Below are 140725 nucleotides of genomic sequence, written 5' to 3' on the forward strand. Positions count from 1 at the left end.
ATAAAAAATTAAAAGAAAATTACTAATAATGTTCTAAAAAGTAAAAAATATAGAGTCTAAATATAATTAAGAAAAAAAACTAATGGATCTAAATGAAATTTACTTTTAATTAAGTGATTTTTTTAACAAGAATTACAATACATTCTAAATATTTTTGGTAGTTTTACTAGTAGGCCAAATCTATAAAAAATAAATAAATAAAAAAGTTCCAGGTTGCATATATGATAACTAAAAGTGTGAAATAAACTATTGGGCTAGTAATTTTCTTATGGGGAATTTGGTCCAATGTTCCTTTTGAAAGAGCTTTGAAGATATATACCCACCGAATTGTAAACTTTTTTACTTTGCCCTTTAATATCCATTACGCTCTTAAAAAACTTTTAAAAGACCTATATGTTTCTTCTCTCCCTATTTTGCTTCTTCTTCTTCTTTCAACTCCAAACGCCTTCACTTCCACGGCATTCATGTTCGTGCTTTTGCAAATGCTACTGCTGCTGACTCTGGCAATGGCAATGGAGTCGTACTAGCTCCAGAGAAGAACCCATATGTTACTCCTTATGGAAGACAGTATTTCCCTCTAGCTGCCATTGTTGGTCAAGTACTTTCCTTTAACTCTTTTTTTTTTTTCCCCTTCTTATGGAGAAAACAATGCTTTTTTCTTGTTAACTATGCATTTTCTTATGAAAATGGAATATGGGTTTTAGTATGGTGTTTTTAGTGAAATGGGTTTAAATTATTTGAATTTCTTGAACTCTTTTTGGAGTTTTGGTTATCAGAGAATTTGTAGATTAATTTTGTATTTGGGTGTGATGGCTTGGTGTTACTATAAGGGTTTTGGTAATTATTGATGAAACCTACGGTAATTTATTCAGCAAGGACAAATTGATTACCGTAGGTTGCATTGGTAATTACTGAAGGCCCGACGATGATAAATTTTTTTGCCAATTTGAAAACTTTTTCAAAACTTTTGGGATTTTTTCTCTTTAGGAACATTGAAGAATGTATATTTTGCATGTTGTTGCATTTAACACACATTAGGGGACTTGTGGGGGCCAAAACATTGGTGAAATGTATAATCATAGAGGTTTCGGTAATTACCGATGAAACTTACAGTAATTTTTCCAGCAACTACAAATTAATTACCGTAGGTTTCATCGGTAATTACCGAAGGCCCTACGGTAATCAAATTTTTGTGCCAATTTGAGAGATTTTTCAGAACTTTTGGGGTTTTTTCTCCTTAGGATCATTGAAAAATGTATATTTTGCATGTTGTTGCATTTAACACACATTAGGGGACTTGTGGGGGAAAAAAATTGATAAAATTTGATTATCATAGGGGTTTCGATAATTACCGATGAAACCTATGGTAATTTTTCCAACAATTACAAATTGATTACCATAGGTTTCATCGGTAATTACCGAAGGTCCTATTGTAATCAAATTTTTGTGTCAATTTGAGAACTTTTTTAGAACTTTTGGAATTTTTTTTCTCTTTAGGATCATTGAAGAATGTATATTTTGCATGTAATTGCATTTAACACATATTAGGGGACTTGTGGGGGCCAAAAAATTGGTCAAATGTGATAACCATGTTGTTGCCAATTCTTTTATTTTTCATTTTGAATCATTACAATTTAATATACCTACTTTGATAATGTGTATTTGCGGGAAGAATAAATGATTATTCCCACCATAATTCGATACACACATTAATATCGTATTATCATGATAATGCCATCTTTATAACGATAAATAATATATGAAATACTTAAAACACAATACTATTTTACCAAAGTAATACCACCTCCTTTTTCCTTTCCTCTATGAAAAAGCATCTCTCACCTCTCCTCTTGTAAGCATATGAAAGACTTAGGAAAAATTGCATTCACATTATAGGGAACAAGGGAATACCGGACCATATATGCTTTTAAGGTGAGGATCTTTTTAATTATCATCAAAATTGCGTTTAAATTTTTCTTTCACAAATCATCCAAATTTACAATTATTTTTTAACAATGTATTGCACCATAGAACATGTTGAGTGCAACATTCTTTAATGATAAAAAATATAAGAAAGAACACAATCTGCAGACCCACTCTCTCTCGCTTTCTCTTCTCTCTCCCAAGCTCTCTTCGTCTGCAGACCTGCTCGCTCACCAAATAGATGTCGAATGCGGTGACTCCGAGGCTTGTATATCCAATCAGTTCAAAGGTTTCCAAATCCCAAAATTTCACAGTTCTGTTTGCTGAGCCTCGAAAAAGATTTGTATGTAAAAACATTACTAGTTGCTTCTTAAACATTTTAACAAGATTTAAATGATCCCCGAAAACGAATAATAATATAAAGGACTTATACAAACCATTTTGATATAGTTATAGAAATATCAACTTGAAAATCATTAACAAGGCAGCAAGCCTGTCATATATTTGCAACAATTTCTACAGCAAGGCGCTGACAAGTTTAATTAACTCAACTCATGAAAGCAACTTGGCTTCCGACCTCTACAACGGCAATTTTTTTCATGTGCTTTTTATATCACATACCATCACCTTCAACTCTAGAGGAGATAACCAGTCCATGTCAAACCTACCCTGAATATGTTTTTTTTGGGTATGAAATTAATAAGCCTATAGAAATAATAATAATAATAGAGCAGGGAAGGAGAGGGACCACACCAATACACTAAACAACAAAACTTTCCCATTCACAAACCTAGTAAATCAAAGGATATCTCAAGCTCGGATAAAAAGGCCTAGACCTCAAACATTTGACATGCTTGTTTCTACATTTTTCTTTCAAAGAAAAAAAAAAAAAAAACACACACACACACACACACCCACCTAGCTGTAGCTCCAGTGGCGAAAATCAGACTGTGGCATAAGAACTTCATAAGAAAACTTCATAAAAGCCTAAGAACCATAAGTAACAAATAAATCAAGGTCATTACATTTAAACAAAATATATTGCTAAAATCAAAATTATGCAATAATATAAATATTTATAATAAACAAGTACTTTTTCCAAATAGAATTTCATTAAGTTCTCAAAAGTAGTCACTTAAAAAAAATTCATAAAAATATTCAAAAGTCTATATTAGATATACTGCAGTCATTACGATAAGGGTGGTCAACAAAGGCTTATAAAGCCCCTATCAAAGGGTCACTACAAGAGGATATCGAATTTGAAGAGTATTGGTATCGGCAAGAGGGGAGCTATGAGTCACCTGGGCTGCCAACTTTTTGGTTGGTTGATTCTCAAAACCATATAAAGAGAAATAACTTAACAAAAGAAATTACATATTATATTGCTTCTCTACCAAATTTCCATTAAATTTTCACACATATTATTTAAAACTCATAATCATTGTTATTAAAGCATAGCCATCCCATAATTAATTAGCCTTTACATTATCTTTTTTCATCCCTCTCTCTATCAACTCTCTGGTCTAACATTGTTGTTAGTGGCCATTCTGGTTTTAGGCTAAGGTAGCCTTTCCATTAATTTGACAAACTTTTAAGGTATTAGAGAGTGGACCTAACTCTGCATATGAAGCAAATTAAATAGATACAAAACAAGACACTCAAGTATCAACCCAAAAAAAAAATGACACTTAGAACAGGAAATGACTAAGACAAACTGCAAGGCTTCTCCAGCAATTTTTTCTAGTCAATTAACTACAATTCAATACCAAACAAGTGGCATTAGCCATCAACAAGCAAAAGTGGTCAGCGCCCTCATGCAACACCCATGAATAAATCCTCAATGATCACCATCTGTGTCTTCACCAGGTCAGCCACTGTTCTTTTAAACTCTGTATTGTAAGATGGAAGCATGTTCTGTATCCTTTAATGGTGAGACTACGCTAGAATTCTTCTATACCCTTTAACGATGAGAATATGCTTGAATTCTTCTACATGGGATGTTCTGATAATGTAATACTTAAAAATTGGAGCTTTCATAAGAGCTATTAAATTCACTTCTTTAGTGGCTTGTTCATAAAGACTTCTTTGGTTGGCAGCTATTCTTATATTATTCTACAACCCTCTATAGTCCTTTAGTTGTGACACTAGAGGCATTTTTAGTTACTACAGGCATTTTTAGTTGTGACACTTCAAAGATAATCAAAAGAAAGTAGGAACACAAATCTACAGAAGTATTGGCATTAAATCCTTAACAAGAAAAAGATTAGGTGTATTATCTGAACCACATCATCGTAGAGTTGAAGTGATTTCCAATGCCCAGTGACTGACTGTTATTTACTCTGACAAAGGGGCTTATCCAATTTATCAGAGAGAACTAAGGTATGATTTCTTTGTTGCATGAATAAATATTACTGGAGAAAAGAACAATCTACCAAATTATAACTCTAGAAAGAATATCCTAAGCAATTAATGCCATACTTACCAGTTTTGGTCCTCAACATTGCTTTTCCATAGGAATTATAACTACGAGAAAACTGGCATGTAAATGCTTAAATGTGGCGGGCCAATAATCAATGCATTCAAAGAGAAAAGAACAGAAATTCTTCAAGAAAAGAAATCTTTCCAATGAAATGTGAAGCTATTGTAATCATCTATGTCATTTAAGTCCTTAAGTTGCCTTAGGCCCACAACATGTCAACAACTATTAGTGCAGCTAGCAAAATAACAACTTTAGACTAGATTGAAACTAACGTACACTCCAGGCCTACTTATTTTCTAGGGATAAATTGAAGTCAACTAATAACTTAAAAAAAAAGTCTATTCAATGAATGTTAAAAAAGAAAAAGAAAAATATGCTTCAAATACATTGACAATCATATTTGTAGGTAGATAGCTCATACCTCAACACCTCAACTTTAGATTACAGCTTTTGTTGGCTAATTTATGTCCAAGTTCACTCCTCATGTAACACCTGTCAGGACCCGTCCAAAATTCCTCACCGGAACCCTAGACAAGCCCTGATCCCAGGGAAACCCTACTTGACCCTCCAATGGAAAATCCGGCAGAACCTCCTCTAAGGGTTGGACTTACCACAAATTTCCTGCACTGAAAAGACACTTCTATAAACATCCCTTTATTCCTCCCATGTTACTATAATGTAATTCCACAAATTGCAGCACTTCAAAAGAATAACAATAATCAGTGCATAATTAACAACTAAATGTCCAATACGGTATACAGAGCATTATACAAATATATGTGGAATTAATACAATGACTGTTAATTAAATGTCCAATACAGTATACAGAGCATTATACAAATATATGTGGAATTAATACAATGACAGATAAAGAAGTAATACAAGATGAAGAGGAAAAAGGGAAGAAGTGCTTCTTGTACTTTCGGCAATGAACTGAGACGTCGGGCTCGCCCCGGACGATTAACGTCTCCCAACCTGGACCTAAGGGAACGAAATTTAAAAATATGAGATGCTAATCATCTCAGTGAGTGACCCTACCTACTAAACACTTTTAATATTAATAATACAACAAATAAAGGAACTTAATTAATACTAGCAATTAAATAAATAAATAATAATAAACATTTGAAAGTAATAATTTCTCTCAAAACCCTCACTATTCACTCCATTGGAAATGTTCCCCTTTTAAAACATTTTCACAAAACCCATTATTCGTACTTCCCGAAAACCAAGGGATCAAACAATTTAATAAATAGTAGATAAATACCCCAAATATAAATAAAATATAATAAATAATTTTTGAACACTTTGAGATTTGAAATTTCCATCTGAAAATTTATACTTGACGCACCATACCATATACCAGTGATGCCCTCCAATACCCAGCGTCCCGAGCACCGACTGGCGGGAAGGTTAAAGAGAGAAACTTGCATACGGCACTTCGGCGTTCCAACAGTACCGCTGCTGAAACCGTCATCCCGGCCAAGAAGGGGGCGGCTATGTGCACTATATAAAACTTGCCTGCCCTCGGTCCAATGGCAACTCACGGGAGACATAATAACTTGCGCGCTAACCACATATACACCAGAACACCAATACTGTATGAGTGCGTCTAAAATAGTTATTAAATTAATTATTACCGTACCGATTTTCTAAAAATTACCGTGGGAAATATACCGGTTCTCAATTTCACCATCCCACATATTTTCCTTTATTATACCCAGTATAAAACCATCGATAACAATATAAAAATAATTTTTCTCGAATCACAAAATCCATCAAATAATATTCCACGGGCATAATTATAAAATTTAAACCACCAATTAAATAAATATTTTTCTTAAAATATTCAAACCAATTATGCCCAAAAATAATATAAAAATCACATATGATTTATTATTGAAAATACCTTGCTCATGCGTAATAAATAAAATTAAATCACAATAAAATAAAAATTGGGGTTTTTGAATAATCCAAAATTTACGTTTAGTGCCAACAAACATATACGCAATTATAAAATAATAATTTTTCACAATTATAATTAAATTGCACCACATGAGCATAATTCCAAATATCATTTAAACACCAATTAAATATAATTAATTACCCAAAATATTTTTAAAGGTGGGTCACTCACCTGGAGCACGCAATTAACCTAAGATCCTTCATGGGATCAATTCCACGATGCATACGTGCTCCTAAAACAACGATTCACACACAGTCAAATAAATTAATATTTTATTCGGATAAATAATACCCGGTACCCGGAGGGTCTAACACAAACGTTAACCAAAATTGACAAATTATATGTCTATGGAAAGCTTGTGAGATGAGGATCACATTACCGACCTCCATTGAGCTCAATTCAACCTGTGGTGGCCAGAATTTGGCCGGAAAGCTTCGGCCGAGTTTAAACTTGAGGGATCTCTCAAACGGTGGGGATTTTGGGCAATCTAACCCCGGAAATGGACTCAGAGGGGTCAAAAATGGTGGGATAGAGGTATGGGTCGAGCCGGATTGGCAGAAAAACACAAGAAAAGAGGAGAGAGAAAATTTCCGACCGACGGCTTCTCTAACCCGATCTGGGCACGTCCGGCGACCGGTGGCAGTGAAATTTTGTAGCCGAGCTTGCCTCATCCCCCGCTCATCTCTGGCCGGTGCGTGTAGCAAGGTGGTGGCCGAAAACAAAGAAACAGTGACGGCCCGAGAGGAAGAAGGAAAGGAAAAGAAAGAGAAAGAAAATAAATTAAAAATAATTAAATACTATTAAAAATAATATTATTATATAAAATAATAATAAAATAATATGGTATTAAACATGGTTGACATGTGGCATCTCAACATGGTGACACATGGTCACATTTATTAAGTCACACGTGGCACATTGTTACATGATTAAAAATAATATTAAAATAATACAGTATTTGAAAAACTCTACAGGTTCATAACTTTCAAACCACATGTCCAAATCGGACGTGCCGCTAGTCTACAGACTCGTATCGACAAGTACTTCACAACCATGCAGGAGTCAAAGCTCAACTTTGCATGAATAAAAAGTCAACTCCAGCACCCTTTGGACAGTTTGGACCTCAACTTGTTTTGCTCATAACTTTCAAATTGTAGCTCCGTTTTCAACGTGCTACTAGTCTACGAACTTGTGCCAATGTGTACTTTGTAATGGTACCTCAGTCAACCTAGAATTCCATCCGAGTCAAAAATGTCAACTTTTGACCCCTTCGGTCAATTGTCAACGGTCAAAGTCAACGGTCAACGGTCAACCTCGGTTAAAGTTGGAAAATTTCGGTTGTACTTTGGGACGGGGTGTTGTAACACCCCGTCCCGAACCACGTCGGATTTTTTGCACGTTGACCGTTGACCGAGTGTGTCAAAAGTTGACTTTTTGTTCCAATTGAAATTTCTAGTTGATCGTGGTACCGTGGCGAAGTATATGATACCCCGAGTTTGTAGACTAGTAGCACGTCAAAAATGGAGCTACAGTTTGAAAGTTATGGGCAAAACAAGTCGAGGTGCAAACTGTCCAAAAGGTACCGGGAGTTGATTTTTTATAGTTGTATAATTTTGTTTTGACTTTTGTATGGTTGTAAAGTACTCATCGATACGAGTTCATAAACCAGTGGCACGCATAAATTGGACATCTGGTTAAAAAGTTATGGACATGTGAAGTTTGCCAGATACCGTAATATTTTATTATATCTGGCTTAAGTGCACAGTAATGCCACATGTCGACACCTGATTGGTCCACATGGGTGAACAGTGTCATCCACGGTGGCTTTTATTTGGTAAAAACATCGGGAAAGGAGAGAGAGAGGGAGAGAGAGAATCGCCGGCCACCGGAGTTGTCAAATTTTCCTACCGATTCTTGCTACACGCGACGACCAGACGGGAGTGCCTCCTCATTCCCGACCGAACCCTAAAATTTCACGGCCAACCGACCGGCGACGCGCCCAGATCGGGGCTTTTTCTGGCGGCGGCGCCTAATCCTTCAACCGCCGAGATCTCCACATTCCGACCTCCGTTCTTGTCACCGCCGGTACCGTTGGAACCCTCTCGCTTCAAGCTATAAAACCTCCAAAAATCTCGACCATCAACCGTTGCACGCGCCGTCGGTGGCTACGGTTGCAGGTGATCGCGACGGCTTGCCGGAGAACTCCCTGTTCCCGCAAGTACCCAGTCCCGTCTCTGGTCCCTCTCCACTAATTCCGACCCCCTGAATCCAAATCCGGCGTCGTTTTCCTCCAATTCGCAACGGTTTGGGAGAATCGAAGAGTTGAATCCCGAAAACTTTCCGGCGAGATTCCGGCCACCTCGGGTCCGATCTCCGGGAAGTAAGATCGGATCCGTGATCCTTGTCACTCAAGCTTCGATTCGGTATATTACTCATAATTTTTGGTTGTCGTTTGTGTTTGCTCCCTGGGTACCCATTTGGGTGTTACCCGATTAAAATATTAATATATTTGGTTTGGTGTCTGTGGATGTTTTAGGTGAATATGTGGGTAGTGGAGTTGATCCTGCGAAGGATCTTAGCTGATATACGTGCTTGAGGTGAGTGACCCACCTTTAAAAATAATTTTGGGTAATTAATTATATTTAATTGGTGTTTAATTGATATTTGAAATTATGCTCATGTGGTGCAATTTAATTATAATTGTGGAAAATTATTAGTTTATAAGTACGTATATATTTGTTGGTGCTAAACGAAAATTTTGGGTTATCCAAAAACCCCGATTTTCATTATTGTGATTTAATTTTATTTATTACGCATGAGCAAGGTATTTTCAGTAATAAATCGTATGTGATTTTAATATTATTTTTGGGCATAATTGGTTTAAATATTTTAAGAAAAATATTTGTTTAATTGGTAGTTTAAATTTTATAATTATGCCCGTGGAATATTATTTGATGGATTTTGTGATTCGAGAAAAATTATTTTTATATTGTTATCGATGGTTTCGTACTGGGTATGCTAAAGGAAAATATGTGGGATGGTGAAATTGAAAACTGGTATATTTCCTACGGTCATTTTTGGAAAATCGGTACAGTAATAATTAATTTAATAATTATTTTAGATGCACTCATACAGTATTGGTGTTCCGGTGTGTATATGGTTAGCGCGCAAGTTATTATGTTTCCCGTGAGTTGCCATTGGACCGAGGGCAGGCAAGTTTTATAGTGCACATAGCCACCCCCCTCCTTGGCCGGGATGACGGTTTTAACAGCGGTACTGTCGGGACGCCGAAGTGCCGTATGCAAGTTTCTCTCTTTAATCTCCCCGCCAGTCGGTGCTCGGGACGCTGGGTATCGGAGGGCATCACTGGTATATGGTGTGGTGTGTCAAGTATAAATTTCGGATGGAAATTTCAAACCCCAAAGTATTCAAAAAATTATCTATTATATTTTATTACATTTTATTTATATTTGGGGTATTTATCTACTAATTATTAAATTATTTGATCCCTTAGTTTTTGAAAAATACGAATATCGGATTTTGTGAAAATGTTTTAAAAAGGGAACATTTCCAACAGAGTGAACAGTGAGGGTTTTGAGAGAAATTATTACTTTCAATTGTTTATTATTTGTTTATCTATTTAATTGTTGGTATTAATTAAATTCTCTTATTTGTTATATAATTAATATTAAAAGTATTCAGTAGATAGGGTCACTCACTGAGATGATTAGCATCTCACGTTTTTAAATTCCATTCCCTTAGGTGCAAGGGGTGGTAGATGTTTTTCCGAAGCGAACCAAATCTCTGTCGCTGTCATAGTTCGAGAAGTTACTTTTGTCTTCATTTATTTCAATTGTATTGTTTTTTTCATCCCTGTTGTATTCTATGCTTCATAGTACTTCATGAAACTCTGTATACTGTTTCGGACATTTATATATTAATTATGCACTGGATTACTGTTATTCATTGAAGTGCTGTAAATTGTGGAATTATATTGTAGTAACGTGGGAGGAATAAGGGGACGTATATAGAAGTGTGTTTTTCAGTGCAGGAAATTTGTGGTAAGTCCAACCCTTAGGGGAGGTTCTGTCGGATTTTCCTTTGGAGGGTCCGGTAGGGTTTTCCTGGGATCAAGACTTGTCTAGGGTTCCGACGAGGAATTTTGAACGGGACCTGACATCTCAACTCCAATACAGAATCAGCTTTCATAGCCTACGCATAGAAGGAAAAATCTAACATAAACAAATATATAAACTTGACATAACTATACACTAAGAATTCAGTCATCAATTCACTTCTACCTAACACAACACCTCTATACGCTGAAGCAAATAAGTACAAGAACATATATAAAAATGCTACAATGACCCATGTTTGGAGAGAGAGAAGGATATATTGACTATACCAGGCAATCTCCAAATGCTCTAGCCACAAGAGCAATCTCATATGATTGACCAAGAGAATCATTCCTACTTCTAGGATAAGCCGGTTAATCCCTGACTAATTAAATCCTCCAAATTCACAAAAAGCAAATGCAAAAGCCTTATACACCCAAATAAAGAGAGAATTTTGTAGCTTTACAGCTTTAAAAATAAAATAAAAATTAAAAAAAATCAATAAACTGATAAAAACAAATTACCCGTTTGAACGAAGATGGATTCAAAGATCAAACCCTCATCGAAACAAAATTCAAATCTTTTAGACCACTATCAGCTCTTTCCTTGAAATAATAAAAAACAACAGTAGCTCCACTCCTCCGGATGTCAATAACCCTCTCCACATTCTCACCAACTGAACAAGAACTCTCACTGCAATCTACTGCGGTCTTGTAGTGATCTGAAACCACCACTCTGCTGACCTTGGAAGAGATTTCCTGAACAAACCCAGACAGATCCACGAAGTCTAGAAGGTAAATATCGCTGATTACGGCCAGAGGGAGCTGATTGGAAGCGATGGGGTTGTAGACATATGTTGGGGAAGAACATCACCAGAAGACAAGCAGCAGAGAAGAAGAGGTGAGCTGCTAAAGCTGTAAACGCTCTGTCTGGATGTGGAATGTGGTAGGTGAGATGTTGATCAGTGAGAGAAAAAAATTGCACGTGGTTTACAGAGTAAGGATAAAGTTGAAATAATGAAAAAAAGATGGGTAAATGAAAAAAGTTTTAAAGGACAGGAGTATTTTTCATTGAGGTGTTTAAAATAAGGATATAAGGCCAAATTCCCTTTTTCTTATTCTTATACGAAAAACGGCAAACAGGTAGATCATGAGCTAGCCCACTATGCTTTAAGTTTGGTTTAAGGACCTCTGTTGCTCTCTGACTTTATTCATGATAATATATATTCTGCTCGTGTTGATTTATTGCTAATATTATTTAGACTCCACATTTTTTAAAAAACTCTTTATTTACCTCTTTTCTGTTTTTATTTACCTCTTTTATTAATTAATTTTAATAACTAAAATTAAACAATATTTAAAATCAATATTTTATAATTAAATAATATTCTAAAAATATAATTTTGTCATTTAATTATTAAAATTAACTAATAAAAATTGATAAATAAGTTAATTTGGATATTTTAAAAAATAGGAGAGAAATAAATTATAATTTTTCAAAAGCATACATCTAAGTCACATCATGATAAAACTGAAGACTTGTGGATGCAAATTTACCTTTGACTTAATAAAATTTTCTCATTTTATTTTGAAAAAAAAAAAATATATATATATATACATACATATATTGGGCCTTAGTATCAGACACATCCGATTTTGCACTACTTACTAGTAATAATAAATTAATTACCTGGATTTCCTCGAATTCAATCCAGTTAGATTAGACGCTACTGTCAATGCAGCCCTCCATTGAGGCACCTTCTCCATTTCGTCTTTAAAACGTTCTTCAAGTTTACCGAATGCAACTTTATAGCTCCCCTTCTGTCGTCGTACATCCGATGGATCTATCTCATAAAAGATTGGAATGACAGCACTCAGCTTATTTCTTTTCTTGCATTCAAGAATTTCCACCAGTTCATTCAAACACCACGTAGATGAAGCATAATCTTTCGAGAAAATGATAACCCCAATTTTGGAATTCTGGATAGCTTGGCTAAGTGTGGGGGAAATTTCATCACCGACCTGAAGTTCATGATCATCCATGAAAGTTGAGATATGCTTTGCTGATAAAGCAGCATAAAGATGGCTAACAAATTTATAGCGGGTGTCTTCACCTCTGAAACTGAGAAACACATCATATTTTTCTTGAATCTCATACTTTTGTTGAGGAGAGATTGGCGAAGAAAGAGAAAAAGAAGAAAAGAAGAAGCCATGTTTACAAATTAAAGCTTCTTTAGTGAAGAATGGTGTAGATACAGAGCTAAATATGGAAAAAACTTTATAAGGTAGATCCAAAAAAATGTTGACCAAAAGGACTAGGACTTATAACAGTAAGTCAGCAGTCAATGCCAATGCCCATATAGCGGGTGTCTTCTTTCATGCTTGTTTTGATCCTATGACTAATAAAATCTACCACTCACGGCATGTGGCGTCTGTGGAACACATTTTTCCACACAAAATTCGTCTCTTTCTCAAACTCGGGTGTTTGACCGATACACCTACTACTCCTCTTTCTATCCATAGCTTACCTCATCAATATCTATCTCACACTCAACCTTCTCTAACACGCAATTACCTACTCTCCTCTTCAAATATCTCCTTCTCTCTGCTTTTTTCCTCCGCAGAATATTCGTACCAACTCCAATCCCTCTCATACAGTCATGTCTCTTTCTTCCCCAATTTCAAAAAATGGGTGCCGGCCTTTATTAGTTACTCACCATAAAATCCGTGACACCACACCTGCCTCCACTTCACAAAGTTCTGTTTCCCATACCTGCTCTCCACCTCTCCCTTCAGCTTTTCCTAAATGCACACATTCCATGCGTACTAGAGATCTAAATCAAAATTTCAAACCAAAGCTTTTACCAGATTTCTTCCCCGCCTCAAAGGTCTCACCCGATTTTGATGTGGAGCCACGAACAATGTAAAATCTCAATGGCGTCGGGCCATGGAATCTGAATACCAAGCCCTCCTGTACAACCAGACTTGGGAGCTGGTACCCCCTCCAACTTCACAAACCATAGATGTTTCGGAATTGGAGACGAATCGATGAACATCGGGTGATAAGGATGCCAGAATAGCACTAAGAAGAAGAGAATCCTGAAGAACCCCAAAAGGTGTAGTCAGGATTTGGAGAACTAGCTGAGTCGGGTAGAACCGGTGATGGGCATGGAAGAGTGCCATCAATGAATCCATGTAAATCATATTCTATCAACAAAGCATCAAATAGTAAGTGGTTTCTATTAATTTTAGTGGACCTTGAGTTGCAACGTTAATGACAACAAGACTCCTGTTAGCAAAAAGAGGGTTGGTGCTAACAGTTAGAGGATTTGCAGAGGTGTGTTTCGAAGTGGGTGTTGAGACAGTTGACATGATGACGATGATGATGGTGAAGAAAAGAGCTCGTTTGAGTCAATTGAAGGCTCTGATACCATAAGAGATAGTAGCAGATATAAAACGAAATTATATTATTAGTTTTCTTATTAAGGCCTGCTTTGCTTTACCTTAGTTTTCTTTTCATAGAAAACTTAGTACTTCTAGTATATGAAGAGAAAAAAAATAATAATAATAAAAAAGATAAAAAATAAAAAAATAAAAAAAATAAAAAAATGAAAGAATGCATGGAATAAATTAAGAATCCCACAATCAAAAAGATCAATATCTCACTGCATACTTCTACAATAAATTTTTTTAAAAAAATAAAAAATCCCACTGCATATCTAAAAAGTGTAATTTACACATTTAAAATTTGAGTCAGCAGATATATTTACCCTTTTTAAATTGATGTCGATTGAAGACTATACTTCAAATTACTTTCTTGGAAAGAACATCCAACAAATCATTAATTAATTAAGAACCAGATACATTTAGTTCAAGAACCATTTACTACAGATTAGAAAATTTTACACAAACGCATTATGACATGTCATTTTCATGCAAAAACCAAGACTTTTAACTAGATCTATATATATATATATATATATATATATATGTATATATATGGTGTGTCTATGATGCAGTCCATTCTAATGTGGAAAGAGTCGGCTTTGGAGTATCTGTGAAACAACAAGTTGATGCTTTTTAAAAGTCAAGTATCGACTTTCATGTGGATCCGCATGCAGATGGACCGCACCATAACAAGGCCGTGTGTATATATATGTATATATATACACCTTTTCTCATTAGCCAGATTAGCTTTAAGCTGATTAGATAATATGTTTTTAAGTCAAGCATATATTTTTGACCATAAAAAATATATATAATTAATTAAATTCATAAGCAGGTTATATGTAGCAAAAGATGCTAGTGCTGCTTATTGAGTACCATTAGTGACAAATTAGAAAGGCTTTCAAATGCACCTATTATATTATACTCAGAAAGTTTAATTGAGAATATTGTTCAACTGGATGTAAAAAACTCAGAACCATATTCATAGATAATCTATAATTTTTATTTTTATTTTAAATTTGTTCAGAAAATATATGTAAAATGGTTCATATTGGTTAAAGAAATTCATGTTGATAGCGCAAAAACTTTCCAAACCAATGACATGATCAGAAAGAAGACCAGAGGAAGAGAAAACTTTAACAAGGCGCGCACTCACTTTTCCTGTTACTCCACGTGATTTAACTTTTTGAAAAATATTTTCTTCCTTTTTCCTTTCAATTGCCCCTCTCATCTGTCATGTTTCTACTATCTTCATTGTCTTTGTTCGAATTCCCACTGAAAGCTACAACTTCCATAGCTTAAGCTAAGCTACAATCTCCATTGCCCTTGGTCACATTTCACTTTATACTACTACATGGCTTAAGCTAAGATTATCTAAATTTACGTATATTGAAATGGTCATTAAGATGTCTGTGCTTTTAGGAAGATTGAGAGGCAGATTAAGGAAGTAGTAGAAGGGAAGTTGATGATACTAATTGTATAAGCTCACTAAAATCTCTCCCGTTTTCCACCAAATTGAATCACCCAGACTTAGTCTCTAGAAGATAAAGATGAAAAAGTTTTTGATATCATAATAAGTTATGATTAGCTTGAAAAATTTAGACTCCTAAGAAGTGGACCCAACACACAAGTTGGCTCTTGAAGGAGACAATTGACAGTAGCTTTCATTTAAAATTAAATTTTTAAGCTCTTGTCCATGGTCACATACTGATCTAGTAATGGAGTTGAGGATTATAAACTTTGATCAAAATATGTATGAAACATATTATGGGAATATAATATATATATATATATATGGATCTACATATGTAAATAAAAATTTACAAAGTTTAATAAAATAAAATTGAGAACTTGAATGTCCTTAGCTTTAATCTGCTGGTTGAAAAATGGTCCGAGGCCTATGTGGTACCACAGTGTCCTTAAGACTATTTTTGTCCCACCAGTGCGGGTGTTTTTCGACAGCAATCTCCCAGGATACAATGGATTGCAAAGCTTCTAGACACAGCACCACCGAAGCTTTTCTTGAACTTTCAGTGTACTTGATCTTTACCATACTAACAATAATAAAACATGCAAAATACCTTTGATTTTCTTAGTTTTTCCAGTAACACTTGTGAATGAGAGAGAGAGTTATTCCAAAACCCAAAAACAATAAAAATCTCACTATATTTTTCCTCTATCTTTTTCCTTTTCCAAAACCCAAAAACGGAAATCAATAAAGTAAGCATTAATGGCCCAATTAAAGCCCAGTAATTCAAAATCATTCAAAACAAAAAATGTTGCAAACATTACAATACCCTACATGAATGATTTGACTACTAGGGACTATGCAAGACTCTGGTGGTAAAGCTCTATAATTGGAACTTGCATAGGATAGGTAGATGTTACTCTTTAAACCTTCCCTTGTGAGACTATATATTCTTTACTGACTAATGGTAGATGCGATATCTTTGAACCATTTTGTCATTTGTGTAAATGATAACATAGTTCACACAGATTTCTTCCTGGTACACTTCAGTTCTCACTCTTGTGTTCATTTTGGCCTTGAACACCTGTTTGGTTCTGCGAAAGTTTCTAAAGAATTACCCCTTTAATAATTCTCCTTTGAAGCGGCCACTCTTCTCTCTCACATAGGTGATTCCTTTTTCCAATGTAATCAGCATCACTATACAATGATTACTAAACACATACTTATAGGAATCATTAAAAGCATACTTTATGCTTAACCTCTTTCTATCACTGTTTCATCATAGGAATGGGTAGAGGATTTACCCCTACAGTGATCCATACTAGTCTATACAATTGTGTTGTCCCATTGAACCTAGATCTTGGGATCTCTAGTCAAATAGGTTGGGTTTCCATCATATTGACTTTACACATGGGCTTTAATCCCATTTCCCTCGATGATTTCTCAAATAGGTTGGGATTCGCAATGTTATCTTTAGACTTTACATAGTCTATTGAGATAACTTCAGTTGAGATTAATTGTCTAATAGAATTGTGTTTACGACGAATGTGTCTAGACTTTCCATTATACATCACATTCTGTGACCTGCCAATAGCAGATTGACTATCACAATGTATACTTATCGGTGGCACAGGTTTCGGCCACCTCGGAATGTCATCCAAGAATTGGCGTAGCCATTCTGCCTCTTCACTGCATTTATCTAATGCGATGAATTCAAATTCCATTGTGGATCGAGCTATAACTGTTTGTTTTGAGGACTTCCACGTTACAACTGCACCAGCTAATGTAAATACATAGCCACCGGTGGATTTTGAATCCTTAATATCTGATATCCAGTTAGCATCACTATATCCTTCTAATACAGCTGGATATCTAGTATAGTGCAGTCTGTATTCACGAGTATATCGTAAGTATCTTAATACTTTTAAGATTCCTTTCCAATGATCCTCATTCTGATTACTCGTGTATCTACTTAGTCTACTTATAGCATAAGCTAAGTTTGGTCTTGTACAATTCATTAAGTATATCAGACTTCCAATCACCCTCGCATATTCCACTTGAGATACACTCTCTTTTTTATTTTTGGATAATTGTAAACTCACATCTACGGGTGTTCTGGCTATATTAGTATCATCTTTACTAAAATTAGCCAGTATTTTATCCGCATAATGCATTTGACTAAGAATGATTCCATTCGAAGTCCTTGTGATTTTTATTCCTAAAATCATATCAGCAAGCCCTATATCCTTCATGTCAAATCTAGATTTTAACATGGTTTTTGTAGTTCGGATCATATTGTCATCACTACCCACAATGAGTATATCATCTATATATAAACAAAGAATGACATATACATTCTTTGTATATTTTATGTAGATACATTTGTCACACTCATTTATTTTAAATCCATTATCTAGCATGGCATTATCAAATTTTTGATACCATTACTTTGGAGCTTGTTTTAGTTCATATAAGGACTTCACCAATTTATAGACTTTCTTTTCTTTTCCTGGTGCAGAGAAACCCTCGGGTTGCTCTATGTAAATCTCTTCATCTAGATCTCCATTAAAAAAGGTTATTTTCACATCCATTCGATGTACCTCAAGATCCTGCAATGCAGTGATTGCCAGTACCCTCCTTATGAAATTTCTTCTCGTCACTGGAGAATAAGTATAAAAATAATCAAGGCCTTCTTGTTGCTTATATCCTTTAATTACAAGCCTTGCCTTGTATTTATCAATGGTTCCATCTGCTTTCATCTCCCTTTTAAAAATCCATTTGTAACCTAAGGGTTTACAACCTAGAGGAAGATCAACTAACTCCCAAGTATGATTTTGTATCTCGCTTTTCACAGCTTCTTTCCATAAATTCCCTTCAGGAAAATTTATAGCCTCTTGGAAACTTTAAAGTTCACTTTCTAGTATCTACGTAAGAAAATCCAGACCGTAGGATTTTTCCATTCTTACTCTCTTGCTACGTCTAAGCTCAACCTCAGTCTCAACATCAGTTTCTTGTTCTTGATCACTATCATGATTATTTTGATCAATAGTATCATAAATTCGTTTAGACGAACTCGGTCTTTCTTCCACTTTATATGGAAAAATATGTTCAAAAAATGACACATTTCTCAATTCCATTATTATATTCTTGTGTATATCAGAATTTTCTGACCTATACACGAGAAACCGATATGCACTACTATTTTGTGCATATCCTATGAAAATGCAATCAACAGTTTTAGAACTTATCTTCACTCTCTTTGAAATTGGTACCATAACTTTGGCTAGACAACCCCACACTCTTAAGTAATTATAAGAAGGTTGTCTACCTTTACATAATTCATAGGGTGTCTTTACTTGGTCCTTTCGGGGCACCTTATTTAAAAGATCGTTCGCCGACAAAACGGCTTCTCCCACAAGTTCTGTGGTACTCCAGAAATTATCAACATTGTATTCATCATTTCTTTCAATGTTCTATTTTTCCAGTCAGCCACACAATTTGATTGCGGCGAATATGGTGGAGTAACATCATGTATTATGCCATGTTGAGCACAATACTCTCCAAATGTAGTCAAATACTCTCCACCATGATCACTTCTGATCACTTTAATTTTCCCGGTGAGTTGATTCTCAACTTTCATTTTATAGAGAATAAATTTCTCTATAGCCTCATCCTTGCTCTTTAGCAAGTATACATAGCAATATTTCATGCTATCATCAATAAAAGTGATAAAATACTTATTACCACTTCTAGTTGGTGCAAACTTTAAATCACATACATCACTATGTATTAAATCCAAAGGTTCATTATTTCTTTCAATTGTTTGATATGATAATCTCATTAATTTTACCTCTACATAAGTTTCACACTTATGTTTGGTATCAATATCGAACGTGGAAATATGATTCAAGTTAATTAACCTCCATAGAGAATTATAATAACATGACCTAGTCTACCATGCCACAAAATGGAAGACTCAAACAAGTAAACAGAAGAAGTACTAGCTTTATTATTAATATTCTTTGGCATTACAGTCATTACATTCAATTTGAACATACCATTGACTATATAGTCCTTTCCCACAAACATCCCATACTTGGATAAGATAAACTTCTCTGACTCAAACACTAAGCGAAAACTATGTTTGCTTAGCAACGATCTAGACACCAAATTCTTACGAATATCTAGAACATATAGTACATTATTTAGAGTCAGATCCTTCCCAGAAGTCATCTTTAGGACAATCTTGCCTTCCCCTTGGATTTTTGAATATGCAGAGTTCCCCATTTGCCTTTGGTTCAAAGGAGGTGAACATGCTTCTATCTGCACATACGTGGCGGGTTGCACCTATATCTATCCATCACTCTCTTGGGTTAGAACCCACTAGGTTCACCTCAGAGACAACAATGCTTAGGTCAATCTTATCAACCTCTCTTGTGATGTGCTCCATCGTTGTCTCTATGTTTTTCTTTCTCTTCGGCAGTCTACAATCCGCCGCTCTGTGACCCATCTTGTCACAATTGAAACATTTTCCTTGGAACTTGGCCTTCTTAGAGATGCCTCCTTTTAGCCCCACCTAGGAATTCTTTCCAGGTTTCTTCTTGTTCTTGGAGCTACTTCCATGCTCCACTTCATTCCGGCCTTCATGGATCTTCTATTAGACCTCCTATTATCATCTTCAATTCAAAGCTTTCCAATAAGAGCTTCCATGTCCATTTCCTTTCTCTTGTGCTTGAGATAATTTTTGAAGTCTCCCTAACTAGGAGGCAGCTTCTCAATCATTGCAGCAACTTGAAAGGCTTTATTAATGACCATCCCTTCAGCAAGATGTTCTTAGATGAGCACTTGCAGCTCATGTGCTTGACTCATCAATGACTTGGTATCTACCATCATGTAGTCCAAGATATAGCCTACAACAAACTTTTTGGATCCAGTATTCTCAGTCTTGTACTTCCGGTCCAAAGTTTCCCACAGCTTTTTTGCTGAATTTGTGCCACAGTACACTTCATACAAGGCATCGGATAGGCCATTCAAGACATAACTCTGACATAAGTAATCGAAATTCTTCCACGCATCCATCGCCATCAGAGTCTCCTTATCACTTTTATTATCACTTGGTAGTGCCTCCTCAGTTAGAAACCTCGCAAGGCCTAAAATAGTCAAGTAGAACAACATTTTCTATTGTCACCTTTTAAAATTAGCCCCATCGAACTTCTTAGGTCTCTCTGCACGACCAGTAGGAGGAGGCATTTGAAACATAGGAGTCTGAGAAGGCACTTGTGCAGCAGGCACATCTTCATTTGCCATTTCTAAAAAAATCACAAAAATAGAAATTCAATTAGTTGTTATATTCTATCTTTAACAAACTAATTATAATCAATTTCCAAAAGAAAAACACATAAAAATGTGATTTTTAGGGTTTCCGTATACATCATAAAATTTCCGTATACACCCAAAATTACTGTTCACTGCCATAATGCTGATGTGGCCCTACTGCCACATCATCATTACCCTAACATGCAAGCCACATGGCAAACAAGGCTGATGTGCCCTACCGCCATGTCATCATTACGCTGACATGCAACGCCACATGGCAAACAAGGCTAATGTGGCATTCCACCATGTCATTAGGAGTTGACATGGCATAAGTGCCACATCATCACCACCGCTGACATAGCAGCGCCACTTGTCATTCCATGCTAACGTGGTGCTTTGCCTTCTGACATGTGTCACCATCAGAGGATGCCATATGTCACCTGCAACAGGTCGACATGTGGCGCCTCTATCACACAACACGTGGCATCGTTAGAGGTCAACACGTGTCACATGTAACAGGTCAACATGTGTCTCCTTTGTTTGCTCGACACGTGGTACAACATCTGGATGACATGTGGCCTCGTGACTATGCGACAAGTGGCATCGCCATGGTTTTCCACGTCGCCTTGCCACTGTGTGCCATTTGTCATCTCCTCGTCTCGCCACATGGTGCTCTCTTATTACAACACATGGCAAGCCCATTTTCATTCAGGCATAGTTTCTATCAGGCCAAAACAGTATTGGGCCTGGGTCTTGGGCTGAACAGTAATATATTCTAACCACGGACTGGGCTTATGGGCCAGGTCCATCAAAATTTAAAATTCAGGCCCACCAACCCAGAAACTTACCCATACCCATTTTTGCAACTCGTTAACCCGATTTTCGACCCGTCTTCAACCTCCAACCGGGTTTTCTCGACATGTTTCACTGGTAAACAGATTTTTTCAACTCGATTTCAATTTTTCTCCCATTTTTATTGTTCCAGCGGTTGAAAATTTCCCAAAAAATACCAAAAAATTTAGAAATTCATGGGTAATTCAATTTTTGGAAAAATTTTGTTTTTAAACAAAAAATAAAGAATTGCCCAAGAATCCTAAAACCCACGAGAAAAACAATTTTTTTTTTCCAAATTCAGTATGACACTAAATTCCTTTCAAACCCGATACAAAATTGTAGATCAATCTGTCAGGACCCATCCAAGATTCCTCCCCGGAACCCTAGACAAGCCCTGATCCCAGGGAAATACCACCGAACATTCCAACGGAAAATTCGGCAGCACCTCGCCTAAGGGTAGGACTTACCACAAATTTCCTGCACTGAAAACACACTTCTAAAACATCCCCTTATTCCTCCCACGTTACTACAAATTGATTCCACAAATTTACAGCACTTCAAAGAATAACAGTAACTCAATGAATAAATAACAACCAAAATGTCCAATACAGTATACAGAGCATTATACAAATAAATGTGGAATTAATAAAATGACAGATAAGAAGTAATACAAGATGGAGAGGAAAAGGGAAGAAATACTTCTTGGACTTTCGGCAATGAACTGAGACGTTGGGCTCGCCCCGGACAATCAACGTCTCCCAACCTGGACCTAGGGGAACGGAATTTAAAAACGTGAGATGCTAATCATCTCAGTGAGTGACCCTATCTACTGAACACCTTTAATATTAATAATATAACAATGAAAGGAATTTAATTAATATCAACGATTAAATAAATAAATAATAATAACAATTGAAATGATAATTTCTCTCAAAACCTTCACTATTCACTCCGTTGGAAATGTTCCCCTTTTAAAACATTTTCACAAAACCCGATACTCGTATTTTCCGAAAACCAAGGGATCAAATAATTTAATAAACAACAAATAAATAAATACCCCAAATATAAATAAAATGTAATAAATTATAATAAATAATTTTTGTACTTTTTGGGGTTTGAAATTTCTATCTGAAAAATTTGTACTTGACTCACCACACCATATACTAGTGATGCCCTCCGATACCCAGCGTCCCAAGCACCGACTAGCGGGGAGATTAAAGAGAGAAACTTGCAAACGGCACTTCGGTGTCCCGACAGTACCGCTGCTGAAACCGTCATCCCGGCCAAGGAGGGGGGCGGCTGATGAGCAATATATAAGACTTGCCTGCCCTCGGTCCAATGGCAACTCACGGGAGACATAATACTTGCGCGCTAACCACATATACAACCAGAACACCAATACTGTATGAATGCGTCTAAAACAATTATTAAATTAATTATAACCGTACCGTTTTTTCCAAAACTACCGTGGGAAATATACCAATTTTCACATTTACCATCCCACATATTTTCCTTTGACAAACTCAGTACGAAAACATCGATAACGAATAAAAATAATTTTTCTCGCAACACGCGGTTCAACAAATAATATACCACGGGCATAATTATGAAAATTAAACCACCAATTTAAACAAATAATTTTCTTAAAATATTCAAACCAATTATGCCCAAAAATAATATAAAATCCAGACACAATTAATTACTGAAAATACTTGTTCATGTGTAATAAATACCATTTAATCACAATAAAATAATAATCGAGAATTTCTTAATGACCCAAAATTCCGTTTAGCATCAATGGATAAATATATATATAAAATAATATTTTCCCGATTATATTTAAATTCCACCACATGAGCACAAATTCCAGATATCAATTTAACACCACGTAAATATAATTAATTACCCCAAAAATATTTTTAAAGGTGGGTCACTCACCTGGAGCACGCAATTAATCCAAGATCCACCACGGGATCAATTCCATGACTCACCCGTGCTCCTAGAACATAATTCAAACACAGTCAAATAAATTAATATTTTATTCGGATAAATAATACTCGGTACCCGGGGGGTTAAACACAAACGTTAACCAAAATTGTCAAATAATATACCGAATCGAAGCTTGTGGAACGAGGATCGCATTACCAGTCTCCATTGACCCCAATTCCGCCAGTGGTGGCCGGAATTTGGCCAAAAAGCTTTGGCCGATTTTGATCTCCTCGTATCTCGCAAACCGCTTCGAATTTTGGAAATTGGAGGCCATATTTGAACTTAGAGGACCCAAAATAGGGGGAGAGGGGTGGCAATTTGGACTGGGCTGGCCGAAAAACACAAGAAAAGAGGAGAGAGAAAATTTTCGACCGACGGCTTCTCAGGCCCGATCTGGGCGCTTCCGGCAGCCGGTGACCGTGAAATTTTACGGCAGAGCTCGCCTACTCCCTCCGCTCATCACTGGCCGGCGCGTGTAGCAAGGTGGTGGCCGGAATTAAAAAATACGGCAAGACCCGAGAGGGAGAAAGGAAGGGAAAGGAAGAAGAAAAGAAGAAGAAGGAAGAAGAAGAAGAAGAAGGAGAACGGGCCCCTGGCCTTTTTTCCCACGTGGGGGAAAAGAAAAAAAAAGAAAAAGAAATAAAAGAAAATAAAATAATTTAATTAAATAACATTAAAAATAATATTATTATAACAAATAACAATAAAATAATATGATATTAAACACGGTTGACATGTGGCATCTCAATATGGTGACACATGGTCACATTTATTAAGTCACACGTGGCACATCGTTACACGTTTAAAAATAATATTAAAATAATACAGTATTAAAAAACTCTACAGGTCCATAACTTTCAAACGACATGTCCAAATCGGACGTGCCGCTAGTCTACGGACTCATATCGACGAGTACTTCACAACCATGTATGAGTCAAAGCTCAACTTTGCATGAATAGAAAGTCAACTTCGGCACCTCTTGGACAGTTTGGACCTCAACTTGTTTTGCTCATAATTTTCGAACCGTAGCTTCGTTTTTAACGTGCTACTAGTCTACAAACTCGTGCCAACGTGTACTTCGTAACGGTACCTCAGTCAACCTAGAATTCCAACCGAAACAAAAAGTCAACTTTTACCCCCTTGGTCAACGATCAATGGTCAAAGTCAACAGTCAACGGTCAAAGTTGGAAAACTTCCGTTGTACTTTGGGACGGAGTGTTACAAATCACCATAAAACCATGGGCAACATAAATTGATTTATACAAAAAATTTAATTCCACAAACTTGTACCCCGTTTGAAGCCAAAAATAAAAATATACATATAAATATATATATATATTTTTTTCCACAACACATTGAATCAGCAAACCCACATATATATCAACATATATTATCAGAAAATAGTCTTAAGATTGTATGAAACATATTATGGGAATATAATATATATGTATATACATGTGGATCTACATATGTAAATAAAAATTTGCAAAGTTTAATAAAATAAAATTGCGAACCTAAATGTCCTTAGCTTTTAATCTACTGGTTGAAAAATGGTCCGAGACCTGTGTGGTACCACAGTGTCCTTAAAACTATTTCCATCCTACTGGTGCGGGTACTTTTCGACGGCGGTCTCCTAGGTTATAACAGATTGCAAAGCTTCTAGACACAGCACCACCGAAGCTTTCCTCAGACTTTCAGTGTACTTGATCTTTACCACACTAACAATAATAAAACATGCAAAATACCTTTGATTTTCTTAGTTTTTCTAGTAACACTCATGAGGGAGAGAGAGAGTTATTCCAAAACCCAAAATCAATAAAAATCTCACTATATTTTTCCTCTGTATTTTCCTTTTCCAAAACCCAAAAACGGAAATCAATAAAGTAAGCATTAATGGCCCAATTAAAGCCCACTAATTCAAAATCATTCAAAACAAAAAATGTTGCAAACATTATAAAATATAACAGTTAAAATCAAATTAAGTTACTTATTGGTGGCTCTAATAATGAAGTAATTACCAAAAGTTGAGCATTGGAATTAATAATTTTATGTTAGTATGAGCCTGATGATGAATGAGACATATATGTAGTATGGTCTATCCGTGACACGTATGTTTCATTCTATTTCTCATGCACCTTTCTACATTACTCACACATAGACACAATTGCCATCATAAGTCCATTTCTATTACAAGTTCAGGTTAGGTTTGAATTTAGACAGAGATCATAGATATGAGTTTGTAGAATTTTGATGAAATTAAGTTCAAGATCAGGTTGGATAATATTTGTTTAATTACAAAAAGAAAGTTAAGTAATGAATATTCTGAGACTTGTGGTTGTTACTTCAGTTGCGCTCATCCTTACAACATGTTTATGAAGAATTTGAGGCCTTTCTCTAGTTCTTGCACTAATGAAGTTAGTTTTAATTAAGGGCCTGTTTTATCTTGGGCATTTTTTTCCATAGGAAGTGGATCCTTGTAGAACAAGGAAGAAACAGGAAGGAAAGCATGGAATAAAGTGTCATTTTTCTATATTTGAATCTTGCTCTCATATAGGATTTAAAATTTATATAGGCTTTATATGTTTTATCTTGCTCTCATATAGGATTTAAAATTTATATAGGCTTTATTTCTATATTGACTACAGACAGATCCACAGCTTAAATAGGAAAGCCAATATTTTGCAGTTCATGTATTTTGCAGACAATGATAGTACCATATAATTTCAGTACCGAAAAAGCTTTGTTGGGGCCCCCCACTACTAAAATGAAAAAAAGCAAACCTTGTAACAAAATCAGGTCAGGTTTCATATAAACATGCATCACAGATAAGATTGTAGTAAAAAAATTCTAAGTGCTGCTTTTCGAGTACAATTAGTAATAAATTAGAGAGACTTGCAAATACACATAATAATTGCTCAGAAAGTTAAGAATGTTCAACTGGATGCAAAGGAGTATTTACCCTTAAAATTCTTCATAAACAACTCAGAATCATATTTCATAGGTAACCTAATGTCTATTTTATTTAATTTATTATGCAAATATATGTGAAAAAAGGTTCACATTGGTTAAATAGAAAATACATTTATAATTATATCACTAAAACAAAGAATTCCCATGCCATGATAAAAAAAAAGACAAGAGGAAAAGAGCTTTTCCAAAGGTGCCACACCATTCATTTGAAGCTAAGCATTACATTGTTTGCATAGCTGACACACGGATTCTTCATTGGCTGAAAGTAAAAAAGACATGCCAAATTGTGGATGAACAGAATTAACATCAAGAACATGTCAAGACTGCCCAGTTCATGTATTTTATAGACAAAAGCCAGAACCGTATAAATTAACTACAACATTATTTTGTTCAAGTGCAGCACTACTAAAGGGAAACAACGCAAAGTAGTAGTGAATATGAATATATATCACCACAAATGATAGATGCAGCTCAACTTCTTCAGCAATAGCGAGCAATGCACCACTATCAGTTCTATGAAGCAGAGCACTTGCACTTCTAATTTAAAAAATAACCAAAATATGACAATGAACCCATAAAACTTGCTTAGTAGATATATTACAGTCCGCTTATCTAAAAATGAAAATAAAATACAATCCATATTAAGCAAAAACCTAAGGCTTCCAAGTGTTTAGTTGCATATTGCTTGTTGATATATATTGATACGTGCACACCAACAAGAAATTCCAATTATGCCTATGCCTTGAACATAAAATATTTACGGAGAAAGTACTTTTCCAAGCTATCCTACCTTTTATTTCAAGATAATAAGGTGTTAGTCATATTTGCATGGATAGCTCACACATGAATTCTTCATAACCTGAAAGTAAAATTCAAGCCAAGTTGAGGATCAGCAAAATTAATCAATATTTATGTGGAAAAATTCATAGGAAAAACTTTTTTGAATAAACATGTTTTTAATATATATTAGGAAAAATTCACAGAACAACATTTTTAAATTAACATGTTTTCAATACATGTTACATGATATTACCTTATGGCTTGTTAAATTATTTAAAAAGTAACTATAACCATGTTTCTCTTAGTTGTGGAGCAATATTGTTCTGTTTTTCTTTTTTTGGTTCCTTAACATCCAAATGCTCTGCATCTTGTGAGCAACACATCAACTTGCATTTGTTTGAATTTATCATATGATTTGATTGATCATCACCATCATCCTCATGAGAGCCAACAACTTCATAGCTTCCGTTTGCTTCACAATATTCATCAAAGCTTCTCTTTCTCTTACTTTTAGTTTCTGTGTCAAATCTCTCTATATCTTCCTTGTATACCAACCATATCCCACACCTCTTTATCTCACAGTGTACACTTCCCCAATTGTCAACTCCAAAATCTTCAAGATCGAAGAACGAACATTGGAAATGAATTGATGCCTCAGTGGTGAAAGTATAGGGCCAACTTAGTCCAATCATTTCTTTTGAATATTTCAAAAATGATTTTGAGACGGACCACATGAACATGTGATCCGGACTAATGATGTTGTGATTAAGTCTCAAACCATCATCAAATTCATAAGAATGGTCATCATTAGTGGTTTCAAAAGTGAGTTTGCATTCGATCATAATAGTTTGTGTGAAGTCCCACATTGGTTAGAAAGGAGAACGAAGCATGGCTTATAAGCGTGTGGATACCTTTCCCTTGTGGATGCATTTTGACAAAATCGTGCGGGCTGGGCCAAAGCGGACAATATCCATATGCGGGTGGTTTGGGCTGTTACAGTTTGTATTAGAGCCAATACTTGGATCGGTGTGCCAGCGAGGACGGTGAGCCCCAAAGGGGGTGGATTGTGAACTCCCATATTGGTTGGAAAGAGGAACGAAGCATGGCTTATAAGCGTGTGGATACCTTTCCCTTGTGGATGCATTTTGACAAAACCGTGCGAGCTGGGCAAAGCGGACAATATCCACATACGGGTAGTTTGGGCTATTACAGTTTGTACTAATATTTTCGATCTAAGATAATAAAGAAGCATAAGGAAAAATATCACACATGGATTAGGAGAAGGAAAATCAATTGGGTTTTAGAACTATAGGTTTTTCAATTATCCCACATTGAAAAAGTAAGAGATTTGTAGGTGGTTTCTCTTACTATACTGAAGCCTTATTTGCTCATTGAGGAGACACTTCAACTTCTACTACATCTCATTATATTAGAACATTTCTCTAATTTTTAGTTCTAGTTTTCAACATAGAGTAGGCCTTCTGGCCACTTATTATTTAGTTTTTATTTAGTGTTGTCCTTTAGGCCACCTATTATTTAGTTTTAACCATTTAATATTATGCTGGTCCTTAGATTGCCTGCATTATTGGCATTGTTTTTATTTATTTTTTCTTAGTTGATTAAAGTAGTTTAATCATTAAGGCATTAGAACATTCTTAATTGTTTGTTCTCTGCAATTAAATACAATCATCTAACTTTATTTTATTTTTGCAATTGTTATTATTATCATTATTTTCTCTATTTCCTTCAATCTAGAAGGTGGCACACTCCTACAATCAGAGACATCAAGTGTTGGATTTTTTTCCAACATTATTTTTTGGCATGCTCTGTGAGATCCCACATCGGTTGGAAAGGGGAACGAAGCATGCCTTATACGAGGGTGTGGATACCTTTCCTTGTGAGGCCTTTTAAAACAGTATGGGCGGGGCCCAAAGAGGACAATATCGCATGCGGATGGTCTAGGCTGTTACACACCCGGTGGGACCCATCAACTAATAACCTGAGATGACTTTAAATGATGATAAAGTCATTCGAGATATTTTACTTCAGATGAGTAACAATGTAAAAGAGCACAACAGAAAGATGGCAGCATCATTTGAATTATTGCATCAACAGTTGCAGGCCCTCCAAGCTGCACTGAAAGGTATGTGGCCAATTTATGATCAGAATGAGTATCAAATACAGGCCTCTAAGGCCGTCTCTGTCTCGATGCTAGCCAATCAGGCTGCATCCATCCCGATGCTGGTTCCATAGGCCATCTCTGCCTTGATGACGCCTCCACAAGCCGCATCCATCCCGATGCTGTCCCCTCAGGCTGCATCCATCCAATTGTAGGATCTGCAGGCTGCATCGACACCTATATGAGTGTTGGCCTCCAAGACTGCCTCTGCCCCGATGCTGGATAATCAGGCCCTATCTACCCGGATGTTGACCCCCTAGGCTACATCTATCCAATTGCAGGAACTTCAGGCTGCATCGACACCTATAGGAGTGCTGGCCTCCAAGGTTGCTTCTACCCCGATGCTAGCCAATCATGCCATATCAACTCCGATGCTGGCCCCCAAGCGGCATCCATCCAGTTGCAGGAACCCTAGGTCGCTTCAACATCTACAAGAGTGCTGGCCTCCAAGGTCGCTTCTACACTGAAACTAGCTTCCCATGCTAGATCCATTCTGATGCAGGCTACTCAAGTCTTATCAACACCTATTGGAATGTCAGCCTTTAGGGCTGCATCCATTCCAGTAGCACCTTTAGTCATATCTATCATGGTGCTAGCCCCTTGGGCCGTATCCAGAACGACAGTGACTCCACGGACTGCATCTACTAGTGTGCAGACCTTTATGGTTGCACGGATAATGATGAAACAGGTTAAAAGCATGGGATAAAAGATCCAACCATATGTTCCCCGACGGGCCAAAAATCGAATTTAGGCCAGGGGCCAACCGTTTATGCACCAAGGCCGTAACCAGAAGCATTGTTGATATGGAATCCCACAACCATATCAGGCCAGTCCCAATAACTTTAGGTGGAGGAATAGGCATTATAACCTTCAGACCAACCAAAACTTTGCACAGTCAAAGATCAAGAACAATTTGAATAAAAGCTTGAGCATGGATTTAGAAGCTGCTAGAAAAGTCATTTTAAAGATGACTAGTTGTGTGACTACAAAGCATGATCTAAAGGGATTCTGGTCTGAATAGAAGACCAAATGTTCATAGAAGAAGACAATTAAAGATTAACATGATCATGTTGATGGCTATTGTAGGGTACTAGTACTAATTGTATAAGCTCATTAGAATCTCACCTGTTTTCAACCAAATTGAATCACTCGAACTCGGGATTCCTCAAGACACAAAGGAAAAAGTTTTTGATTCCATATTAATTATCATTAGCTTAAAAAATTTTAACCCAACATGTAAGTTAGCTTTCACAAGAAACAATTAACATTAGCTTCGATTAAAATTAAATTCTTAAGCTTTTATACATGGTTAAGTACCTGAAAAATAGGTCTAGTAATGGACTTGATGAGGAATTGAATTATAATCTTGGATCAAGTCGGACAATAGATATCAAATTAACATGCTTACTGGGGGCTCGAATATTGAAGTAACTATCAAAAGTTGAGCATTCGAATTAATAATTTTATGCTTATGTATGATCCTAATATGAATGTGGTGTGTCAGTGCCACATATGTTTGTTTCTATTTCATGCACTCTCTCCATTACTCATATATATATATATATATGTATATGGTTACCTAGCCCTTATTGATACAATAGTAGTCACTAGTCCATTTCTCTTACAAGTTCAGAATTCATACTCAGATCATACATATGATTTGCAGAATTTTGATAACTTCAAGTTCAAGCTCAGGTTGGATGATATATATTTAATTGGTTCAAAAAGAAAGCAAGTGAAGTAATGAATATGCTGAGACTCGTGATTCTTTCTTTAGTTGTGCTCATCCTTATAACATGTTTAACATAAAAATGATGAAGAAATTGAGGCCTTTCTGCAGATCTAAGGCATTCTTTGCGTAGGCATAAAAGAAATTTGTTTTCATTAAGGGCATGTTTTGTCATAGGCATCTTTGCATAGAAAACAAGTTAAATTGATTTACCTAAGCAATCAAAGAATGTGGTAGACCAACTTTTGATTAGTCTTAGGATTTTCTTCTTCTGCATACATCAGAGCAACAACTTCACATTAACTGGTTTCATAATTTGCACATCAACTGAATACTTCTGGCGTATGAAAGAAAAAAAGAAGGAACACATGGGATAAATTAAGAATCCCACAATCTGAAAGATCAATGGACGTTTAAAAGCCAATTGACTATCTTCCTAGTCCACATATATAGACCCAATTTCTCACTACATATATAACAAGTGTCATTTTTTAGATTTGAATCTCACTGTCAAACATATTAGTTGAAATCAGTACAAACTTTTTAGAGAAAATACTTTGGGAGTGTTGGTACGTTTTAGTGATTGCAGAGGAAACACTGCTTAAAGTTAGAGTGGACATGCCAATATTGTAATTAACATCAAGAACATGTCAAAGACTTCACATTTCATGTATATATAAATTAAATACAACAATAGCTTTGTTGGAGCCCAGCACTACTAAAAGGAAACAAAGCAAGCTAGTAGAAAGATCAAGTTATGTATAAACATGAATAACAGATGCAACTAAACTTCTTTAGATATATACAAGCAATAAGCACCATTGTCAATTGTATGGAGTAGAGTACTTGCACTTTTAAAAAAATAACCAAAATTTGACAATGAACCCATACAACTAGATATATTACAATCCACTTCCCTAAAAAAGGAAATAAAATAAATCCATATTAAGCAATTTCATAATCATTAGCAAAACCAGTCAAAGTAAAATAAGTCAATATATACAGAGTCCCCCACCATATTTCAGAAAGAACACTCTAAGACTCCCAAGTGTTTGGTTACATGTTGCAGTGCTCTGCTAGCTGCCTGTACAACCCATACTTAGGTGTTTCTTGCTACTAACGATATTAGTGCATGATTTAATATAGGAGCATTAAGCAAAAATTGGATTTAAACCAAACTTCACAATAAAACTTTAGATATTTTCTGATAATAAAATACCAAATGAGACCTTACTACATTTCCCCAGCAATTGAAATTTTTTCAAAAACTTTACTTAGAAATGAGAACTTTATTCTACAAGTTACCTAGTAACTGAAACTTTATTTGTTTTGGCAAACAATTCAAAACACAAAAATGACCCAGCATGGCCAAACACATTATGTATTGAACAAGAATAATTTTTGTTTTACTTGCAATTCTAGAAACCAAATTAAAAAAGCTTATCAAATACATATTATATTCAAAAAGGTAAGTTAATAGATGTTCAACTGGGCATAAAGCAATAAAGATGTAGGAACCAATTCAATGCACCATAAACAATGCCTATCATATTCAAAGGTAATCTATAATTTTTAAATTTTTCTAACTTTCCCAGCAAGTGAACTTAAAATGGCTCTTTGTAGTTAAACATATTCATACTATCATCACAAAAGTAAAACAGATAGGGTATCTATCCAATGCCAAACTAATAAAAGAAAAAACATAAAAATTAAGAACGCCTTTCAAATTCTTATACACAATATTTTTGCATAAACAAGTTAGAAAAGCCTTTCAAATGCAATAATAGAATATTAGATGCAGGTAATACTTAAAAATATTCAACTAGATATAAAGATGTACTTGGCCATAAAATGCATCATAAAAAACTCATAATCATATTCATAGATATAATATTCTTTTATTTTATTTAATTTTCTCTGCAAACAAAACAGGACCATTTAAGTTAACTACATCAAAAGCTTTGTTGAAGCACAGTACCAGTAAAATGCATGCTTGTCGAGTACTATTAGTAAAAAAAAAGACATTGGAATAAATACAGCTTAACTTATTCAGGGATACATGGTCTTAAACACTGTACCTCTTCTGCCAGTGTTATGGAGCATATTACACTTCTAATTTGACACATAACAAAATCTTGACTATTAACCCATAAAGCTTGCTCACTAAATATAAAAATCCATTTAACTCAAAAAGGAAGGAAAAAAACAATCTGTATTGAGGAAATTCACAATCATTAACAAAAGCACTCAAAATGAAATGCTGTACATACGTAAGGAAGAAAAAATCTAAGGCTCCCAATGTCTAGCTTCATGTTACAGTGCTGTTAATGTATTAACTCAATAATAGTACTGCTCATGTAGAATGATACTTGATGAACCCTGTTGAAGGAACAAAATTAGAAAGAAAATATCTGCAAGCTGACCCACATGTCAGGAACAAAATTAGAAAGAAAATATCTGCAAGCTGACCCACATGTCATTCTTAGGTGTTTGTTGATGCTAATGATATTGATAAGCACAGTGAATCTGTGATATCACTCAAACAAGATCAGGAAAAAGACAAGAGAAAGAGAGAATACCACCCCATTCATTCAAAGCTAAGGGTTGTCATGCATGCTGCATAGCTCACATAGTTTCCTCATAGCCTGAGCCTAAAACGCACCAAATTGTGGATAAACAAAATTCATTAATGTGTTCATGGAAATATCCATGAAATTACTTTTTGTAACAATAATAATTTTGTTTTTTTTCCGTTTCATTTTCTGCGTGTTTCTTTCCAAACAGAAGAAAACTAAGTTTCCTTTAGAAATTGGCTTCTAATTTGTAAACTTGGTTTATAGACTAGCATAATTAAACTACAACAAAATGCATGTTATATATAAACAGAGTATATGAACTTGTATAAATTAATTTGGAAAGAAAACAAATGAGTTTAAATTGTTATACCAAAGCAATCACAGAATATATATTTTTGAGTGATATTTTCTTTGAATTAGTCTTGGGATTTTTTTCTTCCTCAGAGTGTTTGGAGGCAATAACTTCACCAACAACTTCAAACTAAATGGTTTCACCATCAAATTTTCTCTAAAAGCAGTAACATAAAAAAATTGAGTTTGGGTTTCCTAGGCATAATAATATAGAATTGATCCCAATCCTCTTTTTCTCAAATGACCATTCCTGTATCCTTCCCTTACATTCTTAATAAAGCAACTACCCTCAAAATGAGAATATGATAATCTTTGATATACAACACTAGCAAGGGTGGTCAAGCCAATACCTCCCATGCCCCAAATACATACAATGCCAACATCTGTAGTGTCAATGGATAATAATGATTCAATTTCTTTTAACTTTTTCTCCAATTCCAATGACGTGCTCATAACAATGCTCATTTGAGAGATATTTTGGCAATTTCAATAAAATATCTTCAGCAATCCTTTGAACTAACTTGAACACGGGCCTGTAAAAAATTGAAAATAATTCAGTTATTAGATAAGTACGACAGTCGTTTTAATAAAGAGTTAGGCACATGGAGAAAAAGATAGAGTGCTCAATTTTTGTTGTGCTTCTTCTTACCAATTAGAATATGAAAGCGGTGTTATTCTTGCCAATTTTAATTATCACTATTATATTCTTTCATTTCATGGTGCTTTCATCGTCTTTTATTAATTTAAGATGGAATTTATAGGATATATATATATATGATAAAAGATTGGCATAACAGTACCCATCTCATTTCTTTTCTTGCATTCAAGAATATGCATAAGATCATTCAAACACCACGTGGATGAACCAAAGTTTTCTGAGAAAATTATTACTCAAATCTTAGATTCCTCGATTGTTTTTTTGGGATTGTGGATGAAATTTCATCGTCTCTCTCAAGTTGATGATCATCCATGAAAGTTGAGACATGCTTTGCAGATAAAGCAGCATAAAGATAGCTAGCAAATTGATTGCGGGTGTCTTCACCTCTGAAATCAGAAACACATCGAACTTTTCTTGAATCTCATGCTTTTCTTCAGAAGAGATTGCTGAAGAAAGAGAAGAAGCCATGTATGCCTACTATATATAACCCAAAAATCCACAATGGTAAAGGGCGAAGATATATAACAGAAATTGATAAGTTTTAGATCGAAAAAAATCCATGAACTAAGTGAAGAAGAAAGATAAGAGAAAGAGTTTACAGAGTGATAAAAAGAAAAAAAAAATCTGCAAATTAAAGCTTCCTTAGTGAAGAATGGTATATAAGGAATGATCAATATTGATAACATGACCATATAAACTTCTTAAACAAAAACATATAACAATGAGTCAGCGGTAAATGCCCTCTGTGTGTGTCTGATAAGGGCTCTCTATTTTTTTGGATGAAAAAGTCTATTAATGGCTCCTCAGACTTAACTTTTCCTCTCACCTCATCATTTTCATGCGATTCTTAAGTTTGAATATTTTAAGTCCATAGTGTTTCAAAGACAAGATTAATTAGTTACACAACAATTTTTTGATTTACCAAATGAAATCATCATTAAACTCAGAAATTAACAAAACTCTTTAAAAAAGAAATGAATCAAACTATGTAAGCTAGTTGACAAAAGAGACAATTAACAATACCTAGCTATCATTAAGATGAGTTTAATTACCTTGTTTTGATTTGGAAAAAATAAAAATAAAAATATATATAAATATAAACAAAATGTATTAACACACAAGACAGACATTTTCTTTTTTTTTCTTTTTTTGTGTTTTCCACGGGTGATTTAATCTTTGCAAACTATATATACTTTTTCTTCTTCACTTTTCAGGTTTTGGTTTAAAAAAAAAAAAAGACTTTTTCTTTTTGTATAAGTTGCCCTGCCCTAAGTCATCTGTCATAGTCATGTTAATTCTTCCCTAAAAATAAAAAATATATATTCGTTTCCAATAATTATATATGCATTAGTTTTATTAGTTTTGTTATATACCATTAAGGGCGTAGAATGGTGAAATTTGAAAATTGTGATTCGAGTTTTCCGTTATTATTGAATGGTCCTACCACATAATAGCGTCCCACCACATCGCCTTTAGCCTAATGTCTATAATGTTAAGCAGGATATATATATATATATATATATTATTTTTCAGTTAATAATTTTGATGTGGGTTGTGGTACTTTTTACACCTGGCAATTCGTGTTGGTGGGTCATGTTCGTGTCAACCCGTTTAATAATCGTGTCAAAAATGCCTAACCCGAACACGACCCATTTATTAATCGTGTCAGGTACCTAAAACACTAACCCCATCTGTTTATAAACAGGTCAACACGACACGACCCGTTTAACACGATTATTTTAACGGGTCGTGTTGACCTATTAACCCGTTAACCTAAAATTGACCTATTAACCCGAAAACTAACCTATTAACCCGTTAACCCGAATATTAACCTATTAACCCGAAATTTTTTTTTATTTTTTTTTATTTTTATGTTTTTGTTTTATTAAAGATGTATTTTTTGTATTTAAAAAAATAGTAATAGAAAATTATTTTTATAAAATTTTTAATTTATAATATTTTTTAGTTATTAAATATTATATTAGTGATAAAATATTAATTTAAAATTAAATTTAAATGGGTTGTAATAGGTATATAATCGTGTCGGGTTGAAACTGACACGTTTAATAAATGGATCGTAACGGGTGTCAGGATCCGTCCAGAATTCCTCCCCGGAACCCTAGACAAACCCTGATCCCAGGGAAATACCACCGAACCTTCCAACGGAAAATCCGGCAGCACTTCCCCTAAGGGTAGGACTTACCACAAATTTCCTGCACTGAAAACTCACTTCTATAATCGTCCCCTTATTCCTCCCACAATACTACAAATTGATTCCACAAATTTACAGCACTCCAAATAACAACAGCAGCAACCCAGTGCATAAATAAAAACTACACGTCCAATACAGTATACAGAGCATTATACAGATAAATGTGAAATTTATACAATGACAGATAAGAAGTAATACAGGATGGAGAGAAAAAAGGGAAGAAATACTTCTTGAACTTTCGGCATCGAACTGAGATGTTGGGCTTGCCCCGGACAATCAACGTCTCCAACCTGGACCTAGGAGAACGGAATTTAAGAGTGTGAGATGCTAATCATCTCAGTGAGTGACCCTAACTACTGAACACCTTTAATATTAATAATATACCAAATAAAGGGATTTAATAAATCAATACCGAACAAATAAATAAATAAACAATTGAAGTAATATTTTCTCTCAAAAACTTCACTATTCACTCCATTGGAAAAGTTCCCCTTTTAAAACATTTTCACAAAACCCAATATTCGTACCTCCCGAAAACCAAGGGATCAAACCATTTGATAAACAATAAATAAATAAATAAATAAATAAATACACCAATATATAATTAAAATGTAATAAATTATAATAAATATTTTTGAACACCTTTGGGGTTTGAAACTTTATCTGAAAATTACACTTGACGCACCACACCATATACCAGTGATGCCCTCCGATACCCAGCGTCCCGAGCACCGACGGGCGGGGAGATTAAATAAGAGAAACTTGCAAACGGCACTTCGGCGTCCCGATAGTACCGCTGCTGAAACCATCATCCCGGCCAAGGGAGGGGCGGCTGTGGCCAATATCAAACTTGCATGCCCAGTCCAATGGCAACCACGGGAGAAATAATACTTGCGCGCTAAACCACAGAATACTTGCGCGCTACCACGTGTCCATACACCAGAACACCAATACTGTGTGAGTGCCTCTAAAATAATTATTATTAACCAACCGTACCGTTTTCCAAAAATTACCGTGGGAAATATATCAAAATTTCACACTTACCATCCTACATATTTTTATTTAACAAACCGGTACGAAACATCGATAACAAATAAACCACAATTTTCTCGAAGTACGAGTTTCAACAATAAAAATACCGCAGGCATAATTTATAAAATTTAAACAAATATTTTCATAAAATATTTAACCCAATTATGCCCGAAAATAATACCGACCTCCATTGAGTTCAATTCGAACGGCAGTGGCCGGAATTTGGTCGGAAAGATTCGGCCAGTTTTAATCCCTTCGTATCTTGCAAATCGACGGGAGTTGAGTCAATTGGAGCTCAGAATCGGAATCAACGGGTCCAAATTAGTGGGAAAGGACCGGTTGCACGACCGGTGGCTGCCGGAAAATGGCCAAACCAGCGACACACCCGCCGCCGGCGTTGGAGGCCGATCCCGGCGCGTCCGCTGGCCATTCGGCCGGAGATTTGGCTGCCGGTGTCACCCAGCTTCGGGCTTTCATGTCAGCCGGCGCGTGCATGGTTCCGGTGGCCGGAAAATGTGCAGCAAGGAGAGAGAGAGAGACGGTCGGTGGGAAGGAAGAAAGAAAGAAAGGGAGAAGAAGAAGAAGAAGAAAAGGGATCGGGCCCCCCTGGCCCTTTTTTCCCACGTGGGGAAAAGAAAAGATAAAGAAAAAGAAAAAAGAAAAAAGAAAATAAAATAATAAAAATAATTAAATAATTAAATAATATTAATAATAATATTATTATTTAAAATAATAATAAAATAATTTGATATTACACATGGTTGACATGTGGCTTCTCAACATGGTGACACATGGTCACCTTCCTTAAGTCACACGTGGCACATCGTTAAGTGTTTAAAAATAATATTAAAATAATACAGTGTTTGAAAAACTCTACAGGTCCATAACTTTCAAACCACATGTCCAAATCGGACGTGCCGCTAGTCTACGGACTCGTATTGACGAGCACTTCACAACCATGCATGAGTCAAAGCTCAACCTTGCATGAATAAAAAGTCAACTCCGGCACCCCTTGGACAGTTTGGACCTCAACTTGTTTTGCTCATAACTTTCAAACGTAGCTCCGTTTTCAACGTGCTACTAGTCTACGAACTCGTGCCAACGTGTACTTCGTAACGGTACCTCAGTCAACCTAGAATTCCAACCGGGTCAAAAAGTCAACTTTTGACCCCTTGGTCAACGGTCAACCTCGGTCAACGTGCAAAAATTCTGACATGGTTTGGGACGGGGTGTTACAACCTTCCCCCCTTACAAAAATTTCATCCTCGAAATTTTTTACGTCATTGAAACGTTTAAGAACATTGATTGCGGATTTGTGCCTCGAGCTTCCACGTCGCTTCCTCGACTGACAGGTATTCGATGTCCTTTCGTAGCAATAACATATGAGTTACGCTGCATACAGATGTCTGCTTTCCGGAAAGTACTAACTTGCATGCCACAAAACCAATTCTTCCCATAACCCTGTAGAACCAATGTAACAAGAACTTGGCCTTCTCTATCAATCAAAGCATACGACTCTCTTCTACGGAGATAATTTCAAAAACTTAATCTCGGACTTTGAATTCAACATCTTTTCCATGCACATCGGCTTAACTCATTTGTCGATTCCTGAGCAGTCCTCAACTCTCTTGGATGACCTCTACCGCTTATTCGTAGCCATTCGTAGGTGTCTTCACGTTGGTCGTCGTACGGTGCTCCTCCTTACCTACTTCACTTCAACACTGTGGAGTTCGGCGCTGCCTTCCATATAGGATCTCATTTTTGAACTCAACGATATCCTACTTTGGATTCTCAATGGCGATACTTAACCTTAAGTCGCTCTTGGAAAAACCGTAACATAAAACAAATAATAAAATATATTTTTCAAATATACTTAACTTGCATAGGCAATTGTTAAAACTCCACATTGGAACAATAATAATAACATGAATAAATGCATAAAATCGATCTTAAAATCCATAGCATAAAATAAAATATGCACGCTTGTAATGGAGGTACGTACGACACCTTCTAACATGCTACGTGATCCATGATTCCAACTGTCGCCGACACTTTGCTACCAATACAACCCAGGGTGGTTGCCTATATTGGCCGTCCGATCCCCTAGACTTGTAGGCAACATGATTATGGGGCTAGCTCTACATGGACCACATTGGTTCGTCGCCTCCATATGGTGCAGTATAATATCAACAATATAACATACAAATACATGTACGAACATAAACAAAACAATACTTGAATAAAACACTTTTAATTTCAAATACCACTTTGAAAAGCATTTAATTTTGATAATCGATCGGAAAAATATTTTGACGCCTTGAAATCGATCGACACACATTCATACTCGGCAACGAGTATCGATTATGGGTGATGACCTTGCTAAACTATTGATAGCCGATACACACCCTCAGACAAACATCCTTCTTCTCCATGAACGAAACAAATGTCATTCACGATGATATGATTGATCTAGTGAAACTTTTATTCACCAACTCTTGCAGCTAATCCTTTTAGCCCTTTAACTTTACTGGAGTCACACGGCATGGCGGTACTGAACTAGATTGATGTCCAAAGCCAACTCAATAATGATTCGATATCCTTTTTACTGTCATAATCCAGATAACCTGCTGGGAAAAAATGCCTTCGAATTGCTTCCCACTATTAGTGGTTCCAACCCTCACCATCTTCTTTGGCATCAACCACCTGGGCCATAAACGCTTAACAACCATTCTCCGATAGCTCCTTACAATGACGGCAGAAATTAACCTCCGCAAAGACTTCCTAACTCCTCCACGAAGCACCACTTCAGGTAAGCTGAAACACTTTAACTTCACTCCCTTATGCTAGCGGTCCATATCTAGGACCACTTCGATTCCCAAAAAGATTCACAGAATTGGATCTGTCCCCATTACTTGACCTTCAAAAAGAAAAGGCAATACGCGACCATCGATTAGGCCATAGGAATTCCCCGTTAGGATAGGTGATTCTCATTGACACCCTCGAAGATTAGAGTTATTTCAACTCGGACCACGAATTTACTTCGAGATAAAGGGAAAGAACGCTTTAAGATGGGTAAAACGAGAGATTAGACGCGGATGGGATGCACAACAATGCACAGTCCCATAGGAATACTAGAACCTAGAGCTCTGATACCAACTGTCAGGACCCGTCCAGAATTCCTCTCCGGAACTCTAGACAAACCCTGATCCCAGGGAAATACCACCGAACCTTCCAACGGAAAATCCGGCAGCACCTCCCCTAAGGGTAGGACTTACCACAAATTTCCTGCACTGAAAACACACTTCTATAATCGTCCCCTTATTCCTCCCACAATACTACAAATTGATTCCACAAATTTACAGCACTCCAAATAACAACAGCAGCAACCCAGTGCATAAATAAAAACTACACGTCCAATACAGTATACAGAGCATTATACAGACAAATGTGAAATTTATACAATGATAGATAAGAAGTAATATAGGATGGAGAGAAAAAAGGGAAGAAATACTTCTTGAACTTTCGGCATCGAACTGAGACGTTGGGCTCGCCCCGGACAATCAACGTCTTCAACCTGGACCTAAGGGAATGGAATTTAAGAGTGTGAGATGCTAATCATCTCAGTGAGTGACCCTAACTACTGAACACCTTTAATATTAATGATATACCAAATAAAGGGATTTAATAAATCAATACCGAACAAATAAATAAATAAACAATTGAAGTAATATTTTCTCTCAAAAACTTCGCAGCACACCATATACCAGTGATGCCCTCCAATACCCAGCGTCCCGAGCACCGACTGGCGGGGAGATTAAAGAGAGAAACTTGCAAACGGCACTTCGGCGTCCCGACAGTACCGCTGCTGAAACCATCATCCCGGCCAAGGGAGGGGCGGCTGTGGCATATATCAAACTTGCTTGCCCAGTCCAATGGCAACCACAGGAGAAATAATACTTGCGCGCTACCACGTGTCCATACACCAGAACACCAATACTGTGTGAGTGCCTCTAAAATAATTATTATTAACCAACCGTACCGTTTTCCAAAAATTACCGTGGGAAGTATATCAAAATTTCACACTTACCATCCCACATATTTTTATTTAACAAACCGGTACGAAACATCGATAACAAATAAACCACAATTTTCTCGAAGTACGAGTTTCAACAATAAAAATACCGCGGGCATAATTTATAAAATTTAAACAAATATTTTCATAAAATATTTAACCCAATTATGCCCGAAAATAATACTTAAAACCACGTACGATTATTACCGAAATATACTTTGCTCATGCATAATAAATAAATTAAACCACAATAAAACCATAACCAAATTGTACCACATGAGCATAATTTAAATACCAATTAAACATAATTAATTGCCCAAAAATGATATAAAATCCAGACACAAGCAATTACTGAAAATACTTGCTCATGTGTAATAAATACCATTTAATCACAATAAAATAATAATCGGGAATTTCTAATGACCCCAAAATTTCATTTAGCACCAATGGGTAAATATATATATAAAATAATATTTTTCCCGATTATATTTAAAATACGCCACATGAGCACCAATTACAGATATCAATTTAATACCACATAAATACAATTAATTACCCGAAAAACATTTTCAAAGGTGAGTCACTCACCTGGAGCACGCAATTAAACCATGATCCACCATGGGACCAATTCCACGACTCATCGATGCTCCTAGAACACAATTCACACACAGTCAAATAAATTAATATTTTAATCCGGTAAATAATACCCGGTACCCGGGGAGGTCAAACACAAACGTTATCCAAAATTGACAAACTATATGTCTATGGAAAGCTTGTGAGATGAGGATCACATTACCGATCTCCATTGAGTTCAATTCGACCGGCGGTGGCCGGAATTTGGTAGGAAAGATTCGGCCGGTTTTAATCCCTTCGTGTCTTGCAAATCGATGGGAGTTGAGTCAATTGGAGCTTAGAATCGGAATCAGAGTGTCCAAATTAATGGGAAAGGACCGGTTGCAGGACCGGTGGCTGCCGAAAAATGGCCAAACCAGCGAAACACCGGCCGTCGGCGTTGGAGGTCGATCCCGGCGCGTCCGCTGGCCATTCGGCCGGAGATTTGGCCGCCGGTGTCGCCCAGCTGCGGGCTTTCACGTCGGCCGGCGCGTGCGTGGTTCCGGTGGCCAGAAAATGTGCAGCAAGGAGAGAGAGAGAGACGGTCGGTGGGAAGGAAGAAAGAAAGAAAGGAAGAAGAAGAAGAAGAAAAGGGATCGGGCCCCCCTGGCCCTTTTTTCCCACATGGGGAAAAGAAAAGAAAAAGAAAAAGAAAAAGGAAAAAATAAAATAAAATAATAAAAATAATTAAATAATTAAATAATATTAATAATAATATTATTATTTAAAATAATAATAAAATAATTTGATATTACACATGGTTGACATGTGGCTTCTCAATATGGTGACACATGGTCACCTTCATTAAGTCACACGTGGCACATCGTTACGCGTTTAAAAATAATATTAAAATAATATGGTGTTTAAAAAACTCTACAGGTCCATAACTTTCAAACCACATGTCCAAATCGGACGTGCCGCTAGTCTACGGACTCGTATCGATGAGCACTTCACAACCATGCATGAGTCAAAGCTCAACCTTGCATGAATAAAAGGTCAACTCCGGCACCCCTTAAACAGTTTGGACCTCAACTTGTTTTGCTCATAACTTTCAAATCGTAGCTCCGTTTTCAACGTGCTACTAGTCTACGAACTCGTGCCAACGTGTACTTCGTAATGGTACCTCAGTCAACCTAGAATTCCAACCGGGTCAAAAAGTCAACTTTTGACCCCTTGGTCAACGGTCAACCTCGGTCAACGTGCAAAAATTCCGACATGGTTCGGGACGGGGTGTTACAACGGGTCAATTTCGAGTTAAACAGGTCAACCTGAAAATGACACGATTAATAATCGTGTTAAACGGGTTGACCCGATTATGACCTGAATCCATTTATAATAAACCCAAACCCATTTATTCCGTGTCGTTTTCGAGTCGTGTCGCCGTGTCATGATCCAAATTGCCAGGTCTAGTATTTTTATGTTTTTTTTCTTAATAATATATATATATATATATTTAATGTGGCTTATGTTTATCTACCTCAATTATAAATTTGGCAGTTGGAGGGTTATACCGTCATTTTGTTTCTTGTTGCTTTTTTTTTTTTTTTTTTTTTCATATGATGAGTGATCTGACACTGGCAAGAAATGAAAATTTACATTGCTTTCTAAAATGATGAGGAATGAAGTATAGAGTTTTGATTAATTAATTTAAGAACCCGACACATCTGGCTCAAGAACTATTAATTAATTAAGAATTAGAAACCTTTGCACAAACACATTGTAACATGTCATTTTCATGCAAGAACCAAGGATTTCAAAAAATATATATATATATATATATCTTGTCTATTAGCCAGGATCACTAGATTATCTATAAGAAGATCAGATAATATGCTTTTAACTCAAGCATAATTATATATATATATATATAAACTCGTGCATATATAACTATTTGATGGTCCAAGAATGGACCTCTATATGTATAATAATAAAATCAAGTTCTAATGTAAACTTCTATACCCTAGTTCTGAAAGAAAATCGATTTGTCCAAACCTGAGGCACTAAATTGACAAAGACTCATGTTTTAGTTGTTAGAATGGACTTTAAACTAAGATCAACAAAATTTGTATATATTGAAAATGATCAAAAAGATATATATATATATATATATATATATTCTTTCGGAGAGATTTAGAGAGGCAGGGTATCATGGAGTGCCCTCAAATATTAGAAAGGAAGTGATAATACTATTTGTATAAGCGCACTAAACTTTCTCCTGTTTTCGCACCAAATTGAATCACTTAGGCTCCTCAAGAAGTAGAGGAACAAATTGAATCACTTAGGGCTCTTCAATAAACAGAGTATTCCAAAGTGTACAAAAGATTGAAATTTAAAAACCAAAGTGCCAAAAAGAAAAATCAACCATCAAAATGCAAAAACTGTATAATTGAAAAGGATAGGTGCGTACCAAAAAACTAAATAAATAAATAAATAAAAATAAAAATACATAAAGTAAAATGTAAAAATAAAAAATATTTATGACTACAGACACATGCACCGTTTAAAATAGGAATTCCAATATTTTTGCAGTTCATGAATTTTTGCAGATAATGATAGAACCATATAAATTAACCAAATTGACTTGCAAAAAACAAAAAAAAACAAAAAAACAAAAAAAACAAAGGAAGCTATTTAAATTGATTTACCTAAGCGATCAAAAATATGCTTGATTGTCTTTGCATTAGTCCAAGGGCTTTCTTCTTCCGCATAGGTCAGAGCCAACAACTTCACAATAACAATTAACTGGTTTCATAATCTTCATATTAACTGAGTAGTTCAAGTATATGTATGGAAAAAAAAAAAATCAATGGAAGTTTTAAAGCCTGTATGATAATACTCAAACCCACCTATCCAATTTCACACTATATATATAAAAGTGTCATTTCTTAGATTTAATTCACTGTCAAAGCATATTAGCTTAAATCAGTACAGACTTTATAGGGAAAATACTTGTGAGTATTCGTACATATTAGTGACTACGGACATATACACTGCTTCAAGGTAAAGTAAGCATGCCAATATTGTAATTAAAATCAAGAACATATCAAGACTTCCCACTTCATGTATTTTATAGATTAATGCCAGAACCATTCATTTGAAGCTACGTGCCGTGGTATCCGCACAGCTCACACACATATTCTTCAGAGCCTGAACCAATAAAACATGCCAAATGGTGATAAACACAAATCACCAATATATACTATGACAGCAAATACCGTAATCTACCTTGTTTCTTGCGTATAGATACTGCAAAACTAGATGAGAAACTATAACATACCAGCAGAACTAACTCAACAAACAAAATACCTAAACATAAACTAAAATAGAGACACAGATTTTTATATTGGTTCAGCTCTCAAGATGAGAACTCACATCCAGATCTGATAATGTGCCAACAATCCACTATGAAAACAAGCTATTACAAGATAATTCCAGATTACAAACACAAGCACGGCCGTCTCAACAATTTTTGAGGCCCTAAGTAAAAAACAATATTTGGGGCCTTAATTAAACATTATTTTTAATAAATAGATTTTTTGATATAAAATCTATATTTTTTGGCTTTTTTAGATGTAGAGTTATTAATTAAAGTTTTATATTCAAGATTTGATAATCAGTCTTTTTCAATTAATAAAATTGTTAAATTATTTAATTTTCTTAAGATATAGTTGAACATAAATAGATTTTATTAATTTCAATTTTGAAAAACTTTTTTACAGTAAAGCTACACTAGCAAAAAATAATAAATCCATATATTGGGAAAAAAATTTAAATTTTTTTTTTAAGTTTAATAGCTCAAGTGCTATTTTTATTTATGAATTTATTTTTTCTTTTAGACTTTTCATTCTCAAAATAAATACAATCAATTATTCAAATTAAGATATATAAAAAAATGAAAGTAGAAACTAAAGAAAGACAAAGTCTTTTTTTTTTTTATGAACAATAAGAATAATTAGTAAAAACCTAAAATAACGAATTCATAGATAACAAAAAAATTAAAATTATTATAAAAATGAACAATATAAATTTATTAAACTAAAAAAATAACTTATAAGCTTACTCTAAAAAATAACTTATAAGCTTACTTTTTATTTTAGAGTCAGTTGGATCAAAATTGCAAATTATATAGGTTAGATAACAAGATTAAATGAATATGAAAGATGAGTGAATGAAAAAGAATGAAAATAAATTAGCAAGATAAGAAAAAATGCATAAACAAGAGGAATATTTGATATATTTTTTTTTATCATCAAAATATAAAATGTTTAATTGACTTTAATTGACGTTATATTCCAGAAGTAAAAATATTACAATAAATGATCAATTATAATTCATCAAAAAAATAAATAATCAATTATAGATAATTTAAAATCTATTTTAAGTTAAAATTTTTATATTTCTGAAATAAACTAATAATTATATTCTATTTAATAAATACATGTATATATTATATTCTATGTGTATATTATATATATGCCACTCCTATGCCAGAAGCCGGCCCTCAACACATTCCCTCTCTATTTTCTTCTTCCCATATCAAACCCACACACACAGACCACGAGTTTTCATGGAAATCACAGGAAGAATACAGAAAACTCTCTCTCTCTCTCTCTCTCTCGTGTTTTCTCTCCATTCCTTTTTCACTAAAAAAGGTGAGCCGTATATCTTACGAGAAATCCCTTTTCACATTTAGCTCAATAACTAAAGCCGTTGTCACATGTCCTTTTATTATTGGGATAGTAAACTTCTTGAACAAAACTAAAACACAACATATATATGTGTATGTGTGTGTGTGTGTATATATAACACCCCTCTAAATAATGAACCACATAATATGTACATGACAAATCCTCAAAATATATTTCGTGACAAATAATTTAATTTCCCTATGTGTTTAACATTTTGAACAAAAGACAACATCTGTTTTTGGAGATTACCTTCCAATTTTTAAACTTACTAGTTTATATATTAATACCACCAAAATTCTACAAAATGCTAAAACAGAGTATATTAACTCCTGTAAATTAATTTGTCCCCAAAAAAAAAAAAGGTGTAAATGCGATTTACATATTTTTAAATATCTTGAAATGTCGTTTATAATAGTCTTCTTCCTCAAGAGAATCAACAAGCTTCACTTCCACTTGATTCACAATATTCATTGAAGCGTCTCTTATTCTTTCTATCAGTTTTTTCATAAAACCTCTCTAAGCGTTGTCTGTATATAAACTGAACCCCAAACTTCTTAATCTCGCGAGACTCGTTTGGACCCAAATAGGCATGGAAAGAGACGTCAGCGCAACAAGTATTTGGCCAATTTAGTTCATCCATTTTCTGTCGCAAAACCGATTTTTTTACATGTGCCACGAACACATGATCTGAACTCTCCCTATTCCTAACTTTGTCTGGCCAAAGATTTGGAAATGAATTCCAAAAAGAGATGGTTTGAGAATTGAATTTCCATTTGATTTTAAAATCTGTACCCAAGACAACTGTATTCTAATGAAGAACAATGCAGAAAGCGAACGACAAGAAGTTGGGATCATTCCAATTTGGAGGAGGCATAATATTACTGATTGAAGTCCCACAAGTTTGATGGTCGAACCATTATGGAATTTCATCTCCTGGATAGCAAAAATAATCTTAACGACAACCACTGGCCTGTTTCATGAACGGGAAATTAATCAACTTGCTCAAAAATTAAAAACCATCTCAGCAAAGGAAGAGAAATAGATATACATACAAAGAATCCATTCAGATGAGACAAAATATGAAATAGTGCCTGATCAGCAAGCATGTGGCGTGTGTTCTGATCTAGTTTTTCACAACCGTAAAATGTAAAGTAATCAGACCATGATGTGTAGCCACGTTCACACACACTTAAAAATCGAGATGGAATCTTTGACAAAGATCTTTAAAATTGAGATGGAATCTCTGGCAAAGATTTCAATCTATGATAATAATTCTCACACAAGGTGTTCAAAGATGGTGAAATGGGAGGCAATTCTTGAATTTTTGAACACTAGTAGAGCGACATCAGGCTAAGGTTCCTTAATTTACCTAGACTGTTGGGGAGAAACTCAAGGTCCTGGCATTCATCCATACATAAAATTTTAAGGGATTCTAGATTTTCAATCGACTTTGGCAACTCTTTGATCCCACTCTCACTTAAATAAAGTTGTTTTAATCGTACCATAGGCTCTAGGATTTCTGGCAACGTTTTCAGTTTCTCACAACCTTTTAGATATAATGATTCAAGAGATTTCAAATGAAAATTGCTTGTTGGAAGACTTTTAAGTCTTTTGCAAAACCCCAAATCTAATTCAACAAGACCCGACAGATACCAAATTGATGGACGCACTGTTTCTATAGCAGTCTCACGTAAAAGTAAACATCTTAAATTGGGTGCAAACTTTTGACAAATGTGAGCCTGAGATGGGTATGGCCATACATTGGTTATAAACTTTTGGATCCAACTTTCAAAAAATTCCTGTGTTCTCTTGAACATCCCTTCAACATATATGGGTTTGGAGCAGCCATTCAAATTTAGATAAGTAAGCTCATCAAGATTTACTACTAGAATCGAGCTGATACATGACGCAAGTACTGGATCGCACTAAATAAATAGCGACGCATTCGATGGAGTTGCCAAATATCCTATCGCCAAATATATAAGACAACGGGCAGTGTATCATAACAGTCACCTATTAACATTTTTAGCGACGCACATTTAATTTTTAGCGACGCATACAACGATGAACTTATAGCGACGCATAAAATAGAGACTCTTTAAAATATTGTCACTAAAAATTTTTTAGCGACTTGTTCATAAACTGTCGTGAAATATTTGTGTCACTAAAAATAGATTTTGAATAGTGACTCGTGTAGTTTTAGCGACTCATTTTTGTCGCCTACTTAGCTACTTATGATGTTTTAGCGACGAATTATGTGAGTCTCCTTTTTAGCAACCTATATATTTTTAGCGACTCTTTTTTAGTGTCTCTAAATTAGCGACGCATCCGTGTTTTAGTGACAAATTATAAGAGTTGCATATTTATGTGTTTTTAGAGACTCATTTTCTCATTTAGCGACATATTCAGCAATTAACTTAAAGCGACTCATTGATTTAGCGACACTTTATGAAAAAGTTGTTAAAAATTTATTAGCGACGTTTTCTTTTAGGGTCGCTATATATTTATGTCGCGAAAATGGAAAAAAATCCTTTTAGCGACATTTTGTGTAGAGTCGCGAAATTTATGAGTCGCTAAATTTATCTTATTATATGTCATTATATATTTTAGGCGACTTTTTAGTATCTTAATGAGTCGCCATTTCTTTTATATTTTTTTAGATTTATATTTTTTAATTTTTAAAAATTTATTAAAATATAAAAGTAATTATAATACAAAAAAATCCGAACTAGCTTCGTCCAAAATAATTAGAATATAAAAATTTAAAATAAATACTTGTTCATAACAAAACAATTATCAATATAATTAAATATCATCTCATTGACATATTTTTACATATGCATACTCATTGAGATGGAAGTTGATGTCCTCGTGTTGACGATATTACACCCTCATACTGCATATGGAAAAATAAAAAAATTTATTAACACTTACGCAAAATAAATTAATAAAAACTTAATCATTAATAAATTAATTTGTAATTTGGTAAATGAGAATTTAATGAATGAGAATTTAATGAATGAGAATTTAATGAATATTTACCTTCTTAAGATTTGGCGTGGCACATTTCTCCTAATTAAAGTGGAAAATACATAAGAAAAAAATAATTAATGAATAAAAAAATATTACTTAAAACATAAGTTAATAAATATACGTATCAATTTATTTAGAAGATATTGTTTATCCATATCCCCTCACAGTCATTACGAACATAGCCACTTTCACATTCATCCTCATGATCATTTTCATCAACACTAGGCAATTGTATGGCAAATGGATTGTGAGCCATTGTGGTATCGCCAAGAACATCTTCTTCAACCAATTCTTCTTCAACCAATTCTTCTTCAACAAAAGTACAATGTCGTGGTGGAGTTAAAACAACAGACCATCTCGAATCAAGTTGATCTTCAACATAAAATATTTGTTGAACTTGTGAAGCCATGATGAATGGGTCAGATTTATATCCAATTTTACTAAAGTTAACACATGTAAACCCCATCTCATCAACTTTCACACCAGTGCTGTCAACCCAATCACACTTGAACACTGGAATTCGAAGCATAGTGTAATCAATGTCCCAAATCTCTCTTATGATCCCATAGTATGTCATCTCAGCTAAAATTGGGTTATTATCCTTAGCATTAGCAAAATGCTCACTTTTGGCAATAACTTTGACACTACTATTCTATGTGACCCTCTTATTATCTATATTTATAGTGTTGAATCTAACCCCTCTAAGGGCATATCCTTCATGTTTCATTACCACCCATTGCGAACCGTGGGCTAACCATCTTAATGTTTCAAAAACTATGTGATTAGGTTGACTTCGCTCTTGTGCAATCTAGTCAATTGAGAAAAATATGAAAAATTAAAGCTAAAACAATGATATTATATATTGAATATTTAACTTTCCCATACCTTATCATGTAACCAGTACATAAATGTACGTTTGTGTTCATCTTGAAACAATTTTGCTTGTTTTCCTCGATTTTTTTTGCTTGACTTCAAGACTTCAAAATGAATACTAAAACAAATAAAAGTTGTTGTAATTAATAAAAATATCCAACATATAAACTATTGATGCATATTAATATATTCAAAATATCAACTAAATTATACATGGTGATATATATATATATATATATATTAAAAATATCAACTAATTTATACATTAACATGTATATACGCACCTGACATATGGTTCCACTTCTGGTGTATTCGAAAGTACGCATCTATGGACTTGCTCCCAAAGTTGTTGATCAATTAATTGATTTTTTCCACCTTTAATGGGGGCACCAACATCATCCTTATCATTTAACTTTTGATATCTACCAATTGGGTTTCCAACTGCATCTAACCCTCTCTTAAATTCACTACAAAACTTAATCACTTCTTCACATATGTAACCCTCGGCAATACAACATTCTGGCTGATTTATATTTCGAACATAACTTTTGAATGCTTTCATTTACCTTTCAACCGGGTACATCCACATGAAATGTATTGGTCCACACAATCTTACCTCTCAAACCAAATGTACAGTTAGATGAACCATTACATCAAAAAACGATGGTGGAAAGAATTTCTCTAGAAGGCACAAAGTTATAACAAGATCATTTTGAATATTTTCCAATTCAGCAACAATGATAGACTTCTTGAAAATTGCATTGAAGAAAAAACAAAGTCTTGCAATTGCATGTCTCACATGTTTAGGAAGGATTGCATGAATTGCAAGAGGCAAGAGTTGTTGCATCAATGTATGACAATCATGAGATTTCAATCCTACCATCTTTAAGTCCTCCACTGAAACAAGATTCCTAAAGTTTGAAGAATAACGATCTGGAACCTTTAAGTCCACTAAACACTTACAAAACAATTTCTTCTCATGCTTTGATAATGTATGGCAGGCCGATGGTAGGAAAGTTTGATTTCCTTGAGGCTGAGGGGCTAAGTCGTTCCGCAAACCCATTTCTTGTAAATCTAATCGAGCATTAACTTCGTCCTTCATCTTACCAGGAATATTAAGCAATGCACCATATATGCTCTCACAAACATTTTTCTCAATATGCATGACATCTAAATTATGTCACACATGGAGAAATTTCCAATATTCCAATTAAAAAAAAATTGGACTTCCTCTTCCAACATTCTTTAGAATCAACAGTCATTTTCCTCTTGTTTGAGTTATCAAATCTCATTGCATTAAGCTTATCTAAGATTTCTTCTCCAGTCAACGGTTTTGGAGGCACTCCAAATTGTTGAAATCCATTGAAAGCCTTCTTTTAACTTCTATAGTGATGATTTGGAGGACGAAATCTTCTATGCCCGGTAAAACTCATTTTTTTTTCCATGCTTTAGCGTTGTAGCAAAAGTATTTTCATTGCAAATTGGACAAGCATAATATCCCTTCACCGCATGACCGGACAAGTTACCATAACCTGGGAAATTATTTATTGTCCATAGCAACACTGCCTTCAAAGTAAATTTCTCTTGACCGTACGCATCGAAGACCGTAACACCCTCATTCCACAACCACTGCAGGTCTTCAACTAACGGCTCCATGTATACATCAATTTGATTTCTGGGTTGCTTTGGTCCATAAATTAGAAGGCTTAACATCATAAATTTCCGCTTCATACACAACCAAGGAGGAAGATTATACACAATCGTCATCACAGGCCAACAACTATACCTACTACTTAACATATTATGTGGATTAACTCCATCGGCCGCGATCTCAAGTCTCAAATTCCTATCTTCGGATGCAAAGTTTGGCCATAAACGATCAACCAACTTCCAAGATGGAGAATCCATAGGCATGCCATGTCAAATTCTTAGCCATTTCAACACTACGAAACATTCGTTTAAAACGCGGAATAATAGGAAAGTACCATAAAAATTTATTTGGAATATTGTTAGCAACTCCATTCTTATCAATTTTCCATCTAGCAGATCCACATTTAGGACATTCATTAAGGTCCACATATTCCTTCCCAAACAGAATACAACTTTTAGGACATGCATGAATCTTGATGTACTCCATTCCCAAAGCAAGTCTTCTTAACATTGTACATGGATGCTGGCAACACATTGTCATTTGGCAACATCTCGAATAACAATTGCAACAGTACATCAAAGCTCTTATCAGAATATCCATATCTTACCTTTAAGTTGTACAATTTAACCAAGGCCGACAACTTGGTAAATTTGGTACAACCTAGGTACAAAAGTTTCTCTGCATCCTCCAATAAGGTAGCAAATTCATTAGGATCATTATCAAAAGTTTCTAATGAAGCACGGGTCATGTCTAAGCTATTGAAAGCCACGTCTTCCTTACTACTGCTATCATTTTCATTATATTCTATATTAATATTCCCAAAATGAGAAGATGGTCCAATACCATCAGCACATGACTCACCATGCCAAATCCATCGCCGATAGTTGACATCAAACCCATTCCAATATATATGGCCTTTAATATCCCTAATGGTATGGATTTTCATATTCCCACATTGCATGCAAGGACACCATATGGCATTACAATCATTGGCATTCTCCATGCTAAATTTCAAAAATTCACTCACCCCCTTAGCAAAATCGCTTGAGGTTCTATCCTTTGTTATCCATGATTTATCCATTTCCCTACCAATCTAAGCATAACAATATCAAACAATATCACAAAAAAAATTATCGACAAAAGCAAGATTAAGAAAACCCAGCGAACCTAACCTTTGGTTATAATGAATAAATAAATAAATAAAAAATAACCCAATCCACCACATGTCACCTTCAATCATAAAGCGAAAAGAAACTCACCGAAACCATGGAGACGAAGAAAGAAGAAGCCAAGCTAACCACGAGGGCGACACAGAGAAATCCAACTTCCAAATAGCAACGCAAGCAAATGGAAACTTAAACACAAAATATCCCACTCTTCAAGTCTCTTTTAAATTGCTTCCAATTCTAACACCTATTATGAAGTGTACTAACACATATTTTGTGAAAAGAAATGGTATTCAAAATCCCACGTAAAATTTGAAAACGCACCAAAAATTTTAAGAAAATGGATAAACAGGCGACGTATTGAGATAAATTGTGTCGCTAAAGGATAAACAATTTCATAGACACCCTTTTTTTTAATTCTTTAAAAACAAAAAAGTTTCTCCAAGTACTATTTATTTCCTTCTTAAACTTTTAGCAATAACTCTAAAATTGTAATTTTTCATTTAAAAAACTAGATGAACTAGCGACTCATTGAAATAAACAGGTGACACATTTACATATAAAAGGGTCGCCTTATCCAATAGTAATTAAAATTTATTTTTTAAGTTACTTTTTTTTAAATTACATCTAAAAATATTTCAACATAGCATTCCAATGAACATCAAGTCAATTAATCTAAAAATAGAAAATAGTTTTATCAATGCTCTTTTCAATTATTCACATATATGTGTATACACAAACACAAAAACACATCTCGCGACATAATTTGAGATAGGATATAACAATTGTAAATTGATCTAAAGCAAGGACCCATAGTCCAATTGCTCAACGTAAGTATGTTCAACGAGTTGAACTTTCATGTTTTTGGCTATTAGTGATAGTTTATTTGAACTCAAATAAAATAATAGATTACATTTGTTTCTTCATTTCAAATAACAAGTGACGCATTAAATGATACATGGGTCTCCATATCATATAAGGCGACCCTTTCGAAGACAATAGGCGACGTATAATAATATTTACATGTCGCCTGTTAGCAAATATATATATATTTTTTTGGTTCTTTTTATTTTCAATCAATTTGATTTTCTTTTAACGTCAAATATCCAGTGAAAATATTTAAGCAACTTATTAACTGAACATAATTTTTTTTTTTTAAATCATGGTAACAGGCAACAGATAACAATATTTGTGCGTCGTTTCTTAGCAAATATTTTTTTTTTTTGTTTTGGTGGGTGCTCTTTCTGTTTAATCAATCTGATTTTTTTTTCAATATCAAATCACCAATGAAAATATTAAAAAAAAATAAATGAGGGTTTTTTTTTTTTTTTTGAAATCATGGTAACAAGCGACGCATAAATATTTTTATGCGTTGCTTGTTAGCAAATAATTTGTTTTTTTGGAAGTGTGATCTTTCTGTTTAATCAATCTGATATTCTTTCAGCATCAAATCACCAATGAAAATATTTAAACAATATAAACTAGTGTTTTTTTTTTTTCATTATAAGTAATAGGCGACGTATAAAAATATTTCCACGTCGCCTCTTAGCAAATATAATTTTTTTTTTAACTCAATCTAATTTTCTTTACAACATCAAATATCTTGTGGAAATATTTAAGTATTTATGTGTCACTTGTTAGTGAATAAATTTTTTCTTTTTTGTGTGTGATCTTTCTATTTAATCAATCTAATTTTCGTTCAGCATCAAATCACCAATGAAAATATTTAAACAACATAAACTATTGTTTCTTTTTTGTTTTTTTAATTATCAGTACTAGGTGACGCATAAAAATGTTTCCATGTCGCCTGTTTGCAAATATAATTTCTTTTTTTAATTTTTTTTAACTCAATTTAATTTTCTTTACAACATCAAATATCCTGTGAAAATATTTAAGTAACTTATTAAATTCACATTTTTTTTTTAAATCATGGTAATAGGCGACAGATAAAAGTATTTATGTGTCGCTTGTTAGCAAATAATTTTTTGTTTTTGTGTGATCTTTCTATTTAATCAATCTAATTTTTGTTCAGCATCAAATTACCAGTGAAAATATTTAAACAATATAAACTAGTGTTTTTTTTTTTAAAATTATCAGTAATAGGCGACGCATAAGAATGTTTCCACTTCGCCTGTTTGCAAATATAATTTTTTTTTTAACTCAATTTGATTTTCTTTACAACATCAAATATCCTGTGAAAATATTTAAGCAACTTATTAAATTCACATATTTTTTTAAAATCATGGTAACAGGCGACGCATAAAAGTATTTATGCGTCGCTTGTTAGAAAATTTTTTTTTTTTTTTTTTGGTGTGATCTTTCTGTTTAACCAATCTGATTTTCGTTCAACATCAGATCACCAGTGAAAATATTTAAACAACATAAACTAGTATTTTGTTTTTTAATTATCAATAATAGGCGACGCATAAGAATGTTTCCACGTCGCCTGTTTGTAAATATAATTTCTTTTTTTAATTTTTTTTAACTCAATTTGATTTTCTTTACAACATTAAATATCTTGTAAAAATATTGAAGCAACTTATTAAATTCACATTTTTTTTAAATCATGGTAACAGGCGACGCATAAAACTACTTATGCGTCGCTTGTTAGCAAATAATTTTTTTTTTTTTTGTGTGTGTGTGATATTTTTGTTTAATCAATCTGATTTTATTTCAGTATCAAATCACCAGTGAAAATATTTAAACAACATAAACTAGGATTTTTTTTGTTTTTTTAATTATCAATAATAGGCAACGCATAAAAATGTTTCCACGTCTCCTGTTAGCAAATATAATTTCTTTTTTTTTGTTTTTTTTTTTAACTCAATCTGATTTTCTTTACAGCATCAAATATCCTGTGGAAATATTTAAGAAACTTATTAAATTAACATTTTTTTTTTCTAAATCATGGTAACAGGCGACGCATAAAACTACTTATGCGTCGCTTGTTAGCAAATAAATTTTTTTTTTTTTGTGTGTGATATTTCTGTTTAATCAATCTGATTTTTTTTCAGCATCAAATCACCAGTGAAACTATTTAAACAACATAAACTTGTGTTTTTTTTTTTTAATTATCAATAATAGGTGACGCATAAAAATGTTTCTGCGTCATCTGTTAGCAAATATAATTTTATTTTTTTTTTGTTTTTTTTTACTCAATCTGATTTTATTTACAACATCAAATATCCTTTGAAAATATTTAAGCAACTTATTATATTAACTTTTTTTTTTTTAAATCATGGTTACAAGCGACGCATAAAATATTTATGCATTGTTTGTTAGCAAATAATTTTTTTTTTTTTGGTGTGTGATCTTTCTATTTAATCAATCTGATTTTCTTTCAGCATCAAATCACCAGTGAAAATATTTAAACAACATAAATTAGTTTTTTTTATTTTTAATTTTTTTAACCAATCTGATTTTCTTTCAAGTATAATTATTTTTTATTTAAGCTTTCAAAACACTTCAAATTTATATGCTTTTTAATTTTGATAGGCAACGTAGTTTCTTCTTTATAAGTCGCCCATTCTAATTTCTTCTTTTTTTTTCTTTTGTATTTCAATTTTTTCTTTTGTTTGGGTCTTTAAATATTTTTATTTGCCCCTAAAATGTTTTTAATAACCATTTTTTATTCCCCAATATTCAGGAAATATTAAAAATAAAATGGCACGTTATTCAATGGGCTTTCTTTTCAACAATTAACCCCAAGTACGGATACTTGAGAGTTGGAAGCAATCTAGGAAGTATGAGAAGATTTTGAAGGATCACGCTCTCATTAGGCATTCGTGTTTCTTTCAAGGGTTTGAAGGATTTTGTGGGTTTCTATCCTAAATTTCAAAGTTCCTTCTTCCTTTGCTTCTTCTTCTTGCCAGTGGTTGGGTTGGAAGCACTTCACCCTTTTGCCATGGCTGTCACCGCCGCCATGTTCGGTGGGTCGTGTACTTCGCCGTCGCAGTGGGTCACTGGGATTTTTGCCGTCTCGTCGCTAGGATTGGGTTGCTGGGTTTCTGCCGTGCCATCGCCGTCGCCTGCTGTGGTGGCTTGAAGTTCCTCTTGATTGCTGAATTTGTAAAGGTGTGCTGTTTTTCATCCGTTTTGGGGTTCGGTAGTGTATGTGTTTGCTTAAAAAGATATTCTGTTTGCTGGTTTTTTTTATTTTTTTACATATTTGTTCATTATTGTAATTTTGGTGGGGTTTTATGTTGTCAAAATCATGACTTGTCATCGACAATGGGTTAGCTAAATTTTGTTTGGAAAAATAGCTATATTTATTGAGTGGGTTCGATTATATGTAAAGCAAAATGATATGCTAATATTTGTATTATGTGTTTATATGTTTAAATTCAAGATAAAGCCTTTATAAATTGCGTGGGAAATGTCAACGGTATCACAGATGGTGCTCTATTGCGGGTCTTAAAGTGACGTCGTTTGTATGGCTCAAAATCCATTAGTGATTTAGTCGCCTATTGTGTTTGAAAATGTTAATGACTGTTAAAGAGGATAGATGTTAAGAGAAGATACTATTATTGCATCACTTGGTAAATAAATTACATGAATTTATCATTTATTATTGTTATTAATGGTTTATTCATTATACTACACCCTATGTTCATATTGTTGGATCACCATCCAATGATACGGAAAGACCGAATACGTCATCCCCAAGGCATAGAAAACAAGGGGCTGCAATAATGAAAGGCCTTAGGAAGTATTTGGTGGGAAATAAAAGCTTGGAACCTCAATATAATGAGGTTGGAGTTGCTATTAACTCTGAGGCCGTTCGACTAAACAATTTGGAGGGCTCGTTGGCTAGGAGCACAATACCAATTAATATACCTAATTGGAGAGATGCGTCAGATAGGTTAAAAGATAACCTATGGGCATCAATAAAGGTACGAAGTGCATTATTGTTAAATATTGTTTATTATGAATCATATTTAATTGATGAAGATTTTATAATTCCTTTTTTGCATTTGTAGCTTGTATGCATTTTACTTGCATTTCTAACTTACCACATTTACTTGCCAATCAATGTTACTAAATATATATATATATTTTTTAATTTTGCAGCAATATACAGGTAAAGATGATAGTTTTAGGAAGGTAACTTTAAAAGATTGTTGTGACAAATGGAGAAAATTCAAGAATTACTTATATAGATATTTTGTTCGACCATATATTGAACACCCGAAAAGTTGAAGCATCGACCCTCAATGTATGAATTCATAAGCCAAGAGGTGTGGGATGATTTTGTACAACAAAGGTTGTCGGATAAATTCGAGGTATAATTTTATTTAATGCACGTTAATGTTGTATTAAATTGCGTTGTCATTATTTATATAAAAATTAAAATTTGTTATGGTGACTTAAATTATTTGGGTTTTCTAATATGTATATTTATAACTTTTGTAGGCATTAAGTCAAAAATATTCGAAAAAACGGCAATTAAACAAGTATTCGCATAGGATGGGTGCAATGGGCTATGCGAGATTAGAAAGAGCCATTGTATGCAATTTATTTTTATTTACATTTAACCATATTAATTTTGTCATTGTTACTTGATCACTTGCATTATTAAAATTAATTTATTTGTAATTTTGAAGCAACTTGAAAGAGGCACCGAAGATTATGTAGACCGAGATGACCTATGGATACGGGCACGTATGGGGAAGGACGGAAAATATGCAAAGGAAGAAACTGAACATGTAGCGGAAAAAATTGTGAGTATTGTATTTTTTATGAATGTTTGTTGCATATATTATTATTTAGTTCATTATTATATAAACTGATATATTTAATCATTTAAACAATATATTGTAGAATGACTTAAAGAAGAAGGCAACAGAAGGAGAAATTCAGCCTTCACCTCCGGTGGATATCCTCACACAAGCTTTGGGAAAAGAGGAGTATGGAGGTAGGCTTAGGGGTCGAGGCAAAGGATACACGGTAACTAACTTTTTCCATACTCCTAAGCCGAGTTCACAAAAAAAGACCAAGTTGAAGGGAAGTGGAAACAATGTAGTCTATGAGATGCTGCTCAAAGGTCTGGTGGCGATCGTCAGAAATTCAAGCAGCAGCAACGCTGCCCAAGTTGATGCGCTCATATTGGCATGTGGTATTGACATTCCATCACTCACTCATCCAGCCGATGCTGTTGCTACTCCTGGGACCCAAGTCGATGATGTTGCTGATCAAGGGACCCCCTCAGCCCATGATGTTGATGCTCCTGGGACCCAAGTCGATGATGTTGCTGCTCATGGGACCCCCCCAGCCGATGATGTTGATGCTCCTGGGACCCATGTAGATGATGATGTTGCTGCTCATGGGACCCAATCTACATCTTGGGTTGATGCTTCTCGGATCTATCCTGAGGTAATTATTTCATTATATATATATATATATATATATATATGTTTAAGTGGGTTATTATTATCTATATAGCTCCCATGGTTGAAGAGCCCTACCTACTGCCATGAGGTCATGGGATCGAGTCTTTAAGATGAAGGAATATTGTCATGTGAACATATATTAATTTTTTTTTTTTTTAACTTTGCAGGGTGTAAAATGCAATCTTGCACAAGGCAATGTTGGCCATATAGTAGCACGTGGCACTATGGTACCTTCGCTGCCAACGAATATGTGCCATGGTGTGAAGCTAGGTGCAGCAAATTATAAGGTCACTATTGATGATGTTATTGATGGATTTGCACCTTTACCTATTCTGTCATTTGACATCATACGTGTCGGTGATGCTGAAGGTGCATTTGTTGCATGGCCAAGAGATCTTGTTATCTTGCCATCTAAGGAGGTATTGTTCGATGCAGCTATATATATTAATGAAGTTTAAAATAATTTCATTTTTGTATATAATAATGAAGTTTAAAATAATTTCATTTTTTTTCTACTTTAAATGTTGTTTGTTGATATTTGTAGGGAAGCTTGAATAGGTCAAATGTTGAGAATGATCAAGATGATAATGTTGATCCCTTAGTCGTTACCCCAACGATCCGAGAGTTGCTACGTCGGATCAAGGACATCGATAGCGATCATTTATGGTTTTTTAATATGAAAAAGAAGATCTTTGGGGAAGAACAACAGTTTGGCATAGCGAGGAGTGATATAAATGATTTTTGTTAAATGCAAGAATTATCTTCTGAATGCATCTTGTTCTACATAAGGTAAACTAAATTTCGATGTCTTTATAACTAATTCATCAATTTAATTAATTATACACTATAATTACTTGTAATCGGATTATGTAGGCATTTATGTGAGGGATTGACGGGCTCCTTCGAAGGGAATTATTGCTTTGTTCATCCGGATATTATTGCTTCGGTTGGTCATCCAAACCCTCATGAACGGATGATAAATATGTTGAGTAGATGGCAAGATGTAAGAAATAATCAACTATGCTTCTTTCCCTACTGTGCAAGGTAATATTGTGTTAGTTTGAATTGAATTATGTTGTGAAAATATTAATTTCGAAACACATCATATTAACTAAAATATTTATTGGTGTTTTTAGGAATCATTGGATGCTACATGTTGTTAATTTATACAAAGCAGTAGCATGGTTTTTTGATTCTTTGAAGACTCATTAATAACTTTAATTTTTTTAATTAATTGTTCTTATATTGGATTTGTACTTTTAAAGCTACAATATAATCTTATACAATATTTATATTTCTATATAGTTCCTTCGTTGCATGGGATCAAGGAAAGACATCTGAAAAGAAACTTCGATGGCAAAATACTAAGGTAATTATTATATATAAACTTAGCATTATTAGTTGTTAGTTAATTTAAATAGTTGTATATATTCATATCTAATATTACACATAATTTACTGTTTGCAAATTTAGACATCGATGCAGCCCGGGAGTGCGGAATGCGGTTACTATATTATGATGATAATGCGAGATATCATTAGGCGCAAAGTTCCTCCCCGGGACTTAAGAGCAATGGTAAATTATTATTAATTTAATGATTCATCGTATTTGTATTATGTAATAATTAATATTTATGATTATTTGTATATGTATGAACATAAGTTTCTCATGTTCAGTACGAAGGTGTCACTTGGTTACAAGCTGAAAATGTCAACGAATTTAGAGATGAATGGGCAATAGCGATGATCATAAGTATCTCAAACCAATGAATATCTATGCATGGTAGTGAAATAGCTAGCTTCTGTTAATAGCTTTTGTTTGTACATATAAAATATTGTAGACCAATTTGTGAAAATCGCTCATAAGGTAATATTTGTTTTGCATGAACTTTGGTTTTAAACATACCAATTTTACAAAAATTCAAACAATATTAAAAATAATTAAAATAAACGGTGACCAGGCGACGCACAATATGCTTGAGAGTTGCCTAATACAAATAATGCAAAAAAAAAAAAAAGAAAAATCATCACAGTTATGTGCTTAAATATTTTAACTGGTTATTTGAAGTTGAAAATAAAACAAATTGATTTATATTTTTACAAAACCCAAAAAAAAAAAAATAAAAGGTGAACAGGTAATGCACAATAAGCTTTAGCATCGCCTGATACAAATAATGCAAAAAACAAAAACAAAAACCATCACAGTTATGTGCTTCAATATTTTAACAGATTATTTGATGCCAAAAGTAAAACAGATTGATTAATATTTTTACAAAACCAAAAAAAAAGAAAAAAATACAATAAAAGGTGAACAGGCGACACACAAAATGCTTGAGGGTCGCCTGATACAAATAATAATAAAAACAAAAAACAAAAACCATCACAGTTATGAGGTTAAATATTTTAACTTGTTATTTGAAGTTGAAAGTAAAATAGATTGACTAATATTTTTAGAAAACAAAAAAAATAAAAGGGTAACAGGCGACGCATAATACGACTATTCGTCACCTAATACAAATAATGCAAAGAAAAAAAAAAACAAGAACAATTATACTTCTTAAATATTTTAACTGGTTATGTGAAGTTGAAAGTAAAACAGATTGATTAATATTTCTAAAAGCCAAACAAATAAAATTAAATTATAACAGGTGACGCACAACCATATTGTGTGTCGCCTTATACAACCAAAAAAAAAAAAAACCAACACAGTTATACTTGTTATTTAAAGTTGAAAGGAAATAAGATTGATTAATATTTTATAAAAAAGAAACATAACTAAATTTTTAGTGAACAGGCGACGTACAATATGCATTTGTGTCGCCTGATAAACATATTTTTGAAAAAAAAAACAAAAACAAGCTTTGTGAAGCTGCTTCAATATTTTCTCTTTTTATTTAAAGTTGAAAGAAAATTAATTGATTAATATTTACAAAATATATATATATATATATGTTAATAGGCGACTCATAGAGATGTTTATGCGTCGCCTTATATCAATAATATGCTAACCAAAAAAATAACAATTCAGCTCTGTTATTTTTTCAAAATATTTTTACTGGTTTTTAAAGTTGAAAGAAAAATCAAATTGATTAATATTTTATGAAAAAGAAAAATAAATAAATATAAGGGCATCAGGTGACACAAAATATATCTATGTGTCGCCTGATACAAATATTTTTTGTAAAAAAAAAAAAGCTCTGTGTTGCTACTTAAATATTTTCACTTGTTATTTAAAATTGAAAGAAAATCAACTGTTTAATATTTACAAAAAACCAAAAAAAAAAAATTAATAAATTAACAGGCCACGCATAATGTTGATTATGCGCGCCTGATATCAATAATGTGCATTGTAAAAAAATAGAAATCCAGCACTGTTATTTTTCTTAAATATTTTCACTGGTTTTTAAAGTTGAAAGAAAATCAGATTGATTAATATTTTATGAAAAAGAAAAATAAATAAATATAAGGAATAAGGTGATGCAAAATATACCTATGCGTCGCCTGATACAAATATTTTTTGGAAAAAAAAAAAAAAAAGCTCTGTGATGCTGATTAAATATTTTCACTTGTTATTTAAAGTTGAGAGAAAATTAACTGCTTAATATTTACAAAAAACCAAAAAAAATAAAAAATAAATTAACAGTCTATGTATAATGTTGATTATGCGTTGCCTGTTATCTATAATGTGTGTTGTAAAAAAAAACAAATCCAGCACTGTTATTTTTCTTAAATATTTTCACTGGTTTTAAAAGTTGAAAGAAAATCAAATTGATTAATATTTTATGAAAAAAGAAAATAAATAAATATAAGGGAATAAGACGACGCAAAATATACCTATGAGTCACCTAATACAAATATTTTTTGGAAAAAACAAAAAAAAAAAAGTTCTGTGATGCTGCTTAAATATTTTCACTTGTTATTTAACGTTGAAAGAAAATCAACTGCTTAATATTTACAAAAAACCAAAAAAATAATAATAATAAATTAATAGGCGATGCATAATGTTGATTATGCGTCGCCTGATATCAACAATGTGTGTTCCAAAAAAATAAAAATCCAACGCTGTTATTTTTCTTAATTATTTTCACTGGTTTTTAAAGTTGAAAGAAAATTAGATTGATTAATATTTTATGAAAAAGGAAAATAAATAAATATAAGGGCATCAGGTGACGCACAATATGCCTATGCGTCGCTGATGTATATATTTTTGTACAAAAAAAAAATTATCTCTGTGATACTGCTTAAATATTTTCACTTGTTATTTAAAGTTGAAAGAAAATCAACTGATTAATATTTACAAAAAAACCCCAAAAAAAATTAATAAGTTAATAGGCGACGCATAGAGTTTGTTATGCATTGCCGGATATCAATAATGTGGAACGAACAAAAAATTAAAATCCAGCTCTGTTATTTTTCTTAAATATTTTTACCTATTTTAAAGTTGAAAAAAAATCAGATTGATTAACATTTTTCTTTAGTGTAGCATTTAAACAATACAATTCATATAAAATATACGCATTCTATTAAAGGCGACTCTGTTGGGCTGAATATTCAGCGACTCTTAACGGATGCGTCGTGTGTTGTTGTTTCTAGCGATTTCTTGACATCGACATTTTTCGTATGTGTCATCTATTTATTGAATTTTTACTAACGCATTAACCTCAGAGTCGCGGTTTTGTTTTTTTAGACGCATTTATTTCATAGCGTCGCTAAGAGTGTGTCGCTAGATCTTACTTTTCGCGTAGTGATTTTAAAGAGATGAACGAAACTAAACCAAGCTTATACAACCTTTAGGATTTATCTTTTCCAAATTAGGAGCCCATGTCAAATTTGGTACTTGAGTAAGGAACTTGGAAAAACTAAGATCCATCCTTCTTAACACTGGAAGATACTATCAAACAAGGGAGAAAAGGGGTTAATTATTACTTCATATATGCATGCACTTTAACATGTAATTCAATATAACTAAATTAAGCATACCACAACTTTATGCGTATTCCAAAGCTTTTCAACATGGCTGCCACGAAGTAGAAGTCCAACAAGATTCTCAGGATTAAATTGTGATGGCAATGATTTCGAAGGGTATGACTCCCATTGGCTGAAGCTAGGTTGATTGTAGTGTACCCAAGCAAACTTGACCATGTCCACTAAGTTTGAGGTGGAGAAATTCACGAGCTCAAATACTTTTGGCCTTTGGAAGATGAAAATGAAGGCGGTATTATTAAAGGAAGGATTAGATGTGGCTTTAGAAGGTGAGGAACATTTACTGGAAACAATGGATGTTAGAAAGAGGAGGGAATTATTGAAAAAGGCATATAGTTCAATAATTCTTGGTCTTGGAGACAAGGTGTTGAGAGAGGTGTCAAAGGAAACAACGGCGACTGATGTTTGGAGAGTTTTGGAAGAGAGGTACATGGCTAAATCACTACCGAACCACATCAATTTGAAGCAATGGCTATATGGCTTCAAAATGAAAAAGGAAAGGTCTTTGAGTGATAATCTTGATGACTTCACTAAGTCGATTCAAGATATGAAGAGTATGCAAATCTCAATTAAGGGTGAGGACCAAGCAGTGATTTTGCTTAATTCTTTGCCTCGAGGAAACAAGCACTTTCTGGATACTCTCAAGTATGGAAGACAAACCTTGGATGTGAAGGAAGTTATAGCAGCGATAGTTGCTAAGGATGCGGAGAAGAGCTTAAGTGGCAAGAGTAATGATAAGTTGGGACTCACGATGAGAGGTAGAACCTCGGATCGGCCTAGTGGTAGAAATTGGCAAGGTAAAAGATCAAAATCAAGGGACAAAATGAGATGTTTCCATTGTAATCAACTGGGGCATTTCAAGAAGGATTGTCCAGAGAGGCTTGGAAAGGGGAAGGAGAAGCAATCTGATGGAGATGCAAGTGTTGCCTCAGAAGGTTATGAAAGCTCCGAAGTATTGCTTGTAACCGATGGAGACAATGGCATTGAGTGGATACTTGACTCGAATGTACTTTCCATATGAGTCCAATGAGGAGTTATTTTGATACATTTGAGGAACTAGATGGAGGACATGTTCGAATGGGGAACAATATGGTTTGCAATGTTGAGGGGATTGGTACGATAAAGTTGAAGCTTCATGATGGAGTTGTGAGAACTTTGTCGGATGTGCGGTATATTCCCGGGTTGAAGAGGAATTTGATTTCTCTTGGTACATTGGATGAGCATGAATAAAGTTATAAGGCTTATAAAGGCATTTTGAAGGTTTTAAAGGGTTCAATGGTAGCGATGAAGGCTTCTAAGAAGAATGGCTTGTATGTGCTAGATGGAAGTGTGGTTCAAGGTGAAGCTTTGATCTTGGTAAATGAGAATGTGAGCGACACCACACTTTGGCATAGAAGGCTAGGCCATATTAGCAAGAAAGGGCTAATTAAGCTTAGTAAACAAGGGCTTTTGTGTGGGCACAAGGCGGAGAAACTTGACTTTTGTGAGCATTGTATCTATGACAAGCAAGCTAGGGTGAAGTTCAACATCGTGGTGCATCGAACTAAGGGGATCTTGGATTATGTTCATTCTGATGTATGGGGTCCCCATAAGAATGAATTCAATGGGTGGTTGTAGGTACTTCATGACCCTCATTGATGATATTCAAGGAGAGTATGGGTTTACATATTGAAAACCAAGTATGATGCTTTCATTAAGTTCAAGGAATGGAAGGTTATGGTTGAGAACCAAACCAGAAAGAAGATGAAGATGCTCCGAACGGATAACGGGCTCAAGTATTGCAATAAGGAGTTCAATTCCTATTACAATGAGCATGGAATTGTGAGACATAGGACCGTGCGGATGACTCCTCAACAAAATGGTCTTGCTGAACGTATGAATAGGACCATTTTGGAAATAGTGAGAAGTATGCTTTCCAATGCTAAGCTACGTACAAGTTTTTGGGTGGAGGTGGTGAAGTGCTATTGAGTTCAAGACTCCAATGGAAAAGTGGTCCAAGCACGCACCGGATTTAAGTAATCTCAAGGTCTTTGGTTGCACTTCGTATGTTCATGTAAACGAAGGCAAGTTACATCCAAGATCTATGAAATGCATTTTCTTAGGGTACCTGGAGGGTTTCAAAGGCTATAGACTTTGGAATCTAGATACAAGGAAGTGTGTGATTAGTAAGGATGTGGTGTTCAAGGAGAGTGAGATGCTTGGGTTGGCGAAGGATAGAGAATCTTCGAGTGGAGATGAAGTTGTCAAGGAGACATTTGATCTTGGGATTGAGGAGAATCCAAGGAAAAAAGTGACTCATGAGGAGCACCGTGATACACAAATGGCTCAAGAACAAGTTGATGAGGTAGTTGATTGTACCGATGAGGAGGTGGTTGATGTTGATAATCTCCATGATTATAACTTTGCTCGTGATAGAGAACGGAGACAATCCAAGGCACCGGTGAGATATGGTTTTGCAGATTGTACTGTATATGCTCTCGAAGTTGCAGAAGAAATGGACTCAGACCCTAACACTTTTAAGGAAGCTTTAGCTTCAAAAGATTCGATAGAGTGGAAGGCGGCCATGGATGAGGAGATGGATTCCTTGCATAGGAATCAAACTTGGAAGTTAGTAGATAAGCCTAAAGGTGGAAGGATTATAGGTTGCAAGTGGGTTTTCAAAAAGAAAGAAGGTGTACCCGAAGTTGAGGCACCAAGGTTCAAAGCTCAATTGGTTGAAAAGGGTTATACTCAAAAGGAGGGAGTGGATTTCAATGAAATATTCTCTTCGGTGGTGTGACACACTTCTATTCGGATCTTGTTATCACTTGTGGTTCATAAGGGTCTTGAGTTGCATCAATTGGACATCAAGATGGCATTCTTGCATGGAGACCTCGAGGAATAGATTTACATGGCTCAACGCGAAGGATATGCAAAGGGTGCCAAGGTATGCTTGCTTCAAAAATCCCTTTATGGCTTGAGACAATCTCCTAGGCAATGGTATAAGAAATTCGACATGTTTATGCTTGGTATTGGCTTTAAGAGGAGCACGTTTGATCTTTGTGTGTATTACAAAAAGTTTTCGAATGGGGAGTTCATTTATCTCTTGCTGTATGTTGATGATATGTTGATTGCGTGCAAACATATGGATGAGATTGATAATTTGAAGAAGTTGATGAGTTTTAAGTTTTAGAAGAAAGACCTTAGAGAAGCCAAGAAAATTTTAGGGATCGATATATTTCGGGATAAGGAGAATAGGGAGATATTTGTCTCTCAAAGGAAGTATATTGAGAAGGTCTTGGAAAGGTTCAACATGGGCAGTGCAAATTCCGTGATCATGCCTTTAGCACCTCACTTCAAATTGTCATCCAGGCAATGCCCGAAAAGTGAACAAGAGAGGGAGAGCATGGCTAAGATGCCATATGCAAGTGTCGTAGATTGCATAATGTATTTGATTGTGTGTACTAGACCGGACATCGCTCATGCGGTTAATGTGGTAAGTAGATTTATGATTAATTCGGGAAAATCACATTGGGAGGCTTTGCAATGGATTCTAAGGTATTTAAAGGGACCCATGGATGTTGGCTTATTGTATCGGAAAGAGAACAATGGTAATGGTGATTGTATTGTCGGATATTATGATGTGGATCTTGGTGGTGATCGACACAAGAGAAAGTCCTTGACGGGTTATATATTTTCTGCTTGGGGTAATACAATTAGTTGGAGAGCATCGTTACAACCGGTGGTTGCACTCTCAAGTATCAAAGCCGAATATATGGCAGCCACGTAAGCAATAAGGGAGGCATTATGGTTAAAATGGTTGGTAAATGAACTTGGTGCTCCCCAAAAACAAGTTATTGTGCATTGTGAGAACCAAAGTGCAATCTTCTTAGCAAAGAATTAAGCCTTCTCGGACCATACAAAGCATATCGAGAAGAAGTACCACTTTGTTTGAGAATTGATCGACAAAGGTGAAGTGGATTTGGTGAAGATTGCGGGTGAAAAGAATCCGGCGGATATGTTAACTAAGGTAGTGCCAACGAAGAAGGTTAGGCTCTATGTGAGTCTAAGCAATGTGAAAAGCACGTGATGAGGATGACTGTGCAAGCAAAGAGTGATGAGAAGTGATTTGGAGAGTTTGTGAATTTAGAGTCAAGGTGAAGAAATGTTGTTTTTTGTGACTCTAAATTAATGGTGAGCATGAGGAGTTGATGGGATGATGTTTGGTGATGAAGTGAAAAGGAAGAAAGCAAGAGGAAAAAAAAAAAAAAACCAAAATTATGATTTTGGCCTCTTTAATGATATGTTAGCCTAGGAATTCATGCACAATAGTAAAAAGAGTGTTTTCTACTGGTTTTAGAGAGAGAAACAGTGGGTTCTTCAAAATCCCATCAATGGTACCATGCTCTTGGTGATTAAGCTTGTAATCTCTTCAAGTTAATGAGAATCATCATCTCCTTGCTTGCCCATGGATGTAGATCAATTTGATCAAACCACGTAAAAACTTTTGTGTGTTTTTCTCTCTCTCTCTCTCTCTCCTTTTATATTTATGTGCTTGTCTTTCTCTCTCTAAAATTTTCATATGGGTTTGTTCTGAGATCTTCTATTTCATCTATATTTGCTTGTTTGTGGACTTTTTGTGGGTTGTGTGCTACTTGTGGATATATATATTGCTTGCTATATACAGGTTAAATCTCTACAGACCATAATAAACTCTGAGAAGTCGTAGGTTGCGCATGTTTGAGAAGGCTCCAGGATGCACTATCACATTTTTTTCAATTTCAAACATGTCCAATGATATGACTTCAACTGCTGCGGTTCCCTGGCATTCAAGATGAACATCAATATTATAAATAGGATACAATAAAGCTAAATTTATTCAGAACTTGTTGTTATATATATGAACCTAATTTTGTTTGTTTGAAATGGTTTTGTAAGAAGAATTCTATCACTTTTAGAAGAAATGAATAATGCATTTATACTTATTGTACAATTTTCAAATACATCACAAACTTCCACAACATCGCACAACCTACTGCGTTTACCAGGTTCTTTAACTTCATCACATACAATTTCCTGACCCATTTGGCACAGCAAATCATGCATCTGTAGCTCGTTACCTTCATCATCTTCAATTAAACACTTCTCAATGAGAAGAGTTATTTCCATTTCCACAGCATCACCTAACATGCTTTTTGCATGTTCTATTGTAAAAAACGAATTAAATAAGAAAGCAATGTTCAGAAACATATCCTTGCTCCCATTATCCAGCCCATCTTAATTGATTTTCAAAACTTCTTTAATTTCCAAATTTTGATTCTTTTTCAGCTTCTTTAATACACTTTCCCATTCATCTTTAGGTCTACGGCAAAGGGAAGAGCCCAAGACCTTAAGGGCTAGTGGGTTCCCATAAGCATATGTTGTTGCCTCTAACACCATTTCATAATCAATTGTTGGAGAGTTTTCACGAAAAGCACATAATCGGAAGAGCTCAAGAGATTCAATGTCATTTAACCTCTCAACCTTGTGAATACTATCGGTTGCTGTCTTAAGCACTTGCTCATCTCTAGTTGTAACAATGATTCTGCTTCCAGGAGCAAGTACGCAACATCCATTAATAAAAGCTTCTAATTGGATTGACCTATCCACATCATCCGAAACAATAAGTGCCTTTACACATCGAAGTCTCTGAAAAATAGTAGGATGATCTAATCCGTTGGGTCCTTTATGTATTTTTCTAACATCTTCAAGGAAACAGCAACAATCGAATGATTGAGAATTTGATAATTTTTGAAATACAACTTTAGCAAGGGTAGTCTTACCCATACCTCCCATGCCCCAAATACCAATAAAGCGAATATCTTTTGAGCCAATGGATAATAGCGATTCAATTTCCTTTATTTTTTCTGTAATTCCAATGAGTCCCTTGAAATATTGCTCATCTGATGATCGACATTGTAGTAATGTTTTTAGTATATATTAGGAAAATTTCACAGAATAGCTTTTTCAAATAAACATGTTTTCAATACTGGTTACATGATATTACCTTATGGCTTGTTAAATTATTTGAAAGTAACTATAAGCATATTTCTCTTAGTTGTGGAGCAAAATTGTTATGTTTTTCTTTGAATTTATCATATGATGCGATTGATCATCATCATCATCCTCATGAGAGCCAACAACTTCACGGCTTCCACTTGCTTCACAATATTCCTCAAAGCTTCTCTTTCTCTTTTTTTTTAGTTTCTGCATCAAATCTCTCTATATCTTCCTTGTATACCAACCATATCCCATACTTCTTTGTCTCACAATGTTCACTTCCCCAGTTGTCAACTCCAAAATCTTCAAGATCGAAGAACGAACGTTGGAAATGAATTGATGCCTCAGTGCTAGAAGTACAAGGCCAACTTAGTTGAATCATTTCTTTCTAATTTTTCAAAAATGATTTTGAGACGGACCACATGAACGTGTGATCTGGACTAATGATGCTGTGATTAAGTCTTAAACCATCATCAAATTCATAAGAATGGTCATCATCGGTAGTTTTGAAAGTGAGTTTGCATTCTTTGCTAACATATAAAAAAGGCTCATATTTCTTGCGATAAAAAACAACGCAGAGAGCCAAACCCAAGAAGTTGTCGTTATTCCAGTATGGAGGGAGCATAATATTCATTGAAGGTCTTGAAGTTTGACTGGTGAACCGCTTTGGAATTTCATCTCCTGGATAACATATATTAAGAGTTACATTGCCCTGTATCATGAATAAGAAATTAATCTAATCTGATGAAAATTATAAACATTTTATCACAGAGTTCTTAAAATTAGAGCACAGAAGGAGAAATAATGAACATATATATATATATACCTAATCTTTTTAAAAATCTGCAGCATAGAGAACTCTAATTACTACACAATCAATGACTATGTTGTTGCGTGTATTATGATCCAAGTTTTGACAACCAAAGTTTCTTAACATGACTGCCACGTAATACCAATTCAACAACATTCTCAGGAGAAAAAATTGATGGCAATGATTTCAAAGGGTACAAATCCCACTGAAAATATCTTAGCTGATTAGAAAGATCATAAGAATCAAGGCTCTGAGGAATTAATAGTTTGAAGTTATTATCCCCAATATTCTCACCAATATTGTCACAATAAAGTTTGAGAATCCGTAGATTATACATCTTTAAGAGGGCTGCAGGACACACTTTTACATCTCTATTAATTTCAGACAAGTTAAGTGATATTCCTTCAACTGCTGCAGTTCCCTGAGAGTCAAAATGAACATTGATATTGATAAGGATACAATATACATATAAATATATAAAAAAAAACTTATTAACAACTCTGTATGAACACCTAATATTAATTGTCAGTTGGAAATGATCTTATCGGTACTGTCTCTTTTTGTTAGAAGACATCAATGATGAATTTGTTTTGCACTTACTGTACTTCGTTCCAATAATTGGCAGATATCCTTGGCATCCCACAACCTACTACGGTTACCAGGTTCTTTATGTTCATTACGAACAATTGCCTGACCCATCTGTCATAATAAATCATGCATTCTTAGCTCATTGTCTAAGGGACTGTCACTACTTTCAATCAAAGACTTATGAATGAGAATTCTTATTCCTATTTTCACAAATGAATCATCGAAATCTAATATGCTTTCTATATGATCTCTTGTAAATGCCGATTGAACAGACATGCAAGGTCAAGAAATAGATTCCGAGCCTATTTATCATCTAGTCCCTCATAACTTATTCTTAGCACATCCTGAATTTGAGGGTTGGGAACTTTCTTTAGTTTGTTTATTGTAACTTCCCATTCTTCTTTGCTTTTGGAGTGAAGGAAACAACCCAAAATTTTAGAGCTAATGTAACAGCCCAGTACCATCTGCATCAAGATATTGTCCTCTTTGGCCCAGGGTTCACTCCCTCTCTCCCCCCTGGCCTCAAGGTTTTGTCAAAACGCGTCTTGAAGGGAGAGGTATTCACAGCCTTATAAAGGCCGCTTCGTGCCCCTCTCCAACCGATGTGGGATGTTACAATCCTCCCCCCTTGGGGCCCAGCGTCCTCGCTGGCACACCAATCCGGGTCCGGCTCTGATACCACTGTAACAGCCCAGTAGCACCCGCATCAAGATATTGTCCTCTTTGGCCCAGGGTTCACTCCCTCTTTCCCCCCTAGCCTCAAGATTTTGTCAAAATGCGTCTTGAAGGGAGAGATATCCACAGCCTTATAAAGGCCACTTCGTGCCCTCTCCAACCGATGTGGGATGTTACAGCTAATGAATTTTCATTTGCATAACTGGTCACTCTTATTGATAGCATTTCATAATGATCTCTTGCAAAAGGTTTTTTTCCAAAAGTATTCAAATGGAAAAGCTCAAGGGAATCACTATGATTTAATCCTTCAACCTTGTAAATATTTTCAGTTACTTTCTTAAGCACTTGCACATTTCTAGTTGTAATAATGATTCTACTTCGAGGGGCAAGCTGATCATACCCTTCAACTAATGCTTCTAATTGGACCGAAGTACCAACATCATCTAAAACCATGAGGACCTTTTTTCGGCGTAACTTGTTATGAATAAAAGGTGATGCTACAAATGGCGAATCCATCCTTGCAATAGCTTCATGATTTGATAACCCCAACAGAAGTTTCTTTCTCAAATAATCCAGCCCATATCCTGCATATTCTTCCCTAACATTCCAAAGAAAGTAATGACCCTCGAACTTTGAATATGATAGTCTTTGAAATAAAACACTAGCAAGGGTGGTCTTACCAATACCTCCGATGCCCCATATGCCTATAATACGAACATCTTTTGAGCCAATACATAATTTTGATTCAATTTCCTTGATCTTTTTTTCAATTCCAGTGAGGTGTCTATTAATATGCATAGTTGATGAAAGATATTTAGGCAATTTCTTTGAAACATCTTCAACAATTTGTTGAATTAATTTGTTCTCACGCCTGTTTTAGCCTTTTTTTTTTTTTTTTTTTGGCTAAATGCCTGTTTTTGTAATTTAAAACGATGCTCTTACCCCCAAAATATAATTGCAGTACTATAAACTAGATCATAGATAAATATTTACCAAACATTCTTCTCTTCGGTTAAAATAAGTTGGAAATCAAAAGCTTTTTTTTTTTTTTTTTTTTTTCAAATCAAAAGCTTTAGCAGACAAACCACATTGCATGTTATATTAATTTGTTTATTTTACAATAAACTACAAAATAAAAATAAAATAAAATAACCCAAACATGTTTTTTCTTTTTTTTTTTTTTGGTAAATAAAAATAAATGAATAAAACGCAAAAATGTTGACTCTGTCACGTGGTTGTGATCATAATAAACTGACGAGCGGAGCCCACCGTAGCAGAAATCCCTCATCATGTCTTCTTTAATTAACTTTCCTAAAATTGGAAGCCTAAAAAAAAAAAAAAAAAAAAGTTTCGAAGCCTAAAAAATAAAAAATAATCACTGAAAAAAAAAGAAGAAAAAAAATGTATTAGCTCATAATGAAAATAATGATTAAAACTCTAAAATTTATGGTTAAATATTTTAATCCATAATAAAGACTTATCAGGTGGCCAATAATTAATCTCATAGTTAAAAGTTTATAATCATAATTTGTTGTGGTAAAAAGATTTTAACCTCAATCTTGGCAACAATTAATTGCTATGGCTAAAAGCTATTTGTTATTGTCAAAAAAAAAAAAAGGCTTTTAACTACAGTAGGTCAAAGTGACTATGAAATGCCATGGGTAATGTTTATTTTTTAATAAAAATATTCTCGTTTGACTGAAAGAAAAATATTATCTTATTTAACAAAATTAATTAATGCCGCTCACTTTTCCTGATTATTACACATGATTCAACTCTTCTGTAAAAGATTCTCTTCCTTGTTCCCCTTCGCCCCTCCTCATCGTTCACGGTCCTGTCATCTCCACTGTCTTTATTCATTTTATTCCTATTCCCTCTGAAATCTACAATCTTCCATAGAATTTGAATAAGTATATATACGGTGATGATAATGATGATGATATTTCCATGGCGTTAAGATGAAGCTGGTTGTCTGCGAATTGAAATTGTTCTTTTTAAAAAAAAAAAAAAATCATTTTGCAAATAAATATGAGTAGGAATAGAGTATAAGATACTCAAGTTTTGAAAGAAATTAATCTGTGCAAACCTGAATTTATAAGATAAACAGTTTTGAGTCGTCAGTGCTAGACGAAGAAAATTAGGTTAGAGGGACACCATGAAAATATTAAAAAAAAAAAAAATCCCTCAAATTATAATTGTTCATAATAAAGCAACAAAACTTATTCATCAAGGCACAGTTAGTAATTTATATTTACAATTTAACTATTTTAATATATTAATTTAAAATAATAAAATTGTTTAATAATAGAAATAATATTTAAAAAGAAAAATATTTTACGTATATTATACTCAAAAACTAAAATGAAATTGATATTTTTGTATATAAAAAAAAACTAGTTTCAATGGTGAAAGATATTTTTAGATATTATTTTTATTTGTCAAAGAAAGAAAATTGTAGGCTTACATGTAAAGTTAAATATTTTTGGACTGTTTAATAGATTTTTTCTTTTTGGTCATATTTAATAGAGTATATTAGACAAATTAATTAAGCTAAAAAGGAAAAATTAAATTTTATAAAGAAAATTAATGAATACTAAATAGGAAATCAGAAATTGAGAAGGGGCTCATTGCCTAAATTTTAGTAATAATATGTAATTAAGGAAAAATAACATGTTTTATATCCGCCCACGCGAGTCATGTTTTAAATGTTGTATAAAATAGACCTGAAATACACGGCTTAAACTAAGATTATCCACACACACACACACAAAGAAAAAGAAAACTAAGAATATCCAAATTTATATGCATGGAAAATGGTCAATAAAATCTCTGTTCTTTTGGAGAGGCAGAGCATAATAGAAGAAGTAGAAAGAAAGCTGATGATACTAATCAAATAAGTTATACAAGAAGATTACTTAAACAAGAAGTTTTTGATTCCATAATTAAGTTATCAAAATATTTAAAGCTCTTAAGAAATGGACAAAACCATGTAAGATTTAAATTATGTAAGAAATGGAACTCAACGTAAAATAAGAAAATCAAGTTCTGTTTGTAAACTTCTACAATACTCGAGTTTTGAATAAAAAAATAATTTTATGCAATATGAAGCACAAGAATTCAAGTGGCAATGAAATTCATGACTCAAGGGATACCAAAATTTACATTGAATAAAATGGTCAAAGACCTTATAGACCCTTTTAGAATCTCTAATATAAATTAAGAAAGAAAAAAAGTTAAAAATGTTTAACAAGATGTTACATAAGTAAATAGAAACAAAATGCACCATACACAATTCAGAGCCATATTCATATGAAATATAATTGTTTATTTTAATTAATATTCCAAATCATGGGCATGACATAGACAAGACTCATGTTTCAGGTGCTGTCAAAATGGAACTAAAATCCACAACTTGAGCTAAAATTAGCAAAATTTATATATATTGAAATAGTCAATAAAATTTTTGTTCTTTAGGGAAATTGATAAGAGGCAGAGCATCATGGAGAGCCTCTAGTAGTAGAAAGGAAGTTGACCGTACTAATTGTATAAGGTCACCAAAATCTCTTCTATATTCCACCAAATTGAATCACTCAGTGCTCCAAAAATTAGATTCTTGATACCATATTAAGGTATCATTTGCTTCAAAACTTTAAACTCTTAAGAAATGGACCAAATCACGAAAGCTAGATGATCTCTGACAAGAGAAAAATAACTGTAGCTTTCATTAAAATTAAATTCCTAAGCTCTTGTAAATGGTCAGGTACTTGAAAACTGATCTGATAATGGACTTGTGGGATTGAATTATAAACTTTGATATTGAAATCAAATTAACTTCTAACGGGGGGCTCTACTATTTGAAGTAACTACCATAAGTTTGGCATTGGAATTAACAACTTTATGTTTGATTTGATCCTTTCTTTTTTTTTTTTTTTTTTTTGGTAATTAAAAATTGTGTTAGTATGACCCCAGTGATGAATGAGACATATATAGGACATATAGTATGTCAGTGTCACATGCTTATTCATCTATTTCATCCACTCTTTCGATTACTCAAATATATATGATTAACCTTAAGTCCCCAGTTTTACAAGTTCAGGATGGGTCAGAATTCAGACGCAGATCATAGATATGACTTTGCAGAATTTCAATGAGCTGCAATTTGTTACCTTCCTCTTTGGATGATTCCTGGTTCATTGGAACAAAATGAAAGCAAGTAAAATAATGAATATGCCCTGAGACTGGTCACCGTTGGTTTGGTTGTGCTTCATCCTTGGCATGTTTGACATGCAAATTTTTTGACGAATCTGAGGCCTTTTTGCTCGTCTTGTTGTAAAGAAATTGGGCTTTTATTATGGGCCTATTTTATCTTAGGCAATTTTGGTCCATATACATATATGGACCAAAATTGCAACTCCATATCCAGAGTGTCATTTCAAGATTTGCATCCAACTGTCACGCAGAAATCCGTTATGAAAGTTCTTAGATACTGGTGACTACAGAAAGGACCACTGCTTCCAAGCCCCAATAAATAAATAAATAAATAAATAACTAAAGACACAAGAGGGACAGAGAACTTTTCAAAGGTACCACATCATTCATTTGAAGCATAGTGTCAAAGCATTTCCACAATTGACACGCAGGTTCTTCATAACCTGAAACCAAAAGGGAAGCCATATTAAGAATAAGCAAAGTTCCCCCACATATATATATATATATACACACACACACACATGAAAAAGTCCATAAAACAATTTTTGAAACAAATAAGTTGTGTTCCTTTTTTTTAAGTATAACACTTCAAACAAAAGAAAATTAACTTTTACCTTTAATTTGCAAGCAGCCACAGGATGAGGATGGCTTATTTTCAAATTAATCCTAGGATATAATCTGTCTGTCCCTTTTTTCTTCCTCATACATCAACAAAAAACTCACTTGCACTGGTTACATAATTATTAGCAAAAAATGTCCCCTAGTTGTAGCAGCAAGTTGCTCTGTTTTCTAGCTCATCAGCATCCAATTGCTCTGCATTATACATGCAACAACTAAATTTTACACGTTTATTTGTAAGCAGTCACATAATCTTGAATTTCTTTGAATTAATTGCAGGATGCGATTCATCATCATCATCTTCCTCATGAGAGCAAACAACTTCACTTCCACTTGCTTCACAGTATTCATCAAAGTGTCTCTTCTTCTTAACTTTAATTTCTGCATCAATTGCTCTATATCTTCCTTGTTTACCAACCAAATCCCACACTTCTTTATCTCAAAAAAATCGTTTCCCAAGACTCAAGAGACAACCAATTTTTTTTAATCATATGATATGGCTTTAATTATGAATTATTAGTCTCAATTATTTATTCCTTTTAAGTATTATCTTCTTGTCTCTCCTCTTTTTATTATATAGAAAAGCACTTGGAGAGTTCATACATCATTGTAATTACTTAACCTCAAGAATTTGGTCATTACCGAAAAAAGAGAGAAGGAAAAAAAAGAAGAAACAAAACTAGGATTTGGTGAAGACTGCCCAATTTATATGTTTTACAGACAATGACAGAAGCATATAAATTAACTACAACAGAAGCTTTGTTGGGCATCATTGTAATTACTTAACCTCAAGAATTTGGTCATTACCGAAAAAAGAGAGAAGGAAAAAAAAAAAGAAACAAAACTAGGATTTGGTGAAGACTGCCCAATTTATATGTTTTACAGACAATGACAGAAGCATATAAATTAACTACAACAGAAGCTTTGTTGGTGCCCAGTAAGCGAACAAGTACTAAATCAGATTATACATAAAAACATAATCAGAATTCTGAAAAGAAAGAAGTAAAAATTTGCATTGCTGCTTATTCGGTATTAATAGTAACAAAATTATTGAAACAGATTAAGTTATATCCAAGGAACTGCATCTCTGCTTCGCTGCCAGTTCAATATGAAGTAGAATCCTTACACTTTTAATTTGACACATAACCATAACTTGACAATGAACCTATAAAACTTGCTTACTAAATGTTACAGTTTGTTTCCATCAATAAGAAAAATAATACAATTCGTATTGAGCAGTTTCACGATAATCTTAACAAGACCAGTCAAAATGAAATGAGTCACTATAGATAGAAACTCACACCATATTTTATCAAGAAAAAACAAAGGCACCCAATTGTTCAGCTTGATGTTACAATGCTGTCCATGTATTAACTTAATGGTAGTACTGCTCATGTAGAAAGATATTTGATGTAACTCTGTAGAGAAAATAATTAGTTGAAGGAACAAATTAGAAGAGAAAAGAGCTCCTAGCTAACCCATATATCATGCTTGGTTGTTTAACTTCTTGGTAGTAATCAAGCTAATATTTCAAATGCATGCATACTGGATGCAATTGATCATAAAATCGATATATTTTGGCAAAATGACATCATCTAATTCAAAACCAAATCTATGCTGACTCAGAAATCTACTATTTAGCTCGTAATGGAAAGAGTATTTGTTATGACAAAGTACAATTCAAAAACACAAAAATGTCCAACCATTCATAAACACGTTTTATCAAACACTTTTGCAGAGAATAATAACAAAGTAAGAAATTAAATCAAATAGATAAATATTATATTCAGAAAGTTAAGAATGTTCGACAAGATGTAAAGATGTACTTACCCATAAAATGCATCAAAAACAACTCAGGCTCATAATTCTTATGAAATACATTCTTATTTTATTTGATTTCCTCTGCAAACATATGTAAAATGGTTCATAGTTATTAAAGAAATTCATATTGATATATAAAATTAAGTAATGCAATGCCAAAATAAGAAGAAAAACAAGAGGAAGAGAGAACTTCTCCAACTTACTATACCATTCATTTATTTGAAGCTACGTGCCATGGTGTCTACATAGCTCACACACATTTTCTTCGAAGCCTGAAACTACAAAAGACATGCCAAATGGTGATAAACGAAGTTCACCAATATGTACATGAAAAGTCCATCAAAATACTTTTCATAGCAAATATTTTTATTTTCCCTTTGTGTGTATCATTTCAAACAAAAGACAAAAATTTCCTTTAGAGATTACCTTACAATTTGTAAATTTATTAGTTTATATCTTAATACAATTAAAATACTACACAATGCATGTTGTAAACAGTATATTAACTCATACACATTAATTTGCCAAAAAAATAAAATAAAATGGATTTACCTTAGGATACACAGAATATGCTTTTGATTTTCTTGTTCCATATACATCAGAGCTAACAATGATTTCATAATTAGTAGCAAAGCATTTCTTGAAGTTGTAGCACAAGTTGTTATGTTTTTTAGGTTCCTCAACGTCCCATTGCTCTGCATCTTCTAAACAGTCATATAACTTTTAGTTTCTTAGAATGTGATTCATGATCAGAGTCTTCTTCCTCAAGAGAGTCAACAGCATCCCTTCCACTTGATTCACAACATTCATTGAAGTGTCTCTTATTCTTACTTTCAGTTTCTGCATTACATCTCTCCATGTCTTGTTTGTACAAAAACCGAACCCCAAACTTCTTAATCTCGCCATACCCATGTCTTGTTTGATCACTTCCAATGTCTAAAATTTGTTCACTATCATAATAACAAGGAGAGACATGGAAAGAGGTCTCAGTGCTACAAGTAGATGGCCAATTTAGTCCATCCATTTCTTTGCTAAGTATATTCCATTTAGAATATTGCAAAAACCGTTTTTCTACGTACCATATGAGCACGTGATCTGATCTAACATTGTTTTCCGATACCCACCAAGAATAATCATGATATTTGTAAAGATGACCATCATCGATAGTTTTGAGATTTAGTTCACAGTGAATATCGAAGTCTATCTCAGGGTCAATTATTCCGACGAAGAACAATGCAGAAAGCCAAAGCCAAGAAGTCATCATTATTCCAATATGGCGGAAGCATAATATTATTGATTGAAGTCCCACAAGTTTGATAGCTGAACCACTTTGGAATTTCATATCCCGGATAGCGTAAAACTGGAACATTAATGTTATCGTTGCCCTGTTTCATGAACGTGGGAAATTAATAAACTAGCTTAAAAATCATAAAGCATCTCAGCAAACGAAGAGAAATAGATATACATACAGCTTTTACAAATTTTAGACGAGATAGAATTTGAATTACTGCACGATTATCGAGCATGGTGTTGCATGTGTTCTGTTCCAATTTCTCACATCCATAAAAGTCAAAAGTTTGAACAGAATCACCCCTATTTCCAGTGATATCAATATCCAGATCGTCTAATAGTGGAGCCCTCCATTTTAAAATTTTCTCCAGTGACGTGCAGCCTCTTGCATACAAATCCAAACATAGTGATGGCAGCTCTGGTAAAGATTTCAATTTCTCACAATAATCCAGAGACAAGTAGAGCAAAGACGGTGGAAGGGAAGGCAATTTTAGAAATTTTGAACAGTGGTTGAGCCTTATCGTTTCAAGGTTCGTTAATTTAGATAGACGGTTGGGGAGAAACTCAAGGTCTTTGCATCCATGCATAGATAATTCTTTGAGGAATACTAGATTTTCAATTGACTCTGGCAACTCTTTAATCCCCGACTGATCTAAATTAAGAGATGTCAAGTGTTCCATAGGCTCTGAGATTTCTGGAAACATTTTCAGTTTCTCACAACCAGACATATTCAGTGATTCAACAGATTTCAAATGACAAATGCTTGATGGAAGACTTTTAAGACTTTTACAATAACTCAAATCTAATCGCACAAGACCCGAAAGATGCCCAATTGATGGGGGCACTGTCTATAGAGGTGTTTCACTTACAAGTAAACATCTTAAATTGGGTGCAAACTTTTGAGAAATGTGACCCTGAGATGAGTAGAGGCATCAATTGCCCGTAAAACTTTGGATGCAACTTCTGAGAGATGTGAAATTAATTAAAAGATTCTTAATGCCTCCTAACCTTGCAACATCCAAGTACCCCTCTGTTCTTTTTGATATCTCTTCAAAATCTCTGAGTTTGGAGCAGCCACTCAAATCTAGATATGTAAGCTTGTCAAGATTTTGAAGAGATGAAAGAACCTGAACCAAACTTTTACACCCTTTAAGATTTATACTTTCCAGATTCGGAGCCAGAGAGAGATTTGGTATTTGAGTAAGGAACTTGGAATAGCTAAGATCGATCCTCCTTAATGTTGGAAGCGACTGTAATAGGAGGAGAAAAAAAAAGGATTAGAGTTAATTAGAATGCAAGTTAATATCTAATTACAGTAGACATATAAAGCATACCTTAACTTCATGATGATTCCAAAGTTTTTGAACATGGCTGCCACGTAGTATCAGCTCAACAAGATTTTCAGGAGAAAACTTTGATGGCAAAGATTTTAAAGGGTATAAATCCCACCGAAGATATGTTAGCTTATCAGAAAGATAAGAACCAAGACCTCGGGGAATGTACAGTTTGAACTTGTTCTCATCAATATTGTCACAATAAATTTTGAGAATTCGTAGATTATACATCTCTGAGAAGGCTGCGTGGCACAATGTTACATCTTTACTAATTTCGACCATGTTAAATGAGATGCCTTCAACTGCTGCAGTTCCCTGATGATCATATGAACACTAACATAGATAAGGATAATTAAGGATATCTATTAAGAAATCTTATATACACTTCATAATTTTGTTTCTTGGAAATGATTTTGTATTTATTATTTCTTTTGTAAGAAGTTATCTGTCATTTAAAAAAGAAAAAAAAAATCAATAATGCGTTTGCACTTACCGTATTTCTTTCGAATACATGGCAAACATCTCTGGCATCCCACAATCTGCTACGATTACCAGGTTCTCTATGTTCATCAAGAACAATTGTCCGGCCCACTTGCCGCAACAAATCATGCATCCATAACTTGTTGTCTTAACGACTTTCAATTAAAGACTTTTCAATAACAACAGTTAATCCTATTTTCACAAAGGAATGACCCGCATCTAACATGTTTTCTGCATCATCTCTAGTAAAAGACTGATTAATTAGACATGCAATGTCAAGAAATAGATTTTTGACTTCTTTATCATCTAGTCCCTCATAACTGATTCTCAGAACATCTAAAATGTCCTTGTTGGGAGTGGTTTCAGTTTCTTTAATGCACTTTCCCTTTCATCTGTGCTTTTGGAGTGAAGGAAAGAACCTAAGACTTTAAGAGCTAATGGATTTCCATCAGCATAGCTTGTCGCACGGTTTAGCAGCAGTTCATAATCTTTTGAAGGGGAACTTTTTCCAAAAGCATGCAAATTGAACAGCTCTAAAGATTCAGTCTCATTTAACCCTGCAAGCTTGTAAATATCATCAGCTTCTTTTTTAATCAGTACTTGCATGTTTCTAGTTGTGACAATGATTCTACTCCCAGGTGCAAAGTGATCATATCCTTCTACTAAGGCTTCTAAGTGGATTGAACTATCCACATCATCTAGAACAATGAGCACCTTTTTGCGGCTGAGTTTGTCATGAATAAAAGGTGATGCTACAAATGGGGTATCCATCCTCAAAATAGATTCATCACTTAATAACTCAGACAAAAGTTTTTTTCTCAAATAATTTGGTCCACGCCTTAAATATTCTTCCCTAACATTCCAAAGAAAGCAGTAACTTTCAAATTGAAAATACGACAATCTTTGAAAAACAGCACTAGCAAGGGTTGTCTTGCCAATACCTCCCATGCCCCAAATACCTATAATGCGAACATCTTTTATGCCAATGCATAATTTTGATTCAATTTCCTTGATCGTTTTTTCAATTCCAATGAGATGTCCATTGATATGCATATTTAATGAAAGATATTTTGGCAATTTCTTTGAAATATCTTTAACAATTTTTTGAACTAATTTGTTCTCAAGCCTACAAAAATGATCGAAAGAGATATATAATTGTTAGAAAAATAGAACTTGACATAAATTCATATAGATATAAAGTGTCTTATGTGAAAAAAAAAATGTAGCAACTTTAGTAATATATTTATTAATTTATTTGAAATAAGCAATTTAGCTATTTTCATTGTGGTTCTGGCCAATTTGAAACGAAAACAGAGTTTTTTTATTGACTACGTTTCATTATTATTATATTATTTTAATATCTTTTATCATCTTAAAATGGATTTTATCAATTTTCTATCATTCATTTAAAGAGATGTAGTTAATGATTGTAGAATAGAAAGTTACCTGAAATCCTTCGAATCCAACCGCATAGATTAGAGGCTTCTGTCAAAGCAAACCTCCACTGGTGCACCTTCTCCATTCTATCCTTGAAACGTTCTTCAAGTTCGGCAAATGAAGCTCCATAGCTCCCCTTCTGTTTTCGTACAACCGATGGATCTACGCCGTAGAAGATTGGCATAACAATCTGCCCTCTTGTTTTCTTGCATTCAAGTATATGCACAAGTTCATGCAAACACCATGTGGATGACGCATAGTTTTCCGAGAAAATGATCACCGAAATCTTGGATTCTTCGATGGCTTTGCTAAGTGTTGGTGAAATTTCATCCCCTCTCTCAAGCTCGTGATCCATGAAAGTTAATATTTGCTCTGCGGATAAAGCTGCATAAAGATAGCTAGTGAAAGTATGACGCGTGTCCTCACCTATGAAACTGAGAAACACATCGTACTTTTCTTCAAGAGAAAGAGAAGAAGAAGCCATGCTCTTGCTATAACCAGCAGCAAATCCACAAGTAGAAGGAAAATGTTAATGGTAAAATCAAAGTTTTCTCAGCCAGATTTTATGTATATTAGGATGCACTCAGAGATGACAGATCGAAAACTCTCCTCTTCCGGGAAGATGCGCAGAGATAATTAATTAAAGTTATCAGAAAATAGTTACGCTACTTCACTATAGACTAGATCGGAGAACAATATAATTGAGGTTAGCTTTATCAAGGAAGACCCACTTTTGTACTACATATTGACTGGTCATTCGGTTCTGATTATAATAAAATGAAAGGTGGAGCCCACGGCAGATCAGACATGTTTCCAAAATTTATTTATTCGCTTAAGGTTATATAAACATGGAATATCCTTGTGATTTGTTGGTTTAAAATTAAAGCACAATACAAACAATAAAATAAATTACATAACCAGACAAAGAATAGTTAATTTGAATAAAAATCTGAGGTTGTTAACATGTTTAATTTTTATACATTTTTTTAAATTGTATATAATTTATTTATTTTAATTATTTATTAAAATTAGTTAATGATAAAATATGTTAATTAATTACCAAATATGAAGGAAGGAAAAAAAAATTAAAAACTAACACAAGTTAAAATTGTTTTTGATTTTGTATTTATATATATATTTTTTTCTTACGTTTACAACTAATAAAAATATCTAACTTTCGTAACCAATACCAATACTAATAATAATAATAATAATCATAATAAAGTAAACAAACTATATACACTTTAAAAAAATAAACACATCAATAAATAACACGCTGTCAGTGCCAATTGTTTAATATATAATTAATAATTTTCAAGTTGGCTTGTTCTGCAGCACTCATCAAATAACTCAATCATAATTCTAAAGGCTCAAACTATAATTTATTATTTTTTAAGAAATAATAATATAATTTAATATTTAACACAAAAAAGTTGTTAATTTTATTTTACAATAGAATACCAAATCTTTTTTTTTTTAAGGAAAAAATACCAGAAGTTCCTATGAATATTAACTAAATTAAATATTTAGCTATAATTGTTTTTTTGGAAACTAATATTGAGTAATAAATATGTAAATATGAATAATTATCACTGAAAGTTATCACTAATAACTTAATAAATAATTACAATATTATCTAATAATTAAATTAATTAAATCTATAATTTAAATAGTATCTTTTATCAAAAAAAAAAATCTTGTATTTAACTAAAAGTGTTTATAATATAAAAAGAATATAATGTCTATAGATAAGTTAATTCTTTATTTAGGGGGTCAAATATATATTTAAGTGATTTTTTTCTTAATATCTAAAAAATAGTATATCTATTTTAAAAATAAAAATAAAAAAGCTTAAAATACATTCTCTATTTTATTTTATTTATAATTTTTCTAAATCCATTATTTATCAGCTGTGTGCATGGTAGCTGGATCGGAAAATTGACCAAATTTTCTGTGTTTTTCCACACGTTTCGAACTTTTTGCAAAAGATTCTCTTCCTTTTTCCCCTTTACCCTTACTCACGGTTAGGTTTCCCATTGTCTTTAATTTATTTGTTGAATTCTTTTCCCGCTGAAAGCTCTTCCACAAATTTGGAATAAGTATATGAAAGTCTTTGATGTTAAAATCTTTTTGCGAGCTGGCTGTTGAGAATTGATATTGTTCATTTCTTATTTTTTATTTTTTATTCTTTTTACAAATAATATCGTGTTTGGAATAAAGTCCAAAATACTCGAGTTTTGAAAGAAAAATGTTAATATGGACCTGAAATACACGGCTTAAGCTAAGATTATCTAAATTTACATACATTGAATATGGTCAAATAGATCTTTGTTTTTTAGGGAGCATGAGAGAGGCAGAGTATTTTGTAACTAGTAGAAAGGAAGTTGATGATACTAATTGAATGAGCTTTATTGAAACTTAATTCAATCCTAAATCAACTTATAGTAGCAATAAAGAAAGAACACAACTTTTACGAGGTTCAGTCTAGAAATGACCTACATCCTTGGTGAATTCCATCCAAGAAGTTCTTGCACTATGAACAAAGATCAAATACACCATTGTAGCAATTTCTCTTGGTTTTACAGATTCTCTACACCTAGAAACCAAACTAGAAACCCCTTTACAACCTCTCTCTTTCTCACAAATCACTCACCCAGAATGATCCTAAATAATACCAAGAGAAAGAGAAAAACAATGAGAAAGAGGATACAAGGAGAAAAGAGAAAACAAAAAGAACAAAGGCTTTTATCGAGAACTAACATCTTGTGTTTCTAGCTACTCTGTTTTTGCAGTTATGGCACTTTTATATGCCTCCAAAAAAAGAGAACTAACTTTGCTGACTCATCCTAACCAATTCTTTAAGTGTAACGGTACCGTTATCATAACTGAAGCATATATATATATATATATAATAGCTGTGGACTTTGACCACATCTCTATTGAATCACAACCAGTATACTCTACCTTGATTCAAGTGAGAGGGAAAAATTGTGTGCAAGACTCCTTGGACTTCTCAGTTCACTGATTTAACCTATCAACTAGGTTCAACTCTTAGCAAACTTTTGCAAGTTTCAAGTTTGCTAACTGGAAGGACTTTGGTTCCCATATCTGCTGGATTATATATTGTTGCAACCTTCTCCAAGCCTATAACTCCTTCATTCACAATAGCCCTTGTGAAATGGTACTTCACTTCAACATGCTTTGTTTGATCATGATAAACTGGATTTTTACACAAATGAATTGAACTTTGACTATCTAAATATATAGTAACTTCACCATCTAAAAGCTTCAATTCTTGCAGCAAACACTTTAACCATAAAGCCTCTTTCATAGCTTTTGCAGTAGCAACATATTCAGCTTTGGTTGATGATCATGCCACTCTTGACTGTAGCCTAGACTTCCAGCTGATACAATTATTGCAAAGTATAAATACATAAGAACTAGTTGACCTTCTTCTATCTCTATCACCTGCATAATCAGAGTCTACATATCCTTTGAGAACCACACTTTCTTTGCAGTGACTAAACATCAAGCCAACATCATAAGTCCCCTTAAGGTATTTTAGAAGCCATTGAAGAGCCTCCCAATGTTTTCTTCTAGGATTTACCATATATCTACTAAGAACACTGATTGCATGAGCTAGATCATGCTTTGTACAGATCATAACATATATGACAGACCCTATTGCACTTGCATAAAGCACATTATTCATGTCAGGATCCGTCCAAGATCCCTTATCGGAACCCTAGACAAGCCCTGATCCCAGGAAAACCCTACCGAACCCTCCAATGGAAAATCCTGCAGAAACTCCCCTAAGGGATGGACTTACCACAAATTCCCCATACTTAAAACACACTTCTACATACACCACCTTATTCCTCCCTTCTTACTACAATTCAAGTCCACCAATTTGTAGCATTTCAATAATCAACAAGGAACCAATGCATAATTAAATAAATAATTGTTCAAATAGTATACAGAGCATTATCAAATACAATTGACTATGAAGTTTAATACAATAAAAGAATAAAAGAAATAATACAAGATAGAAAGTAAAGGAAGAAAAAGCCTCTTGGACTTTCGGCAACAAACCAAGATGTCGAGCTCGCCCCCGGACAATCAACGTCGACTTACCTGGGCCTATGGGAACGGAATTTAAAAACGTGAGATGGTAATTATCTTAGTGAGTGACCCAATCAACTAATCAGGAAAATAAATAATAATCGTATAGCAATAATATGAACTTGATTAATTAATAATAAATAAGTAATTAATTACTAAGTGTTTGAAAATAATATTTTCTCTCAAAACCCTTACGATTCACTCAATTTGAAATATTCCCTTTTTAAAAACATTTCACAAAACCCGATATTTTATGCCCCAAGATTCAGAAAATAATTAGTCAAATAAATTTCAAATAAAATACAAGAGTTTAAGGATCTAAAATTATAATGGAAATAAAATATCTTTAGATAAAATAAAATAAAATCATAAATAAACTTGTATTCAAGAAATTTGGTATAAAAACAAAAATAAACCCAATATATAAATTTTAAAATTTATTAATTAAATCAATGAAATAATCAAAGAAACATTTTAAATCAATTTAAACATCTATTTAAAATAAATGATAAAAATATAATAGAATTTATCTTAAATACCAAATCGATTTAAATGATAAAATCAAGGCAAATACCTTTTAAAACATTAATGAGAATAGGTAATAAAATCACGATAACATTTTCATAAAATTTATGTAAAACTTTTAAATTTAAATAAATAGTAAAAACATTATTAAATACATTTAATTTAAAATCATGTCATGAAAACAATTTGATGCATCAACTATATACCAGTGGCACCAATGGTACCCAGCGTCCCAAGCATCGCCAGACAGGAGGTTAAAGAGAAAAACTGGCATACGGTCGCGTGACGTCCTACTGTGCCGCTGCTAATAGGTGTCCCAGTCATGAAGAGGCGGCCTACCCTCATCTGATGGCAACCATAGGACAACCCCATAAATCAGCTGTATGCTACTCACACCCACCTGTGCACTAATCACATCCACTTGTCCGCTAATCATATTCATGTATACAGAACACCAGTACGTGTATGGTGCATCTAAAAATCATAAAATTCATACATTTTCAAAATCTCGAAAATTTCATAAGTACCACTTGGTTTATTCCATCCAATTAAACCCGTAAATTTTTCACAATTCCTTTATAAATCATCACCATAAATCCATCGCGTAAATTCCATCAATTTCAAATCCATCAATGAAATTAACAATAATTTAAAATAAATATTCCTTCAATTCCTCAAAATTCAAAATATAATTAATCACATAACAAACATAACAATTATTAAAGGAAATTGAAATCACAATTTCTTTTAATTCCCAAATATATTTTTGGCACCCAAACATTTATTAAAATAACATAAATTGGCAATCTAATTTAGATGGAAATTCTATTCATATTAATTACATAAAACATATTTTTCAAATATTTAATTATAAAATATTCCAACAACAAAATTCAATAATTATTAAGTTAAACCTCAAATTCAAGAAAATTCTTAAAACCCAAAAAATATTTATAATACAAAAATAACTTAATTTCCTTCAATTTTGGCATAAATTCCAATTATAATTTACTAAACAATTAACACATGAAATATTACATTTTCAAATAATCAATTATCACAAAATACATATAAAATACATATAATTAAACATCCAAAACTAAATTTGAAGGTAGATCACTCACCTCGAGCACGCAATCCAACTAAGATCTTCTATAGTATCAATTTTACGACTCGCATGTGCTCCTAGAATAATAATATTACACAGGATCAAATAAATTAATATTTTATTCGGATAAATAATACCCGGTACCTAGGGGTTTAACATAAACGGTGTCCAAGATTTGTAAATAAGGTATCAACGAAAAGCTAAGGGGATGAGGATCACATTACCGACCTCCGTTGAACTCAACTCGACTGGAAATAGCCGGAAAGTGAACGGAAGGTTTCAGTAGAACTTCCCCCTCTTCTATCTCACAAACGGCTCGAAATTTAGGCAAATGAAGGTTATTTTTGGAACTAAGGGGTTGAAATCTAGGGGGAAAGACCTGTCTCACGGCCAAGAACAGCCAAAAAATGGCCGACTGGAGAACTGCCGACCGCCGACTTTGGGGAGCTGATCCCGGCATGTCCGTCGGCCATTCGGCCAAAAACTTGGCCGCCGAAGTCGCCCAGCCATGGAATGTCACGCTGGCCAGCTTGTGCCTCATTTCGATGGCCGGAGAAATTAGAAATGGGAAGACCCGAAAGAGAGAGGGAGAAGAAGAGAGAGAGGGAAGAGAGAGAGAAGGAGAGGGAGGGGGTGATGAATAGTGTTCCTTTTTCCTTTTTTTTTGTTCACGTGCCCGAAAGAAAAGAAAAAGAAAGAAAATAAATAAAGAAAAAGAAAAAGAAAAAAGAAAAGGAAAAGAAATTAATAAAATAATGTAAAATAAAATAATAATAAAATAATGATGTATTAGAAAACTTTGCAGATTCATAACTTTTAAACCATATATCCATTTCAGGCATGCCACTAGTCTATGAACTTATATGGATGATTACTTTACAACCATGCATGAGTCAAAGCTCAACTTTGCATAAACAAAAAGTCAACTCCGGCACCCTTTGAACAGTTTGGATCTCAACTTGTTTTGCTCATACCTTTCAAACTGTAGCTCTGTTTTTGACTTGCTACTAGTCTATAGACTCGGATCGATGCATACTTTGCAAAAAGTCAAATTTTTACCCTTCTCGGTCAACGACAATCAAACCCAATCAACCTCGATCAATGTGACAAAAATTTCTGATGTACTTCGGGACGGGATGTTACAATTCATGTCTTCCTTTTCTTCTTCGATTTTAGGACACAAACTGGCAGATAGCTTGAAGTGATTCTCAAGTTGTACATTTGTTGAATTTGTAGCACTCATAGAAAACTTAGACAATATTTTTTGATTCAAGAAAAGATGATTCTTCAATCTGTCCTTTTCAATATTCATGCCTAAAATTTTCTTTGCTGGTCCAATCTCCTTCACGTCAAATTCAGCCTTCAACTCATCCTTAATGACCTTGATATTCTCTATAATTTTTACTAGTTAATAACATGTCATCTACATATAATAGTAAGTAGACTGACTCATGATAGTTATCACCCTTGTAATACAAACAACTATCATAGCTGCTCCTTTTAAATCCAACTTTTAACATATAAATGTCAAACCTTCTATACCATTGCAGAGGTGATTGCTTCAAACCATATAATGACCTCTTCAACAAGCAAACCATCTCCTTACTATCATCCTAATAGTTGTGTACTCCACCACAGGTGAGAAAATTTCAGTATAATCTATCCTTTGTATCTGTGTGAATCCTTTGGCAACCAATCGTGCCTTAAATCTGACTGGATCAGCACTTGATATCCCCTCTTTCACTCTAAAATTCCATTTGCAATCAACTATCTTCTGAGTTGCAGGTTTAGGAACCAACACCCATTTCTTATTTTATGTAAGGACTTCAATTCTTCCAACATAGCTTTATACCACAATCTGGAATGCTTACTCTTCATAGCTTCAAACTAGGTTTTAGGTTTCTGATCTGCAAGTTTCTGAAAGCATACTAGAGTAAACATAGTGGAGTTAAAAGAAATAAATTTGACAGGGGGTGTTACCATTCTTCTTTGCCTATCTCTGGTCAGCTGGTATTGTTGTAGAGGATTAGAGCCTTCACCAATTGATTCTTCTTTAGTTTCTTGATCTAGTTGCTCATCTAAAGATTCTGGAAGTTGTATTCAGCTTCAGCTTCCATTTGGGTTATTTGGTCCTCTTTTGCTTTCATATATGGCTTCACTTCAAACTGAACTGACTTATCTTTGGTGGAAATTTTAGTCCCTGTATCTTTATTACTCAAGCAAGGCATAATATTTTCATTAAAAATAACATCCCTACTTATGATGGATTTAAAGTCTTTCAAGTCTCTTGTCTACAACCTATATACTTTGACTCCCGCGGGATAACCTAGAAAAACACACTTTAATGATATAGGCTTAATTTTCCCTTCATTTTGATGAGCATATGCTGCACATCCAAAGATTTTTAGTCTAGTATAATCCGCGGGTTTGTCTGTCCACATTTCTTCAGGAGTTTTAAATTCTATAGTAGTTGATGGACATCTATTAACCAAATAGGTTGTTGTCATGACAGCTTCACCCCAAAATGGTTTTGGTAGACCAGAACTTACCAACATGCACCTAACCTTGTTTAGTAAGGTCTTGTTCATCCTCTCAGTAGCTCTATTTTACTGAGGGGTATAACTAACTGTCCTATGCCTAAGAATTCCAACATCTTTGCAGAAATTGTCAAATTCTAGATTACAAAACTCCAACCCATTATCAGTTCTTAACACTTTCAATTTTTTCCTTGTTTGGTTTTAAACTAAAGAACGCCAATGTTTAAATTTAACAAAAGCATCACTTTTATGCTTTAACAGAAAAATCCAAACTTTTTTAGAAAAATTATCAACAATTGAAAGGAAATACCTGTTACCTCCATGTGTAGGTGTTCTGGCTGGTCCCCATAGATCTGCATGTGTATAGTCCAGTGTTGAAGTAGCTTTATGAGTTCCCAACTTGGAACTTAATCGGTGTTGCTTTCCAATATGCAGTGCTCATAAAATTCCATCTTACTAATTTTGTTCTTACCAAACAGCCCTTGCTTGTTGAGAATCTGAAGACCTTTCTCATTGATATGTCCCAATCTCTTGTGCTAAAGTTGAGTCTCATCATGATTCGAACTCACAACTGCTACATTAATCCCAGTTACTGTTTTTCCTTGCAAAACATACAACCCATTTCTCTTGATTCCTCTCATAACAGTAAGAGCACCTTTACTGATCTTCATGGAGCAATTTTCAGACTTACAACTATAACCAGATTCATCCAAGACTCCAAGTGAAATGAGGTTTCTTTGTAGTTCAGGAGCAAGCTTGATTATTGCCTAACAGCACTTGACCACCATTTAAGTTTCGAAAATTAATAAACCAATAATGTCTTGGACACATATGGAAGGTACATCTAGAATCCATAATCCATTCTTGACTAGTTTGATCCATTGAAACAGCCAAGAAATCTCCAATGTCATCCTCATTGCTTACTACAGCAGCATTTCCATTTTCAGAACGTTTTCTTCTATTTTCTTTATTTATCCTCTTGTAGCAATCTTTAATGAGATAACCTTCTTTCTGGAAATAATAACATTTCCTTCCTTTACCTCTTCACTTAGATTTAGACCTGTCTCTGGATTTTCCCCTGAAATTGTCATTAAAGCCTTTCGAGTTTCTAAGAGGATTTCTTCCTCTAGTAATCAGACCTTCCCCACTAGTGTTAGGCCTCTGAATTTTCATTTCCAACTCTTTTGCTCTCAAAGAATTTCAAACAATATCTATAGTTAAGATCTCTCTTCCATATTTAATTGCATTCTTAATATCCTTATAACTATCAGGAAGAGAATTTAACAAAATCACTGCATGATGTTCATCAGTGAACTTTTCGTTACAGTTAGCCAAATCTAAACCCAATTTGTTAAATTCATCAAGATTCTCCTCTAAATCCTTTGTTGGATTCATCTTGAAACCAAAGAATTTCTCTAGCAAGTATATTTTATTTGGAAAAGATTTAACAAAATATAATTGCTCCAATCTACTCCAGATTTCAGACGCAGTCTTAGAATCATTTACCTTCCTCAAGATGCTATTAGAGATATGCAATATGATGGTGCTGTAGGCAATCTCATCCATGTCTCTCCTCTGCTCTTCCCTAAGACTCTCTGGAAAAGACTCATCTATGGCTTTGGCAACTTTTTGTTGTACCAGAACTGCCTTCCTCTTCTACCTCCATAAAAGCAAATGTCCTTTTCTGTTGAAGACTTCTAATTCTACCTTGGATCCCATTTAGACTTCTGGTTCGTCACTCAGGAATTTGTTCAAACAGATGGTAAATATAAGCTTCTTTCTTATGAATTGAGTATGTAGGATTGCTCTGATACCACTATTGAAACTTAATTCAATACTAAATCAACTCAAAGCAGCAATAACGAAAGAAAGAAATAACACACAACTTTTAGAGTTCAGTCTGGAAATGACCTACATCCTCGGTGAACTCCATCCAAGAAGTTCTTGCATTGTGAACAAAGATCAGATACACCATTGCAGTAATTTCTCTTGGTTATACAGATTCTCTACACCGAGAAACCAAACCAGAAAACCCTTTACAACATCTCTCTTTCTCACAAATCACTCACCCAGAATGATCCTAAACAATACCAAGAGAAATAGGCTACAAGAAGAAAAGAGAAAAAAAAAAAAGAAGAACAAAGGCTTTTATCGAGAACTAATAGCTTCTGTTTCTAACTGCTCTGTTTCTACAGTTATGCCACTTTTATATGCCTCCAAAAAAAGAGAACTAACTTTACTGACTCATCCTAACCAATTCCTTAAGTGTAACAGCACCGTTTTCATAACTGAAGCACATATATATATATATATATATATAAAAACTGTTGACCTTGAACACCTCTCAATTAAATCATAACTAGCAAGCTCACTAAAAATCTGTCTTATTTTCCACCAAATTGAATCACTCAGGCTCCTCAAGACACAGAGGAAAAAACAGCTCAAAATGATGAGGTTGTAAGTTATAACCGCATCATTTTTATATATACAATTTGAACTTTAGGATCCAAGCAGAAGATTAGTTAGCAACTAGTTTTTGATACCATATTAAGTTATCACTAGCTTAGAAATTTAAACTCTTAAGAAATGACGCAAATTATGTAAGTTGTGTAACACCTTGTACCAAAAATACACATATTTTAACAAGTTTGACCAATGAATAGTATGTAGGGCCAAAGTTAACTTTGTTTATGGATAATATTGTTATTTGACCGATCTACCATTGTGTAGAGCTCTTCGATACGAGTTCATAGACTAGCGGCATGCCAAATTCTGAGTTACAGATAAAAAGTTATGATTCTGAGAAGTTTTCAGTATAAGTTTTATATCAGTGTCCAAACTAGTCCCAGATTTCATCTGTTAGTGACCCAAGATTTTATATAAATGTGGAAAAGCATGCTCTATAAGAAACAAGTTCCAAAATAACCATTTTATCACACAAACTGGACCCACCGACTCGAACTTGGCCGTTCCAAACCCGTTTTTCACCTAACTGGGTCATTGCTGTTTTGCCTGATTCCAACCACCCTCCTTATGCACGCACATGATAACCTTTTGAGACACCCCCAGGCAACCTTAAGGGTAAACTTTCAGGTTAAACCGCCGCTAGACGCGTCGGGATCGACCGTTTGAAGCCGGCGGCGGTAGTTTGATGTTTTTCGGCCGTTTGGCCGTTTTCCAGCCATTTCAGGCCAACCTATAGACCTTTTCCACCATTTTTGGGCCCTCTGAACTCATTTCTTCAGTCCTTTTTCCAAGATTCCTCACCGTTTGAGAGATACATCAACTTGGACTTTGGTAAAAGCTTCAACAAAGTTTTTCGACCATTGGAGGAACTTTTGGACCAAGGTGAGCATACTGGCGAGTTCCTTGTCTCTTAGGATGTTTTTCAATATAAAGTTTATGAATTTTGGAGGTCATTTGATAATTTTTCCATTTTTGGGTGAATTAGTTAATTTTCGGATAAATTCCGATTGTGTTTAGACAAAATTGGTTAATTCTATAAAATTAGAGTTGGACTAGTGAAATTAGATATTATTAGGATCCATTAGAAGGTTCAATTTCAAAAAATTAGCTTCCAGACGAAAAGCCCCAATTTTGGGTACCGGGTCCTAAGGGCAGGCAGTATAATTGGACCTTCCAGTGTTCAATTTATATAATTTTATAGTAGTATAAATCAATTTGAGACATTTGGGTCATACAAGTGTCTTTGGGTTTAGTTATTGGAGCCTGAAAAATATTTTATTATATTACAAACACTTTGTGTTGAGTCTGGAGGCGGTCCTGCAGGGGAGTAAGAGTGAGCATCTGTAGTACTGTGAATGGTTATACCATTTTTAAATGTTTTGGGTATATAGTATAATATATATGTGGTTTAAATATTTTACGTATATACCATTTGATTGAAATATTGTTTTGTGCATATATAAATATCTGCTTTCACATATATGTGCTATCATTTTATATGACTTTTGATAATATTTTAAGTGATTTTCAATTTTAATGGGTCCATAAATGGACTTATGGTATTTAAATATCTTGGTAATTAAATTGAGGTTTTAAATCATTTTGGAAACTATTTGATTTGAGAAAGCATATTGAAAATCATATGATTTTAAGCATGATCAAATATTTTAAAATTGGTTTATGGTGAATATATTTCACTGTCGTATTTTTGGTTTTATATGAAATGATGATTTGAAATTTTTTTAATATTTAAATAAGCAGATAAATTTGGAAATCAAATAAGGACTCATGATATAGTATTGTTCGGAAAAGTATTTGAGATATTACGAGATTATTTTAGGGATACTGTATTGGCTGTTTTTAATTGATGTACCATGTAGTACTAGAGTTTCGATTCAGTATTATATTACAGCGCGCTGGATTTACCACGGTGCTATGAGGTTGGTCTCATCCAACGGTTTATTATTACCATGGACCATGAGATTGGGTTTATTCGACAGTTTATTATTATTATTACGGTGCCGTGGGGTTGGTCTCATCCAACAGTTTATTATTACCACAGATTGTGAGATCGGGTTGATCTGATGGTTTATTATTATTACCACGGTGCCGTGAGGTTGGTTTCACCCAACGGTTTATTATTGCCATGGACCGTGAGGTTGGATACGTCCCGACGGTTATTTATTATTTCCATGACACCGTTCGTATATTGAAGGTCCTGAGATGGGTGTATCCCAAAGTTTACAGATTGGTACATCGTATGGTACATTATATACGTTTGAATATATTGTTGACTTACAAATATTGTGGTGATTTCTTCATTTTCATATTTATTTGGTGGAACTGTGTTTATTATATTTTATGCTCAAATATTTATATCTTGATTTGAGATATTTTATAATATTATAATGATCGTTCATTTATACTTTTGAGAATCGGTTTTTATGATATTAAATTATGGTACAAGTTTGGATTTTGTGAAATGATTTTTAAATGAGAAACTTTTTAAATGAGTGAAACAAGAGGTCTTGAGAGAAAGATTTTTCAGAAATAAATTATTAATTTTCTATTATACTATGCCACTCACTAAGATTTCTTTATCTCACATTTTATTTGTTTTAAATTCATTCCTCTAGACTCAGACAGCTAGCAGCAGTCTAACTCACGCACAACTTATGGCTTGTTTCCTTCCACGATAGCAGTTGTATTTATCCTTTCTTTATTTATTGTTATCTTCTGAACTTTTTATTTACTTATTTGTACTCCTAGACATCGTTGACACTTTTAGAATGCTCTGATTTTAAATATGGGATTCAGTAGAGACCATGGTACTTATGTGTGTAGTTATGGCCTGTAGTACAGTAGGCCGGTTGTGGATTTTACACTATTATAGATTTGTTTTTATATATATATATATATATATTGAGGTATTATTGTTATTGTTTGTGTTCGTTGTTCACGTTTTAAGGTGAGGTTCCATTGGATATTCTTTAAGGATTGTCCAGTGAGACTTCATTAGGCGGGATCACTCGGAAGGTCCTGGGAGGGTTCCCAGGGCGGATCTTGTCAAAGATGGCTCTCGTATAAAATGGCAGGTGATAATTAATAATTTTATTTTAGTATGATCGTGTTGATGAATGTGGTGTGTCAGTGTCAGATATGTTTCTTTTTATTTCATGAACTTTCTCCATTACTCAATTATATGTGGAAAATCTTTATTTGAGAATTCAAGCTTAGATCATAGAAATGACCGTGCAGAAATTTGATGATTTCAAGTTCATGTTCAGGTTGGATGTGATTTCTGCTTGATTGGTATAAAAGGAAAGCAAGTGAAATAATGAACATGCTGAGACTCATGATTGTTGCTTTAGTTGTTCTCATCCTTATAACTTGTTTAACAAACAAATTATGAAGAAATTGAGGCCCTTCTGCAGATCTTGCACTAATGAAGTTGGTTTTTATTAAGAGTCTATTTAATTTTGGGCATTCTTTCCATAGGAAATTGGATATTACTTGAACACAAAAGAAACAGGAGGGAACACATGGAATAAATTGTCATTCTCTAGATTTGAATCTTGCTGTCGAGTAGTAGTAGAATATTTCGCAGGAAGGAACACATGGATCAAATTGCTGCCAATATTTCCAGTTCATGTATTTTGTAGATAACCATATAAATTAACTCCAACAAAAGCTTTGTTGGATCCCAGTGGTTAAACTACTATCACAAAAACAAGGCATTCCAATGCCATGATCAGAAAAAAGATAGGTGTATTTAACATCAAGAACATGTAGACAAAATTAATGTGTCGAGACTGCATAGTTCATGTCAAAATTGACAGCTCTCCATTCATTCGTAAACAAGTGTTTTGGTGCCTGCATAGCGCACACACACGGATTCTTTGGATATATACAGTATTAAGTTTTTTTTATTTTTTTTTATTTTTTTTTTATTTTTTTTTTCGTTTGTGATTTTGTTGTGCTTGTTTGTTTGTTTTTGTATATAGTTCATCAATATATTCTTGCATATCCTTAGTTTTCTAATGTATGTAAGACATGCTTTCTTTGAGTGCATTTGAATGCTGCTTTTCTCTTCAGTGTTAAAGAAAATGTATAATGTCTTTGTGCTTGAATATAAACCTTATTTAGAGGGAAAATTATCTCAAAATTTACAATGGTGGGATGATTTAGTTGTTGAAAACCACCCTCTAAAAGTCATTTGTATAGTATATCTTAAATGATTGCTTTTTTAATTTATTCTAAACTAGAGGATCTAGCAGTTGATTATGAGTCTGAGGGAGAAAAACCAGAAAGAAAGTTGATGTTTGTAAAATAAACTCACTTACACTTATTAATTCATCCAATCGAATCAGACACTCAACTGAATTTTCCTCTCCCAAGTAGTCCTCTTACCTTTTACAATTTGAAAATATTTGTAACTTTTTGTGAAGTTAAGGTCAATTCAGGATACCAACAGAACATCAATTAGACAACTTGGCTAAAGTAACTTAAAAGAAATTCTATAAGCTGTTTTTTGGCCAAAGATTAAGTACTGAAAACAGGTCTAGTAATACATTTGAAGGATCGAATTATACTTAAAGAACTTAGATCAAAGTTCATAATTCAATTCAAACTTACTAATCAACGACCCCAATATTGAAGTAAGAAGCAATTAGTGACCAAAATTTTGTGTGTTAAACAAATAATATTTGTAAGTAAGATCTTGATGATGCATGAGACATATGATGTGGATTGTGCCTAAAATTGCTGGTTATCTAGGTCTAGATTTAGACAATTTTATTCAAGTATATTGGATAAGAAAGGACCTTCTGGTGATAACAAATTTTAGTTGCCAAGAGCATTGGAAGAAGTCATTCTGCATATTTAGACTCACTTGTGCTCCATTTCAGCTTAATGTAGCTACAAGTCCCCAAGAAAGCTGAATCCCCTCTTTGTGAACATGCCTCCATGGCATCATTCAAGCTGTTAGTTTTCGAAGATTTGATACTCATATTTTCAAAGATAAAGACGTTATTTTTGTAAGTTTATAACATGTTTTACATACATCATATGAAGAATCTGGTGCCGTTTTGCAGATCTTGCAGTAAGAAACCTGGTTTTATTGGTGGAAATACCAGGACTTCTATGGAAGAGAACCCCCACAATCTGAACAGTAGCAGACTCTGCATGCAATGGTGAAGGAATGAAGCTATGGTAGTTTGAAAGTCTGTAGGTCCATATATATGAACCAAATTTCTCATTGCATGTCCAAACTATCTTTGTTGGATTAGAATCTTATCATCAAGTTGCAGTTGAGATTTGTTACAATGTAGCTTATATAGGGAAACACATGAACAGTTCATAAATATTGGTGGAAATATTATAAATTTTGTGTCATCTATAATTAACATGAAGGACTTGTCAAGAATTCCCATTGCCTGTGAAATGTCCAGAAGATTTGAAGTGTCTCGCTGCTTATGAAAGCATAGCCTATAAATTAACCACAAAAAAAAAAAAAAAAAAAAAAAAAAACTTTCTTGGGAGCCAAGTTATGCTAGAAGCAACAAGAGAAACTATAAAGAATCAGTTCAGTCACAAACAAATTTGTAGCGAAATAGTTTCCACTGCTGCTTGTGAGGTAGTATTAGTAACAAAAAAATAGTGGAACAAATGCAAGTAAACTTCTTCAGGAATAGTCTTTTAACTAAGCACTGCAGCATTGCCATTGCTGTGCAAATGATCTGTTACTGCTTTATTACCTGACCTTGAAACACTGCGTATTTATATTATATTACATTATATGAAATATTGGTCATTCTTCCACCTATCGATGTATATATATGCAAAGGTTGTTTTTTAGAATTTAAAATTTATATATTTAATGTGAAACACACACAAGAATACTAATGGGACTAAATTATTAACAAAGAATATGATTTCATTAACTCTTCACTCAATTGTTATTCTCTTATACATTTTCTTAATTATTAATCCATCTTGTTCTCTCACTCTTTCCACTTACTCTGCTTTTCCATGCCCTGCCCTTGTTTTTTTCCCATAAGGCCATAACCCCTGTATCTTCTTCTTCCTCCGTCCATAATTCAGCCATTGCTAACCATTTGCTGCATTTTTTGATTCATACTTTTTCTCTGAGAAAGGCAAAGGGCAGAGAAAGAAAGGAAGAAGATATAGGATACGAATGGAGACACTAATCCGCAAAAATCTCAAGAAGCTATGGGATTTGTGGGACATCCGGTTGTTCATTCTTTTAAGCCTTTCGCTACAAGTTTTCTTAGTGTTTTTTTCATCGTTAAGGCAAAGAAGTAGAAACACATTTCTTCTCATGATCATATGGTCGGTGTACTTGATGGCCGACTGGGTGGCTGCACTTGCTATTGGACTGATGACCAAAACTCACACCAACACTTGTCACCCTCACAGAAAAAATGAAGACCTTTTTGTTTTCTGGGCTTCTTTTCTGTTGCTTCATCTCGGCGGTCCCGATAGCATTACTTCTTTTGCTCTTGAGGACAATGAGTTTTGGCTCAGGCACTTGTTTGGATTGATTTTGCAGGTTATTGCTGCTGGCTGTAGCTTCTTCCTAACACTTCCAAAGAACGATCTATGGGCTCCAACGATTCTAGTCTTGGTCGTTGGAACTATTAAATATGCAGAGAGAACAATGGCTCTGTATCTTGCAAGCTTGTACCGTTTCGGAGCTACTGTTTTGCCTCAGCCATACCCTGGTCCTGACTACGAAGAGGCTTGTGCAATATATTCTACAATGAGGTCGGTCCAGGCTCCAGAACAGACAGAGATTACATTGACGAATGTTGGGAAATCTAAGGATCCAAAATTTGATTTCGAACTACACTCTGTATCAGATGAAATGGAGTTATTGCTGGTAGCTTATTCTCTTTGAAAACTTCAAGGGGCTTACTGGATTCCTTCTTAGCTCTAAGCTGAGAGAATCAAGCCAAAAGTTCTTTCAGAATACAAATGCAAAAAATGGTTTTAGATTGATAGAGTTTGAGCTCAGAAAACTCTTCACCTTCGATAGTGTTTTGCTTTATCGAAATTGGCTAGATACTCAATCTCTGGGCTTGTTTGGAAACCACTCATAAAAGCAAATGGACATATTTTCTGCCAAATAACTTAAATTCTCTTCATATTTAAATTGTGGATATTCCTTGAATGGGGGATGGAAGAATACCTTTGTAGGTGCTTTTCAAGAACACTGGTCAGCTTTTTAGTGAAAATCTTCCTTGAACTGCTATATGACATGAATATCTCATAGGCAATAGTCGCTAATGTTGAAAATTTTCATTTGATCAATTACATAAATTATTATTATACCAAGTAACAAACCAAAAGAGCAATAAGTAAGTTTAAGTAATATTATTAGCCAATCACAAGTTTTCTTCCATATTAAGTACCCAATTGAAACACTTCATTCTATATGAATAAGTTGCTCAATTTTATAGAACTACAAGTTATTGTTTTTAACAAGAGATAGAATTGATGTATCACTGCTTTTATTTGTCTCCCATACAAAAGTAAAATCTAGTTGTTACCTGGTCTTGATTTATACGACAACAGTAAAGTTTAAAAGTCAAACTTTATGTACAAATGAGTCCATTTTTACAAGTTAAGGTTGAACCAGGATTTAAACTTTAGATCATAGATATGATTTTGTGGAATTCTGATGATCTGCATTTTGATCACATGTCTGTTCAAATAATACAATAAAGCAAGTCAAATAATGAATAAGCCGAGACTGATGATTGCTGCATTTGTTGTGCCCATCTGTCCGTAAGAAAAGCACTGTTAAAATTAGTATACAAAAATAAGCAAAAACAAAAACAGAGGCAGAAACAGAGAGAACCCAAAAATAAGCAAAAACAAAAACAGAGACAGAAACTGAGGTTTTTTTTTATTTTTTTTATTTTTTATTTTTTATTTTCTGTCAGAAAAAAGACAAGAGGGTCTTAATTATAATTTGATGGGAATTTTGGAGAGACTTTCAGAGGTAGCATGGAAATATGTCCATATATATATATATATATATGAATCCAAGACACATAGATATATAATGGATGCTTCTGTTAAAGCATCGTTCCAACCTTCTCCACTATGTCCTTGAACCGTTCTTCAAGTTCATATATCTGTACTAGCTTTTGTAGTTCTATATATATAATTGTTTAAAAGTTAAACATCACAACGATTCTAGTGTAACTTTGGACAAAAAAATTCCTGAATAATAGAATTTTTCATATATATATATATATATATATATGAAGATCTAGACTGGACTTTCCTGTTTTTCCATTCTAGAAGTTTATCATTGATTTCTTATACGTCTGCTTGTACAATTTTTCTTTCTACCTCATTTCATTCGTTATTTGTAGTTAGTAGAGCTGCTGTTTCTGTGTTTCTTTGGTGCTTGGTGCAGTTTCATTTGAGAGAGGGACTTAGAAATTGTCCACCTTTGCATTCCACATCAAGCATTAATTCCACATCTGCTTTTAGTCATTCCAATTCACTGCCCTCTTTTGATTGGTTGATAGTCTTTTATCTTATCTGGTTTCTGGTGGTTGATTGACTGCTCTATAGCTTCACTAATTGTATAAAAAGGTCAAAAACCTGGATTGCTTTTTATTTTCTTAGTTCTTGTTGTTTGACATTTTAGTTTCTTAGTTCTTGTTGTTCTCAATTACTGCTTTAGTGCTTTTCTTATTCTTCAATTCTATCATTCGTTTTCTCATTGCTGATAAAGGAAAAGAGAAAAAAAGAAAACAAAAAAAAAAAAAAATCTTTCATTGCAAATTTAAGCTTTAAGGAACAAAAAGAAGAAAAATAAATTCCATATGAGCACCACCCATATTGGCTTTTGCTGGTATTCCACAGGTGAATTAACGTTTTGATTTGAAATTCTATTTTTTTTTTTCTTTTGCACATGTCAGGTTTTCGGAAAAAAAATAGTTATCCTCCCTTTGGTCATGTACAATTGTAGTTGTCTGTTGTTCGATAGATGAGGTTGACCCTATGTTTCTTTACATCCATATCCATATATTTAGTCAGATTCAAGTAATGCTTTCCTCACTTTTATATTAGGAAATTATTGTAATTATTATGACAAAAAAAAAAACTCCTTTGTTATTCATTTTCCCTTCTATTTTTTTGATAAAATATTTATCTTCCCATTGCTAATATGTAGTAGTATAACCTTTGCACTGTTGCCACATATGTGGAGAAAATACTTACACTTTTTTATTTTATACATTACAAAAACAGAAAAACTTGCTTACCAAATATTAGAATCCATTTTATTTGCCTCAAAAACCAACAACATTTTCATGCAATCAAAATCATTGACAAAACCAGTCACAATGAAATAAGTCAATATGCATTTTTAGTGTTGTTCCCCACAAGAAAAAAAAAAGATATATGGCTTCCAAATGTGTATATATTTAATTTTTTATTATACCCTGCTAGAAAATGTCGACGTCCTTACATAGAAAGGCAAGGCACCACACCGTTCATTTGTAGCCAAGTGTCAAACGTGTCTGCATTGACATTTCACGCACGGTTTCTTCATTTGTACGAAGGCACCACACCATTCATTTGTAGCTAGCTATTAGCTGATCTTGATTTATACAAAAGCAAATAAGTCCCTATTCACAAGTTCAGGTTGGATCAGGATTCAAATAGAGATCATATATATGATTTTGGAGAATTTTGATGATCTGCATTTTTGTCACATGTATCTTCCACTGGAGAATAATGAATATGCTGAGACTGGTGATCATTACTTTAGTTGTGCTCATCCTTATAACATGTTTGACATGCAAATTTTGAAGAATCTGAGGCTTTTTTTTGGCAGATCTTGTAGTCATGAATTTTCTTTTTATTAAGGCCCTGTTTTATATGAGGCATTCTTTCCGTGGGGGATATATGAACGAAACAGGATGGAACAGATGAAATAAAATATCATTTTTTTATTTGTATCTTGCTGTCAAATTGTAGTCAAAATCTGTACAGACTTCATGTAGAAGTAGTGAATACGCTGAAAATGGTGATTCTTGCTTTAGTTGTTCTTATCCTTATACCATGTACTTTCACATGCAAATTTTGAAGAATCTGAGGGGTTTTTGCAGTGGTGAACCATTTTCGTCTTTTTTTTTTTTTTTTTTCTCCCTTCCCATATAAGGATAAATGGAAATTTACAAGCCTATTGGACCTTTTCCCAAGGCCACATTTGTTTTAGAGAAAAAAAAAAAATGTATACCAAATTGTTAAATGAAAATATACAGTATCATTCAAGGAAACAACATCCAAACACAGAAATGATCGCCAACTATACACAAACACATTTTGCCAACCATGAGGCGGAGAATTTGGGGGGCAGGGGTGGGCGGGGATTAAAAATCAATCAAGAATACTGTTTCTTTCTTATTCCGAAAATTTTCCCAGAAACCAAAGTCGGAAAGCCTTTCAAATACACATTCTTTAACCTGATATTAAGAAAGATAAGAATGTTTAAAGAAATTCGTATGGATATATGCACATATACAGGGTATACCAACTCCAATACCAGGACCAAAAAAGAGGAAGAGTGAGGACTTTTCTATAAGTGTTGTGGTGCCTGCAAACCTCACAGAATGTCTACATAACCTGAAACTGAAAAATCCATAGAAAATACAAATAAGCATTATCTTTTTCCTGTATCATTTCAAATGAAATAAAATGCGCTTCCATTTTGAAATAACCTTATAATTTGCAAACTAAGCATACAAATTAAATAAAATTAAAATACCTCAAATTGCATATTGAAAATAAAGAATACTAACTTGTAAAATTAAAATTTTGTTTTGAAATTGATTTACCAAAGCAGCCACGGAATATGCTTAATTTTTGACAAAGTAATCTTTAGGATTTTCTGTCGGTGTCTTTCATCCAATTGCTCTGCTTCTTCATCATTCACACGAAGCAAACTCCACTCGTTTGTTTGCAATTGTAAGACACTATGGTAGTGACGTCACATAACCTTGTATTTCATTGAATTAATGGTAGAATGTGACTAATCATGATGGTCTTCTTCGTCATGAGAGCCAGAGGGAACAAATTCATCACTTCCACTTCCACTTCCACTTGCTTCACAACCTTCATCATCAAAACGTTGTCTCTTTTTCTTGCATTGAACAGTTTCTGTATTAAATCTCTCTACGTCTTCCTTGTTTATGAACCAAACTCCACACTTCTTTATCTTGCAATATTCATTCTCCAAGTTGAAAAGCCATATGGATTAGACGGATCACCATAGTCAAGGAATGAGGGGAAAACATGCAAAGAGACCTCGATGACACAACTCTTAAGTTGCAACAGCGATGGCAAGGAGAATAACCATTTTGGGACATGCCTAATGTACACGTGATCGAAACATTTGTCTGCCAGAACCAGCATATTTGAATGGAATTTACGAGGACAGTCATCATCAATGGTTCTGAAATTGAGTTTAGAATTAATACGAACTTGTGCATAAGGTTTCTTTTTATTCGCATCAAGAACAACTTAGAGAGCCAAACCCAAGAAGTTGTCATCATTCCAAAATAGAGGAAGCGTAATTTTCAGTGAAGTCCCCGAAGTTTGATTCCTGAACCACTTTGGAATTTGGTCACCCGGATAATGAAGTTCGGCATCTGAATTTGAATTGGCCTGTACCATATATCAATGGGAAACTAAGAACCTGGATAACAAAACTTGACAAGCAGGGATGATGGTAAGCATACCGATTGAAGTATGTTAAAAATTGAATTATCAGGGATGATGGTGTTGAGGGTATACTGATCCAACTTTTGACAATCAGAAAAGTCAACTTTTGAAGGAATTTGTTCAATGATGTGTTGGATTGCAGTACTCCAATCTGATACTTTCTCCAGTGATGTGCAGTGTCTTGCATCCACGCTTTCACAAAATAATGGAAGATCTGGTAGTGATTTCAAGCTATCACAATATGGGACCTTCAAATATAACAAAGCAGGTGGAAGGGGAGGCAATTTTTGAAGTTTTCAACACCTTCCGAGGTGCAAGAAATGAAGTGTCCTTGAATCACACAACCTGTCTGGGAGAAAATTTCCTTGCAACTTTCTAGTTGGAGTATTTGGAGGGAAATTTGATTATAAATGGACTCCGGTAACTCTTTAATCCTTGTTTGAAATATGGTTAGATTTGTCAAGTGTTCCATAGGCTCTAAGATTTAAGGAAAATTTTCCAGTTCGCTGCAACAATACAGATTTAGCAATTCAAGAGTTCTCAACTTGCAAATGTTGGTTGGAAGACTTTTAAGTCTTTTGCAACAACTCAAATCTAATTCAACAAAACCAAAGAAACTTGCAATTGATAAAGGCACTGATTCTATAGGTAAACTTTGCAAACATAAAACTGCTAAATTCACAGGAAACTGTTGGCAAATGTGGGATCCGGGTGAGGAGAGTGACGAAATATTGTTTGTAAAACTTTTAAAAAATGCCAACTTCTGCTGACAAATGTTGCTTAGAAAATTCTTAATACCTCCAAACTTTACAAGATCCAAATACCATCTGCTCCATGATATGTCTTTAAATTCACTAAGTTTGGAGCAAGCATTCAAATATAGATAAGTAAGCTTGTGAAGATTTTGAAGGGACGGATGTACCTGAACCAAACTTGTACCGCCTTTAATATTACCACATGGCTTAAGCTAAGATTATCTAAATTTACATATATTGAATTGGTCTATAAGATCTCTGTTCCTTGAAGCAGGCTGAGAGAGGCAGAGTAGTATGGAAGTAGTAGTAGAAAGGAAGTTGATCATACTGATTGTATAAGCTCACTAGAATCTCACCTGTTTCCCACCAAATTGAATCACTCGAACTCAGGATTCCTCAAGACACAGAGGAAAAAGTTTTTGACTCCATATTAAGTTATCATTAGCTTGAAAATTTTTAATGCTTAAGAAATGGACCCAACATGTAAGTTAGCTCTCACAAGAAACAATTAACATTAGCTTCCACTAAAATTCAATTCTTAAGCTCTTATCCATGGTTACGTACTTGAAAAACAGGTCCAGTAATGGACTTGATGAGGAACTGAATTATAAACTTGGATCAAGTAGGAGAATAGAAATCAAATTAGCATACTTACTGGGGGCTCTAATATTGAAGTAACTATCAGAAGTTGAGCATTGGAATTAATAATTTAATGATAGTGTATGATCCTGATATGAATGTGGTGTGTCAGTGCCACATCTGTTTCTTTCTATTTCATGCACTTTCTCCATTACTCATACATATATACATATATATGGTTACCTGGCCCTCATTGACACAATTGGAGTCATTACTCCATTTCTATTCCAATTCAGAATTCAGAATTGGATCATACATATGACTTTGCAGAATTTTCATGAATTCTAGTTCAAGCTTAAGTTGGATGATATCTGTTTAATTGGTTCAAAAAGAAAGGAAGTCAAGTAATGAATATGCTGAGACTCGTGATTCTTGCTTTAGTTGTGCTCATCCTTATAACATGTTTAACATAAAAATGATGAAGAAATTGAGGCCCTTCTGCAGATCTTACACATTCTTTGCATAGGCATAAATGAAGTTTGCTTTCACTAAGGCCGTGTTTTATCATAGGCATCTTTGCATAGGAAGCTGGATACTTCTAGAACACGGAAGAAACAGAAAGAAACACATGAAATATAGTAACATTTTCTAGGTTTGAATCTTTCTGTCAAGTGGCTATTAAAATCTGTACAGACCTTTTATAGTAAAAGAAAATGCGTGGAGACTAAGAACATACGCTGTTTAAAATAGGAATGCAAGTATTTTGCAGACAATGATAGGACCATATAAATTAACTACGAAAAATAAATAAATAAATAACTTTGTTGGAATACTACTAAAAGGCAACAAAGCAAAACTCGTACTAGACTAGATTATTAACATGTATCACATATAAGATTGCAGTAAGAAATTACTTTGCTGCTTATTGAGTACTTTAGTAACAAATTAGAAAGCCTTTAAAATACACACACAGTATGATAGTCTGAAAAAAGTTTAAGAAGTTCAACTCGATGAAAAGATGTATTTACCCTTGGAAGTCATCTTAAAATCGGAATCATAGTGTACTCTAATGTTTATTTTGTTTACTTTGTTCAGCAAATGTATGCATGTGGCTCATAGTGGTTAAAGAAATTCATACTGATATCACAAAAACAGGCCATCCAAATGCCATGATCAGAAATCAGACAAGAGGAAGAGAGAACTTTTCCAAGGTACCACACCAGTCATTCGAAGCTAGTGTCTGCATAGCTCACAAAAATATTCTTCATAACCTGAAAGTAAAAAAGCCACGCCAAATTTGTGGATCAACAAAATTCACAATAAATATACATGAAAAATCTGTCAAAATACTTCTCCCAACGAATAAGTTCAAACAAAAGAAAATAAACCTTTCCTTTAGAAATTACCTTATAATTTGTAAAAGTAGAAGATAAATTAATACAATGAAAATACTATGAAATGAATGTTGTAAACTGAGAATGTTAAGTGCATAGAATGTTGTAAACAGAGTATATTAACTTCTACAAATTAATTTTGCAATGAAAACAAAATCAGTTAAATTGATTTACCTAAGAATAAAAAAATTTGCTAGACTAACTTTTGATTGGTCTTAGGATTTTCTTCTTCCTCGTACATTAGAGCAACAACTTCACATTAACTGCTTTCATAATTTTCGCATCAACTGAATACTTCTGGTGTATGAAAGAAAAAAAGAAGGAGCACATGGGATAAATAAATAATCAAACAATCTGAAAGATCAATGGAAGTTTAAAGGCCTATTGATTATCTTCAAAGCCCACACATATAGACCCAATTTCTCACTGCGTAAATAAAAAAAGTGTCAATTTTTAGACTTGAATCTCACTGTCAAGCATATTAGTTGAAATCAGCACAAAGTTTTTAGAGAAAATACTTGGGAGTGTTCATACATTTTAGTGACTACAGAAGAAACACTGCTTAAAGTTAAAGTGGACATGCCAATATTGTAATTAACTTCAAGACCATGTCAAAGACTTCACAGCTCATGTGATTTACAGACAAATGCCAGAACCATATAAATTAACTACGACAATGGCTTTGTTGGAGCCCAGCACTACTAAAAGGAAAAAAAGCAAGCTAGTAGTGAATCAAGTTATATATAAACATGAATAACAGATGCAGCTGAACTTCTTCAGCTATATACAAGCAATAGGCACCGTTATCTGTTCTATGGAGCAGAGTACTTGCACTTTTAATTTTAAAAAATAACCAAAATTTGACAATGAACCCGTAAATCTTGCCTTACTAGATATATTACAATCCACTTCCCTAGAAAAGAAAATAAAATAAATCCATATTAAGCAATTTCACAATCATTAGCAAAACCAGTCAAACTAAAATGAGTCAATATGCAGAGTGTCCCCCACCATATTTCAGAAAGGAAAATCTAAGACTCAGTGTTTAGTTACATGTTGCAATGCTCTGCTAGCCACCTATACAAGCCATATGCTCTGCTAGCTGCCTATACAAGCCATACTTAGGTGTTTCTTGATATTAGTGACATTCAAGGTTCAAAAAATCGATATCGATGAAATATCGAGAGTTTAAAATATGAAAATTTCCATGGAAATATAGGAAAATATCGAATATCGATAAAAAATTATAAAAAATGATGGAAATTTGTTTTAAAAAATAAAAATTTTTATTTAAACTTTAGAATTAGCTTATTTAATCCATCCTTTATCAAATTGATTATAAAACTTGCTAAAATATTGAATGGATGTTATATTCTTCTTAGTGAATTGATTTATAATAAGCATTAATGATCGTAAATGAATTATTATTAATAAAAATATGTCAAAAAATACATACATGATGAAATTATTTATCAACTAAAATATATAAAACGATTATTACAATTACGTTGTATTTCATAAAAGTCATCTTAATACCACATAAAACTTCTGGGAGGTTGAAAATCATCGGTTTCTTCCTTATTTTGATTTTGAGATGTGAAATATGAGAAGTAGTTATGAAAAGATGGATTTCCCTAATAATTTTGTATATAATTATTAATATGCCAACCATATGGGTCTTGCATTATTGGTTGACTATGTGTATATCTACTACTCTCTGATGGTTGAGTTTGAGATGGTACCCATGAGTTACTACTTGATGACATTCCATAAATATCTATTGAATAAGGGTTATAAAAATGACTTTCAACCCTCATAGATCCAAAATTCATAGAAATAAAATATTCTTCTTATTGTGACATATCCATTATAGATTTCTCTTTATGTGTATAGTCTTTTCCAATAGCACCAAATCCTTAACCTGCATCTATACTTCCATGATCTACATTTTGTGTTGCAATGTGTAATATTGTTCATCTTCTAACTTCTAATTCAGATAATTTATTGAAGTTATTTTCATCATCATTAGGGCTAAGTGACTACTAAGAATCTCAAATAGTGAATGTATACCACCTGATGGAGCTGAAGCACTAGTAGTTCTAGTTGTCTCTCTCATAAGCCTTTGAAATGAATCACCATTACTAGAATTTACTTCTCCAGCAATCACTTTTTGAACATTTATTCCTTTTTTTCAGCTTGTTGAGTAATCTTTGGATCAGGATTCTCTTCATGATCATCTAAATGAACATCTCTAATCCATTGGTATATTTGGTTGCCCTCTTCATTATCATCTTCTATTATAGTTTCAAATATTATTGTTGGATCCAAGTCTTAATGATTTTCTTCTTCAGCTTCCATATCCCTTAACTTGAGTTTCATATTATAATAACAATAGACTAGTTTTACTTATAACACTAAATGTCTAAAAAACAATTAAATGGTAAAAAAATTATCAATGAAGTTAATTTGATAAATTTTTTTACTAAATATAAATAATATTTATGTATCTTTTTTAAAAAAAATTTAAAAATTCCATGGATATTTTGGAAATTTCATTGAAATTTTAGAACTTTCTATGGAAATTATGAATTTTTCAACCAAATCGTTAAGGATTTAATGTGGATATTTTACAGAAATTTCATTGGAAATTTCGGCGAAATTTCAAAAATTTTGATAGATATTATGGAAGTTTTTTCCATTTCCATTTCGATCCTAAATTTTATTTTGACCCTTTCAAGAAATGGAAATATCGGATATTTTAAACCTTGGCGACATTAGTGCTTGATTTAATATAGAAGCATTAAGCAACAATTGGATTGAAACCAAACTTCAAAATAAAACTTTAGATATTTTTAGAATAATAAAAGACCAAATGAGACCTTACTACACTTCCCAAACTATCAAAATTATTTCAAATAATTTACTTAGAAAATGAGAACTTTATTCTACAAGTTACCTAGTAACTGACACTTTATTTGTTTTTGGCAAACAATTCAAAACAAAAAAATGACCTACCGTGGAAAAACATATTATGTATTGAACAAGAACAATTTTTGTTTTTACTTGGCAATTCCAGAAACCAAATTAAAAAAGCTTATCAAATACATATTATACTTAGAAATATAAGTTAATGATGTTTAACTGGGCATAAAGCAATAAAGATGTATGAACCAATTAAATGCACCATAAACAATGCCTACTCATATTCAAAGATAATCTATAATTTTTAATTTTTTTAACTTTCACAGCAAGTAAACTTAAAATGGCTCTTAGTAGTTAAAGATATCCATAATAACATCACACAAGTAAAACAAATAGCATATTTGTTGTGGATTTCAGAGAATCAAGAACAAGAAAAAACCGTAAAGAACACAAATAGTTTAACGAGGTTCGGCCAAGAAAATGCCCACGTCCTTGATGCTCAAGTCTGAGCCTATGCTTTTATTATCTAATGAGGAAATACAAGTTTCACAAAGTCTCCAATGGTGATTTACATAGAGAATACCCAAACACCAATTCGTGATCCTTTTACACCCTCACACAGATTCGCTTAACGTTTCCACAAAGAAAACAACAATTCTACTTATAGAACCTTACAATGAATTGAATCAGAAAAAAGAAACAACTGAATTTTCTCTCTCTTTCAACCCTAAACTCAATTCAACATGCGTTCTATAAATCTGTGATTCTCTAGCTCGAAGAAGAAGAAAAACTGTTTAGATGTATAACTATTTAGAGCTGATGTGGAAAAACTTGCTGGCGTGGACCAATCACAGTTAAGCTTCTCATAACTAACTTAACAACCACACTTGTCATTCACGTGTGTTAGTTATTCCTTCCTGAATTACTTAAACTCCTCCCAGAATGCTGTCGTTTCAATTTCTTCCTTTCTCTCTTCAAATCACAGGTTCGAACATCTAAAGTTAAACAATACCTTAGATTTCCTCAGCTCTTGAGGATTATTTCTTCATAGTATCAATCCAATGCCAAATTAATAAAAGGAAAAAAATAATTAAGAAAGCCTTTCAAAATTTTTTACATAATATTTTTGCAGAAACCGAGTTAGAAAGGCCTTTCAAATGCAAAAATATAGTATTAGACTCAGAAAGTAGTTAAGAATATTCAACAAGATATAAAAATGTAAATGGCCATAAAATGCATCATAAAAAACACAGAATCATATTCCTAGGTATTGTATTCTTTATTTTATTTGATTTTCTTTGCAAACAAAGAAAGTACCATTAAGTTCACTACATCAAAAGCTTTGTTGAAGAACGGTACTAGTAAAATGCATGCTTTTGAGTACTATTAGTAAAAAAAAAAAAATTGATATTGGAAATAAATACAGCTTAACTTCTTCAGGGATACATAGTCTTAAACACTGCACCACCACTGCTAGTGCTATGGAGCATATTACACATCTAATTTGACACACAACCAAAAATTTGACTGTTAACCCATAAAGCTTGCTCACTAAATATAAAAATCCATTTAATTCAAAAAGGAAGGAAAAAAAAAATCCTTATTAAGGAAGCTTCACAATCATTAACAAAAGCAGTCAAAGTGATAAGCTGTGCATATTTAAGGAAGAAAAATCTAAGGCTCCCAATGTTTAGCCTCATGTTAAAGTGCTGTTAATGTATTAACTCAATAATAGTACTGCTCATGTAGAATGATATTTGATGAAACCCTGCTGAAGGAAAAAAATTAGAAGAGAAAACAGTCCAAGCTGACCCACATGTCATTCTTGGGTGCTTGTTGATGCTAATGATATTAATAAGCACAACGAATCTTTGATATCACCCAAACAGGGTATTCCAATGCCAAGATCAGGAAAAAGACAAGAGAAAGAGAGAATACCACACCATTCATTTGAAGCTAAGGTTTGTCATCCATGCTGCATAGCTCACATAGTTTCCTCATAGCCTGAGCCTAAGACACACCAAATTATGGATAAACAGAATTCATTAATGTGTTCATTGAAATATCCAAGAAATTACTTTTTGTAACAATTAATAATTTTGTTTTTTTCCCTTCTTTTTCTGTATGTTTCATTTCAAACACAAGAAAACTACCCTTCTTTTTTTTGTATGTTTCATTTCAAACACAAGAAAACTAACTTTCCTTTAGAAATTAGCTTCTAATTTATAAACATAGTTTATAGATTAGCATAGTTAAAACACAACAAAATGCATGTCGTAAACAAAGTATATTTAACTTGTACAAATTAATTTGGGAAGAAAACAAATGAGTGCAAATTGTTGTACCTAAGTAATCACAAAACATATATGTTTGAGTGATATTTCTTTGAATTAGTCTTGGGATTTTCTTCCTCCTCATAGTGGTTGGAGGCAACAACTTCACCGACAACTTCAACCGAACTAGTTTCACCATCAAATTTTCTCTAAAAGCAGTAACATAAAAACAATTGAGTTTGGGTTTCCTAGGCATAATAATATAGAATTGATCCCAATCCTCTTTTTCTCAAATGACCATTCCTATATCCTTCCTTTACATTCTTAGTAAAGCAACTACCCTCAAAATGAGAATATGATAATCTTTGATATATAACACTAGCAATGGTGGTCATACCAATACCTCCCATGCCCCAAATACCTACAATTCAAACATTTGCTGTGTCAATGGATAATAATGATTCAATATCTTTAACTTTGTCTCCAATTCCAATGACATGCTCATAACAATGCTCATTTGAGAGATATTTTGGCAATTTCAGTGAAATATCATCAACAATCCTTTGAACTAACTTGACGTCGGCCCTATAAAAAATTGAAAATAATTCAGTTATTAGATAAGTACGACAGGCATTTTAATAAAAAGTTAGGCACATGGACAAAAAGATAGAGTACTTGATTTTTGTTGTGCTTCTTCTTACCAATTAAAATATGAAAACAGTGTTATTTTTGCCAATTTTAATTATTATTATTATTATTATTATTATATTCTTTTATTTCATTGTGCGTTCATCATCTTTTATTAATTTAAGATGGAATTTATTAGGATATATATATATATATATGAACACACACACACACATATATATATATAAAGAGAGAGAGAGAGTGATCATCACCTGAAATGCTCTGAATACACGCCACATAGATTTTATGCTTCTACTATAGTAGCCTCCATTGTTTCACTTTCTCCATTTTGTCCTTGTCCTCAAAACATTCTTCAAGTTTAGCCAATGCAAGACCATAACTGCCCTTCTGTTTTCGAACAACACATGGTTCTATGCGACAAAAAATTGGCTTAACAGTACCCATCTCATTTCTTTTCTTGCATTCAAGAATATGCTAAAAAGCATTCAAAAACCACATGCATGATGTTAGGAAATTGAGGTATAAAACTTACAATTGCAGTTGAAGTAAAAATTAGAAAAATAAGAAATTTGTGTGTAAAATATTCAAATAAAATACACACAAATAATTCGCAATTGTAGAAAGATTTTATTATAACAAAAGAATATAATAATTTCTCTTTAAAATAAGGAGAGCACAATTGACAATACCGTCTCTTCTATATAGGAGAATAACACACACTCTTTCTAATAAAGAAAATACACAAATATTTAGGAAAAAATCCCCTTTATAATTCTCTCTCTAATACTCTCCTCTTTCTCTTTGTTTTCTGTATTTTTCGCACACCAAAATGGAATCCACTTGCCTTAAAATGGGATGGTTAATTGAAGAATGAAAGTATGTATATATAGGCTAACAGTGGCGGTGAAAGTGGAGGCTTGAAAGGAGGCAGTGGAACTATTAAAATTGAAATTGAACTCTTTGTGTACAATCAAATTAACACCTTGATGCTTTGCATTAATTCTCTGCCACCTACACATGCAAGTTGTCAAAGACTCTACTATCCTTTCTACTTGCCATCTCATTTCCATGCTACTCATATTTCTGCTAGGCCAATGAAGGATCAGCACCACACAAACTTATCAATACTGATTAGCTTTGTCAGAACATCTGCCCGGTTGTCTCTAGTATGGATTTTCTGCAGATCCACATGTCATTCTTCCACCTTCTCACGAATAAAGTGAAATGGAACTCGTATGTGTTTTGTCTTCGAATGATATGCTAGATTCTTCACTAAATGCAAAGTGCTCTGACTATCACAAAATAAAGTTATCTTCTTTTGTTTGTGTCCAAGCTCTTCCATTACCATTTGCAACCAAATTACCTATTTACTGGCTTGCGAAACTACAATATAGTCTACTTCTATTGTAGAAGTAGCCACAGTAGATTGTAGTTTTGAAACCCAGCTTATAGCTCCTCCAGCAAGAGTAAACACATATCCCCGTGGTGGACTTGCTTTTATTAAGATCATTTGCATAATCTGAATCAACATAGCCTCTGACAGTAAAGTCTGATCCTCCATGATATAATGTAGCATTTGAGGTACATTTCACATATCTTAGAATCCTCTTCACAGCATTCCAATGCTCTCTACCAAGATTCTCCATGTACCAATTAATCGCTTCCATTGCTTGTGCAATGTTTGGTCTTATGCACACCATAGCAAACATTAAGCTACCCACTGCTGATGCATATGGTATTCGAGACATTTCCATCCTTTCTTTTTCATTGCTAGGACTCATACTTGAGGATAACATGAAATTAATAGGAAAAGGGGTAAGAATTAGCTTACAAGTTTGCATGTTCAGGAACTACAAAATTTTCTTCAAACAGTTCTTCTGGGAAAACTAAATCTTCCTATTATTTCTGTCTCGGTAAATTTGAATCCCTAGAATCTTGTTTTTCGGTCTTAAGTCCTTCATTTCAAACTCCTTAGCCAATTATTGTTGAAGTGTGGCAATTTTGCCACTTGATGGTGCATGTCACCGGCTAGCATGCACACCTTGGTATCAAATCATTTCCTTTTATGAATTTATATATTTTTTTTTTGTATGTTTTAATTTATGCAAGGTATATTTTGATAATGTTTTGTGCCTAAGTTATGTATGCAAAAGTACAGGCAAAATTATGCACAAAAGAGTAGGAATGTTATGCTTGAAATGCCTATGGTGCTGGATTCATAATTTCCAGCAACATAGTTCTACTATTTATCTTATATCTCAGGTTACAAATGGATTTTTGGGCTGCAATTTTGAGGGATGTCTATAGACATATATAGAAGACTATGGTTCAAATTTCAGGTCTAAATGACATGGGAAAGTCCATTTTCTATTCCAAACAGATTGCTGTATCTGATGGGCCCAGTATGCAGAGTATGGGTCAGTTTTGGAGCTGTTTGGCCCATGAACCGGTTCCAGAACATTCCTAGCTCTTGGAACAATATTTATTGATGACCAAGGATGCTTCAAACCAAGTTTCATAGGCAGATACAAAGGGAAACTAAGTAGGTGAAGCTAGTTTGGTTGTTTACCCAAACTAGTTAAACAATAGGAACTTAGTTCAAACCATGTGCCACTTTTACTATATTTGGAATAGACATGTTGCAGCTGTTTTTGACCTCTTTGGTGTATGAAAAGTTAGGTGTTGACCATTTTACTTTTTAAATTTCAAATACTTTACTCATTTTGTAAGCTCACATGCTTGGCATGTGTGAACTAGTTGTAATTTCAAGCTTATATTGCAAAACGAATGAAATGGCTATTGATCCAAGCCTTATTTTCAAAAAGCCAACGTGTTCCTCTTCTTCTTATCTCTTCTTCAACACCTTAGAACATTTTAGGAACCCTGAAAACCAGAAAACACCATAACCAAAACCTAAAAACACAACTCACACACAACCATTCCCAAGAGCATCACCAAAAGCTTGCTTGTTGCTAACACTTCAAGCTAGCTTGCTCTTGGTCATAACCTTCTCACCCCAACAATTATGCCTTCAAGTTTTTAATGCGATCTTTGTTGGGGTCTAATACTAACATGTCATCAACGTACAACAGTAAAATAATAAAATCACAATCACCAAATCTCTTGTAATAAGCACAAGGATCTAAACTAAGTCTGCTGTATCCAAGGCTCATGTTGAAGGAATCAAATCTCTTATACCAACATCTAGGTGCTTGTTTAAAACCGTATAGAGATGTATTCAACCTGCAAACTAAGTTCTCCTGTCTTTTTTCTTCAAAACCTTCTGGTTGGAGCATATAAATCTCTTCTTCAAGCTTTCTATGAAGAAATGCAGTTTTCACATCCAACTGCTCTAAATATAAGTCAAATGTAGTACAAATAGCCAGGACTACATGAACTATTGTAAATTGAACAACAGGAGAGAATATCTCATTAAAGTCAATACCTTCTTTCTAAACAAATCCTTTTATCACTAATCTAGCATGATACCACTCCACTTGGTCATTGCTATCTCTTTTGATCTTGTAGATCCATTTGTTGCCACTATCCTTCCTTCCTTGTGGTAATGGAACAAGATCTCATGTCTTGTTTTTATGGAGAGCTTCAATTTCTTCTTGCATTGCTGTCATTCATAAAGAAGATTATGGGCTTTTTGTAGCGTCTTGGAAAGTTTAAGGCTCTCCATCTTCTGTTAGAAGACAGTATGCAACATTTCCCTCCATAATATATTCTGAGTGCTAAGCTAATTCTCTTTTCTCCCTAGTTGACCGTTGAACTTGTGAAGTTGTAAACTTAGCTTGCTCTTGTTCTTGATGATCTGGTGTTGCTTCAGAAGAATCTAGAATCTCTTGTTCTTACTTTCTTTGACTTGAACCATAGTAGTCTTTGGTTTCTATTTTGAAGTGCTATCATTTTCGTTTTCTTGTAGTTTATCTTCTTTAAATATCACATCTCTTCTGATTATCACTTTCTGGACAGTGTGATCCCATAGGTGGTATCCCTTAACTCCATTAGCATACCCTAAGAAAATACATTTTTTGAATTTTGGATCCAGCTTTGATGTTTCTTGGGTGATATATATAACATAAACAGGACTTCCAAATGTATGTAAGTGAGAAAAGTCAGCTGGCATACTAGTCCACATCTCTATAAGTGTTTTCAGATCAATTACAGTTGATGTTGACTGATTGATCACATAATAGGTGATCCTAATTGCTTCTGCCCAAAATGACTTGGCCATCCCTGCAGTTCTCAACATTGCTTTTGTCTATTCTAACAAGATTCTGTCCATCCACTCTACTACTCCATTTTATTGTGGAGTGTACGCCACCATGAACTGTCTCTTGATACCTTCTTGTTAATAGAAGCTATCAAATTCTTCATTAGTATATTCTCATCCATTGTCTATCCTCAAACACTTGATCTTTTTCTCATATTCAAGTTCCACTCACACTTTCAATATTTTGAAAACTGGAAATACATCCGCTTTCCTTTTGATTGGGTACATCCAACATCTCCTGGAGTAATCATCAATAAAAGATACGAACTACCTTGCACTCCTAAGGACAGAACTAGTGTTTTCCAAACATCGGAGTGGATCAGCTTTAAGGTAGCTTTGCTTCTAGCATTAGAAATGCTTAACTTTAACCGGTGCTGCTTACTAGTAACACAATGTTCACAAAAGGATAATTGAACCTTTATGAACCCTGGAAGAAGCTTTTGTCTAGCAAGAATCTTCAAACCTCATTTCGACATGTGGCCAAGCTTACAGTGCCACATCATTGCTGATTCTTCTGTAGAACTTGCCGATGCTACAGATGCTTCTCCTTTTGATGTGTTTCTCCTTTAAGCATGTACAGGTTTGTAGCTATCTTTTCCACTTTCATCACCACCAGCGCCCCTTTAACTATTTTCATGATCCCATCTTGAATATGGGTTTTGGCACCCACTATTATCTAACTGTCCCAAAGAAAATAGATTTTTCTTCAAGCCTTTTAGATGTTGTACCTTCTGGATGGTGCGAGCCGTGCCATCATACATCTTCAATTTGACGGTACCAATACCAGCGATCTCAAAGGCATGATCATCTCCCATGAACACAGATCCTCTTGATATAAGTTCATATTGATGGAACCATTCTCTTTGAGGGGTGCCATGTTGCTCCTTAGTCTATAAGCCAAACGTCAGTGAATTTTCATCTGCCTTCAATAACTATTGTTGCTTCGCTGTATAAAATTTCACCATCATCCGAGGTACTTGCCACACAACCTTGAACTTTTAAGGATTTAGAACCTTTTCTTTTAGCTTCTTCATTTTCCTTAAGATGCAACACTCTCTTTTGTAGTGCCCTTTCTTGCCACAGTGATGACACTTGACATTCTTCCTACTTCTGGATTTTGATCTACTATGATTTTGACTCCCACTGGGGCCATGTTCCGTTGATCTATTTTTTGTCACTGTCAAAGCTTCAACTTGCTGTGAGCTTCCCAATCTATCTTCTTTGGTCTTGCGCCGACTTTCTTCTTCAAGAACCGCAGCTAAAAAATTTCATCGAAGACTTAAATTTCTACGTTATTGGTTATATTGACAATGAGTTGATCATATGAATTAGGTAGACTTTGAAGCAGAATTTCAGCATGTTCACCCATATCGGTGTTATGCCCCATTGTTGTGAGCTGTGAAAATAAAGTATTGAGGGTGTTGATGTGGTTTGTCACAGTAGTTGACTCCATTATCCGAAAAGTGTAAAGCCTTCTCTTTAAGAAAATATTGTTGTGTAGTGATTTGGCCTTGTATAATTTTATGCGAGTGTCCTAAATTTCTTTTGCCGTCTTTTTCTCTACCACGCTTGACAATACTTCGTCAGCTAGTGCTAGGTGCAGATTAGCAATAGCATTGCCAACGATCTCATTCCACTTGTCATAGTCGAGGAACTCCACAGGCCTTTCTCTAATTGTCGCCAAGCAGTTATCTTTTCTCAAAACTGCTTTTATTCTTATTTTCCACGATGAGAAATTATTCCCATTGAATTTTTTTATTTCGTACTTCGCTGCCATTGTTGAAGATACCTATGAACCCAGCTCTAATACCACTATTAGGAAATTAAGGTATAAAACTCACAATTGCAGATGAAGTGAAAAATAGAAAAATAAGAAATTTATGTGTAAAATATATAAAATACACACAAATAATTGGCAATTGTAGAAGGATTTTATTATAGGAAAAGAATATAATAATTTCTTTCTAAAATAAGAAGAGCATAATTGACAATACCCTCTCTCTTATGATAGGAGAAAAATACGCACTCTCTCTAACAAAGTAAAGACACAAATGTTTAGGAGAAAATCTCCTTTATAATTCTCTCTCTAATACTCTCCTCTTTCTCTTTGTTTTCTATATTTTTCTCACACCCAAATGGAATCCGCTTGCCTTAAAATGGGACGGTAAATTGAAGAATAAAAGTATGTATATATAGGCTAACAGTGGCAGTGAAAGTGGCGGCTTGAAAGGAGGCTGTGAAGCTGTTAAAATTGAAATTGAACTCTTTGTTTGCAAGCTGTCAGCACCTTGATGCTTTGCATTAATTCTTTGCCACTACATGTGCAAGTTGTCAAGGACTCTACATTCTTCCACCTCATTTGACCGGTCCAATGCTTTATTAAGAAGCAAAAGCCAAAAGTGACTTTAACGGCCATAGATGAAGCAAAGTTTTCTGAGAAAATTATTACCCAAATCTTAGATTCCTTGATTGTTTTTTGGAATGTGGATGAAATTTCATCGCCTTTCTCAAGTTGGTGATCTCCGTGAAAGTTGAGATATGCTTTGCAGGTAAAGCAGCAAAGAGATAGGTAGCAAATTGATTGCAAGTGTCTTTAACTCTGAAATTTAGAAATACATCGAACTTTTCTAAATCTCATACTCTTCTTCAGAAAGAGATTGCTGAAGAAAGAGAAGAAGAAGCCATATATGCTTACCATATATAACCCACAAATCCATAATGGTAAAGGGTGAAGATATATAACAGAAATTGATAAGTTTTAAATGATATATATAAAAGATTAATAAGTTTTGAATCGAAGAATATCTATGAACTTAATGAAGAAGAACGAGAAGAGAATGTGGTGGTCCAGCCTTCTTCTTCTAGCCTATTAGGGTTTTCAACCCTAGAAAACATTATAAATAGATACTTAATTTCAGTCTTGTATCACATAACACGCATCAAAGATAACACAGTTTTTGGAGACCTCAAGCGAGAGTTTTAGAGAAGTTTTTTTTTATACATAAATTTCATAGTAAATAATACATATTTTTATTCTCAATTTTCATGCTTTTACCTCTATTTATTTTTTTGTGTTGGTTTTGTGTGCTTTTCGTGATCAAAGGATCATAACAAGTGGTATCAGAGCCAAGATCTAGAAATAAGGTTCGTCATCCAAATGCTCAAACAAAATATTTGAGCATACAAGGACGTAGATCTCTCCAAGATGAAGAGAATGAGCCCATCCGGACCTTCATCTGACGCCGCATGAGCCCACATGCTCTAGTCAAACCTATCTATAGATTTTCAAGCATATGTCAAAGTCTTTCTTATAGGTTTCATGCGCCTCCCACATGCCACATGCCATAGACGTGCCCCTAAGATGAGCTGTGCCACGAGCCACAACTTCAAGCCGAGTCGAGCCATGTTTGAGTTCTGAGCCGAGCCGTGACACATAGACCTGTCACATCATCCGCCAGCTCACACGACCACGTGGTGACACATCATCTGATCTGCCACATCATCCACCACATCAGCACCAATCTCAGACTTTTTTGAAATTACAAAAATACCCCTATATTTTTTTTGGTGTTTGCAGGTTTTCTTAAAAGTTTTGATAGTTGCAGTTTGGCCTAGAACTTTTGGAAATTGCACTTTGGCTTCAAATTTTGGAGATTTAGATTTTGATCCAAGAAGAGTCAAATCTAACATTTTTGGCTGTTCCGGATGCATTGGTGGACTTTATTTTGCCAAATTCAGCTTCAATTTTTTGTAGGACAAGATGTCAATGGACAAATCATATTCAAAAGCTATGATCAAGCTTACTGCCACCAACTATCCAATTTGGAGACCTCGAATGGAAGGTCTTCTAAATTGCAAAGATTAATTTGACCCCTTGGATGAGAAAGGAAGGAATCCCAATCCCACTAAAGAAGCAGAATAGAAGAAGATGAACAGAAAAAAAATTGGTCAAATTCGATAATGGATCGACCACAGTGTCTTCCATCATATTGCGCAGGAAATAGACATATACACCTTCTGGAAAAAATTGAAGGATATGTACCAAGCTAATACTGCTCGGAATAAAGCATTGTTGATGAGACGTTTGGTGAACTTGAATTTGAAGAATGGAACTTCAGTAGCCGAGCACACCAGTATATTTCAGAACTTGGTAAATCAATTATCTGTGGCGGAGTTACAACTAGGGGATGAGGAACAGGCACTTTTACTTCTTAGCTCTCTTCTAGATAGCTAGGAGACACTAGTTGTCTTTCTTAGCAATTCGGCTCCGAATGGAAAACCTACCATGGCTATGGTAATGTCTGCCCTATTTAATGAAGAGGCCAGGAGAAAGGACATTGACAATGATCAATCACATGCCCTTATCATAGAGAAACGGGGGAGACAGCAAGAAGGTACTCATGAAAGGTGGAGAGGCAGGAGCCGGAGCAGAGGTAGATCCACAAATGGAAGGAGGTCAATATATAAGTGTCATTATTGTGGCCAAGAATGACACTTGAAGAAATATTGCAGGAAGATGTTACGAGAGTAGGAGCAGAAAAGTAATTAGTCGAAATAGGATGGTGAAACTTTAGCTACTGTTAGAGGAGAAGCAGCATATTGTTCCACATATGAAGAATCATGCCTTCACACTTCAAGCCAAGATGTCGAGTGGATAGTTGATACTGCAGCATCCTACCACGTTACTCCACACATAGAGTTTTTCAAAACATATAAAGCAGGGGACTTTGGCACAGTGAAAATGGGAAATAACAGTTTTGCCAAGATTGTTTGAATTGAAGATGTTCAAATAAAGACTCATGTCGGACATATAATTACTTTGAAGGATGTCCGATGATGTATGTAAGATGATTCTGCAAGTATACAGGTCGTATCAAGTAATAGAGTGATGAATAAGTATTGTTCCCATGAGGATTGATTTTAATATTAACTAATTAACAAAATTTTGACTAATTGTTTTTATCTAGGCACTTAATTAAAATGAGAGAATCGAAATTAAAAGCAAAGCAAGAAATTAAACAATGCAATTGTAAATTAAAGTCAAGTAAATGACAAAAGAAAACAAATTAAGTCACAAACACACAATTCAACAACTTAAAATGGAATTACAATGAACTAAAAGCCTAGGATTTTGATGTACCCTCTACCTTTCCTATATTTAACTCATTAGGTTGACAAAATACCAAATTTTACCCAATTTCTAACCTAGAGAAATTCCAATTTAATCTGATCCCTTTTTCCAAAGTAAATTAGAATCTATGAGTCCTTAATGAAAATTAGAAATTCCTTCCTAAAATTCCTAAGTCCTCATGCCTTAAACTGTCAGGATTCATCCAAGATCCCTCATCGGAACCCTGGACAAGTCCTGATCTCAGAAAAACGCCACTGAACCTTCCAATGGAAAATCTAACAGCATTTCCCTAAGGGAAGGACTTACCACAAAATTTACCTGCACAAAGTTACACTCCCATATGGTACTACCTTATCCCTCCCCCTTTACTACAATAATTTCCACAGTTGTAGCACTTTGATAATAATTTATATAAAATACGTATGTATATACATGCATAGGAATAATCAACTAAATAAACAACCAATTATACATTTAATCATTCACGTCTGCCCATACCACCCACTAATTGCCGTACATTTCAAAATATATTTCAAATATTATGTTACAAAATATACCGATATGTAATATAAGAAGAAAAGTAAAATAATCATCACATCAACAACAATAATAATAATAATAGCAATCGTTTTCATGATAAAAATAGTACTAATATCATCTGTCATATTTACTAGAAGGTAATCACTTGTCCAAGAACTATCACATAATCACAGCTATCCCAAAGACTATCTCACCTGTCCAAAGGCTACCACTTGTCCAAAGATTATTATACTTGCCCAATGGCTATCTTTCTTGCCCGTAGGCTGTGATACTTGTCCAGATATTTCATATGCTAATAATAATAATAGAAATAATAAAAATAATAAAAATAAAAATAAATAATGGCAATAATAATAAAAATAAAAATAATAATCATAATGATGATGATAATATTAGTAATAATAAAAATAATTGTAAATATAATTCTGATAAATAATAATTTTAATATTAATAATGAGAATAATATTAATAATAGTAATGACAATAAAAGCAATTAAGTATAATGCTAGAAAATCAGGTTATGAATAGATTAGAAAAATACGAGATCAAATAATAATTTAAAATTCAAAGAAATATTATCAAATATACACTCGTATTAGGGGTACAAACGATACCCTCCAACATGTTGTGCAATCCATGATTCCAGTTATCTCCAGCATCCTGCTATTAATACAGTCCGAGGTGGTTGCCTAGATTGGCCGTCCAATCCCCTAGACTCATAGGCAACATACTGACGAGGCTTGCTCTTCGTGGACCACATAGGATCGCTGTCCTCGTATGGTGTGATACATACAAATATAACATATATATATATATATATATACAAAAGATACTTGATGCACACACTATATGTAACACCCCGTCCCAAATCGCACCAGAATCCGTGCACGTTGACCGACGTTGACCGTTGACCAAAGGGGTCAAAAGTTGACTTTTTGACTCGGTGGGAATTTCGAGTTGACCAGGGTACCGTGGCGAAGTGCATGACGCCCTGAGTTCGTAGACTAGTAGCACGTCGAAAACGGAGCTACGGTTTGAAAGTTATGGGCAAAACAAGTTGAAGTGTAAACTGTCTAAAAGGTGCCGGGAGTTGACTTTTTCTTGTGATGTAATTGTGAGTTGACTCTTGTATGGTTGTAAAGTACTCGTCGATACGAGTTCATAGACTAGCGGCACGCTTAAATCGGACATGTGGTTAAAAAGTTATGGACGTTTGAAGTTTACCGGATACCGTATTATTTTAATGTTTTTGGGTCGTGAACAGTGAAATGCCACGTGTCAGCTTCTGAGTGGTCCACGTGGCATGAACAGTGTCACGCAGGGTTTTAATTTTGAAAAAACTCTCGGGGAAGAGAGAGAAAGAGAGAGAAGAGAGAGAAAGAGAGAGAGGAGAGAGAAAGAGAGAGAGAGGACCCGCCGGCCGCCGGTCATTTTCATGTTTTTCCGGCCTAGTTACTGTACACGCGCCGGCCAGCCAGATTGCCCACCTCATTTCCGGCAAAACCTCCAAATTTCACGGCGAACGGCCGCCGGACGCGCCCGGATCGGACGTCCGAAGTTTGGCGGCGATTTTTCCACCTCCACCGCCGGCCACCGCGAATCGGCACTATTCCGGCCGATATACAGTACACGCGCCATACACCCAGCATCCTCTCCTCAAGTCCGGCCTACCCACCAAAAATCACGGCCATCGGACCACCGACGCGCCGGGATCGGAGCGTTTTCCGGCGAGGGGTCGAAAATCTTCAAACGGTGATTTCTCCGCCGTCCGACCTCCGTTTTGCTCACCGTCGGTCCCGTTGGATTGCTCTCCTCACGATCTACAAATCTGCAAAATTTCACAGCAAACGGCCACCGTCGGAAATTACTGTTCCGGCGACGGTTGCCGGTGACGTGGCGGCCCGCCGGAAATTACTGTTCCGGCGAGTACCCGAAAATTCCGGCCAGCTCCAGTCCGCAGTGTTCGACCTCCTGAACCCAAATCCGACTTCCGTTTCCACCAATTCGCGACGGTTTGGGAGAATTGCAGAGCCGAAACCCGAAAAGCTTCCCGATAAAATTCCGACCCCGTCGGGTACGATCATCGAAAATTAAGACCGGATCTGTGATTAGCATCACTCGAGCTTCGATTCGGAGCACCGGTGAGTCGTAGAATTGATCCCGTAGTGGATCATGGGTTAATTGCATGCTCCAGGTGAGTGACCCACCTTCAAATTAATTTTGGGGAATTTAATTGATGAATATATTATGTGTGAATTAAATATTTGGAATTTAATTTCTATGTGCCAAATATTTATTGGATTTATTGTAGAATTATTTATGAATTTATTGGATTTAAGAAAATGCGAATTCTACAAATTTATGCCGTGTGGAATTATTTTATGGTTTTGAGGATTTTGAAATTGGTGTGGTTTTAATGGTAAATTGGGCACGATTTGATTTTCAAATATTTCAAGGAAAATATTTGGTTATGTTGGTGATTTCAATTTTTATGAAATATGCCCATAAAATATTATGGGATTTGATTATGATATTTCGAGAAATTATTTATGCTTGGAAAAAATGTGGATATTTGAATTGATGGATTTGGGAGTTGGTGGATTTGAAAATCATGGAATTTATGGTATGGATTATAAGGAAATTGTGGAGAATTTCCCGGTTCAAGCGGATGGATTATGCCCGCTATGCTTATGAAAAATGTGAAAATTGTTTTATGATTTAAATTTATGGATTTTATAATTTTTAGATGCACCGTGCACGTACTGGTGTTCTGATTATGTGATATGGTATATGTGATATGGTTAGTGTGCACACGGTTGTGATTAGCGCGCAGGTGGGTGTGATTAGCGCGCAGGTGATGTGATTAGCGCGCAGGTGGGTGTGAGTAGCGCCCGGTTGATATTATGAGGGTGTCCTGTGGATGCCATCGGAGAGGGCGGCCACCCCCCTTTGGCCGGGACACCAGGTTAGCAGCGGCGCAGTGGGACGCCACGCGACCGTATGCCGGTTTCTCTCTATAACCTCCTGTCTGGCGGTACCTTGGGACGCTGGGTACTGTTGGCGCCACTGGTATATAGTGGGTGCATCAAATGATTTTCAGAACTGTGTTTTAAAAATAAAATGTTTGGAAACTGAATTGGAATTAAAGATATAATTGTTACCGCTTCTGGTATTTAATTGATGTCTTGGTTTCGGGGAATATGGATAAAGGGTTTTGTGGAATTGTTTTAAAAGGGGAACCTTTCCAACTGAGAGAATTGTAAGGGTTTTGAGAGAAAATATTATTTCCAAATAATTATTATTTATACTTATTACTGTGATAATATATGGTATAGTAGTAGGGTCGCTCACTGAGATGATTAGCATCTCACACTCTTAAATTCCGTTCCTCTAGGTACCAGGTTGTCGGTGTTCATTCGGAGCGGACTCGATCTTCATCGCTGTTTTACTTCGTGAAGTACCCTGTTATTCTTTTATTGCAGTTGTAATATTTCTTTCACTCTTGATTTATTTTGCACTGGATTACTGTATTTATTTTTTTAAGTACTGCAATTTGTGGAACCAATTTGTAGTTTGTGGGAGGAATAAGGGGATATTTTTGAAGTGTGTTTTCAGTGCAGGTAAATTTGTGGTAAGTAAATCCCTTAGGGGAGGTGCTGCCGGATTTTCCGTTGGAAGGTTCGGTGGTATTTCCCTGGGATCAGGGCTGTCTAGGGTTCCGGAGGAGGAATTCTGGACGGGTCCTGACAGTTGGTATCAGAGCTCTAGGTTCTAGTATTCCAAAGGGACTGTGCATTGTTGTGTGTCCCATCCATGTCTAGTCTCTCGTTTTACCCGCGTGGAAGCGTTCTTTCTGTTTGTCTCGAAGTAAATTCGTTGCCCGAGTTTGAATAACTCTAATCTTCGAGGGTGTCAATTAGGATCATCTAGCCTAACGGGGACTTCCTATGGCCTAGTCGATGGTCGAGGATGCCTTTTCTTTTTGAAGGTCAAGCTTATCATCGTGAATGGTATCCGTTTCGTTCATGGAGGAGAAGGATGATTGCCTAAGGATGTGTGTCGATTGATTTCAAGGCGTCAAAATATTTTCCCGGTCGATTATCAAAATTTAAATGCTTTTCAAAGTGGTATTTGAAATTAAAGGTGTTTTATTCAAGTATTTTTGGTTTGTGCTCGTACATGTATCTGTATGTTATATTGTTGATATTATACTGCACCATATGGAGGCGGCGAACCAATGTGGTCCATGTAGAGCTAGCCCCATGATCATGTTGCCTACGAGCCCGGGGAATTGGACGGCCAATATAGGCAACCACCCTGGTTTGTATTGGTAGCAGAGTGTCGGCGACAGTTGGAATCATGGATTACGTAACATGTAGAAGGTGTTGTACGTACCTCCATTACAAGCGTGCATATTTTATTTTATGCTATGAATTTTAAGGGTTAAGTATCGCCAGTCGAGAATCAAAAGCAGGGTATCGTTGAGTTCAAAAAGGAGATCTTAAAGGAAGCACGCGATTCAAAGTATGCGATACACCCCAAGGGTACCAAGACGTATGGAATGCTCACTGGATGACATGGTGGTTTGGCACGATAAAGGAAGTTGCAAGATCCGAATAAAGGTACTTAGGTCACCGATAAGTAAAAGTAGGGAGATGTAAACATGGATTTCGTGCTTAAACTATCGTTCACAAAGAGAAGGTACGACAGCGTTTAGAGAATCAAGCAAGCTCCGGATAGCGACTAAAGTTCTACTTGGTGGTTGATGAGGTTAATGAGATGAGGATGATTCCTTAGGCATGGTTGGATGTTTAAGCATGGTTATTTTTCATTCTAGAAGCTAAGATCTTGATATCTTATTTCCTTGGAGATTTAAGGTTCGTATTGGTGGTGCTTTATCGATTCAAGGTGGTTGATATTGTTGGTGATAATTTACAATGATAAGGAGTATGATTTTTGGGACGGAGTTAGAATTTAAGAAGTGTGGAATACTTTATTGGGTTAAGGATCTAGTGATTTGTTCATAGTATTGGTGGTGATGCTAGAATTAAGATTTAAATTTCTTATTGCTTGAGGTGTGGATTCATGGAATTTATTTGAAATAAGGGAAACTTAGGGTTTTCAAGAATGATATTTGGATGTTGAGAATTTTATTCATGACCTTGATGAATTTAGTTAAAAGAAAGATGGATGTTTGTCGAGGTTAAGACTATTGGTTAATCAATGAGGAGCAAGGGTTTTATAATTGTAAGTACTAGGAGGGTAATCAAGGACAAGTGAATTAATCTCAACCTTAACTTGGTGATACCAGTATTTGAGGAAATTAGACTTAAGTTCTAATCTTACCTTTTGAATTGCTGATCGAGTTACGAGAGTTGGTTGTTGGTTTAAGGATGCATGCTTCAGAAGCACTTTATGGTTAGCGTTCGATTATGACCAAGATGACATTATTGGTGGATTGGTATGAAGAGAGAAGTGGCAGACTTCGTATCAAAGTGTTTGCTTTGTCAACAAGTGAAAGCAGAAAGACAGAAGCCTTCGGGACTACTCCAACCTTTACCGATTCCCGTGTGGAAGTGGGAAGAACTCAACATGGACTTCGTATTCAAGCTTCCTTCCACACCTAGAAGGTACGACGGCATTTGGGTAATCATTGATCGTCTCACCAAGTCGGCACACTTCCTACCGGTGCGAGAACGTTTTTCACCCGAGAAGTTAGCCCAGTTGTTCGTGCAAGGCATACGTGGGATCAGTTCAAGATGGCCTTCTCTACTGAGTTTTGTCCTCCTGCCTACCGTGAAGCAAGAAGGAGAGAGTTCGAGGAACTACGACAGGGGAACATGACGGTGACAGAGTACGAGAGGAGATTCCGAGAACTATCAGAATTCTACATGCACCTAATTCCCGACGATCACACGAAGAAGGTGAGGTTCATAGACGGATTGAAAGAGAGTATCGGCTACACCCTTTCTGGATCAGTACATCCCACCTATTCGTCCGCCAGGGATGCAGCGCTCGAGCTAGAGAGACAGGAGGAGATACACAGACCCTCAAGGCGCAGATCTTTCGAAGGTTCGTATAGCGGAGTACCTCGACAGGGGGCAGCTAAGAAAGGCCATAGCTCAGGCTCAGACAGTGATGGGTTAAGCCCACGAGGCAGATTCCAGAGGAGAGATAGTTATCGCATGCCCCAGCCAGCTCGCCATTCAATCAGTGTGGATGCAAGCTTGTATCAGCAGTCACGCATTAGTTCTCCGCGGATTTGTCCACTTTGTAGGGGGAATCATTCTGGGCAATGTCAGATGGATTGGTTATGCTTTCGGTGTGGGCAGCCAGGTCACATAAGGAGGGATTGCCCTTATGGTAGTGGCAGTGTGCTAGAAGCAGGTCGACGGACACAGCATACAGGGGTATTTCCAGGACAGAGTTCCCAGGGGAGTCAGCCAGTAGGAGTTTCTTCGGGATCAGTTCAGCCGTCTACAGGATCGAGTCGAGGTAGAGGAAGGAGACCCTAGCAGACAAGTCAAGGCCGGGTGTTTGCTATGACGCAGTAGGGAGCCCGGACTACGCCCGACGATTTTACAGGAGAATCCTTGTGGCCTAGCCAGTTAATCAAGGAATGTTTCTTCTGCATCGAAGATCAAGTGATGGAAGCGGACCTGATCCTGTTGGATCTATCCGGACTTGAAGTAAGTTTTGGGCATGGATTGGTTGGCAAGGAACCACTAAGTCGAGGAAGCGACGTGGGAGCCCGAAGCGCAGGTGCGTGATCAGAATCCTCATTTGTTCCAGTGACGTGCGGAAATTTCGAGGACGAAATTTTTGTAAGGGGGGAAGGCTGTAACACCCCGTCCCAAATCGCACCGGAATCCGTGCACGTTGACCGACGTTGACCGTTGACCAAAGGGGTCAAAAGTTGACTTTTTGACTCGGTGGGAATTTCGAGTTGACCAGGGTACCGTGGCGAAGTGCATGACGCCCTGAGTTCGTAGACTAGTAGCACGTCGAAAACGGAGCTACGGTTTGAAAGTTATGGGCAAAACAAGTTGAAGTGTAAACTGTCTAAAAGGTGCCGGGAGTTGACTTTTTCTTGTGATGTAATTGTGAGTTGACTCTTGTATGGTTGTAAAGTACTCGTCGATACGAGTTCATAGACTAGCGGCACGCTTAAATCGGACATGTGGTTAAAAAGTTATGGACGTTTGAAGTTTACCGGATACCGTATTATTTTAATGTTTTTGGGTCGTGAACAGTGAAATGCCACGTGTCAGCTTCTGAGTGGTCCACGTGACATGAACAGTGTCACGCAGGGTTTTAATTTTGAAAAAACTCTCGGGGAAGAGAGAGAAAGAGAGAGAAGAGAGAGAGGAGAGAGAAAGAGAGAGAGAGGACCCGCCGGCCGCCGGTCATTTTCATGTTTTTCCGGCCTAGTTACTGTACACGCGCCGGCCAGCCAGATTGCCCACCTCATTTCCGGCAAAACCTCCAAATTTCACGGCGAACGGCCGCCGGACGCGCCCGAATCGGACGTCCGAAGTTTGGCGGCGATTTTTCCACCTCCACCGCCGGCCACCGCGAATCGGCACTATTCCGGCCGATATACAGTACACGCGCCATACACCCAGCATCCTCTCCTCAAGTTCGGCCTACCCACCAAAAATCACGGCCATCGGACCACCGACGCGCCGGGATCGGAGCGTTTTCCGGTGAGGGGTCGAAAATCTTCAAACGGTGATTTCTCCGCCGTCCAACCTCCGTTTTGCTCACCGTCGGTCCCGTTGGATTGCTCTCCTCACGATCTACAAATCTGCAAAATTTCACAGCAAACGGCCACCGTCGGAAATTACTGTTCCGGTGACGGTTGCCGGTGACGTGGCGGCCCGCCGGAAATTACTGTTCCGGCGAGTACCCGAAAATTCCGGCCAGCTCCAGTCCGCAGTGTTCGACCTCCTGAACCCAAATCCGACTTCCGTTTCCACCAATTCGCGACGGTTTGGGAGAATTGCAGAGCCGAAACCCGAAAAGCTTCCCGATAAAATTCCGACCCCGTCGGGTACGATCATCGGAAATTAAGACCGGATCTGTGATTAGCATCACTCGAGCTTCGATTCGGAGCACCGGTGAGTCGTAGAATTGATCCCGTAGTGGATCATGGGTTAATTGCGTGCTCCAGGTGAGTGACCCACCTTCAAATTAATTTTGGGGAATTTAATTGATGAATATATTATGTGTGAATTAAATATTTGGAATTTAATTTCTATGTGCCAAATATTTATTGGATTTATTGTAGAATTATTTATGAATTTATTGGATTTAAGAAAATGTGAATTCTACAAATTTATGCCGTGTGGAATTATTTTATGGTTTTGAGGATTTTGAAATTGGTGTGGTTTTAATGGTAAATTGGGCACGATTTGATTTTCAAATATTTCAAGGAAAATATTTGGTTATGTTGGTGATTTCAATTTTTATGAAATATGCCCATAAAATATTATGGGATTTGATTATGATATTTCGAGAAATTATTTATGCTTGGAAAAAATGTGGATATTTGAATTGATGGATTTGGGAGTTGGTGGATTTGAAAATCATGGAATTTATGGTATGGATTATAAGGAAATTGTGGAGAATTTCCCGGTTCAAGCGGATGGATTATGCCCGCTATGCTTATGAAAAATGTGAAAATTGTTTTATGATTTAAATTTATGGATTTTATAATTTTTAGATGCACCGTGCACGTACTGGTGTTCTGATTATGTGATATGGTATATGTGATATGGTTAGTGTGCACACGGTTGTGATTAGCGCGCAGGTGGGTGTGATTAGCGCGCAGGTGATGTGATTAGCGCGCAGGTGGGTGTGAGTAGCGCCCGGTTGATATTATGAGGGTGTCCTGTGGATGCCATCGGAGAGGGCGGCCACCCCCCTTTGGCCGGGACACCAGGTTAGCAGCGGCGCAGTGGGACGCCACGCGACCGTATGCCGGTTTCTCTCTATAACCTCCTGTCTGGCGGTACCTTGGGACGCTGGGTACTGTTGGCGCCACTGGTATATAGTGGGTGCATCAAATGATTTTCAGAACTGTGTTTTAAAAATAAAATGTTTGGAAACTGAATTGGAATTAAAGATATAATTGTTACCGCTTCTGGTATTTAATTGATGTCTTGGTTTCGGGGAATATGGATAAAGGGTTTTGTGGAATTGTTTTAAAAGGGGAACCTTTCCAACTGAGAGAATTGTAAGGGTTTTGAGAGAAAATATTATTTCCAAATAATTATTATTTATACTTATTACTGTGATAATATATGGTATAGTAGTAGGGTCGCTCACTGAGATGATTAGCATCTCACACTCTTAAATTCCGTTCCTCTAGGTACCAGGTTGTCGGTGTTCATTCGGAGCGGACTCGATCTTCATCGCTGTTTTACTTCGTGAAGTACCCTGTTATTCTTTTATTGCAGTTGTAATATTTCTTTCACTCTTGATTTATTTTGCACTGGATTACTGTATTTATTTTTTTAAGTACTGCAATTTGTGGAACCAATTTGTAGTTTGTGGGAGGAATAAGGGGATATTTTTGAAGTGTGTTTTCAGTGCAGGTAAATTTGTGGTAAGTAAATCCCTTAGGGGAGGTGCTGCCGGATTTTCCGTTGGAAGGTTCGGTGGTATTTCCCTGGGATCAGGGCTGTCTAGGGTTCCGGAGGAGGAATTCTGGACGGGTCCTGACACTATATACCAATGGTGTCCTACGGTGCCCAGCATCCCAAAGCACCATCTGACGGGGAGGTTAAAGAGAGAAATCAGCATAAGGTCGCGTGGCGTCCCACAACGTCGCTGCTTAAACCGTCATCCAGGCCATGGAGGGGGGTAGCTATGGCCAATATCAAACTTGCCTGCCCTCGGTCCGATGGCAATTCACGGGAGACATTACAACCTGCACGCTAATCACATCCACATCCACAACTACAAAACACTAGTACGTGTATGGTGCATCTGAAAACTATAAAAAATTTTTTATAGTATTATTAAAATAATAAGTTTCGATAAAATAAGATAAAATCAAATTTATGAATAATAATTTAATTTAATTAATTAATTAATTAATGCATAAATATATTTTTTGGAAATACTAAATTTTAAATAAATATTTTTCTTCAAATCCATGAAATCAATTTTCACCAAAACAATATAAAAATTCTTACATAATTTAAATCACATAATATATTTTTGTTGTTACGATAATTTAACACAATTAATTCCTCAACTTTCAGATCAATTCAAAACAAATATCATTTAATCCACATATAATTTTACAACTTCACATATAAATAAGTATACAAAAATATATTCTAACAGATACCATAATCTCACAATAAAATTAACAATAATTTAATAATAATTTAATAGTGGCTTAAAACTACAACTTCCTAAACTTTCGAAAATATTATTTCAAAGCCATACTTATTCAATTCAGCATGCATCTGGCATCTCCAATATAAATCATTATTTAAATACTACACATATACATTTTTCAGACTACCACATTAAATAATAATATTTGATGCACAAATGGCATCTTTCAAAATACCCTATCATAATTCACAAACGAGGTACCTATAAGAAGCTAAAGAGACGAGAAATACGTTACCGACTCCCGATGGGCTCAAATCGACCGGCGGTTACCGGAAAATGGACAAAAAGATTTGGTCAAAGTTCAACTTCTTATATCTCTCAAACAACAAGGAATTAAGCTGAATGGATCTCAAAATTGAGCTCAGAGGGTTCGAAAATAGTAGAAAGGAGTATCAATTTGGCCGGGTGATGGTCGGATCACCGGTAAACCAACTTGCCATCACAAACGATGGAGGCCTGATCCTGGTGCATCCGGCGACGTTTGGCCTTGTCCTTCCGGTTACCGACCAGGTTTTCCACCAGCTTTCTACCTGTCCAATGCATGTGTCTGTTCGGCGGCTGGAAGAGATGCAACAAGGAGAGACCGATGGGAGGAAGAAGAAGGAAGAAGAAAGAAGAAAAAGAAAAGAAGAAGAAGAGGAGGGGGCCCCATGGGGGGTATTTTTCCCATGTGAGGAAAGAAAGAAAATATATAGAAAAAGAAAAAGAAAATTAAAAAAATATAAATAAATAAACAAATAATATTAAAATAATACGGTATTCGAAAAAGTTTACAGGTCCATAACTTTAAAACCACATGTCTGAATCGGGCGTACTGCTAGTCTACAAACTCGTATCAACGAGTACTTCACAACCATGTATGAGTCAAAACTCAATTTCATAAAAATAAAAAGTCAACTCGGGCACCCTCAAACAGTTCAGACATCAACTTGTTGTACTCATAACTTTCAAACCGTAGCTCCATTTTTTACTTGCTACTAGTCTACGGACTTGGATCTATGCGTACTTCGAAATGGTGCCTCAGTCAATCTAGAATTCTTACCGAGTCAAAAAGTCAAAATTTGATCCTTCTCGGTCAACGACAACCCACTTGAGAAATTTCCGATATACTTCAGGACGGGATGTTACATAAACCCCCTCTTTTGTGGCTATCGAATCCCCAATTAAATTTTCCAATATTAACTAGGGCCTAGGTTGTGTCAATCTAGTGACCAATTCACCAAATTAAACATTCCCAAGTATAAAATAGTGAATCTACCCAATACCCAAGCAAATTCCCAAATGCAAGAGTATATTGAATAATAAATACAAGATCCACACAAGCAAATTGGATAAAATGAAAATTAAAATTCAACCCATTAATTAAATATCATCCAAGTAGAGGTTCCATCAAAATCCTAGATAGAAATTTAGCTACACATGTTCTTTGTAAATACCATAACAAAAATCAAAGAAAAATCCATAACGGAAGACATAATATTCACCAAAATATTCAAAAATAAATCCAATACAAATTAGAGAAAAAAGGATGGAGAGGAAAAACTAAATAGTTGAAGAATCTTGATGTTTCAATGTCTTGAATAACTTCAATCACATTCAATCCAAGCTTTCTCTCACTAGTTCTTCTTCTTTGCTCTCTAAAATCTTCCTTGGTAAATGTGCCTCCCTTTTCACCTCCTCCAAATGATGGCTGCTCCTTTCATTAAACACTAGCCAAGATTGAAGATCCACCCTTCTTTTTTGATCAAAAACCCTCACCATTTAACACCTCATCATCCAATTTTTATCCACCAAAAAATACTAAAATTGTAAAAAAATAATGTGGCGTGGAGCTTAAGGGCATACGCCATTTTGGCGTGGCTTCACGCTACTGTCTCTATGAAGAAAGGTTACTGTTAGCATGGACTCAAGCGTGAACTATGGCATGGAGGCTAGTTTGGCATGGAGGATGGTCTTGGCATGGAGTGGGCTGGTTTTTGTGTGGACCATGGCGTTGAGCAACGGTACACGCTATTTTGGAGTGGAGCCTTTCCATTTTTTGCCAAAATTGCTCTAAAGTTGCCATTTTCCTCAATACTATGCCATTATCTCCAATCTAAAGCTTTCTTTCAAGATTTTCAACAAAAAGCATTAGAAACAAAATAAAGCTTGAGTTTTTAAGCCATTAATCAAGCATTATAGGCTAAATAAGTGAGTAAAAATCTCACTTATCGTCTGACATGTTCCAAATCTTTGGCTCAATATGCTTTCAAGAATAGCCTTTGACAAGGACGGTTACGGCAACTACTTTTATAATAGTACATGGTGTCAGGACCCATCCAAGATCTCTTGCCGGAACCCTAGACAAGCTCTGATATCAGGAAAACTCTACCGGACCCTCCAATGGAAAGTCCGACAAAACCCCCCCTAAAGGTTGAACTTACCATAAATTCCCTGCACAAAAAAAACACACTTCTATATACACCACCTTATTCCTCCCATCTCACTACAATTTCTTTACACAAGTTGCAGCACTTCAAGAAATTAAATAGGGGACTAATGTAGTATTTAATAAAATATATCCAATATAGTATACAAAGCATCATAGGGTACAATTAAGTATGAAAGTTATACAACAAAGGATGAAAAGAAATATTACAAATAGAAATAAATGAAAAGAAAGAGAACTCCTCAAAATACGACAGCAATGAAGGTCAAGCTCCCTCCGAACGAACGTCTACCAATTCTTGTACCTAGGGGAACAAATTTAAAAAACATGAACTACTAATCATCTCAGTGAGTGACCCCATCTACTATATGATGAATTAATAATAATAATAATAAAATATAACGAAGTTGTTTATTTTATATTAAGTACAATATAATTAATAGTAATAATTTAAAAAATAATTTTCTCTCAAAACCTTCACACTTCACTTCGTTGGAAAAGTTTCCATTTTTAAAACATTTTCACGGAACCCATTATTGTAACCCCAAAATCGAGAAATTTATTAAATAAATAATTAAATAATCGAAATACGAATAAAATACAATAAAATAAATTTAAAATACTTGCATTAGAGAAATGTAACATAAAAATGAAATTCAATATATAATTTCTAAAATATGATTTAATAATTCAATATAAACAGTGTCAAACCATAATTTACATAATTGCAAACAACCATGTAAAATAAGTAGTAAAAATATTATAAAATTCATTTTGGAATATTCAACCAATCTATATAAAAAGAAATAGCAAGATGCATTTTAAAAACATTGATTTAAAATAATAATATGAATAAACACATTTTAGAAAAAAACTAATTGGAAATAGGTGATAAAACAAATTAAATACATTTAATTTAAATACGACTTTAAAACTTTAGGATTTGAAATTTATATCTGAAAAATGCTTGATGCACCACATTATATACCAGTAATGCCCTATGTTATCCAGCATCTCGAGCACAGTCTGGCGGGAGGTTAAAGAGAGAAACTTGAATACGGTCGCTTCATCGTCCCCACAGCGCCACTGTTTAAACCATCATCTCGGCCATGGAAGGGGGACGGCTTATATACACTATCAAACTTGCCTGCCCTCGGTCCAATGGCAACTCACAGGAGACATTACAACTTGCGTGCTGATCCACATATACAGTACAGAACACCAGTACTGTATGAGTGCGTCTAAAACAAATAACCAAATTATTTTTAAAATAACAAGTTTTTCCAAAACTCACCATGGGAATTATACCACTTTTCAAATTCACAATCCCACATTTTTTTTAATATCACCAGCATAAATCCAACAATAATATATATGTAATTTTTTCCAAATCATAAAATCAATCAAATAATATTTTAAGTGCATAAATATATATTTTGAAGCCACCATAATTTAAACCAATTTTTTTTTTGAAATCTTTGAAATCAAATCATGCCAAAAATAATATTAAAATTCATCTAGAATTCAAGTACAATTAGTTTAATGAAACACCTTGATCAAGCGTAATAAATTCAATTAAATCACAATAATAATAATCAAGAATTTCTTTAATAAACCAAACCTTAATTTAGCATCAATAGGCATATATATATAAAAGAAATCACCAAAATTAAGAATACAAATTTACTACAATTATAAATAAATTCCACCACATAAAAATATTTTCTAAATATTAAATTAACACAAAAGAAATATAACTAATCACCCAAAAATAGTTTTAAAGGTGGATTACTCACCTCGAGTACGCAATTAAACCAAGATCCTCCATAGGATCAATTCTACAATTCACAGGTGTTCCTAGAACATTAACAATACACAAACCGATTAAATTAATATTTTAATCAGGTAAATTATACATGGTTACCCTGAGGATTTAACACAAACGTTAACCAAAATTTGTAAATAATATACCGAAACGAAGCTTACAACACGAGGATTAAGAATTAACCCTTACCTTCCGGAGATCGGACTTGAGGTGGCCGGAATCTCGTCGGGAATGTTTCGAT

The 140725-nt window shown here is 34.6% G+C and overlaps 5 protein-coding genes and 2 long non-coding RNA genes across 7 annotated transcripts; all 7 read right to left on the reverse strand.

Annotated features, from left to right (window-relative positions):
- Positions 1–1922: 1922 nt before the first annotated feature.
- LOC132804266 (uncharacterized) lies at positions 1923–4886 on the reverse strand. The gene is made up of 2 exons (XR_009639392.1): positions 4824–4886; positions 1923–2910 (listed from the first exon to the last, which is right to left on the reverse strand). It is a non-coding gene; the product is annotated as an uncharacterized LOC132804266 (long non-coding RNA).
- Positions 4887–10548: 5662 nt separating this feature from the next.
- Positions 10549–11775, reverse strand: LOC125419748 (uncharacterized). Its single transcript, XR_009639391.1, has 3 exons — positions 11008–11775; positions 10774–10868; positions 10549–10580 (listed from the first exon to the last, which is right to left on the reverse strand). It is a non-coding gene; the product is annotated as an uncharacterized LOC125419748 (long non-coding RNA).
- A 393-nt stretch (positions 11776–12168) lies between these two features.
- LOC132804065 (TMV resistance protein N-like) lies at positions 12169–19684 on the reverse strand. The gene is made up of 3 exons (XM_060817961.1): positions 19456–19684; positions 13200–13284; positions 12169–12604 (listed from the first exon to the last, which is right to left on the reverse strand). Exons 1-3 carry the CDS (start codon positions 19682–19684, stop codon positions 12169–12171), a joined length of 750 nt encoding a protein of 249 aa, XP_060673944.1.
- A 10288-nt stretch (positions 19685–29972) lies between these two features.
- Positions 29973–71303, reverse strand: LOC125419058 (disease resistance protein RPV1-like). Its single transcript, XM_060817962.1, has 8 exons — positions 70764–71303; positions 70482–70610; positions 70173–70290; positions 66150–66265; positions 65493–65969; positions 65281–65397; positions 30241–30333; positions 29973–30122 (listed from the first exon to the last, which is right to left on the reverse strand). Exons 1-8 carry the CDS (start codon positions 71301–71303, stop codon positions 29973–29975), a joined length of 1740 nt encoding a protein of 579 aa, XP_060673945.1.
- A 9014-nt stretch (positions 71304–80317) lies between these two features.
- LOC132804265 (disease resistance-like protein DSC1) lies at positions 80318–82247 on the reverse strand. Its single transcript, XM_060818389.1, has 3 exons — positions 81699–82247; positions 80782–81614; positions 80318–80507 (listed from the first exon to the last, which is right to left on the reverse strand). The coding sequence occupies exons 1-2, from the start codon at positions 82245–82247 to the stop codon at positions 81441–81443; spliced, it is 723 nt and encodes a 240-aa protein (XP_060674372.1). The 3' UTR covers positions 80318–80507; positions 80782–81440.
- A 35-nt stretch (positions 82248–82282) lies between these two features.
- Positions 82283–85497, reverse strand: LOC125418250 (disease resistance protein RPV1-like). Its single transcript, XM_048464666.2, has 4 exons — positions 84780–85497; positions 83347–83444; positions 82854–83168; positions 82283–82769 (listed from the first exon to the last, which is right to left on the reverse strand). Exons 1-4 carry the CDS (start codon positions 85252–85254, stop codon positions 82452–82454), a joined length of 1206 nt encoding a protein of 401 aa, XP_048320623.1. The 5' UTR covers positions 85255–85497; the 3' UTR covers positions 82283–82451.
- Positions 83527–84753, reverse strand: LOC125419197 (disease resistance protein Roq1-like). Its single transcript, XM_048464667.2, has one exon. It carries the CDS (start codon positions 84384–84386, stop codon positions 83670–83672), a length of 717 nt encoding a protein of 238 aa, XP_048320624.2. The 5' UTR covers positions 84387–84753; the 3' UTR covers positions 83527–83669.
- Positions 85498–140725: the final 55228 nt, after the last annotated feature.

Source organism: Ziziphus jujuba, chromosome 6 (assembly GCF_031755915.1).
Source record: "Ziziphus jujuba cultivar Dongzao chromosome 6, ASM3175591v1".
Classification (NCBI taxonomy): domain Eukaryota; kingdom Viridiplantae; phylum Streptophyta; class Magnoliopsida; order Rosales; family Rhamnaceae; genus Ziziphus; species Ziziphus jujuba.

Excerpts from the sequence above, each read along its gene's own strand:
- LOC132804265 (XM_060818389.1), bottom strand. The coding sequence starts at position 82,247 with ATGTCTGGTTGTGAGAAACTGAAAATGTTTCCAGAAATCTCAGAGCCT. Across the intron at positions 81,615-81,698 it reads GTCTAAAATTTGTAAAAGCT|GGCAACGATAACATTAATGT; the intron begins GTATGTATATCT and ends TTCATGAAACAG.
- LOC125419058 (XM_060817962.1), bottom strand. The coding sequence starts at position 71,303 with ATGGGAGGTATGGGTAAGACTACCCTTGCTAAAGTTGTATTTCAAAAA. Across the intron at positions 65,398-65,492 it reads AGCTTTGGAATACGCATAAA|TATCTTCCAGTGTTAAGAAG; the intron begins GTTGTGGTATGC and ends CTTGTTTGATAG. Across the intron at positions 30,334-65,280 it reads CTAAAGGTTGTATAAGCTTG|GTTATAATGCCTATTCCTCC; the intron begins GTTTAGTTTCGT and ends GTTGGTCTGAAG.
- LOC125419197 (XM_048464667.2), bottom strand. The coding sequence starts at position 84,386 with ATGCATATCAATGGACATCTCATTGGAATTGAAAAAACGATCAAGGAA.
- LOC125418250 (XM_048464666.2), bottom strand. The coding sequence starts at position 85,254 with ATGGCTTCTTCTTCTCTTTCTCTTGAAGAAAAGTACGATGTGTTTCTC. Across the intron at positions 83,445-84,779 it reads TTGGATTCGAAGGATTTCAG|TGGGCCGGACAATTGTTCTT; the intron begins GTAACTTTCTAT and ends TGTTGCGGCAAG. Across the intron at positions 83,169-83,346 it reads ATGTATTCGAAAGAAATACG|GGAACTGCAGCAGTTGAAGG; the intron begins GTAAGTGCAAAC and ends TATGATCATCAG.
- LOC132804065 (XM_060817961.1), bottom strand. The coding sequence starts at position 19,684 with ATGGGGAACTCTGCATATTCAAAAATCCAAGGGGAAGGCAAGATTGTC. Across the intron at positions 13,285-19,455 it reads AAAGGACTATATAGTCAATG|GAAAAGCTGAAGGGAGAGGT; the intron begins GTATGTTCAAAT and ends GTGTGCATTTAG. Across the intron at positions 12,605-13,199 it reads GTGGTGTCACGGATTTTATG|TTTCAGAGGTGAAGACACCC; the intron begins GTGAGTAACTAA and ends TGTGTTTCTCAG.